This window comes from Gambusia affinis, linkage group LG09, assembly GCF_019740435.1.
Source record: "Gambusia affinis linkage group LG09, SWU_Gaff_1.0, whole genome shotgun sequence".
In the NCBI taxonomy this organism is placed as follows: domain Eukaryota; kingdom Metazoa; phylum Chordata; class Actinopteri; order Cyprinodontiformes; family Poeciliidae; genus Gambusia; species Gambusia affinis.
Window position 1 is genome coordinate 3,110,583 of NC_057876.1, and position 144,179 is coordinate 3,254,761.

The following is a 144,179-nucleotide window of genomic DNA, read 5'->3' on the forward strand; positions in this document are numbered from 1 at the left end:
TCTACTGTCTTCGGCGCCTCCGCTTGTCCTCTCATACGATTTTTATATGCTTCTATCTCTCAATTCGCTTTCGATGCAGTTTCACTTTGACGCACAACCCTACGCTTATTTGACTTTTCTCTCCTTTCATTTGCACCACTATGTTGCCCAGGAAGACGGTTCAGAGGCTGTCAGCATCTATCAGGTGTCAGGCACTCCCATGGGCATGGAAGAGCTGCTTCTTCTTGTTCTTTTTTTGTTTGTTCATTCATTCTGTCTGAAAGTGTGATGAAAGAAAAGATAGTTTTCTTTATTATATTTGACCAAGAGCTCAGGGGAACGAGTTTCAAACAACCAAATTGACACACAGTTTCACATACACGCATCATGCTTTGCGTCTTATGAATATAACCTCATTACGTTCTCGTTTTCGTGTTAATCCCGAATTCCACACCCCCTTGATTGTCCTGCTGTTTGCTCACTTGCTGATTTTAGTGGGAGAGCTGCACATAAATCTTTCCTAAATAAGCAGCCCTGACAGACAAATGGAGGCAGACAGATAAAACATTTGTCATACTTTATGGGGATGTTGGCTTGTCTGTTGGCTGAAATTTGAAAAATTTCCAGACCACATTGAGGAGGATGTGTCTCGGTGACTGTACAGCTTCAAAAATCCACTGATTTATGGTGGTAAACTTGTCTATTTGCAATCCAATTTATCAGGAAGGCCAGTAATGACTGGAGAGTCTCATGCTGATGGATTAAGACGCTGCAATGACAACAATCTGAATAAATTAGCTAAAGTTTGTCTTAGCGTCTATTCTTTGTACTGGAATCAATGAGATCACAATATTTGTCGTCTCTTGAGCTGAAGATAATGGGTGAAGTGGTGCTTTAAAAAAGTTTTATAACAAAACTAACAAGCACTCAGTAGGAATTGTCTGATTTGGAAGTAAATTGATACAAATAGAGACAGTGAGGGACGTGTAAATGATTTATTCAACAATGGTTACCACGATATTTACAACAGGGTCTACCTTGGTACATTCTACTATCATTTAGCTTTCCACGTATTATTATGACAGAGATTCAGAAATACTACAACATCCATTGGAGCCATTTGATTGGTTGGAGTATGTAGCATAGCAATGGGTTCCATTTTAATGTAAATGTTGTATCTTCTAATAAATTTGACAATTGACAGTGGAAGCAATTAGCTGAAAGGCCTCTAGAAGTTGGAATGCCTGGTAGGGAAGTGAGGTTTGCTACCCACTCTTAGCGTCACGAGCAAATATGGCTGCCTTGAATTTAAACTTGGGCAACATCTGCAAAGAAGAAATAAAGGGGAACTCCAGCTCAGCTGTTAACAGTAAGCATTGAGATCAAAATATTTTAGAAAGGCTTGTTATAAATACTTAAAAATGTTTGTCACTTTAAAAATCCATTTATTGTCCAACAATTTGCTTAGATTTCCTTGCTAGCGCCTACTAATGTTAACTAGCTGATTTAGTGTACAGTAGATTACTAACTGTTAACATTTGTTTCAACAGATATCTTGTGTGAAACGACAAATGAAAACTTTGAGGTAGTTTTGTGGGCCGCCCTGGTCATCCTCCATCACCTTGACTTGTGTTTTATTCATTGGCTTGAGTTCACCATATCGACTAGAGGGATTCAACTAATTGTGAATCCCTTTAAAAGTAAGAATAGATCAGTTTGTGTCTTTGTTTTAAGCCTGCCAACTTTCCAAAAAATATAATCTATTATTACCCAAGACACGCAAGTGAGCACAAAGAACTGACCTTCTAGTCACAGCCTCGTTTCTACAGACATTTAGCTCAAAATCTTTGCTTCATTTGAACTCAGATCCAACTTTCGATAATTGTCCTCTGAAGGCAACTTCAAAAGTGCTCCTGTTACATTTTCTCCCAGCCGTGACACCATGTGTGTGTGTGTGTGTGTGTGTTTGTAGCTCCCTAAAGCTTCATCAGAAAGTGTGCACAGAGAAAGAGAGTCAAAGTTTATGCATTCTTTGTTTCTACCAATATTTTCCACATCTTTGTCAAGCCATGCTTTATTTCTTGCTGCATTCGACAAGTCCCCGACATTTGTGAGACGCCGTTGTGTTTGTGCGTGTGTGATTTTATTTGTACGTTTCTGAGGCCAGGCCGTTACTGTCTCACTAGGCCATTTCCCAGACATCGTTTGTCATCCCTGTGATGTTCTTTGGTTCAAGGATGCAGCCTCACACCCTGGAGTGGCTTTTTACTTTCACCAAACTACAGCATAAAGCTGAGGTTCTATAGCTTTTCTCCAAGGCATTATTATTTTTTTTTTTTATGGCATCTGTGCTTCATTGGACGAAACAAAGGACAATGGCAAAAAGGAAAAGTTGAGTGGAATGTATATAAAACTAGGACACTATGAGGACCGGAAAGAATATTCATCAGGGATCAATGATTCTTAAAGTCACCTTCCAGTTAGAGTGTTTTTGCTCCTGATTTGTGAAGCAGGATAGGAAAGCTTGGGGTTAGTAGTGCTAGATTAAATAACTATTATATATTGACATTTACAACACTAAGCTGAGATAACATCATTTCTGTTCCTTAAAGCCTGGATCAGGTTGTTTAATATACAATTTATAAGCTCATGTTTTTTCTGTCTTTCATGTGGTATGCTGCGCTGCCGATTTATAACAATTAAGTAAACAAAATGCAACCTGGAGATGTAGGTGTTATTAATTTAGTGCAGTGTGCTAAAAGCAAAGGAAGTAATGCAGAAAAACCCTTGCAACACTCAAAACCACTCCTTTTTTTTTCTCTCTGTGTTGGCTAGACTACACACAAACCCGTTGCCATAGTAACTGATTGACAGCAGCTCAACTAGTGACAACAGCTCCTGACTGAATAACCAGGGAGGCATGACCTACTAAACTACGTGCTGTAGCATGACTTTTATTTAAGATCACAGTCTTACAAAATAATGTAATCTGAAGTATTTTGAACAGAAAAGATTAACAGTGAGAGTGTAATCATTTACCCAAGAAACAGTTACTACATGTTTCCAACAGTCTAAATAGAGGAATAAAAGGAGAAAAAGAAATTGCAAAAATTGATATGTAGATGATTAAATTTGGATGAAGTTAATATCTTGAAATGGTCCGGTCAATTTTTTCAGAGAATCTCCAACACTCCCGGGGTTTACGTGTGAGTTATATTTCCTTTTCCTCCATATCAGCTGAATTTATCAACTACTACCGAAGTCAAAACCTTTTTCCTCCTCATCAGTCTCATACTGTGGTGCCGCCGCCATACATGAGTACTCACTAATGGTAGCAATGATCATAAAAGAGAGGGGTGGCATGAAATATGCAGTGTTTAATGTGTGCGGGGGTGTGTCTTCTGGAAAATGAAGACATCGTCTAGCTGTTCCAGATTGTTTCCTTGAGAACATTAAGGGAAGTGTGGGTCATAACTATGATATGTAACATACTGTTGAGAGAGTTCATCCACTGGGTGGAGGGAGTTTCAAACCTGGATGCTTATTGGCAGAGACTTTCATGACTTGCTGCTTCAAATGACAGTTTTTGGTTATTTAATGCATAATCTGCCAACGAGGCAACAAGTACTTTAGGGATGTTAAATTTTGGTCAGAACGACCTCAGTCACAATCCAGACCCGATCCAATACATTTCTGCACATTGGACATGTGATCTAACACTAAAGCTTTCTGTGGCTGACCTCCATCTGAGATTAGCACCGGTTGTTATGGCGAATTTAAAACAAGTCGTCTTTTGATAGCCTAACGCTGGAGAATCATAAAATCAAAACAAAAACACGTCAGAATACCAAACCAAAAGGTCTCAAAGCAACTTGGAAACAGGAGTGAGAGAGAAAACAGCATGGAAGTAGAAGTGGACACAACAGGAAGTAGACAGGAGACAGAAACTGTCTGCACAGGAAAATAGTGGCTAAACACTACAATTTGAATCAGAATCTTTTGATACACTGAAAGAATGCAACAGGCCATCCTACACAAATCATGTTTATTTCATAAAAACAAAATAATAAAAAGAAAACCCAGTTTCCTTCAAATCATAGCAGACATGTTTCAAAGACCTGAAGGGTGAGCTATAGACTTAATCCGAATGACTTTCTATTGTTGATCAGTGCACTATTAAGGGTTTCTTCAAACAAAGAATATTCATAAAGCCACCTGTTAACACCAGAAACTGGAAACAGACTGGCAAACCGGTCCAGGTTGAATCGTTTCTCTCACCCCAATGATCACTGGGAACCAGTTCCTCTGTGATCCTGCAAGGATAAGTGGGTGATGACAATGAATTCATGGATAGATTAATGTTAGTAATACTTACCGCTGTACCATGTTACTGACCAAAATTCCCAAGATGAGAGATCAGTGTAGTGGTGCTACGGATGGAACTCAGTCTCAAGTCATAGTTTCCAAGTCTTGGTCTTGTCTCTGTCTCAACAAAATTTTTACTCATGAAACCTGCAAGACAACTTTTTCAAGCTTGAAAAGTGGCAATATTTTTTAGGTTTACAGCAAAAACGGCATCTTTCTGATTGTAGGAATAGCCTTGAAAATGGTCTCGCTTTGGTTTGGTCTTCAACCTGGTCTTGCTTTTCTCAAAGCCTTGGTTTTGGCCTGGACTAGGTCTATGTGGTTCGGAGTACAACACCACAAATCATCTTCAATGAAGAACAAAATGAGACCAATAGTCGTATTTTTTGAGTTTAGGGAACATTTCACATCAACATCAAAGCTGGACTGGCCTGGTCATTGCCTTCCTCTGCAGCTCTGCTCTACAACTTCAAAAACGTTGGAATGTATTTGTGCCAGTTGACTGGCCACAGTTCATCCAAAGCAGAGTTTCAGAAAACAAGGTCTTTTTGAGTATTTTGTTTGCAACAATCAAAGCCACACATTGTGTATTGAACAAGTGTGAATCATGAACCATCCAGAGCCTGAGTATTTTTTTTTCTTCTGAATGCAGATATGAGTATCTGCGAATCACAGCCTCTTCATCAAAAGACGTACGTTTCAATGGCACTCCACAGCAAACGGCAGATAAAACTAAAGCTGCTCTCAGCAGGTGCTGAACGTAAACAGACGCAAATCAATGTAAGCGCAGCATTAGGAGAAGAATGATTTCTGACGTGACTCGTCAACTCAAGTGGATTTTTCCAGAAGCAGCCGGCTGCGCTTTGGCTTCAAACAAGAGTTGACCGACATCTGCTGAATGACAGCTGGAGAAGTACGATGTGTGGGGGAGGAAAAAAAAGTAGCTGATGGAGAATAAAGACAAATATGTTTACACTCTGAAGTCTATGTACATTTGAGTGCAAATATATTCTTCATTTTGGGCTTTAGTAGAAGTTTGTCCTCTAATCAACAGGTTCAGAGTTTTACATTCAGAATTAATAAACATCTTCAACAAGTTTCAACAAAGCAGCTAAATCTGCTGGGCGTATGCATGCATGTCATTGGGCCAGATGCTAGCGTAGCGGATGCCCCGTCCCCCGACAGCTGACACCTATCGCTACTCTGAAAACCCTCTGGTCAGCGGTGCAGGGTCACATTGTTACCTGAGTACATGATGGGTCTCCACGGTCCATCGCTTTACCTGCTGTGACAAACCATATGGTGAAGAAACAGCAACAGGAAACTGAAAACTTTCTGGAAATGAGAAAATTAGGAACAGAAGGCACTCAGGTCAAGAACTTCAGGAGCTCTAAAGATGTGTGTGTTGATTGACGCCGTGGGGATAATTTGTTTTGTTACATTGAAATAGTTGTGATTTTAGTTTCTTCCTGATAAACATGAGAGACGGCAAACATTTGATCACAACTGTACATGTAAGTTGAAGAAAAGGAAGTTGTTGACTGTAGGGGACTACAGGTATTTCTAGGCAGCTCCGGTTTAAGGCTGCAATAATCCAGTAGCTTTCATGCCAATGTTTTAATTACCAGCTCTATTGGCAGCTACAAGACAGGTATTATCCAAAGTACTTATTTAGTAGTCATCTCAGGTAAACATGAAGAACCACATATTGAGCCAATCCTTTCCTTTTCCACCAACACTGACACACAAACTGAGCAGGTAGGTCTCCAGGTATCTGTGAGATGTCAGTGTTTTATGTGCTGTATCAGTTGATACAGAGAAATGGAGACAGGAGGAACGATGGATTAGAGACAGAGGGAAAAAAACTGATTGATAGAGAACTGGAACATGCAGGTGGAAATGGAGCCGTCCAAGCCGCTTTCCTCAAACATAGTCTATGGTCGTTCTGAAGGAGGAAAAGGAAAAAGCAGGAATGTGCCACGATCTAATAACCTCACAATGCCACCCTCTCGTTTAACTTGAGTGAAATGATCTGCCACTGAAAGTGCTTTCTCGTCAATATTAAGAAATTATTGACTTACATCAAGCCCCTATTTCTTGCTGAAATATTACTTGTAAGTTAGTTGTGTCTTATTTCAAGTGTACTAAGATAGGACCTAAAATAGATTTTGTTTTTGCAGTGTAGGTGGAATACTACGTGACATGCTATATGCTGGCATTCACGAAGTAGCCAATATTTAATTTTCCTTGGCGCTGATGAGCTGTACCCCCAACAGCAGGGATAAGGAAGGCACTAGCTGAAGATGGTTTCCACTGTGCATATTGATCCGTATTTAGGTATATTTGGTGTGTCAACAATTAAACAAAGCAGTTTCAGATTTTCAGAGGGAACCTCAAGTATTCACAGATTTCATACTGTAAGTTAGGTGGTTGCATCACAGTCTCAGATGTGTTACAGACAGAAAACTTTCCAGCTACCATGTCTGTCTCTTACCTTGGGATGTTGTCGTTGTCAAGGATATCTCTGATAGAGAGTAAAAATGTTTCATTTTGCCTTGTTTTTGTAAACTTTACATTTGAGATTCTTTAACTTTTCTTCAAATCTGGCACTGTTTTAAGCTGTACAATAGTAACAGTTTATGGAAAACTTCATATATAAAAGATATGTTAAAAGACATGTTAAGTTGCAGCCACTGCCAGTATTTAATACACATGACAGACATTCTGGATGTTGTGGTCAGATTTGGGGAGGCATCTCCACTTGATTCTGTTGAGCAGAAGTGAAAAAAATAGACCAGGTGTAAATCTCTTTTCTATAACGCAGATAAATATTGTTATATTTTTATTTGAACTGCTAACCTAGTGTAATTGTTTTGCTAACCCATCTTTAGAGTCAGTCTAGAGCTAGCAGTCAGCTAGCTAACACGTTTTTGATCTTGATCTCTGCAATTAATTTTAATGATGTCTTCATCATCATGCATGTTGCACTAATAATCTAATGTTTTCCTACTATAACGAGCCAGACTTTCTTATATTAAACATATTTGATCTCCTCTGCCTCCAGCTCTCAAGAGTCCTTTTGTAGGTGAACTCGCGCATTACTCTGTGTTCATATTCACAGTTGGCACGATGGAAAATAAGTCACAAGGATCGGACTTATTTTCTACAAGAAAGGAGAAGCACTTCACACACTGTTATACACACAGACGTGCTTTTTGCATCATCCATCACTTGTGAGAGATTGTCACAGCTGTCCCGTCTGTTCTGTTCCTCTTGGTCTTCATGTCTCTACTCTTATGCAGGATCCTTTGAGCATGACACGAAGTTTCCTTAAGATGTCCTGATCCTAACTGTCACATCTGCATTAAATTCTCACTTTGGACGTTTTCTCCACTCCCCTTGTCTAAGCGCTTTGACAGAATCTCTAAACAAAACACCTCTTAGTTCTATTTTTTACTTATTATGTTGTCTGATGAGGGGTTTATTTTTGTCGAGGGGTACATTTTCTTGTGGTTAGCTCTGATGCTATCTTTCTATTGTCTCTTCTACACTCAATTCTCATTTCTCTCCGACGCTCCATCTGGGATTTCTGCCATTGAGCTGGATTTCTCCTGTAGAATTTCAACCTCACCGATCAGCGAGCAGACTGAGGAGTTGTGAAAGTTGACGTTGATATTCTGCTCTGTTTTAGAGTTGCGTTCTATTTATCTAAGGTTGTAGTTTAGCAACAGCAGCGGAGGAAGTGAGCGGTGTTAGCCATGCCTCCAGATATCAAAGTCAGATCAAGAGGAATGTTTAAAACTTTTTATTTCTGTCAAAGACGTCATTCAGCCCCTTCCTGTCTCTATGAAGTGGAGGATGATTGTTTTCAGTCGACACAATTTCCGGTGAGCTTCACAGCGCAGCTTCCTTTGCAGTCACGTTAGCACATGACATGCATCATGGCTAAGTGTTAGCGATTGGGTAAAAACATTTTCCAGTCCACTCCTCCAGCAACCAATTGTTTCTCAATAGTGGACAGTCCAGACAAAATGTAGGCTATACTTTCTCCTACTGCTCTCCAATTCCAAACAGTTCTCTGGGCTTTTAGCTGAGCTATTGCTGCCAATGACTTCACATTCTTTCTGCAAATTGTTGTTTTGTTTTTTTTATTTTTTGGTTGTGATTTTGTGCTATATAAAGAAACTGAATTGAATCTAATTTCATTGGATTCTCTGCAGCAGATTCACTCAGGCCTGTGTTTCTGTCTTCAACCCTTTTGACAATGTTGGACAAAGATACTGTCTGAAAATTAAAAAGGCACAAAGAACTTCTTGCTTCACTGTCTGAAATTACCTCAGATGAATCTTGTCTTGTTTTAGCTCAGTTAGAAATAACTTTGACACATTCTCTCTGATTATTGTAGCATTTACCAAAATAATTTCCAAAGATTGGTTTATTTGTTTTTGTCGTCAAAATGAAAAGTTTCCATGCAGAGCGATTGGTAAATTTATAAACATTTGAAGTTGGAGTAAGCATTTTAGTCACACTGGCTTGGAGTGGAGGGGAAGCAGACTGAACGATGGTGACAGAACCTGAGGTTGAAGCTGGGTTTCTGGTTTTTGGGCTAATTATCCAGGTGGAAATTTTTGATAATAGCCCAGGCTGACAGGGTTCATCAGTCCAGTCAGTTATCCAGGTTCTGTTCTAGATAGCTGGTTATAAATAGGCGCCGCAGTGAATGAACACTCAGTCAGTGCTGAGCTGAAAGGCGGACCGAAGCCGCTGCCTTTGGATCGCCCTCTGCACACTTTAAGAACGGAGGCGATACTGAATGACACCTGAAGCCCCTCAAGGCAAATTTGTGACTTGTGATCTTGGCATTTATGAATAAAGTCGAGCCGACTGGGTCCCGCAGCATTTCCAGAGACAGAGCAGAATGTCAGCGGTGTTATAAAGGCGGGTCGGAACGGTCAGGACTCGAAGGTGGTTGGAATGAGGGTGATGGATTACTTTGAGGTGAGAGGAACGCAGGCGGTGATTTGGACTCAAATATTCCCAGTAATGACCTGATGCAGCGTGAAGCCAGAGTCTGAAGCAGAGTGAGAACGGAAAGCAGGCAGAATGTGAACGAGAAACACACAGAAATCATGAGGCAGTAAATATATTAATGTCTCATGGATTTTATTATCACAGTTCATGAAAGAAAAGGGGGGAAAACCCATGAAAACATGAAGGTACAACTTCTTTCTTCAAAGTTACATCTAGAAAACGTTTGTCCAGCAGAGAGCACTATGAAGTTATTTACTGGCAGTATATTAACAGACTGTGACCAATATAATATCTGAAAGTCATTCAACACAACCAACTCTGTCAATACATAAAGTGCTATGAGACAGGAAGGACACAATTCAATTTATTACAAGTATTACAGTTCGGGAGGTTAGTGTGTTTTAACCATTACACAAATTATTTAGATTTAGCTGTCAAACACATTGTAATATAAGCAGAGGCTGTTTTAGAAATAGCACACAACAGATTGAGGTGGTTAGTAAAATGAGAAAATTTGTCAAATCAGACTGGGAGTTTTTCTGCATTATTTTCCCTTTGTTGAGACATGCTGCACTAAATTAATAACACCAACATCTCCAGTTTTCATCCAGTACAGGGAACTGCTGTACGGCGGCAGAGCGGCTAGGAATGGCAGGTTAAAGAATAGTCTTGTTGCCATGGTTGCGCGCATACGTGAAATTTCCAGATGTAAACAATAACATGAAACATGATATACATAAAACCTGATAACAAAAAATAAAGAGCTTAGCTAAGTTGCTTGATTCTTTGGGACTGACCCAGATGTTTTCTATCCACTACCTGTCTACCCATCCTCCATCCTACAGAAACATCCCAACATACTTAGTTTTTGTTTGCAAAACATCTAAGAGGAAACTGAAACTGTTGTTCCCACCAAACTGCATTTTTATCTTATGGTCAAACCTTTTGTCCATGACGTGGAAATGACTCAACAGAGACGCTGTCACCTCTGAGATACATGGAAAACGATTTCCCTGTATAGCGTGAACATGGCAACACGCATCAGCTCAGCTGTTGCCATGATACCCCTAATGTAAGGCAATGTTTCTAGTCACCATGGTTACTTAAGTTAGGCAGCCACAAGGTTAGAAGTAGTCGATCTCCTTGGAAACGTTCTCAGAGAAGTAAAAGGATGATAGCTGGTCTTTTCTTCCATCTGTTGAGGCCGACTGCAGGTTCACAAGCCGCCTGTTCAGGCTAAACACACACCGTTTGTTTATTCCTGTAGGAAACCTCAATGCAAGAACTGGCAAACTGGACTCAGAGATAATGTTTTCTTTCTGCCTTGTTTTTCTTGAAATATTGCTAATCTCACTAAGGTCCTGCTTTGCAAATGTCCAAAAGAGAAACCTTTATAAAGTTGGTGCTTCATCATTTTCTCCTCATCACTTCCTTATATAATATCATGGCAGCAGCTGCCAGGAAGAGTCTTTTACCTCCCCGTCGTGTGTGTGTGTGTGTGTGTGTGTGCGTGTGTGTGTGTGTGTTGCTAGCCTGGCTGTGTAGCCTGGCCTCTCTCCTCCTTAGGCTATCACTTCACCGCTCACATCCACAGAGAGTGTTTCTGCTCAGGCACATTCCAGCGAAAAACACACAAATCAGGACCCTTTTTTTTTCACCTAACTGAAAGCATAAGCATGTTTCCTTTGACTTAACAGAGCTTTTCTTCTGGTTGGGTTAGTGCGTCTCATGCGCCGTTGGATTCTGTGCCTTAGTTTTCGGCGCTGAAGTCATTGGTGTAAATGCAAATCAGATTTTGAGTTAAACAAACATTTCTTCGGGGCTGAGTTATTCCAGCGGCAGAAGTAATCTCATTAAAGCGAGCTGAGGCTCATTGGGAAAACCTGGAGAAATACACTTGGTGAACTTTAACACACACTAAAAAAAAAAAATAAGCCTGTGGGGGAAATGCAACAGTACATGGCTGGAAACATTATTTAAACCCTTTTTTTTGTTTTTGTAGTTTCCTATTGTGTTAAAGTATGTAATAATAAGACCAGTTCTCAGGAGGTTTACTTGACTTTGTTCTTCCTTGCCACAAAAAATAACATGATAGTATCTAAAGTTCTGATTTACATTTGTATCACCAGTTGTGTAATAATAAATTACCGGTGGCTGGTCAATGCATAAAGTCTAAACATTTTTCGTACTTTTCCGTGTTTTTATTGTGTATATTTCTGTATGGCATTTTGAGCTGCATTTAGAATTAGAGGTGATTTAGAAATAAAACTGACTGACTGCTGTAGCCACTGACTCCATGCAGTCTGCTAGCTGTCCTCAGAGACAAAACCTTTGAACCCAGTAGAAAAATAAAATGAGCTCACTGTGCTGTGTGATAACTAGAATACACTGAAATGTATGTGAATTGATTGAAATAGTGCAAAATAAGTAAATTGGATTGGGAAACTTGTTTTGTCTGTTCTATGGGACAGCTATCTGGGGAAACTGGATAACGTCTAGCACTCTGGTTGATGTCTGGCAGAGCTCCCAGTGGCCCAGCAGATGGACGGCCGTGATTAGAAACAAGTTCTGGAAGGATTCAGACTCCTGGAGAAACAAAAATCAGTTTATGCTTCATTCAAGTTTCATGTGTTTAAATCTTAAAAATTTGTACAGCTTTTAAAAGGTTCCTCATTTGATAAATTAATTTAACCTTTTTTTTGCATGGATTCATTGAGGTTACTAGCAGCCGTCAGCCTGCTCTACACAGTCCTCTTGGTATTTTACAGGGCATTAAAATAAAAAGATGCATTAAGCAGTCTTGAGTAAGATTACGTGAATAAAAACTGATCACAGTGCATTACCTCATGCTTGGTGTTTGCCCGCTGGGCCCAGTGCACATGGAAATTAGTTTCCTCCACTGGACCCAGCTGCACAGTCCACAGACTGCACAACTTAAATGCACCAAAAGTATTACTCTCACCATTGCACCGGTAAACAGTTTGTCCATTTGAGTTAAAAAAAAAATATACAAACTGTTTATCCTCTTTTGGGGGATTAAACCTTGCCACTGCCAGCACTGGTGGTTATTGCAGATGGAGATTTTTCTTTTTAATTAGCAACGAAAAACAAAACTCTTCTTAAAATGGAAACATTGCTTACAAGTCTTCTATGAAGGTGCTTGGAGGCTTTAAGGAGCTGCTGTAGCTGACAGATTGACAGAAAACACAGAGCTGTCAGCCGAAACAATGGACCAGGATTATAAAGCTTGTTTATCAAGGTTAAAGCTGCAGAGTTAGCCAGGAGATGCTTCAAAACTTCAACAGGGAAAACGTCAAGTCTTAAAAGTAGAAAATGCCCAAAAATCTAAATGAAGCACAAAGACCAGGGGTGAATGTTCTGGAACAAACTGAAATAGGATTTATGTACAGAAAACCCTCCTAGAATCATCACTAATGTTTAAACAGAAGAAAATGACCTTCCAGTGACCAAAGAACAGCAGCCATGAACTCTTGGATGAATGTTGTTTCAATCCTACATCTGCATCGACCAAGAATGAGATGGTAGTGGATTGATGCCATCCCAGTGAAAGGATGAGTGACTGAATTAAAATAGAAAACGTCTCCAGTCGGTGACGATATCCATCAACCCGAGGTAGGCTTGGTGATGAAGCTGTTTATCAGGGTGATAATGCATCTGTCTACTGGGCAAAGAAGGTTGAAATCTATCTTCAGGAAACGCAGCACCATTCAGTGACAAGAAAAGCAAACAGTCCGGAGACTTTCTTCTGGAAACGTCCATTTCCTAATATCACTAATATTTGACACTATCTTATGAGAACAGAAGTTGGCGAAAGGTTGCAGCCGTCAGTCGTGGATTTGCAGCAAACAATTTTTACAAGGTAAAACTAACATTCAAATACTTAAGAAATAAGACTGGTAAGATATCATTAAATATTACATAAAGAAGAAGGTTCGTGTCTAATAATTTGTAACCATGGAGAAAATGCCCCACCACCATGTAGCCTACCATATGGACAGTAAACTGTAAGCATCTAGACTTTTGTACACTTTTAAGTCTGCTCCGTTGTAAGAGGAAACTTTATTTATGATCCAGTGGTAAAAACCATGACGAGTGAATTCAGGCAAAGTTGACGATTTAAACATTTCATGAGGGATGAAGGTAAGGCTCAGTTCCTAAGCTGATGTCCAACTTTTCTAAATACAGCCATCTGAGATACAACTGGATGAGTTGCTTCCACAAACAAAGTAGCTTGACTTGAACAAGTAGAACCATAGCTAAACTGGTGAAAACAACTTGGGGAAAACAATCGCAAAACAATAAACCGGTCCGTCACTTCCAACATGGTACCTCAACGTGTTCTGGTGACGTAGAGTCAATACAAGAACCATGAAGACTTGATGTGAAACAGCTGCGTAATGTATTTTATTTGTGAAGTCCATGGCAAAATCTGACCTACAGGCGGTAGGTTAAAGTATTGATTGTCTTTTTTTTGTTGTTGTTTATTGATTGGTATGTTCTCATGTTTCAAAAATATGTTTGTTTTCTTTTTCTTTGCTGAGAAATAAAGTCGCTGACTGAACCTGCTCTAAGAGTAGCAACTCCATAGTTCTGCAAGCAAATAGGCGAAAACTTAAGATCAGTGGAAGGATTCAGTGTTTTCCCAAAGGAAACTTAAGCAGGTGGACTAGAGAAGCTGGAACCTTCAGGTCTGCATGGCGACCACTACCCACAAACCCCGACACGGTGTCTCTTAAGTCTACATGGACTGCGATGCACCGCCTGACAGCAGTAACAAATAACTGCAGAAGAAGGCAGTTTAGTCAGCTGTGATAATTGAAAGGCAGGAAATCCGAAGGAATCTCTGGTTTGGAAAAGTGCATCAGCTTTGAGTGTTTCTGAGCCGGCAAATGGTGTAGCCTAGCAGAAAACGCCAGCGATCGCCATCACTGAGCATCACAACGCAGCTCATTCGGTTGGAAAACATTAAGTAAGAGTTTATATTGTGTTAAACTGAGCAGACAGAGCAATGTGAACTCAGATGAAAGGCTGTACAGTACACACAAGGAGAGAAATGTAGTCAGTCAACAGTTCTTCTAATGTATTACTGCTGTACAATCCATCTAGAAGTAATGCTGTAATTCTGCCAAAGTGGATCATGTAAGCATCGATCTGTCATTGATACAGTGTGGACCTGATAGATTAGTGCATCCATTTGGTCTATATGAAAAACATGATAACTACGATATGCATCAGTTTGGTTTTGTTAGAGAACGACGGACAACAATCAGCTTTATGAAGATGTTGGAACATAGCAGACAGGTCAGGGAGGAAGTTGTGGAGACGTTTTAAATAGGTTTAGATTAGAAAATAATATCCCAACCTTTAAAGACAGGGTGTTGTGTATTTTCCATATCAGACATGGAGCCATTTATGTCACAATCAGTTTTTCAAGCTGATCTTAAATCAAATTTAAGACCTTTTTTTAAAATGCATGTCTTCAAAAAATGTCTCAAACCAAACATCTTTGTTTTCCAGGTTTTCATATTCAGGCGTATCCAGGACATTGCCTCCCTGTGCAACTAAGATCAAAACTATTATCACTTTCACCACAGTCTGAACTTTCTCTTCCCTGGTAAAAACCCTCCTCCTATTCTACGCTTTAGTTCATACAGACGGTCTGGACTCCCGGCTGTTGATAAATGGCTGTTTCCTGGAGGCGTGGCTTGTGTTGAGGTTTTAAATTTGACCTAATTGCTAGTGTTTGTTCTTGACGTTTGTAATGCACCAGTTCGATGATATGAAGCTTACTGGACAAATTGGCCACGCTGTAAACAACCATCCTCCACTGCAGCTGTTGATGTTAATTCAGTATTTGGAAGCGTGGCCAACAGGAACTGAATGGTTTTGTTCACTTCCTTTGCTGCCATTACTAAAACTACAGGCAAATCCACAATGCTAAAATAGCCCAAAAAATGTATGTCATCGTTCACACCTTCTCCTTCTGTTTGCTGATTGGCCCGGCTGAAAATGTGCCAGAGAGAATTCGAGTTAAGTTGAGAAAGCGTCCAGCTCAAACGTTTTCCTGACAGAAAAGTCCCACAGAACAAAGAACCACATATAATCTACGAAAATACATGAGATTAGATAGTTCTCTGTTTGTGAACATATATCAAAAGCAACTTAAGAGATTTGACTTTGCATCATAGTCATATCTGACTTGGAATTTATTTACATTTTCATTGCATTAGCTGTAAAAACCATCATTTAAATATGAAGTATTTTGAGTGTTTGAGCTACAGTAAGATTTATCCCAACCCACCACACTGTTTCTCCATGAAGACTGAAGGACGGACTTCCAGAGTGACGTTCATTATCAGCTACAGTCTTTCCACTCTATCTCACCTTCCTCTTAAAGATTTTAAAATCTATTGGAACTTTTTAAAAATGACCTCTTATCTTATAGGGACTTTTTTCTGTACAATATTTAGATGTCAGTACAATAAAGAAGACGAAGAATTTGTGTGACCTTTGGGGCCGACAGTAAAGTTTATCTATCTATCGTGAGATGATGATGAGCCCTGAGCACAGACACGGACCAAAACTGGCTGTGAAACCTGCCTGTTAATCAGTATACTGACAAATAAGACAGATTACAGGCTGCGTGAACTGTGTAAACCAATTCATCATGGTGACGCGCGCACAAACACACAGAGCACACACGAGCCGGTCTGGACCCATCCGTTACGCCGCCAAGCTCCGTGGGACGAAAACCTGTCTGTCAACGTGAAATAGGACTCGAGACGAGGAGACTGCAATATGTCAGCTATGGCACATAAGTAGAACGCCTACATTCATCTGATTATCATTATGAAAATATTATGATCAGCTTGCTGCGTAAAATTTGCAAGTCAAACCTTCAGCTGGAAATTTGTCGAAAGCCCGTAAGACTCCATTCATAAACTGTTGATTGTTGTATAACCTGAACAGGTGGATTATTAATTGAGCGTGCATTTCCATCATGGAGGAACAAAATAAAAGGTAGAAAAGGGGTTGCTGGTTCTAACGTCTGAGGATCTGAACAAATAAAATCTCCTCATTAGCTGAGCTTAAAAGGTAAAAGTACTCCTGAGAGCCTCATCTCTTGGTAAATTGTCAGATAAACGTAAAGTAAAATCCTCTTATCGCTGTCAATGGACTCAGATTGAACCTATTTAGAGACTTGTTATATTTCTTTCTGTGGGTCAGGGCTTCTGTGCTTCAAACACACATTGCGCCTTTGGGAAAAGCAAAGGCCTTCCACCTTGTAAGCTAGAAAATGATATTTTTTGCGTGCAGACACCAAACTGGACACAAATAAAAGAAAACGTGATGTTTAACAAACACTTTAACTGTTTTCCATCCTATTTTCAGTCTTTATGCCTAAACTCCTGCCACTTCCTGCCATTGTCTTCTTTGCCTTTTCTGTCAGTAGCAACATCCGATTGTTGATCATGTGACTCGTGAAGCAATAAAAGTGTTGCCATTGCAGTTTTGCAAAGTAAACTAATTTTGATACAGCCAAAAATCCACCTCAACTTGGCGCAAAACTTCTCCGGAAGACGTGTTAAAAAAAAAAAAAAAAAAAGAGTGTTTTTTTTAACATCAGTGAAAACACGAGTGTCACCTTAAAAAACATTGGTGGATCTAGTGATAAACATAACATAGCATATATGATTACTACACTATGCTACAAGTTTAAATCACTGTACTGGCTGCTTGTTTGTAAAAGCAGAGTACTTCAAAATTTCTGATTGATCCATGAGGCAGTGAGTTTAGTTGTTTTTTTTCAGAAACTTTCAGTATTTGACCGCCAGAGAGCAACGTTACATTTGATAGATCTCCATTCGCTGCTTGTCGGTGAACCTCACATCACCCTCCTGTTAACGTAACCTTCCTCTGAAATTAAAGTGTTGGCGCGTTAACACAGATTGCACAGCATTTCCAGCTGTGAGGCTTTCATCCATCTGTGTCGTCTCTAAAATGAGTTCTTCTGCTCATCATTGATGAAGTGAGCTGTTACCGTCGGGTATTCCTTCCCCGCCTGGCCTGTGTGAGCTTGTGCTTTAGCTGCTTCAGTAACTCATGGCTAGGATGAGGTTTTCCTCACGGAAAGCTGCAAAATGGCACTTTTTCAATTCACAACCTGTCAGCAACAATTCATTAATGCAAACATTACTGAATGTTGACTTTCACATAATTTTCTTTGGAAATTTATGTGAAATTTCAAAGAGATTTCCTTAATAAGATCCAAAGAGGATTGAGGATTGTGACAAGATGTTTCCACACATCCTTAAAAGTTTTAGATTTGTTTATCAAAGGTAAGTTGACCTGCAATATGTCAATCTTACATTTTACAGTGAAAAAATTATTTAATCTCTTCTATTTTAAGTCTGTTGTGTTCAAACTTTTTTGTCATGACTAGTACAATTATTAGGTTGAAAGCACATAGGTCCACCAAAAATATTTCTATATAGCGTTTTTTTAATAAAACACTGTGCCTTTTTTATTGTATCTGTTTAATAATAATCTAAAAAAATGGCAGTTTTATTCAGATCAAGGTTTTTGTAGAAAACGGATCACCGTTTTTGCAAAACATAAAAAGTCTTAAAAGATCGCTTTAATATAAGACAGGCTCGCAGTTTCAAAGTTTTGTGGGTTGATTTTTTTATTTATTTTTTTTTCTTATTTGGGCTGTGACGTTTGGTTTTGAGTAAAAGCAGGTCTTTATATTAATGCAAAAAACTCTAGCAGAAATCTATGTTTTGCTCCAAAATCTTCAGAAGGTCACAAATGGTTTCTGGGCTGAACTTTGGACACCCCTGCTCTGGAGATTTGTTTCTGTCAGGGAAGCCTTTGTCATGTGTAGACATTGTCATTGCATTCTGCGACTCAAGTTGGTTGAGGCTACCGGCAGCTAGCTGCTAAAACCTTTGCTAGCTTGCTGGAGTTTTCTGTCCGTGTTGCTAAATTACTGCAACTTGGCTGGATGACGTACATCTTCTCTATTGGCTCACTTCTGTTGCCAAAGGTCTTAAAAAGATCTTCCAAAGTATTAAACATGAGTTGGTGAAACCTGCAAAAACCCTGAGAGGTCTGACCCATGAAACCTCTGTCTGGCACCAAGATGTTAGCAGCAGATCCTTTAAGTCCTGAAAAGTGAGAGGTAAAGCTTCCGTGGATCAGACGTGTTTGTCCAGCACATCCCACAGATGCCTAATTGGGGGAATGTGGAGGTCAAGTAAACACCTGACACTCTAAGCCACAGCTGTCAGGAAACGGTGTTTTATGGAAAGGTGTATGTGGTTTGCAGCAATGCGTAGTAGGCAGGTGGTTTGTGGAAGCGAAAATTCCACATCGATGGCAGAACTTCATGATTCACAGAATAAATCTTCCCCAGAAACGTCCCAGACTTGCCTTCTACCAACTGTGTCTTGGTATCATGTGTTTTTAAACCAAATCTTTCGTCCGTTCCCTACATCCCATGTTCTTCTAACTTTTTCCTCAACGTTTTAGCCAATTTAGAAGAAGACCAAACAACCACTGGACTTCGTCTAGAAATGCCCTTTGCCCCTTGACCATTCCATAAACCATGAAGGCTCCCTGCCCTAAATATGTCTCTCTACCAAACTTCCAAGTTACTTTCTGCTGAAATACTAAACATATACATGTCAAGTTGATGTTTATGTTAATTCGTATTTGTTTTGTCTTGTAAATCAGAGGAAGGTCAGAACATTTAAGTAACAGGTCTGGCAGAAAAAGAGACAGGATTGTCTGTCTCTAAATGTCACTCATTTGCCATTGCAGTTTGCAGAAAGTTGCCTTTGTCCTTCTGTTATTCTGTTCATCACACGTTCAGCAAGACTGTTAGACGTAATTTAGAAAAGTATTTAAATGGACACGTTCTTGCCCCTCCTTGTTTGCCTCAGCGTAGCTTAGGGTTTGCCATGCCCTTGATTTGCTGTGTGGGGATGGTTTGTTGCATCAGCTAATAGCTCAGTGACAATAATAACACGTCCATCACTCTGTGCTCTTGCTATAGAGCCTGTATTATTTGTCCCAGCAGGATGATTGCACTCATTCATTTGCGTGGCGAATCACAACTGATTTAAAAGAGTGCAAACAACTTTGAATCACTTTCCTGTCCTCCTCGGATTCGTTAAACTTTTCCATCACTCTTCAATCTGCATCTCCCTGTGATTCACCGACTGTAATGAATTAATTTTCACCGTAGCATTCAGAAAGTCAAACAGAGAGGGGACAAATGTAATTCATGCATTCAAGAGCTAGCCTGAAATGAACTGGGGATACACGGGAGCGCGGCAGCCGGCGGTGGTCGGTCTGTCCGCCGGCCGGCTTGTCAGCTGTAATTGACTTTCATCTGTCTTTCCTGTCACTCTCGGTAATTTGATAGGCTCATGCTGGGACGATTTGTGGAGGAAATTCACTCCATAATGGAACAGAAACCTCAGGTACAGGTAAACCGCTTGAATTGTGTCTGATAGCTGAAGCTGGGAAAATGTGTGAAAGTGAAGTAGTTTTGTACAGTATAGGAAAACATGTACCGTACTTAACTGGTCTGGCTTGATTTTTACACAAACTAAGTGAAATGCTAACCAACTGTTGAGCAACACAAGGCGTCCTTAACACTCACAGTCTTCATTGATTAGTTCTAGTTTGATCTATAGAGCAATAGTCACCAGAGTTTCTTAACAACGTGCTACGTCATTATTAAACCTCCAGGCTCAGTACAGCTTAGATAGTGGACCTAGTGGTAAAATAAAGGGTTAATAGAGGAGAGCTGTTGAAGGCAGAGTTTCATAAACAGCAGGAGGTTATTAAAAAGACAGAGGTCCAATTTCAAGATGTTAAATTACAAATTTCTTTTAAGTCTTTGACATATATAGCATTTTTAACAACCAAGGTTTCTTGATTGTGCTGTAAAATTACACTATGTGGCCGGAAAACATATAAATACATTAAAATTCAACCAGGCAATTATTTTGCTCATATTACCAAACCAATGTTATTTTGTTTTAGGCTACAGCTTCTTGTCTTGTCACTTTGTTCACTGAGGATTATGGCAGCAGCAGTTAAAGTGCCTTTCAGAAATATGATGACCTCTGAACTTCAACATTCAAGCTACAACAACCTTCAATATGTGTTGAGGGATTTATGTGATAAACCAACACACTGTGGCTGAAGTGAAAAGAAATGACTCCAAACTAGCTGTTTCATAGGGTACAATGAGCTCCATAATGGTTATTATTGATGGGCTTACGTTAGCTACTGTGATTTTAAGCCAAACCTTTTGAAATATACTTTTTTTTCCTCATGGCAAAAGGAGGTGATCATAAATAAATGTGATTCTCTGAAGAAACTACGCCTGGCCAGTGAGGATGAATGTCTGGCTTTAAATTCCTTTGGACAGGATATTTACTGCCCTGTATTAAGGCCTCTGTAGGTTTGTCATAGAGTAATAAACTATACAGTCCTCAGCACAAACTACAGCACACAGAAAAAAATATATGCCCAAAGAAATAACCCAGCAGCAGAACGATGTAATTAAAGATCAAATGCACAAACGTTAGCCCTACTTAAAGATGATTTAAGACCTTATTTTTGGAAATCCAGGCTTGTTTCAAACGTTAGCTGAAACTGTTGTTAAGGACTTTTTATTAGTGTAGAAATCCTGGATCGGATTAATTAAACTGGGGACTCTTCTTCTATAAAACATCTGGAGTAACGTCTACAGATCCTCAATCTCTTACAAATCTCTAAACTGGTGTTGCCTATGACAACGCAACTCTCTTTGCTGAGTCCTGCTTTGTTGACTAATTAAAGACCAGATTCCCAAAACTTTTTCCATCCACACCCATTCCATTAGCGCAGGAGGCCAGTGACCCTTTCTTTTCCCATCACATTCGCTACAAGAGCCTCTTTTTCGAGTATTTATTTGGGCACTTTTACCTTTTTATCTGTCTTCAAAACGGCAAATCATCCCGTTTAATATCTGTTTAAGGGAAGTAATGATTCTTTCCTGAGTTTTTAGGATACGTGATACTGCTGAACTCTGTCAGATTTACTTAACGTCCGATCAATAAATGAGTATAAATGGATAAAATCTGTCAAGGAGTTGATCCCGCTCACAGACCAGGTCTTCTAAGTAAATGTAATGTAAAAGTGGCAGGCGGTGAATTCGGCCGGTGGACTCCTGGTAAAACATCAGGTTGCAGCAGAAAGAGAATCAAACAATATGATCACTGTGAGGACTGATTCATGTGCTCAGTGTCTGAACAGCTTTGAACGCATTAGAACACAGACTCAAACTAACGCCCAGAGCATATTCATTTACTCCAAACTCTCCCATTTGTATTCAGGGTCAATATGAGCCTGAAACGTATTGAATTTAAAAGGCTGCTGAAGGGCAACATGACTCACAGTGTGGAGTGGAAGTTGTGCTTGCATGTGGTCATGAAGAGTGGCTGCTTTCATGAATAATGTAGTCAGGACTGGATCAGTAAACAATATTGTCCATTATTTTATGTATTCGGGTTCTCACTTTGTTTCTCAACGATTACAATCTTAAACAAGAATTTTTGCTTAATGAGCCAAAAGGTCAAATTTAAAACAAAGGCTACATAATTAAAGCTACATAATGGTGCTGCTAACTTGGTAGTCTAAAGTTAGAGCGTTGTTCTGAGGTGTGGAAGCTTCACACGTTCTCCTGAAAATATAACGACTGTTAAGGCCAAACACCCATGAACATATTAGGTTACAGTTTCATCAAACTTTAAGTCTCTTAAGGTCTTTTCCCTTAGTGCATTTGTAAACTGTTACCTGATTTATGTTGTTTTTGTTCCTCGCTTAGCGGCCTTCCAGTACTTGTACCTTATTAGGACAAATTATCCCAATCCCATATGGTCAAAATTCTTCTCACCAGCACCGTTTAGTCCGCTTTAATCAAACTCTAGTTTGTTTTTCTAGAAAGTCTAATTTGTTCGGATAGGTGTGAATGTGTAATCAAACTTTGACGACCACCGGAAAAGTTAACTCTGGTCCACCTAAAAACCTCTTTGTTCGGTTGAAGTGTGAAATGTATAGCTCCCAATTTATGTATTCCCCTTTTTGATCCCAAAAGATTAGCTGTTTCAAAATCATCATAGAAAAGTTGAATTTGAAGGGCATGATTTTGTTTTGAAAACAGCATGGCTCTTAAAACGTTCTCCATCAGACAAGTCTTTAAGAGTTTCTCTTGAATTTGACTTGGCCATCATCTCCTCTATGTTGGGGTGCCTGAAAATAAACTTTAATGTTTCCAAAATTGGGATGTAAACAAATTTATCTGTAACAACAACCTGATCATAGCCCCCTGTGGTTCGACTGCGCAGTGTATCAAATCTGGAACCAAGGACATATTCTACTGGGTTTACACATCCCCAATTCTCTGCCATGAAAGGATTTTCCATTTTCTCAAAACACTGATCAATTTTGCACTCAATGTCACTTTTGACAGGTTCTTGTAAAGAAAGACTGTTTTTCAGATTCTTTTGCTTGATTTTGAATATCATTAACTATTTCTTCCAGGGAAATGACCAAAGATTTAATTGCTCTTTCACTTACACCTGCTACTTTAAGTTCAGCAACTATTGTTGCACAACTATGCACAAGCCATTTCTGAAGCAGGACTGTATCAGAAGCAGCACTCATAGAGGGCAAATCTCGACTTTCAAATGTCTCTTCAGTTGTAGATGGGCCTTGACCAGGATTAGAAGTGTGTTTATCATGGGCTTTATTGAGATGCTTTCTGAACCCAGAAAATGTTCCATAAACCTGAGCACAAGTTCCCTGACCACATTTAAGACGAAGTGTTTTACCACAGCAAAGTCCATGGATAACTTTTAAGTGGTTGGTCAGAGAATTAGCATTTGTCTGGTACTTCTTACAAATGAAACAAAACATTGCAACTCAATACTGAAACAATCATAGCAAAACAACTATTTAACGCAGCATCCGAGCCCTCAACTCTGCAACCCTAGGATTCACTTTGGTTGTCTCAACATTTATCTCATAAATGGCGGTCTGCAGAAAGTTGAACACATTGACCAGATAGTGATCATATGAAATGCCGAACACAAAATGAGTTTTAAAAAGCTCATCAAAACAGGCAAGAGAACCTTGTGATTTACAAGGTTTATGGCATGTTTGTCAATCACAATGAAGTACTTGTGAATCACGCTCCTCTGAGTCGCTACTGCAAGCAGGTATGGTTGACGGCTTTCTGCGCTGCCATCAAGGTGCTCCTGGATGCTGGTTCCTGTCTGTGGCAAAAACAGAATAAAACATGACTAGTCTTGGGTTTCAAAGAAGACAGGGTTCTAATAGATCAGGCAAATTACTTTTTAGGACCTTTTAAATGTCACTTGAAATGAAATTTAAGACCAACTTCACAAGAAATACAAATCAATATATATATGTATATGTAAGGGAAAAATAGAGAATTTTGATCAACATAAATGTTCCCTTTACTATAACTTTACCTTGACAAACTTCACAAGATGTTCAGTGGCTTGTCTGGCTGAGAGTTTTCCTGGTCTCTTGTGCCCATGAGGTGATGGTGGCAGGAGATCAAGATGGATGACATGTCACTGTCCCATCCTAGAAGAAAAAGTAAAATAAACATAAGCTACCAAAACTTCTTATTTGCAACCATGTTAATACTTCCAGAGTAAGCTTACCAAACACTGACGGCAGGAGGAGGTGCACTTATATTGAACCAATTCATAAGGAATTCTGTTACATTAAACATTTCTTTATAAGTCATTGCAACTTACCATTTTCCACTTCTGTTGTGCCTTCAGCATTGTCAAGAAGGTTCTCAAGGTCATCAGGTCTTGTGACACCACGGCTTTGTTTGAGGACTTTCTGTTTGTAGACAGTGGGCCACTTCTCCAGGAACTTTGCAGAGATGGCTTCCCCAAACATCAATGTAAAATCTTGCTCAACCTGGAGAATAGATGAAGTGAAGGTTTTAAAAATCATTTTGTTAAACTTTCTCACATCCACCTTAACTTAAACTTTGTTGGTTAAAGTGAAGTGAAGATAAACATACCAATCCTCCTGTGTCCAGGAATCTGGGGAAGTCCAAAAAGATACTAGATGACTTCACTGGGTCATGAATCATCTTCTGGTGATAGATGAATGTCTGTTTCATCTTCATCATAACAGTTCCTTCATTAGCTGTGTGCTTCATCAGTTCAATCAGAGCACAAGCTATCTGTCATAAGGCAGTCTTCTTCTCTCAAACAGTCTCTATCAGTTGTTGGTCCCCCTAAAAAAATGATATGAATGTGAGACTCCATCTTAGGATTTAACAAGCTTGAGAACTTATTGTGCAGTTTGGTTGCAGGATGAAATGTGTAAAAGTATAAATACGTGTAATGGTGTAGAAACAAGACACGTTCTTGAACATCTGTGCCTTTATTTAACGCAGCACATCAAATCCAACTACAGAACGAATACAACGCCATTATCCTTCTCTTCATTATTTCTCTTCACTCGCCTACCGTTCTCTCACACACCCTACCAGCGGCTCCACCTAGTGGCATGGAGTAGTATTACACAACACAACATTTCCTCCCTTGTTAAGGTTTAAACTTCCTCTACAGTATACTTGAACAGAATTTGCTAATACAACCCATTATCCAAATGCACTTGAAATTATCTGCATATTTGTAGCAACAGAAATATGAAACAAATGTACTAATAAGGATTACATAACCCTTTAACTCTAACAAGATTTTTTCTCAATAATTCCGTAATAAAACAAATTAACCCATGTTAGTAACCAGTAAATGAAATAACATTTTATCAAAGAAAGTCAGTAAATATAACTTTTTAAACAGTTATTTTTCTACATAACTTTTAAGACATAACAAAGTCTCTGTGCCAACCGGGTTTGTGTTTTGCACGAGGAAGCTTCCTATGAGGAAGTGAATCAGGCCGAACCCTTTCCAGTCCTGTCATAGTAGAGTCTTGTCCAGAAACTGCAGTGCAGCGTGCAAGGTGGGATGCGTTCCAATTCCTTCCGTCACTCAGCGTGAAGGTGTGTTTACCTTTAATCTTTGTGATGGTTGCAGGAGGGGTAAACTTAGGGTGACCTTTTGGAACATGTAATGGATTCCGTATCCTCACCCTCTCTCTATCTGGAATGAAGGTACTCTTGCACGCGCTTGGCATCAGCGTGGCGTTTCATTTTGGTTTGTTGCTTCAGAACTGCACGTTGTGCCTTGTCGTGCAGTGAAGATGTAGCAGGAGGCAAAGGAAGAATATTCAATTTAGTACGCATTTTCCTCCCAAAGAGAAGTTCATATGGAGAGGTGAATGTAGTTGCATGAGGTGTTGCACGGTATACTTGAAGCCATTCTGAGACAGTGTCTTTCCACGACGTAGACTGCTGTATTGCAGTTTGAATGCAGGAGCGGAGAGCACGATGAAACCTTTCAACAGCACCATTGGCAGCAGGATAATAGACAGAAGTTCTGGTGTGAGATATTCCTCTATTCTGGAGGAATGATGAGAAGGTTCCAGATGTAAACTGAGTGCCATTGTCTGTAACAATATTCTCAGGGTTTCCATGACGACTGAAAACAGTTGACAAGAACTGAATAACATCATTCGTAGTGGCAGTATGTGAAAACGCAACTTCAGGCCATTTAGAATAATAATCAGTCAATGTAATAGCAAATCTGCAAGACGGAATAGCTGTGTCAAATGGACCTACAATGTCAAGTCCAAGTTTTTTCCATGGCCCATCTGGCAGTGGCACAGGCTGAAGAGGAGCAGGGCGTATTTGGGCAGTTTTATCATTTGACTGGCACATTACACATAACTTTACAGCATCCTGAACTTGTGAGTCCATTTTTGGCCACCAGTAAAGGTCTCTCAAACGTTGTTTCGTGCGCACAATTCCTTGATGACTTTCATGTGCAAGTGTAATCAGAGTATGTCTGACAGAAAGTGGTGCAATGAGTCTCGCACCTCTGAGGACGTAATTACTGTAAGTGGAAAGTTCATGTCTGATCTTGTAGTATGGCGCAAGTGTATCACTGACCGATTTAATGGAGGCAGGCCAGCCTTTTTCCATTTTCCATTTGCGCAGGTCTATCAGTTCAGGGCAGGAGAAGCAAGCTGAATCAAAATCAGTAACAGGAAGAGCGGACAGAGTAGCAGAAATCTCAGCGACCACTTCCGGATCCACATCCGGTACAGGATCTGACGTCGCAGGCAAAGGCAGGCGTGACAGGCAATCAGCTGTGTAGTTTTGAGAACCAGGTCGGTAAATGACATCATAATCAAAACATAGCAGGCGAGCTGACCATCGTGCAATGCGCAGTCCAGCTCGATTCATTCCTTTTGTGCTCAGAAGTGTGGTCAGAGCTTGATGATCTGTTCGAAGGGTGAAGCGTCGACCCCACAAATATGTTCTCCATTTCTCTGTAGCCCACACACATGCAAGTGCCTCCTTCTCGACAGTAGAGTACTTCTTTTCGGTTGCAGACAGTGTGCGAGAAGCAAAGGCCACAGGCTTCTCTGTTCCATCAGGCTGAACCTGTGCAAAGACAGCACCCAATCCGTAATCACTGGCATCCGTAGATATAATAACACGTAAAGAAGGGTTAAACAGTGCAAGAGCAGGGCTGTTCACCAGAAGCTGCTTAATTTCTTCAAAACTTTTCTGTGCTTCTGCAGTCCATATATAGTTACTTGTCCCACTTCCACAAGAACGCATAGGTGCCACAATTGTTGCAAAATTGGGCAAGAATTTGGAGTACCAAGAGACCAACCCAAGGAAGGATCTCAATGCAGCAGCATCAGTGGGTGGAGGAGCATTTAAAACAGCGTCAATGTGTGCTTTGTCTGGGAGAATGCCATCTGCAGTTATGACATGACCCAAAAAACGTAAAGATGTCTTTCTGAAATGACGTTTGTTTTCATTCAGCACAAGACCAGCAGTTTTGAGCTTTTGGAGAACAGCGTTCAGGTTACCATGCTCATCAGGAGTTTTACCATAGATGATGAGGTCATCCAGGTAATTCTGGACACCAGGAAGATCTTTTAGAATCTCAGCCATCATCTTTTGAAATGCTGAAGGAGCGGAGGCAAGGCCATAAGGAACTCTGCAAAATCTGAAAAGACCCTCATGTGTGATAAATGCAGTTAAATCTCTGCTATCTTCATGCAAGGGTAGCTGGTAGTATGCATTGGCTAGATCGATTGTAGAAAACAGAGTTGCACCTTGTAGACTGACAAACAACTCATCCACATGTGGTAAGGGATAGCAGTCTGTAATAACAGCTCTGTTTGGTTCACGGAGGTCTGCACACAAACGTATCCCTCCTGTCTTGCGTCCTGTCACTACGATTGGTGAAACCCATGGCGATGCATCAATGCGTTCAATGACTCCAGCTTTCAGGAGGCGGTTCAGTTCAGCTGAAACTGGAGCCCTCACCGCAAAGGGAAGGCGTCTAAGCTTTTGTCGTACTGGTTTAACTGTAGGATCCAGTCTTACTTTATGAACAAATGATTTCACGCAACCTATATCAGCAGCAGCCTCAGCAGAGGTAAGTGATGCTTGTGATGCATCTGTTGTCATCACGGGCAGTAGGGCAGTGCATGGTGGCAAAACAGCGTTTCCAGATATGCAAATGTGCAGTGCTTCCATCAAGTCTCGCCAAGAAGAGGAGTTCCCTGTTTTACAACAAAAAGAGTAGCTGGTGCAGTAGTAAGTCCTCTACTGCTTCAACTTGTAAACATCCTAGAACAGGAATTGTTTTTTGTATACGTAATCAAACGAAGGTCAGGGGACGAGCGGTGTACCACTGAAATGTTCTTTGTAGGTTTCCTGTGGCAGTATGGAAACTGCAGAGCCTGTATCGACAGTGAGTCGAAGTGTCTTGGTAGGTGAAGTTGTGGTGCGTAATTCAATGTCACACTGTAGGGTTTTTGATGCATGCAAAGTGTCTCTCAAGTACAGTACAGTCAGATTTGGTAGCTGCACTTCACGGACCTGTCTCGTCTTAGATGAGCAGCAGACACGGGCAAAGTGACCAACTTTTTGGCAGAGTTTACATGTAGCTTTAGCAGCAGGGCATTGGCGGAAGTTAGCCAGGTGTTTGTTTGAACCACACCTAAAACAACTTTTAGCAGGAATCGACGTAGCAGAAGATGCCTTGGTAGGTCGAAGGACGGAATTGTTATTCTTCGTAGCTGAGTATGAACGAGATTGTATGGCTTGGACATGGCCATCACTATTAGCTGTTAACGCTTTAGCTTGGGAAGCTGCCGACTCCATTTGTGCTGCAAGAGTAACAGCTTTATCTAGAGTCAAATCAGGTTCAAGTAGGAGTCTCTCTCTTATTCTGGAGTTGAATATGTGTTCAACTAACTGATCACGGATCATTTCTTCGGTCTTATCATCAAAGTCACATCTAGAAGCAAGGTCACGTAGAGCAGTCACGTACTGCTCAACAGTCTCATGTGGTGATTGTGTTCGCTTTCTGAAAGCATGCCTTTCTACAACAATGTTGACTTTCGGTGAAAAGTGTTTTTCTAGAGCGGCAACAGCAGAAGAAAACGTGTCACCTGTGTTCGTTAATGAGTAGAACGTTCGTTGTCCTTCTGCTCCTAAGCAGTGCAATAAAGTCGCTCTCTTTCTGGCGTCAGGCCAAGCATTCCCTGTTGCATTAATCACGAGCAAGTAATTGTTGAACATACGCATCCACATGTTGAATGGTAGAGCAGGTTCTCCAGGGCAGGGCAAAAACGACGGCGGTGGGTGGACGTTAGCAGCCATGCTAATTCAGTAGGTAGAAAAACTTCAGCAGAAGAAAAAAAAAACGCACACGCAGGATCCCTCGTCGCCAATTTGTAATGGTGTAGAAACAAGACACGTTCTTGAACATCTGTGCCTTTATTTAACGCAGCACATCAAATCCAACTACTGAACGAGTACAACGCCATTATCCTTCTCTTCATTATTTCTCTTCACTCGCCTACCGTTCTCTCACACACCCTACCAGCGGCTCCACCTAGTGGCATGGAGTAGTATTACACAACACAACAATACGTATACCAGTTTGGGTTTGTGACAGACTGGGGACCTTCTTTTGTCCATTAGAAGCTTCCCTCTGGACAAACTTCAGTCTCCAAGCCAGATACCCACTTCCATCTTCTGGATTGTAATGATGCTCCTAAAAGTAGGTGAATGATAAATGTTTTTAAAGCTGTGGAAGCAAAGACAACCAGGAATGCTAGTAGCTGTAATTTACAGATTTTATTTCACATTGTTTAAATTACATAGATAAAATCTCTGCACAATGTTTATTCTCCAAGCTGCAGTAGCCCAACACTGGAACAATGAACTCTACAAAGGGAAATTAAATGTTGTTGTAACTTATATAGTTTTTGTTAATGATAACATTACCCAAACCACGAATTTCAGTAATCACCAGTGGCCAGAAAGAGTCAGAATTGGTGGCTTCCTAGGCATCAGCTGGGTCAACAGGCCCGCCCATTTCCCCTTTTACTGTTTTCGGGCACAATGTTTCCTTTTGACCGTTGGCACCCTGCTGTGCCAGTCCATTGTCCTCAAGAGCCGCTGTCTCCTAAGTACGTATTTCAGCCTTGGTGATAAATTACCAGCTCAACTGTCTCCAATAGCCATCAGCTAAGGCGAGTTGCATTCAGCCATTAAGTTTGTTTTGATTCAAACTTCAGCAGTTTCCTAGTTGTTCTGCTGAGGTTGTGACATCAATTTGTGACATCACGTGAAATGATGTCACAAAGAGTGATGCACTTTGTGGACCACATCAAAGAGCTGCACTCTTGAAATCTACAGTCATAACCACTGCAGAAGAGAGAGAGAAAGCAAACAGAAGGATTGTCTCCCAACTAGAGATTGAACAGAAAGCTTTTCGAGAAAAAAGTCAAATCTTAACAAACAAATAACATTGAGAAGTTCTTGGAATTTTCCAGAAAAGAAGAATCAACAATGAGTCAAAGCGGTATGCCGTCAACTTCGGGTTCTGTACAACAAACCTTAGCTAGAGAGACTCAAAAGCTCGAATCGATCTTAAAAGAGGTCCACGTGATGACAACACAGAGACAGGCTTTGGAAAAATCAAATGAGGAGTTGAAGATGCAACTTACAGATATACAAAAAGTTACACTGGAGAAAGACATGCTGCTTAAGGAGAAAGAGGAGGAGATTGAAAAGCTGTTGGACCTCAACAAAACTTTAAAGGAGAATAACAATACACTGGAGCAGAGAACTACCGATTTGAGCCAGAAAAACACCGCCCTGGAGATTGAAAAAACCGCTGTAGGGCAGAAAAGCACCACCCTTGAGCAAGTGAACGCCACTCTGGAGAAGGAAAAGACCAGTCTGGAACAGATCATCGCCACCCTGGAGCAAGAGAAATGTGCCTTGGAGCAAAAAAACACCATCCTGGAGCAGGAAAACGCTGCCCTGGGTCAGAAAAGCACCACCCTTGAGCAAGTGAACGCCACTCTGGAGAAGGAAAAGACCAGTGTGGAACAGATCATCGCCACCCTGGAGCAAGAGAAATGCACCTTGGAGCAAAAAAACACCATCCTGGAGCAGGAAAACGCTGCCCTGGGTCTGAAAGGCACCACCCTTGAGCAAGTGAACGCCACTCTGGAGAAGGAAAAGACCAGTCTGGAACAGATCATCGCCACCCTGGAGCAAGAGAAATGCGCCTTGGAGCAAAAAAACACCAGCCTGGAGCAGGAAAACACTGCCCTGGGTCTGAAAGGCACCACCCTTGAGCAAGTGAACGCCACTCAAGAGAAGGAAAAGACCAGTCTGGAACAGATCATTGCCACCCTGGAGCAAGAGAAATGCGCCTTGGAGCAAAAAAACACCAACCTGGAGCAGGAAAACGCTGCCCTGGGTCTGAAAAGCACCACCCTTGAGCAAGTGAACGCCACTCTGGAGAAGGAAAAGACCAGTGTGGAACAGATCATCGCCACCCTGGAGCAAGAGAAATGCGCCTTGGAGCAAAAAAACACCATCCTGGAGCAGGAAAACGCTGCCCTGGGTCTGAAAAGCACCACCCTTGAGCAAGTGAACGCCACTCTGGAGAAGGAAAAGACCAGTGTGGAACAGATCATCGCCACCCTGGAGCAAGAGAAATGCGCCTTGGAGCAAAAAAACACCATCCTGGAGCAGGAAAACTGCCCTGGGTCTGAAAAGCACCACCCTTGAGCAAGTGAACGCCACTCTGGAGAAGGAAAAGACCAGTGTGGAACAGATCATCGCCACCCTGGAGCAAGAGAAATGCGCCTTGGAGCAAAAAAACTCCATCCTGGAGCAGGAAAACGCTGCCCTGGGTCTGAAAAGCACCACCCTTGAGCAAGTGAACGCCACTCTGGAGAAGGAAAAGACCAGTGTGGAACAGATCATCGCCACCCTGGAGCAAGAGAAATGCGCCTTGGAGCAAAAAAACACCATCCTGGAGCAGGAAAACGCTGCCCTGGGTCTGAAAAGCACCACCCTTGAGCAAGTGAACGCCACTCTGGATAAGGAAAAGACCAGTGTGGAACAGATCATCGCCACCCTGGAGCAAGAGAAATGTGCCTTGGAGCAAAAAAACACCAGTCTGGAGCAGGAAAACGCTGCCCTGGGTCTGAAAAGCACCACCCTTGAGCAAGTGAACGCCACTCTGGAGAAGGAAAAGACCAGTGTGCAACAGATCATCGCCACCCTGGAGCAAGAGAAATGCGCCTTGGAGCAAAAAAACACCAGCCTGGAGCAGGAAAACGCTGCCCTGGGTCTGAAAAGCACCACCCTGGAACAAATAAACACTGCCCTGAAGCAGGAAAACATCGCCATTCAGGGTATGGAAAGCACGGCCCTGGAGAAGGACAAGATCACCCTGGAGCAGAAATACATCGCTTTAGAAAAGGAAAAAAATGCTCTAGAGAAGGAAAAAACCACTCTGGAGCAGAATACCACTGCTTTGGAGGAGAAATTCACCGCCCTGGGTCAGAAAAACACAGTGTTGGAGCAGGAGAAAATTGCTTTGGAGCAAAAAAGCACCACCCTGGAACAGAATACTATTGCCTTGGAGGAAAAAATTGCCACCCTGAGTCAGAAAAACACCGCCTGGGAGCAGGAAAACACTGCCCTGGGTCAGAAAAGCACCACTCTGGAGAAAATAAACACCACCTTGAAGGAGGAAAACACAGCACTGTGGCAGAAAAACACCTCCCTGGAGCAGGAAAAAAGTGCCTTGGAACGAAAAAACACCTCCCTGGAGCAGGAAAACACCACCCTTCAGCGTCCGACAAACACTGCCCTGGAAAACGAAAAGACCACCCTGGAGCAGAAAAACACAGCCTTAGAAAAGGAAAGAAATACCCTGGAGCAGGAAAAAACTGCTCTAGGGTTGAAAAGCTCCACCCTTGAGCAAATAAACATGGCCCTGGAGAAGGAAAGGATCGCTCTGCAGCAGATTACCACTATGTTGGAGCGGAAAATTGTTGCCCTGCGTAGGAAAAACACTGCCTTGGAGCAGGAAAAAAGCGCCTTGGAGGAGAAAAGCAACACCCTTGAGCAGGAAAAAACTGCTCTAGGAGAGAGAAACAGCACCCTGGAGCACAGAAACACTGTCTTGGAAAAGGAAAGAATTGCCCTGAAGCAGGAAATCGTCAGTTTACAGCAGGTAAACGAGATCTTGGAGGCTGAAGGCAACTATTTTGAGGAGGAAAAAACCTCTTCAGAGAAGAAAAGCACCTTCTTGGAGCAAATAAACACAGCCTTGAAGTCAAAATGCACCAGTCTGGAGGAAAAAAACACCGCGATGGAGAATTTACTCACCGCCTTGGAGCAGGAGAAGGAAGCCCTGGAGGAGAAAAGCACTATCTTGGAGCATATGACCACTGACCTGCAGTTTGAATTCGAACACCTGAACCATTGCTTGAGGAACAGAATGGAACAGCTGAACCAGGAGTCGTCAGAAGAGGAGACCCAAGAAGACATCCAGACAGTTTCAGACCAGCCACAGGAGCAGGTGCCTGTATTAAAACAAGGGTTCGAAGGAGTCTCTAAAACATTTCTAGAAGGATGTATTCACATGATTAAATACTTACTTCAAAGATTGAACTTCTAAATAAAGAAGTGCCAAGCTTCATGTTTGATTATCGGTGGCAGAAAAGTTTGAGGACAACAGAACTGCGGTGTCAGGGTCTCCAGGCTGACCTCCAGGCTTTGTGGCGAGTCCTGTCGGTCTCCAGGCTGACCTCCAGGCTTTGTGGCGAGTCCTGTCGGTCTCCAGGCTGACCTCCAGGCTTTGTGGCGAGTCCTGTCGGTCTCCAGGCTGATCTCCAGGCTTTGTGGCGAGTCCTGTCGGTCTCCAGGCTGACCTCCAGGCTTTGTGGCGAGTCCTGTCGGTCTCCAGGCTGACCTCCAGGCTTTGTGGCGAGTCCTGTCCGTCTCCAGGCTGACCTCCAGGCTTCGTGGTGAGTCCTGTCGGTCTCCAGGCTGACCTCCAGGCTTTGTGGCGAGTCCTGTCGGTCTCCAGGCTGACTTCCAGGGCTTCGTAGGGAGTCCTGTCGGTCTCCAGGCTGACTTCCAGGGCTTCGTAGGGAGTCCTGTCGGTCTCAAGGCTGACCTCCAGGCTTCATAACGAGTCCTGTCGGTCTCCAGGCTGACTTCCAGGGCTTCGTAGGGAGTCCTGTCGGTCTCAAGGCTGACCTCCAGGCTTCATAGCGAGTCCTGTCGGTCTCCAGGCTGACTTCCAGGGCTTCGTAGGGAGTCCTGTCGGTCTCAAGGCTGACCTCCAGGCTTCATAGCGAGTCCTGTCGGTCTCCAGGCTGACTTCCAGGACTTCGTAGCGAGTCCTGTCGGTCTCTGACCGACCTCCAGTCTTCATTGAGGGTCCCATGGGCCTCCTGGTTCCTGCTCTGCCACCGGCTGGTACTTGCTCCACTGCCAACGTCCTCCTAGGTCTCTGCTCTGCCGCAAGCGTCCTCCTCAAATTCTTTTGATTCTAATTGTTTATTTCTTGTTTCTAGTTATTTTCGTTTGTTCTAATTAGGTTCCTTTAGTCTACTTACTCCTTGGTGTTTGTATTTTGGTTATTTCCCTTTGTGATCCTCCAGCAGTTGGAAAATAAGGGTATCTAAACTGATTGATTATGTATTGTAATTGTAAAGAAATGCAATTTTACTGCGGGTGGGTGTGGTGGGATGCAGTAAAAAAGGATTGACTGGTCTATATATACATACATACATATATATATATATATATATATATATATATATATATATATATATATGTATGTATATATACATGTATGTATGTATGTATGTATGTATATGTATACATGCAGTGCCTTACATAAACCACTGATGTAAAGCACTTTGAACAGCCTTGTTGCTAAAACGTGCTACAAATCAACTTGAAGGTCAAAATAGAACCAGGAACAACATCATATGTATATATACATATGTATATATATGTATATACGTATATGTGTATATATATGTGTATATATTGTTAAAGGAAGAAATTTACTAAGTTAGCTTAATTTGGAAAAAGCTTGGCTCTCTTTTCTTCCTATTTTCCCGGGTCCTTCCAGCGAGGAGTGTGTGCCAATCAGGAACAAGGATGCGTGATGACGTCACAGAGTTACAGCGTTTAATCTCATAGGAAACCACAATGAAGTAACAACACAAACTGCAAAACAGCCAAGATACAGACTCATTACCTGAGACAGACAAAGAATAAAAACAAAGACAGAGACAGAGACAGAAAAAGCAAAGACATGTCTTTGGAGAAGGCTGAATGCCAAAACGGCAGGAAATAACAGCGATCTGAATTATTATTATCGTGTTCAATCTTTTTATAGTGGAGGCGTTTCTCTCCTTGTTAATGTATTCATTAAGGCGTACCCCTGGTTCGACCAACCAGGAGCTCCCCTGGACACTCAGAGGAACTTAGACCTTCCCTTAATTTCACGCCAGAGATCAAAGGCCATTTGGTCTCTAGAAGAACAATGGAGCAAGCAGCTGCATCCTAGTCTTCTGGCTCTAACAGATACCTGTGAAATTCGGAGTGCCTCCCGGCCAAATCAAGTAATTTAGTTTAAGGAAAGATTATCTTCACAAACCTAATTCTGGTCTACTGCATTCAGCATTTTCCAAAGATTTAAGTCCTTGCTTTATCACATAAAATCCTGAACAGTTTTCTAATACTAAACAACACATTTTCATTGAAACAATTTCCATTTGGTTCAGATATTATCATAGACAGTACAATTTTCAAATACATTCAGCATTCACCCTTCTAAACTTAGATAATGCACTTTCATTATAAACTTGCTATTAATACTTAGAAAACTGTTAGTGATCTCAACATTCTATGTTGCATTCTAGTTTAAACCCTGCCAGATGTGGTTCTAAAAAACCTTTGATGCTCTTTGAGCCATACAGGCTTCTGCCCTGCAATAGATGCTAATTTCGTGGCTTCCTGAGCCCTGATAACAATACTAAAAGATCTCCTTTGATCTGCATCTAGTTCCTGACCTTTGACATTTACTCTGCTGGATAATTTAACTGTAAATTCTTCACAGAACATCTGTTTAAAACTAAGAAATTTATACAACATAGAATGTTCAAGATACCTTTTACACATGACATAAAATTAACTGTTTAAAGCATTAGAAATAATCATTTTTCTTAACAATATGTATATATATATGTATATGCATATGTATACATGCAGTGCCTTACATAAACCACTGATGTAAAGCACTTTAAACTGCCTTGTTGCTAAAATCAACTTGAAGGTCAAAATAGAACCAAGAACATATATACATATACATACTTATGTATATATATGTATGTATACGAATACATACGTATACATACATATATACATATGTATGTATATATGTATACATATGTATATATATATATATATATGTGTATATATGTATACATACGTATGTGTACACGTACGTGTATACGTACATATGTATACATACGTATGTGTACACGTACGTGTATACGTACATATGTATACATACGTATGTGTACACGTACGTGTATACGTACATATGTATACATTCGTATGTGTACATGTACATATATACGTATGTATATATGTATGTGTGTGTGTGTATATATATGTATACATGCAGTGCCTTACATAAACCACTGATGTAAAGCACTTTGAACTGCCTTGTTGCTAAAAAGTGCTATATACAAATCATCTTGAAGGTCAAAATAGAACCAAGGACAACATCTAAACAACATCTTTGCAAGTCTCACATTAGGTAGAAACTAGACAAAAACTTGTACGACCAGAAAACTACTGACCAAAAAGGAAACCACGAGGATTCATCCTTCATTTGCCAAGAGACATCGTGAGGATCCAAAAGACTTATCCGTCACCTGACAGCCAATCAAAGCAATTACATCTCTGTAAGTCTTTTATTTTGCTCAATTTATTCAGTATCTTTGTGAAAGATGTGCATGGAGACAATTTAACCACACAAATTACCATTGTATCCCTGCAAATAGATGCTCTCATATCTCCCACCATAATTCAATGAAGCTGTTTCGAAGCCACCAGTGCTGCTTGTGAACGCTTCGCAATCCTGATCGGCTAATCTCTCATCGGCATCAGCAGCCGGGAAACGGGAGCTAAACAGCTTTCGGAGCGAGATTTATGATCGCCACCTGGTGATTTTGTTTTACTCCAATATGATTTCCTCTATTTTTTTACTCCGATCCTATTGACCAATTGAAATGATTTCACTCTCTAATGTATAAACATGACTCTTTTTGATTAAAATAATGTTAACTCCGAAAAAATTACTCTATTTTTCCTGTGTACCAGACTGTCGGGTCTAAAAACACCATTAACATCCCCATGTGTAAATCACCTGTTTTCAATAAATCAACAAAATGATTAGATTGCTTTCCTTCTTGTTTACGCTCGTGTCTAAAGCATGATTACGATGCCTTGGGGTTGTGACATCCTCCCCCACTCAAACAGCCAATGGAAAAGCAATTCCTGTCTCACTTCTCTCAGGCTACACCGAGCATTTCGCTATTCACAAACTGTACTCCCGTTTTCCCTCCACCCAGACAGACACACAGACTCTTGCGGATGGTCCGTCACTGTCTTAGTCATTCAAGATGGACAAATCCTGAACTGTACGCACAATCAGAGGTTAGTCATATTGTTGTCTGAGTCCTGGGGAAACTCATCAGTCACCCAGTCAGATGCATGTGGCCTACGTCTCCACCTGCTCGCCGCTAAGTGGCTCTCGGTGTGAGAAGCTGTCAAACAAACCCACAGCTTTGTTTTCTCCGTTCATGGATATCCCCGGGTCTGTGCGCCTGGATTTGTTCACCTTTACAAGTGAGCGTGTGTGAAACGGGGCAAAAGCGTTCAGGCGCTTTGTATGCGATGTGCTTCCCGACTGTGAAGGCAACAGTGAGAGTGCTAATGACTCATTTGGCGAACACAAATGCACGGTGGTTTCTATACACTCAAACACACGCCTGATACCTTTTGTGTGCTTGCCAGGATATCAACAGGTAGAAATAGGACTTTACAGCTTTTGCATGCTGAACGTTTTTTTTTCATCAACATCAAACTGCCAGCGGTGTGACTCTCTTGGCTTCATGTCTGTTGCTGGTTTTGTAATCTGCACCACAGATTTGGAACATTTAGATGACAACCTCAACTTCCCAGCAGTGTTTCAAAAGTAGAACTGATTTTGACAACTTGACAACTTTTGGGTTTTTTTGTGTGAAAGTTTGAGAGTTAGTGGTTTGAAACAGAACATACTGGCATTTGGATGGCTCAAATGCGGGGAAATATTTTTAAATAGTAAAAGTTCTAACTGATCCGACATTCCTGCTTCCTCACTGATCGTCTTCATAACAAGGTCTTTTCTATTCCTGATTCTGTAGTCATAACTTGATTGGTTCTAAATCATAAAAGGCAGAGAGATATCAAAATAATATCAATGTACTTCACATCAAAAAATATCTACCAACATCCTTAACTGGCACAGAAAAGTATACCAAATTAATGAAGATAAATAAAAAATAAAAAAAAACAATACTGTGTGTGTGTGTGTGTTTGCCTACAGAACAGTGCTGAGAGCAGACTGCTGGGAAAGCGCCAGCGGCTTTATCGACAAACCGTTCACAGATTATAATTTAGCGGAGCTCCTCCCTCAGCCGGGACCTTTGTTCTGTCAGAGAGGAACAGAGAACTTCTCAGCAATCCATGAGAGCAGATTAGCAAACAGCTCCTCACACACACTCTGTGTGTATCCATGCAGCCCTATGTACAATCTCTGTTCCTCATACATGCATTATAATTCAGAGACAACTGCAAGGTGCTGAATTAATGCTTATTGACAACAAGGCTTATTCCCACTGTTTGTTAAATATTGATATCAACATTTATTTTAAGCTCTTTTTTTTTTTTGTAGTTCATAATTCTAGTTATTTATTTTGAGGTACTTTTGGTCATTAAGTTTAATTTGTCATCATTCTCTGTTTTTCCCTTTTGTTTTGTTTCCTATTATGAATAAATTGCATTTTTTTCCCTCCAATGATGAAATGAACTTAAGGTTAATGATAAAATTTGGACCTGTTTTTGTCATCATAAACAATGTAATAATAATAATAAAAAAACACAAAGTTGATAATTTACACAAATGTTCATCAGGCTGTTTCTTTATTTGCATCCAATTTCACAGCTCAATTTATTTGTAATTGGATGGAACTACACTGACTGTTTTTACAGGATTGTTTCACCCTCCCCTACCATTGTTACTTGATTATTATATGTTATCTATTTGTTTATTTTGGTCTTTTACTGATGCAGGTGTCTTTGTGTATTACCCATCAGTTTTAAAAGCACCTATTGGATTTTGCTCAATACACACCAGGTTCAAATTAGACACAAAGGCTCAAATATGCAGAAATATTCAAGTGGCCACAGTTATAAGCTGCTGGTCAAACTTTGGAAAAAGTTACAAGTCTTGGGTTTGCTGCTGCCTGATCTTAACCAGGTTGTAATTGACCTTCAGAACGCAAAAAAATACATAAAATGAGCGACACGACTGAAAATATCTAATCTCAAGAACGCTGGTCATGAGCTGATTGGAAGTTCAAACCATCGCAACCCAAGAAAGTGATTTATAGTTGACCCCTGACTGTGTGTCACTGTTCATGGATTCACTTACTCAATGAGTGTTTTTGCAGAATATAACTCCAAATTATTAGTGGAAAATTCACCTGTGCGCCGATTTATTTATTTTTTCTAAAATATTTGAACGGAAATGCAATAAAAATACCTAGACTTACTATTGGCTGACGTTTGTAAAGCAGCCAATTCAGTAGCACCATTGTAGCTGATCTGAAATGTTTACGATGGGATATTAAAAACCAGGCCCGGGTTCCACGCTTTGCTTCGTTCAGAGGATTTGGACGTTTGGCTAGAAATGACTGCGAGCTGGAGGTGTGGACTCTGTCAAAGTTTGAAATGATTGGATCTGACTTTCGCCAACGTTTAGCCATGACGCATGTAATGTGCCAGCTCGATTGTCAAAGAAACTATGCAAGAAAGTTTACCAGTAAACAATCATCCCATACTGTGAAGAGAAGCGCTGTGCCGAAAGGACATCTTAGCCAGCAATAAAATGTCTTCAACATTCGTCTTGCTCTGACTATTAATTGATCAACATTTGGAAGTGTGGCCAACAAGGACTGAACGGCTTCGTTCACTTCCTCCACTGCCATTGCTAAACCACAAAATAGACAGACTGCAATTCTAAAACAGCGCAGAGAAACAACTTCTTCATTCACAGTTCCTCCTTCTGTTCGTTGATTTCTCAGGATTAAATTAATCTTGATAAATTTACCTCAAAGGGGAAAACCCAGAAGGCTGCACAGTGGTCCAGTTGGTAGAGCTGTTGCCTTGCAGAAGGAAGGTCCTGGGTTCGATTCCCGGCCCGGGGTCTTTCTGCATGGAGTTTGCATGTTCTCCCTGTGCATGGTGGGTTCTCTCCAGGTTCTCCGGTTTCCTCCCACAGTCCAAAAACATGACAGTTAGATTAATTGGTCTCTCTAAATTCTCCCTAGGTGTGAGTGTGTGTGTGAATGGTTGTGTGTCCTGTATGTCTCTGTGTTGCCCTGCGACAGACTGGTGACCTGTCCAGGGTCACCTGTCCACCCCGCCTCTCGCCCAGAACGTAGCTGGAGATAAACACCAGCAACCCTCCTGACCCCATTAGGGACAAAGGGTGAACAGAAAATGGATTGATGGAGAAAAGATGAGAATTGATTAGAATTACGTATGAAGGTGAAAGCCAGGCTAGAGATGTTAAAATGACCGTGTTGAGCATTTGGGATTTGTTTGTCAGGTGAGTGAGACCTAACAAGACCATCTAGGTACATTTGTCTTCAGAGAATATTATGTCCTCCCATTTTTGTATGTTCCATGTTTGGTGAACCCTTGGAAATGTTCCTCATTTCCAAGGGTTCACCTTGGAAATGTGAACCAATTTCCAAGGTGAAATTGGTTCACCTTGGAACTCTTGTTGGATGGAAACCCACCCAACAAGAGTTAGGTGGGTTTCCATCCACTGGTTTGGAGCGAATCAGCAAGGCTCTGGAAAGACTCAGATGTTGATGCTCCATGTGGATATAATATAATCTCAGAAAATATGGACATATGGACAGACTCCTCCTCTGTGAACTGGAGGTCAGATCTTTAAAATGTTTAAAGATCAGTGCCTCTGGTAAGGCACTCTCCCACCAGCGGATTGGAACGTATGCTACATCAAAACTTCTGTTTTGAAGAAATATGTTTTCAGCTCCCCTTCAGCGGTTTAACTCACCAAAAACCAACTCCAGCAGCAACATTTTCTAATACTACTCCTCACAAAATGCGATGGGTAAAATTCAAGGTTGATGTCTGACCTCTAATCCCACCAGAACTGGTTGAACTTATTTGAATTAGTTTGGTTTATGATATGGATTTAGTTTGTAAGAACATAAAACTGCTTTTCTCTAGCTTTTGTACACTTCATAGAAATATTAAATGTCTTGAATTATCACGTTCCATCACACGGTAAACATGCTTCTAAGGAGAGCTGAGACTATAAACAGTAGATTAACAGACTTCAGCTCTGCCTCTCCTTTTCTGTTTGATCCACAGCTTCCTGTTTGCTCTGAATTCAAAGTCCGACGTTAAACTTCGGCACAGGCTCCTTGATGGGAGACGACGTATGATGAGTTGTCCCGTCCCTGTGGGAGAAACAGGCTCGTAGAGCAAAAGACAATTTTCCTCCTGGGTACAACAAGGCTGATCTTATCTTGTGTAGTTCACAATTCACTCAAAATGATTTCTCCTTCACAAGCCACGGTGGTCTGTCAAAGCCTCCTTGAAGGTCATTGACAGAGAAGAAAGAAAATCTGAAGCAGGCTGAACTTTCTAAATGGAGTTTTGAAGCAAACGTGAAACAGTTCAGTGAAGTGCATCTCGAAACAAGGGCTGCTGTGAATCAAATTTACTGGAAGCCGCTATCAGCTCTGCCTCAGATTACTTGAAAAAAAGCGTGCCGCCTCACAGTGTGTGCCTCGGTTATATTGTGTGTATTGATGAGACTGAATCATCTGGATCAATGAATAGAAAATAAGAGGAAATTTTTTTTATCTGTGTTTTATATTTCTGGTTTTTACTTGGTGTGTGTGTGTGTGTGTGTGTGTTGGTGTGTACTTGTAAGGATAAAAGTTGGCATGAAGCTGGTCTTGTGGGGACGTTAGTAGTTGAGATGTTAAGGTTTAGAGAACAGGTTGAGAGTTAGGCTCTATAGGTAATGAAAGTCAATGCAATTCCACACTAGTACAGTGAGAAGTGACTGTGTTGTGCACACACATTTCTCACATTGTAAGCCCATTTGTTCAACAAATACACACTTTTTGAGGACCCACTGCTCCTTATGGGACCCCATGAGAAATGTGCTGTTTAGGGGTTAGGAGTTAGTTTTAGGGTTGGCTTTCGGGCTGGGTGGGTACTGGTAATACTTAGGTAGGTTTTTTTCTTCCTGTCATTGTAACCATACACACAATTACTTTGTGTTCCCTAAAATAACTTTCTCCAAAAGGCATATGGTTGGCAATTTCTGTCGGAATATTGATACTTTAACACAACAGGAGGGCAAGATTACTTAATGCATGTTTAAACTTTGACATGGATAAATCATGTCAGATAGTTGCTGACAAAAAGCATGTGGTCATGGTGCAATGTGCTAAAGACTTTAAATCAAATGTTAATGGGGGGAATCTGTATATACAGTACAGACCAAAGGTTTGGACACGCCTTCTAATTGAATTGAATTAGAAGGTGTGTCCAAACTTTTGGTCTGTACTGTATCTGAATCTGTATGTATGAGTTTTAACCTGCATGGATGAAAGGGGGTAAAAAAAAAAATAATGTGTTTACAATTATGCATTGAATTTGTTTTGCTTAAGAAAAACAGTTTGTTGGGCTGTGGGGAAAGACCAATTTAAATGAACAATTTAAAGCCCAAAGGTATTATATTCATGCCTTTAACACTGTATTACTTTCTAGCAACGTACACCAGCAACAATAACAAATAGTTTCTAGGAAATTGTGGCTGGCTATGAAGACGTCATTTATATCTGGTAATATCTAAAATATTAAACTATCTGACGTTTTAGACTTCGAGGCAAGTATTAAAAAGAAAGTGTACATTTCCTGTATCAAACGCCTATTCCAAGATAATTATCAGAACCTGTTGAAAGCTCTCCAGGCTGCCCAGTAAACTCCCTGGTGTGTATATTCCTAACAGGAATATACACTCTGCAGACGCTCAGGGGAAAAGCTGCTTTCATTCTACAGAGCAGCTGTGTTTCCATATGTTGTTTTTTTTAAAGCTCTGACTCTGATAACCTGCCTTATATTCTTGCTTTCATTTCTGTATGGTTTGCCATTTTCTTCAACAGTTCAGTGACTGATGTTGATTCTGACTGATGGATCATCTACCACGGTGCCAACATAATCAGATGTTGCTGAAATGCTATTTTTAGTTTGAGAACACTCAAAGTGAAAAACAAAAATGCAATGTCCAATGATTAAATAATTAATGGAGTAAATAAAGAAAATTTGAGTTGATCAAAGTCAGTATTGGCAGCTCAAAGCTGTCAAGTAAATTTTGAGCGAACCTTTAAAACATTGTAAAGAAGAAAACAAGAGTTAGGTGGGTTTCCATCCACTGGTTTGGAGCGAATCAGCGAGGCTCTGGAAAGTCAGATGTTGATGCTCCATGTGGATATAATATAATCTCAGAAAATATGGACATATGGACAGACTCCTCCTCTGTGAACTGGAGGTCAGATCTTTAAAATGTTTAAAGATCAGTGCCTCTGGTAAGGCACTCTCCCACCAGCGGATTGGAACGTATGCTACATCAAAACTTCTGTTTTGAAGAAATATGTTTTCAGCTCCCCTTCAGCGGTTTAACTCACCAAAAACCAACTCCAGCAGCAACATTTTCTAATACTACTCCTCACAAAATGCATCAAAAACCCAGTTGATGCAAAAACAGCCATTAAAACCTGTGAAAGGAGATGTCGGCTGGATGAGAAAAGAAAGATTTGGTGAAAAAGTTCAAGAAGAAAAAGAACCTGAGCATTTATTATTCTCCAAATAAGCTGTGTTTGCATTGTAAATATGCACAAAACTTTGTCAATATTTCACCAAGAATTTTGAAATTGGAGTGTTTCCATTAAATAAGAGACACAATTCAAATCACACCTAAATACTTTTGTTCACCCAATAAGTCATTAAAAGTCATGCTGCACGATCATCCTCCAAATATATGGAGGACATTGTGTCGTCTTTTTCTTTGTGCTTTGCAGCAATGGTCCCATAATGCACCTCATTCAAGGGCCAAAATTGTTATTTCATAATAAGTGTTCCCATTAAGCAAATTTATTTTCTAATTGCCAAATTTTGTAATTACATGGTCAGTGGAAACACATCTACTGTCTGTTATTCTGGTTCATTTTGAAAAAAAAAAAAAGTCATTCCTGTATTAGTAGTAAGAATATTTCTGTAATAGTGACATTGCTACCAGGGAAAAGCGCGGAGCATCATTTGTTGCTCGGTCTGCAGATAAACAGGTTAACCGCATCACTGTTTTGCAGAGAGCATATGTGAGCAGCGTCCCAGCAGGCTGAGTGTCTGTCCTCAGAACTGCAACCAGAGACAGCAGCAGAGCAAACAGCTGCGACTGCAGGGACTCCGCTCAGTTTGCCGTGTCCACACAGCATCTTACTCTGCTCAGATATTAGGAATAAAACACCGGCTGTGGGCCAACAGTGTTCTCCATAACGGTGAGCCAGTGACCAGTTCTCCACTCATTAGCTAAAACATTCACACGCTACTCGTTTCACATTTTATCGCGTCAAATTGGCGACATACATCAGGAAATGCATAATATTTAACATCTTGTCAGGGGTGTGCTGGGATATCTTCACTAATCAAAGTGTTGTCTGGTGTTAGTGTCTAAGTCACATGATTCGGTTTATCGTTTTGTCAGCCGGATCAGAAATCATAATGTTGGTCAGTGGAGGAGAACTTGTTTCTTTGGAAGTTAGTATTCATATAATAGTCATACTTATTTTCAACAAGACAACAATGTAAATTTCCTGAAATTAATTGGGACATTTATCTAAATATCCTGATGACGAAAAAAAGTTCCAACTGTGTGTGTTGTGTTTTTTGCCCACTTTTGAAATGTATTTATTCCCAAAGTGCAACAGAGTGTCAGGGACATATTAAGAAAAAGAAAAAATACAATTATGAGGATAAAGCCATAATATTGCTGAGATAAAGTTGTAAATTATGAGAAAAAGTTGTAATATGAATTCATACTGAAAATATTACAAATTTATCATCGCATTACTTTGACTTTATTCTTGTATGGCTTTAGTTTTGCGATATTAGTTTATCTTCGTATGACGTTCTCAGGTGAAAGTAGTTTTCAGATCCGATATGTTACTAAAAATGTCCCAAATTATTTTTATTAGTCATTAGAAGACACAGAGGGAACCAACTTACCACAGAAGCTCTGTTCGTCAGTCTTCCCTATTTCTGCTTAATAAATCTTCTTGCACCTGACCGACCCACCGGTGGGTTGACCAATCACGTCTCTTCAGGGTCCACAGGTAAAAAACCTGTACCTGGAACGTTTTTTTTTAACTTGCGCATAAGAGGAGGCTTTAATGTTTCAAAAACAATCCCACATAAAAGTTTTGCACTAAATGTAATGGTTTTACTGCTATTTAAGAAGAGATTATCACATTTAAAGGTCCTTCAGATCTGTCAGTGTTTTAGAATAAACATTATGTAAATAATCTGTATAAGTGTGCGACCACCACATGTAAGTCTCTTTTTCAACCAGGTGGAGAAATATGTACAGTATTGATGAACGTATGGTGGCTAGTAAAGCCAGAATTGGAATCAGGCAATTTATGAAAGACAAACCCAGCAGGTTTGGATACAAACTTGGTGGATTTAAGGAGTGGCTCTATGTGGAATTTTATTTATCTACCTGGGAAAGACTAGCGGAGTTCGACAAGACAACCTTAGCATCTTCTGTGTCATGGACCTGACGGACTGTGGACTGCTTGGAAGGGGTTGGTGTAGATCATTTTATTTATTTCAGAAACTGTCTGCAAACAATACAGCTGCCTGTAGCACCATCCGGTAAACGCGTGTGGGATTTCCAAAAACACTGAACATCCTTCCAAGATCTGCTCAGAGGGGAGAAATGAGGTGGCTTCACTAAGGCAGGCTTCTCTTCATGAAGTGGAAGGACACTAACAAAGTAACAATATGCAGTTCCTTTCACCAAGCTCATAGTGGAGACACTGAATGGAGGAGAGTGAAAGAGGCAGAGCAGCGGTTGGTGAAGGACATTAGTGTGACAGACTCAGTGAAAGATTACAATAACTTCATGGGAGGAGTGGATTTGTCAGGTGTCCTCATTCTATATTACTCCCTTAGAGAAAAAACCATGAAGTTTTTTTATTTTTTTTTTACTATGTTATTGATATATCGGTTGTGAACAACGACATACTTTTCAAAATGCTGGCCAGAGGAAGAGGTGAAATACCAATTTTCCTCTCCGCTTGGTACGTTGGTACGTTTTTCACTAAAACATTTGTAAAAAAATTATGTGTCAAATGATTCAGTCCCAATTTGGTGAATTGTTAGACAATCTGTAACTTTAAAAGTCTAAACTACTTTTTGTGTTTTCAGTTGGATTTTTGTAGTGTTTTGCAATGTTTATAACAAAAGAAATTGGCGAGGATATTTTATCATTAGTAAATCAGACAACAGCAGTGCTGACACTAGGAAACCATTCTTTGATATCTTACTTTTACAATGGTACCAAAAGTTTGCATTTTAATCTAACTGAGGATATTACTGATTAATTTTTAATGCTTTCGTCAGAAGGAAATTACTTCTAAACGCTTTGAGGGCTTAACAAGACATGCACTTTGAAAAAAAATCCACAGGTAATCAGATTTCCCTCAAATAATTTGGAGTTACATCCCACAGAAACATCTGAGAATACTGTACCACAAACAGACAGCGGTCCAAGCCAGTGGTTCTGAAGGTTCTTTTTCAGTTTCTCAGATTTGAACCATCAAAAAGCTGTAAAAACAGAGGAAAAAACATGTTGCAAACATATCTGGTCTCATAAAACAGGGCCCACTTTGACAAAAATACACATGAAATCTAGCCATGGGGCAGCAGTGGTTCAGGAGGCAACCTGTGGAACCAGTGGGCTACTGGGTCGAACCCGGTTCAGTCCCTTTGCCGTGGTGTCCAGTGGTGCTTTTTGAATGGTAGCTTCACTTCTGTCAGTTAGAAGGTAACTCACCACCATCAGAGTATGAATGGACGAAACACTGATTGTAGTGTAAAGTGTTTTGGAGTCCTTGGACTTGGTAAAGTGCTGGACAGACTGTTAACCATCGGTGGATTCTCTTTGGTTGGCTGTACAAATGAAGTAGATTGTACATTAGACCTCTGCTTTTGTGTTTTCCAAATAAAAATCAAATTTAGTCCTTTGGGGAATCAGGCTGGGTGAGTGTCTCTGTTTTCATTACCTGCAGTGGTTCTTCTCTCTGTTGCAGCAACGCAGCATTAGTACAAGTGTCAATTACAGAGCAGTGAAAGCTCAGCCGAGTTCCTATCAATGCCTGTGCGTTCTCTAGGTGGCTGATAGAGGTTGATTAAAGTGATGGATTACTCAATGCTTCTTTAAGGAAAAATTGGATTGCTGACACCAAACAGCATTCCATTACAGTAGTGAGAGTAAATAGTAAAAGCCCACAAGGACAAACTCTGATGGAAGGGTTACTGACACTGCCAACCCCCACTGCCCTGACTGCTTTCAACACAGGCTTTCCACAGCAGCTCCACACAGGGAGCAACATTGATCAAATGTCAGCAGCAGAATCCTGCCCAAAGCATCAAGAGCTTCTTGGGGAGGCCCGTTAACCTTTCTCATTTTAGAATTTAGGACCTACCAGAGGATCCTGGAAGGGAAAAATGTGGGATCCTTGTTCAGCTACCTTGTGTTCCCACAATAAACTAAGTAAAATGTGACACAGTAGCTTCTTTTCTGGCTGTGGTTGTGGTCCAATTCCCTACAGACGCTCTGCCGCTGTTCTCAATGTCCAGTAGTTAATTGTAAACGATTAGGAAACCATCTACTAAATGTCACCTCACATCAACTCTTAAACTAAGGAATCTGTGTTGTAAATGACTTCCATTACTTTGTTTTATGTTTCATATTTCTGTTTTACATGTAGAGTGTTAAGTATTTCAGAGGCGGGGTCCACTATGCCCATTGTAGGGCAGGCAGGAACCTGCAATGGATATTGCTATTAAAATAGTTCAAACAAATCAAATCAAAAATATCTTTTAATAATTACAGATATGGCCTTAAATTCAGCTTACCTATTAAGTAAAATTAGGAAAGTATTAAATTAAGCAGGGTTAGGAAGATCCTATTGACTTGGTTAAAGTGCTAGCCAGATTAGTTGTTAACTTCATGGAGTCTTAAATGGCAAACACTGAGATTTTTGCGTCTGTGTTAGCACAGCACCACACAGAGTTTTAAGGCAACTCACCATCAAGTAAAGTCTTTCAATCAACATTAAGAGTTCTGTCAGTGTATGTACACCATTCAAATTTTCCAAAGACAAAACCAGCCTTGTTAGTGTTAGGTTCAGATAGTCATGACCTGCTCATACGATGCTCGACATCGATTGTTTTCATTCAGCTCGTGGTTATCATTTTGAAACATGAGAAAATCAAATCACAAAGATGATGGTGTTAAACCATAGTCTCTTGAAGTTGTTTTTCTGAATTATAATACAGTCTGTATTTACTTTTTGAGAACTTCCAGTGATGCTGTTGAGGAAAAGAATGAACACAGCCGTTAGTTGTGAGAGACGTATCCAGTGAGGGAACATTTAGCTGTCAGAGACTAGATAAACATCTGCCCCTCTTGTTATTTACTGTGTATAACACTGTTGCCCTGTTGAACCCTGCCAATCACTCTGATTAAACGCTTGCTGTAATAAATGAGTTTTGGACTCTGTTGTGATGGCAACTGGTACTCTTCACTGTGTGGAAGGTGAATGCTAAGTAAAACACAAGTGTACTAAACAATGGAGATGACAGTTCGATTAAGAGTGGTTTCTGATTATAGACACATTATATCAGGCCATATGGGGAAACATCGGCAAAGTACAACAGTACTAATAGCACATGAGCAGGCAGGTATTTGTTCACATTCTTTATAGGAATAATTGTTGGTTTTTCACTGCTAAATTGGCTTCAAGTTTCTAAAATGGTTTTAACTAAGATGTTCACATCACAACCCACACCCAATGAATTTGGACGGTTTATTGTGATAGAGCAACGAAAAGCTGTGCCATTCTTCTGTTCTCCAAATCAATGGACTTGGTTGTGTGGTGCCTGTTGCCCTGTTCTAACTGTGCCATTGTCTTATGGACCTACTGCTGAAGGGCACCAGGAATGGTCTGGGACGAGTCGGTTGTTTGGGACGTTTTGTCCATAGACAAAATAGTGTACCAAAGCGGACCAACCACTCAGTGGAAAGAAGGCATTAGTTTAGTCTTTCCACATATTCTCAGTTGGCTTTAATGCTTGACTTTGACAAAACCATTCTAACAAGTTAATATGATTTGAACTAAGATATTCCATTGTAGGTTTGGCTGTATATTTAGGGTCAATCTATATCCTACTTCCAAGACTTTGCAGACTCTGTTAGGTCTTCTTCAAGGATTGCCATGTATTTCCAAAATCAAGACCTTCTTTGTTTCTTGTCCATGATTAAACAGTATGGTGTTTTAGGTACTATTGTTCAACATGGTGTGCTCTGGGTCATGTGCAGTATTAGTTTTCAGCTCAAGAGGGTCTGTTTTCATCTCATCTGATAAGAGCACATTTGCCACTTCCTCTATATGGTTTGTTAGTGGCTGTACGAGTATCTACATTTTCCAGACAAATGTTCCAAGTTATCAGTAATGAACTGAGAGTGGAAATGTATGCAGCTCCACAGCAGATCCATGACTTGAAAACACATATCTCTAAAGTTACTAAGTACTGCCAAAAGGGCAACGGCCAGCAGGGATGTTGCAAAAGGTTAAAAACTCCTGAGGTGTACTGTGAACGATTCATTTATCCATGAGTTTGCCATTACATGAGCACAGTTTAAAGCATTGACACTGTGCCAGGAGAAAAGCTTATTTACATCAATCTGCATATTTAAATGTAGGGAGGTCTCAAGGGAGCATCTCATGTGTGCTCTTAATTTCACAATAACTGGAATGTACTAAGAAAATGTGCTTTTCCATGCACACGCACAGCGTAATACATTTAAATTATTTTGTGATGTGCATTTTTCATGATTTAACCAAAACTATCAATTTTGTTACAAGTGTTTGAACATGGGACCATTTATATGTAAAGTACCTCTTTCAGGCTTACAATGGGCTTCTTGACTGCTTCTGATTAATGCTGTTCCTTGTCCATCCTGTTAGTTCAGACAGATAGCATTTCTTAGTAGGTTTGTAGTTGTGCCATACACTTTGAATGTTGGGATATTGTTGTCCAAAACCTATTGGTCAGTTGATTCCACAATACAAGGAGAAATAGTGAATGTGTTGTAAATTTAGCATACAAGTTTGCTTGAACATTGCCAAGACGGAAAGACACATGCACTGACTTTAGAGATGCCAACTGTTGCTTTATGTCAATGTAAGGAGAGTTTTATGTAAAGTCCATTGGCATCTGCATTGAGAAGAGTTACATTTCAGACTGGTACCAATTCTCCCGGGGATAGACATCCAAGCAAATTAACTCCAAGATCAGACCTCATAGCTGGACTCATCAGAATGCAGAAATGATAGGAATCACCTACTTATGGAAGTTGGGAAACTGAAATACCTAGATGTGATATTGCCTGACACACTGTTGGCTGGTGTTTGCAAATCAGCCAATTCAGGAGCCTCCTTCACTTTTCTTGGTGCTTATTGTCTATATACACTCAGGATCGGAGATAAGGACAACTATAGATGTTGGCTCCTGAGATATTTCTAAGACTGTTTCCCCTGTGAATATCAATGCATATAAGCATATAGAGGTATATTTGGTGTCTGAATTCTAAAAATACACACTTCCATTTTAGAGATATTCCTGAATTTTAGCTGTTCACTGCGCATTCACAGAGTTCAACTTGCAGACTAACACATCGGTGGCTGTAGTGACCATAATTTAAGATGTTTTTCTACGTGTCAGTGACGTCTGACTAACCACCTTTTAAAAGCGGATGGTATTAAGTTTGAGGCGTGCGACACCAGAGGCTATTCTACAGTCATCATCAAACTCCACTTTGAACACTCAGCCAAGCCAACTTCACTGCAATGCTTCATTGTACATGCTTTGATGTGTGAAGGCTGCGATCCAAAAGGTTTGAGGCAACAACAAATGGTGTAAGTCAAATTCTGTGCTCCACCATGTAAATACATCTATGTTAGATTGAGAGAAGTTTGATCGCTTTGGTTCCCATTATGATATTTTTCCTGTTTAATCTCAGCTCACAGCAATCTAGATGGAGGGATCTACTAGATGTTTAAAGCCTGATGTAGCTGCCTGTTATCTTTCATTTTAAAACCAAGTAATTTTTGATTTTAAGCCAGATGTCTAAGGATATCTGGCTTAAAATCACCACATCTAAGGAAATTCTTCAAAGCAGAAGAATTTGTGAGGATACTGCATCTTGCAGTACAAGTCCACTTGGCCACCGTGTGTGTTTTGGATAATTCTTTGATACTTTTTTGATTTAAGAAAAAAACTGGTAGCTAAGCTAACTTAATACTGCTATTTTTACATTACAACATTTTATGCCCAAACTTATTTTTGTTGAAATATAAGCTGATTAAATCTGACACAGTTTGAAACCTCATTGCTTGGTTTCAGACATGTGACCCGAATGATGGGTGAAATTCAGACAGAGGTCCAGAAGTGGGTTTCTCCGGTTCAAAACAGAGCAAAATGGATCACAGCAAGTACGGTAATGCCCTAAATGGGCTGGTACACACGAGGTGTCTCAAAAACATATGTGTATATTTAGTACATGATCCATATTATCTCTGTAAAAAAGACTTCTCTCATAATCTTGAGGATTTATGTGGCGTCAAGGCGATCCACATAACAATCTGAAGCTGCAGACCTCATATTATATGACGAGCCAGAATAAAGTTTTGAAAAAGCCTGAAGCATACAATTATTTAGTTTCAGATTCTGTCAAGCCATTAGGATCAAAAGAAGCATTAAACGACGGTCAAATCCTTTCTGCCGGCTATCGCTAACAACAAGCTAACCCATGTTATATCTTTGAGCTTGCATCTCCTGGTAAATAATGTGTTTAGCTTCTGTAAACCCAAATTCATGCTGGAGTTGTATGTTAATGTTGAGTCGTTGTAGGACGCTGGATTCAGGTCCAATGTAGGTCAACCATTGGCGATGTACAGAAACTCTGTTTGTGACACAAAACGTGGGGGGATAGTCACAGCTCACTGTGACTGTATGGTTGGGTACGTTATATTTAATTTATTTAGCTTTTTTTCCTAGCATGAAAGTCCCACAGAATAAACATATTTTCTGTCCAGGACTCGGCATTGAGCTAGCTGCTAACAACATTAGCACTCTGGGGGCTACCAAGCTAGGGTGTTAAAATAATATATCTTACCTTATGTCTGACTGGTTGTGCTTCTAAGTAACGATCCAATAAAATATCTGAAAATACAATTTAACCGATGCAGCTGTTACCCATTAGAAAGTGCACGCTGCAAACTCTGGCACTGTTTGTTTCCGTACGTAGATTGTTGATCTACTTTTCTCCTCTTTTTTGGGGAACTTTTTTAAATTTAACTTCCTTGTGACCAACTACCTTCGAAGCACAAAAATAAAATCTATCAGAACGGTTGGAACAACCGTACACGACTCAGACTTTAGGCGTGTTTGATGCTGCATCAACAGAAGTAAAGCATTGGGTGACGTCGGTGCTACCTCACCTAAAACCCAGCAATAGAATAGTTTTAAATAAATGTTCTATTTTTCTTTACACCAGATGTATCTCAATTTAGTGGCCACATCCTTTAAAGGTAGAGCACCTCATACCGAAGGCAGACCTGTCTTGAAGCCTCCTTTAAATGTGTTCTTCTTTCCCCCGTGATTTGAAGGACGGGACCAGACGGTGTATGCGTCTCTGTCCACCCTATCCCAAGATGCATTGTATGTCAAACGGAAAATTCTACACACAATGGTGGACGAAGCATGAAATGGAGCCACAGAAACAGAGTACACTTTGTAATCTCAGCATATTAAAATCTAGGATTGCAGACATTAAAGGCCTAAAGCCTTCAAAGAGGAGGGTGACATCTTTGCAGGCAAAATAGAAATGGAACCACCTAACAAAGAAATGTGAAGTATGTACATGTGTAATGAAGAGTATAATTTTTATTTGCAGCTGTTAAATAAATGTTTGTCGCTCTTTTTGCCAACTGTGATATCTTATTTCCTCTATTTAGGACAGCAAATATCCAGAGTCAGAGGAAGGAGTTAGCGGGAAGCCCCCTGCTGAGACCTGGCCCTGGTTTGTTGTCATGGACACAGCCACTGTCTTTTCCTCTGGTCAGACACAGTTTAAACAGAATCTCTAGACTGAATAGAAAAATTTAAAAATGTGACCTGAAAAACTGGAATGGAATCACTAGACAGTTAAAGATTTGTCTCTCTACTGGTTGTCTAGTTTCCATGGTGTGACCCTTTGTCCAAACAGGCAAATTAACCTTTTTAGTGAGCTGGGTAAAAATATATTGGAGTCCTCCTTCCGATTCTACAGTTCTTTTAACTGGTGAACATCCTGGTTTTATTCTGGATTTTTTTGTTGTTGTTTTCCAATTTACTTTGTACAGCTTTGGTACACATTTGACTATAGTTTCCCTTACATGAGGCGATTAAGATCTTGGCTGTTGATCACTAAAATACAAACAGAATGAAATTCTCTTCAGAAAGCTGCTTGACTTTTATGTTGAAGATTGTGTTTTTGGCTGAGCTTTCATCATCACAATAAGACCTACTGTAGTCTTGAACCCCATTTTGATTGATGACCCCCAGCGCTTCTTACTGTGGCTCTACACAACGATAAGTCAACCTTCTGTCCCGTCCTGTGCTTGTGCCATCCATTCCATTTTCCTCCCTTCTTTTATCTTCCACTCCCTGCCCATCCAGCCACTACATCAATCTGTGACTCAGTGTTTCAGAGCCGTGGGGAGTCTGGCAGCATGTCTGCCACTTCATCATTGACCTTCCTCCTCCATCTTCTCCTCCTCCTACATTATCCTCTTCCCCGCTGAATGTCTTTCCTTCACTTGCTCATTTGCTTCTCGTCTCCCTTCCCTTTCTTCCTGACTTCCCCCTTCATTCTGTGACCTTTTCTCTCCCTTCCTCTATTCCTTTCTCTGCTGGTTGGTATTTTACACTTCTCCAATTTTAGCTGATGTATATGGACTGCTGGTTTGCCTTATTTTAAGGTGCAGTATTAGCAGGTCCATATTGATGTCGGTAATCTCTATCGGTCAGTAATTCATACTGTGCATGCGCTTAGGTCAGTTTCACTGCGAGCTCAAAACGGTGGCTGAAATGGCGCACCATGGAGTAGAAGTGTGTAGTACTGCATATTTTGGTATTGATCTGACACCAAGCAAATACAATGCCAGTATCACTGGTTTTGATATCAACACAAATACCTTTATCCTTCAGGTTCACGTGATAAGTCATTAAAAATCCCTCCCATCATCCTCCAAGCACTTCCTGTTGTTTTCTTCTTTGTGAAAACAAAGTCACATCTGATCAGGTGACTCGTGTGACGCTAAAAAGGTGCTTCCACTGAATAAACCAATTTTGATTCGGCCAAAAAAAAAAACCTCATCACAGCATCAAAACAATTTATTGGAAAACAAGAGACTCCTTCCAAATTGGGTTTTTCTCTCCAAGCAGATTTATTTTTGAAATGTCAAATTGTTTCAATTATATGGTCAACAGAAACCCAGCTTGTGAAACTCTTTTTATTTTATGGCTAGAACTTGTAATAGTGCCAGAGGCAACGTAGCCATCACCTCACCTGTTCTGACATGGTTAAAGTTTCTCATACCAACATCTCATAAAGTGGTTTTGTCCTGAAAAGTGTTGCTGTATCATCATAGAGCTCTATCTTATTTAAACAGATGTTGCACAGCCGCGACATAATGAGTTTATCTGCTGCCAACGTTGCAAAGTGGCTTTAAATCAGGATGCCATCACTGCCAAAAAGCCATTTTCATCAAGCTTTAAACCCAGCGCACCAGCCTTCATCCAGAACATAAACAAATCCATCAATAACAAGTCAGCTTTACTTTTAGTTTTCCTTTTACAAGACAAATTCCTGCATAAATGTTTAGCTGACTTTACACTGTACTGGGTGGCGTCTTGCATTTGCATTGCATAGCATCTAAACCAACAAGTAATTTATCAAGAATAGTTTTTTTTTTTTTTGTCACATCACTTTAGTTTGCCAAAATGCTCCCATGTTTTATCAAAGCACCTTGTGGAGAATGTGTTACTACTCATCTGGTTAATAACTTCCTCATCTTTTGACCTCTGCTTTTTTCTACTCTTACAACCTTTCTTCCTCTCCTCCCTTTATCTTTTCTCCCTCATCCTTTCAATTATCCATCAAAGAAGCCCTCCACCTACCAAGTCATCCTTTATCCGTTTTATCTCGATTCTTATCTCATTCCAACCCAATTCATCTTTCTCTAACTCCCCTCTTCCAAGTCCCTGGGATTAGACCTGCTCCTTTAACTCCTTTATTCGATCATCTCCTTCTCCAGTTCCTGTGCAGGTTACTTTCTTCCACTCATTACTGCGCTTTCACACTGAACTGTTTTTCACCCAGAGTGGTTGAAACATTTTAATGCCATCGTCCTTCATGTCAGAGTTGGGTTGATATGACGACCACTGCACATGCAGTGGTGGTAATGTCTCTGTCCATTCTGAAAACCGGCCACTGACCTGATTGACAGGTCAGCACCAGAGCCACTAATGACAAACAGACTGCTTACTTGTCTTAGCATAGAAGAGTGTAGTGGCTAGAATGCCTAGACTGCGGTCAGCATTGAAGAGACCAAAGATTTTATCACAAAATATGTACTGTCTATAATAAGCTGCATTAGAGACATGGTCATGTGTTCTTCTGACAGAATTTCCAGCAGGTGATCAGTGTAGGCACGCTAGTCATTAGCCTCTCCAATGCTAACTCAAGTGAATACTCTCCTTCTCATTTGCAAGCGCTGACTGCTCAGTTACCGAAGCCGCCCAATCCATTGGGTTGGTAACTTTCTCATGAATAGATAAGATCTCCTGCGACAGAAACGTCGCCACCGCTGGGCACGCAATAGTCTTCATTTTGACTCTGATACCACAGCACAGGATTGATCCAACTCACTATATAAACGTGGCTCCATCTCAACATGTCAACACTTGAACAGATTACACCTAGGAAGAGGAAAGAAACAGAACCTCAATTAGCTTTTTAAGGGTAACAACACAGCTGCATCTCTTTTTTGTTTACAGCTCTTCCAGGAAAAAAAAAAAGAGACTAACACTGAATTGTTGATAGTCTGCAGTGGCGACCTTGGAAACTTTTGCTCCGACAAAGACAGAAAGCCTTTCCATGGCCTTATCTGCCTTAGACATGGCTGGAGGTGACAACCATGACCCATATGACAGAATTATTACTACACCACTTGCATTTTGCTGTCATTCGTTGTTTGAGGGTATGAGAAATATCTGAAAATCCTTCATTTCTGATTCTGTAAAACACGTAGAGGACAAGAGAGGAACAATACAATAGTAGAGGAGCCCAGTGAAGCAGCAAATACCCTCAAGGATGTAAAAAAAAAAAAAAAAATGGTATGAAAAGGCAGTGCTTTCTATTAGCAGTGGATGTACTTTATTGTGCTATTTTCTTTATTAGACAGAAGATGGTGAGCAATTATGTCTGAAATGAGAAATCAAGCCTGTGATCTTCGAAGAAAAAGAAATTAATGAGCTGCTACTAAACACCATTGATCTCTAATACAGAGTTTTACAGGATGGGAATTCTTTCTTCTCTTATGTTTCCGTTCTAATGTTCATCCCCTCCACTGATTTGTAGAGCACTGAAAAAATGTTTGTCAATTTAGTTTCCTTTTGTTCCTTTTGCTTTTTATCACACCCAGAGGGATCCGCTAATAAAAAACAACGAGTGTAAAAAAATGCCTTTTTAAAAGATGATTTTATTTTTAAGGGGAAAATAACTGTCCAAGACGACTTGGTGTGAACCTTCCCAGGACTGGCCAACATACAGAATCTACTCCACAAACACATCGATGACTCATCCAGGAGGTCAAAGAACTGTTCAGGCCTGGTTTCTCTCTGTTAAAGTCAAAGCTTATGATTTAATAATAAGAAATCTACTGGACAAAAATGGCCTGTAGAATGGCCGGGCCACTGTGGCTCTATGGTAGAGTAGTCATCTTGCAATCAGAAGGTTTTAGGTTCGATTCCAGCTTCCTTTTGCCACATGTCGATGTGCCTCTGGGCAAGGCACTTAACCCCAAATTGCCTGTATTGGTGTATGAATGGGTGTGTGTTTGTGAGTGCGAATGCTCACAAACACACACCCATATCAAATTTGACCACTCAAATCTGCTTTGAGTGGTCAAAATGAAAAAAATGGAAAAGCACTATATAAGTTCAGTCCATTTACCATTTCCATGGCAGCTCGCCAAAGTGAAAACCACTGCTGTCTGAAAAAAACACAAGTGTCCCTCTAACATTTATTTAAAACATCTTCATGATCCCTAAACAGTCTTTGAACTGACAAGATAAACAGACCAACTTTTTCCCCCCACAGATCTTCCTCCCATAGCATCTGGTGTAAAGCAAACAGCATTTCAGAAAGAGGACTTCATGAACGTTGCTGCCACAGAGCATTTCCACATAAAACACGCCAACAAGCTTCTTTTGTGGTTCTTGGTGCAGCGCCACCTCAGGCAAGGAGCTGAACAGGTTTTTACAGAGGCTCTGGTTGGTTTGACTCAGTGCAGTGTGGAAGCAAACCGCACCAGCTGAAATATGTATGAGAGAATTTTTGTTTGTTTCATAAATTAAGTAATTTAAAAACACCATTAGAGACTTATTCTAAACTAAACTAAAATGAGTTTGAAGATCAATAAGCCAAAGTAAAGTGCACTCTGAAGTTCATTGTAGTGAACAGTTTGAATTCTTGTGCTCAAGTCTTAAGACTGTGTTAAACTTTTGGTTCCAAAGCTTTATGACTATTTGAACTTGTGCTTTATGTCACGTCTGTTCAGAGTTCTGCAGCTGTAAGGATAGATAACAATGAGTCTAGTCCTCACAGCAGCCTGCTTCTCACACTCTGTCTTTTAAATACTTTTGGACTTCTTCTGTCCTTGGGTTTAAAAGACATGCTTTGAACTCTTTAAGTCAGAGCTGACACTCTGACAGAGCCTTCTGGCACTCTGTTTGCTCTCATCCTGTACAAGATTCCCAATAAACCTGACACAGTGCTTTTCACCTTAATAGTGCTTGAAGAAATTAATTTATTCCACACCATGTTTAAGTGTAAGGCCAGATCTCTCCTCCTATCCACATGCTTGCACTTAGATTTACCCGTGTCCCTTTGGACTAACTTCAAACAGCCATTAAAATATTTCACAATGAGATGACTTACTCATCTATGTGGCTGATGCGTCGTCAGTGGTGGACTTTTAATCTTCACACAAATATAAGTACATTTTTAAGAGGAAGAAGCTTGATTTTCTTAGCTAGCGGAGTCTGGCAAAAGGTTTAGCAACCGTATCCTGCATTTTTACTTGGACTCCTAGAATAGTAACAGTCAAAGCAACCGCGTCATTGGCACACATTGTTTTAATTCCAACGCTCAATTTGGATGTAGCGTAGCTGAAAGTCCTTTCCACTTTAAGGCAACTGGTGTGCGTACGGATTAGCCGGCTTCTCAGAACGTTAGCCTGATGGTGCTCATTTCCATCTCAGCGGGAAACCTTTGAATGAACTTCGGTGTCCCTCATTGAGTCCCAGTTTCTCTCACAGCAGGACATGCACAAACACAATTACACTCCGCAAACAAACAGCGTTGGTCAGAGCCGCTGACAGACAGGAGGGGGGAGAGGACTTTGTAGGCACCGCCGGGAGTAGAGACTCCTTCAGCATATGGAAATCATTCATTTTGGGTACAAATTCAATAGTAAAAAAAAAAAATGACAAGACTGAATCTTTAAGTGAGACCACATCACACATCAAGACCGCAAGATACTAAGAAAATGTACCATTGCAATGTTGATGTCAGATTTCTTTAGCCTCCTGCATCAGCACTACCTTCCAATAAAATTATAATACCTACAAGAATATTTAATAAACTTGTAAATAAAAATATTCACTGGTAATCAAGCTCTTTATTAGACAATTTGTGAATTAGAATTTGTTTCTGGGACTAGGCTTCCGGTTACAGTTATAAAAAGACAGCATCAATGGTGGTATATGGTGGTTGTCATAGCAACAGGAGCAAGTGCATGCCCAGCTCTGGTAGGTGTCCCATTATTTTTGTGTCTGAATAATTATCTCATTTCTAGTATTTGTGTTATTTTAGTGGCATAACAGCTGAAATACTTGTCAAAACAGTAAAACACACAGCGGGCTCTAGCTCTGTCATTTATGTGGCTGACAAATCTTCTTACATAAGTGTAGAAGTTTGTGTCAATATTCTTCGTACCATCAGTTTAACTCTTACATTTCAGAGATGTGGTAGCATCCCTCAGTTTTAAGTCAAAGTGGAACGCTTTAAAAAAAAAATTGTTTGGTAATACAAGTTTCTGCCGACATCAAAGTTCGTCTCAACACAGAAACGGTTAATCTTTGGTTCTTAAACACTGAGAAAAGGAAGAGGGATTACACTGCAGATCCGATGGATTAAGATCAAAATGTGCCCTTGCCGTTTCACAGGACAAGAGGATTCTAGAGAACTATGATTTTGGTAAAAGGAAATTGAGGACTTGACGAAAAGAGAACCTGACTAATGTTTGCAGTGTTGACTTAACGCTGTATGAATAAATGAGCCTACTGGGAGCTAATTTTCCTGTGTGTGTGTGTGCATTTTTAATGAATCTAGTTTCCTTGACTCTGCTCGTTATTACTCTCCAGTTAAATAGGGATTTTCTGAAAGACTGGATAAATGTTTAGGATAAACTTAAAAGTACAAATCAGTGCAACAGAAAAAAGATTAACTCAAGACAAACCATATATCTACACTTTAAGGCTATGTAAAGCAAAAGATTGCATTAATCATTGATCTACTCCTGAAACTGATTAATTAGTCGTACCTTTCACCCACCGGCTGTACAATCCAGGGCTTCATAAAAAACTAAACGATCAGTAAGGAAGAGGGTGAAGATTCTGAATATTCAAGAGATGCAATAACAGAAAAAAGCAAAACAGCTTTCAAAATTTTAGGCATGGCAATACCTCAATTTAAAATGCATGACAAGTTTAAGTCCACGCAAAAACCTAAGCAGAAGAGTTTAAAAGTTATGCAGAACAGTTTTTATAAAGGTAAACATAGTCATATGTTGCATAGGTACAGGGAGTAGCAATATTTATGACTTACAGCTCAAAAGAGCAGTGTGTGTATGCTACAATTAGTATTTTAGCTAATATGCCAACAGTAGTGGATCACCAACTACTGTTTCATAACAGACATTTACTCAATGTAACATGGTAGCAAAAGTGTAAAAGTTCAAAATAACTCAAATGTAGCATGTTGAGCAGCATTACTCCATTCAGTGTTGTGTTTCCTCAAGGACTAGCAAGTTGCGTAACAATAAGTTACTCCATTCAGTATGAAAAGACTTATCTTATGTGAAGTTTAGCTAAAATGTTAACGTGAGCTTAAATGCTAACTGTAGTACAACGTCAAACAATAATCATCGTGTAACTATTTCATCTCAACAAAAAGAATATTCCAGTAAAACTCAGTTTGTTGGAATATGTACAAAACTATGTGAAATATGTGGGTCAAATGGATGAAAGCTGTAAGCCACGGGTGTTAACCTCATTTTTATTTCGGGCCATGAAGATCACGACTGTTCTCAGAGAAACAGTTGCGGCAGAATGTATTGATAAAACTACCACAAACTGAATATATATGATCGAGTTCTTTGAATTCCACAGCAAATTACAAATCTATTGATTTTCTTGAAAACCTATCTTTTTACGTAAAGCCCAACTATTTTTAATGAATAGGAGGATCCAACTGCCTAGTCAACATTCGACTGACGGAGCCAGCAGTGAAAGTGTTTAGGCAGAATAATGTGAAATGGAACAAATTTACACAACATAAAGATAGAATCCTAAATAACCTATCTAGACATTTTAGCAGCAAGAAAGAAACAGATTAGGAGTTACTTTAACAAAACCTCACAGCAGATATTTTGCCTGGAGGAATTCTAACGTTTAGTGGTTAGGGTGTACTGGTGTAAATTATGTAAGTAAGTTTCATTTTTAGCTATGTGGAGATAATGTGCGCGCAGCTACATGGGATATTCACAGACTGCATTCCTCTCTCCAAATGAAGTCGTCCTCTGATTCTTGTGAGTCAGTTGATAATTTACATGGTGAATCTGACTAAAACAACTTTAGTACTATAAAATGCCAGTAAGTACCTCTGGAACAACTCGTTTCCTGACTCTTCATCTAGTCCTGACAATTCAAAGACCAGGAACCACATCAGACATCTGTAGGTCACTGCTGGTTAATCTGGACCAGGCAGATTGGAAAGACTTTAGTTTATCATGAATGAGTTTTTATCAGAAATAAACCACAACTCCTCTATAATTTCTAGGTACTTGTGGAGACTTTCTGTTCTAAAACAAGATTTATCAATGGAAACAATATATAGTATAATGTAGAGACATTGCCATCAATGAATAGAAGATGTTGTGTATGTTTTAAATTCATACACAAACTATGGATATTTACAAAAACTAAACATACATTTGGATAAATATTTTACAGGTGTTACAGTTGGAAGCTACAGAAAAAACTCCTGAATAACAACTGATTAGCATGTTGGACATTACATGATGGACGACTTCCCACCCAACAATGTGAATACCAGTTTTTTTCCTTCTTCTTTTTTCCACCAAAAATTTTTATTTCTTCTTTTTTTTTAAAAAGCCAATTTAATGATTAGGATCTGTTACCTCCTCCTGTTGTGATCCAGTTAACATGTAGGATGATAAAATGCCTACAACATCCACGCTGTTATTCTTCTGTAAGGCACAGGCTAAGAGTGCATTAGTTTATAGGAATTACATGTCTTCTAAATTTTGTTTGTGATGCTGCAGGAAGCATCTTAACTGGAGTTATTACGACCACAGAGTGTAAATCAGATGATAAAAGTAAAAAAAATATGGTTGAATTTCATATTTTACCTGCTACAAATTCACTTCTACATCCATATGTAGAGTAAAGTGAGACGAGGCAAGAGCATGTGAACATTAATGAATAACTAAATGAATATTTGATGTGTTGTCCTAATTATTTTCACATGAGTGTACGCATGCCCACAGGGGCAAGAAACCATGTATATCACATTTGTTGATGCACTAGTAATAATATTATTCATGCTACATTTCCTGCTTGAATGAGGATGTAAAAAAATAAAAAAATCAAATTTTTTTGACAAAAATATGTAATGTGAGTTCAACAGTGTACAGGAAATTAGTTTGTTTTTTTCTGATATTGGCCCAGTTTGGTTTTTGTTTATAAAAAAAAAAAGATACAATAAATGTATATCTGTGATATAAATACTTTTTATATCACAGATATTTACTATCAACTGTTGGCCACATAATATCCCATTAAAATACACTTAAGTTTGTAGTTATAACCAAGATTATTATAGTTATCTAAAAAGAAAACTGAAATAGAGAAAACATTTTTGTAACTTAATAAAAAGGTCATTTTTATTTTCTTAGTATTTAAATAAAAAGGATAATTAATGGGGAAAACTATCTAAAAACTAATCAAAGCATATTGAATGTATAGACATATAGATTTTTATGTTTATGAATCTACTTATTAGCCTTTGAAACTTTTTTCTGGAGAAAACAGCAGAGTCGGTCGTTCAACAATAATTGAATTTTGAATTCAATATTCTGTTTGAGTGTTCATTAGTCAATCAGTGTTTACATAATCATAACACAATACAAGTTTTTGGTTTCTGTGCCCAAAAATAATCAAAGTATGAAAAATCTAAAACTACCACTATAACTAATAAAAAAATCAACTAAAACTAAACAATACTTGTAACTAATAAAAACCAGCAAACACACTAGTTTAAAGCTAACTATAGTAGACTAAAAGTCACAACTATTATGAAAAACCCAAAAGTATAATAAACGTGACATCTTGGGATCATAAACAGTAACAGCTCATTTCGTTTTGCGATAACCCTTAAACATGTTCTCTCAAAGCCAGATGAAAAAGAAACTGAAGAGCAATCAGACGTTGAACAAAGCGTAGCCCTCCTCCTTACCTGTTAATGACTTGCTCTGCCGTCCTAAACAACCAGAGTTCCTCTAGTTGACATGCAGCATGCATGGGCAACTGTTTGGCAGAGCCGAGTCCAACCTCTTGTCTCTGCTGTGACCTTGAGAGACCTCTGACCCAGGCATCAGACCGGATATTACATGGGTCAGCGGTGGAGACAAAGAGCTACACCAGTGCTCTGTGAAAAAGGAACCTGCTCCGACGGACGCCTCAGAGTGGGTTCATAGATGCAGAGTCACACGCGGGCATTCAGCTAGAAGACAACAGATGGTTATGAGATTGTACTGTGGCGGACAGGGAGCCGTTTGGAAAGGCTGAGTCCAGCTTGCATTACATTAGAGGGACTGAACCATGAACACTGCTGCTCAAAATCTGCACTTCCTATTAAGAATAAAACTGCATGCATGAGAGACACGGCCACTGCTCGCTATCTGGTCAGAGAATCCATGAAGACGTAAGAAGCAACTTGAGAGGAAAGTAATGTCTATGTGTGAGTTTCAGAGATAACTTTAACAATCTGCAATCCCTCTCCACTCATATACTTGTGACATAGTATTAAACGTAGACTGAGATTAGTATTTTTTATTATGAGATTAAAGACATGATATTAGTAGAATAAAGATGGTAAATTACCAGAAAAATTGCTAGAAAAGTTGTTGCTTTAATGAGGAAAAAGCTTTGATAGCGTTAATTGACATGACTGAGTATGACGGGTCTGTGTGGCTCTTGCTTCAAAATAGACTCTGTTGTTTTCACAATGCTTTCAAAGTCCTGCTGCTGAAGTTTATTTGAAGCTGATGTGGATTATCAGCAGTATTTCCAAATTTGCTAAAGCAATACAAAAGTATTAGCCGATGCTAATTGAATTGCACAGTTTGAGAATACAGTGGACCAAAGATGGTCCAAGTGGGTTTTAATTAAGAGTGTAATTCTTAAAAAATGCAAAAAAAAAAAACACAAAAAAAAAAAACACCAGTACTTATCCAATTCTCAAGTATGTGTTAGATTGTCAGCTTAGGTTCCCAATGAATTACCTAGATTTTTGTAGTTGTAACATGACAAAAATAAAAAAATATCAAAGTTTGTGAATGTTTGTGCGAGGCACCGTCTTGGCGAACCTGCGATTGTTCCCAACTCTGATGGTTTATGCTGGGGAAAAATGAGAAAAGAGACAAACAAAATGACATGTTGACATCATCGCTGAGTTTCCCAGCATTGGTCCATTACAATTATCTGATTTTCTCCCCCAAACGTCCAACAACAGCCCAGTGATAAACTCCATCCACCAGTGAATCTTGTATTTGTGTAGCTTTGCACCTCACCAGGCTGTGTTTTGTCAACCCTTTTAATAAATCCGTGGTGCATCCACGTGTTGCGACTGCAGCTGTGTGTTATCAGCCTTCTGCTGGGATGTCCACTTCTCATAAGGCAGCCTGCCAGCTCACAGCAGTAAAATGCTAGTGCAGGGCTTTGTGAAAATGTTACACCCCTCTAAGTGGGCGAGAAAAAAACCACAAGAGTGAGTTTAAGTTGCTTCTCTAATGCAGGAGTTTGTTGCCACAGTTTGCCATAACACAAGAAGTATTGTAGTTTGAAGAACCTGACCAGTTTGTACACCCATACTAGCATTTCATATCACTGTGCAGGAATTCACTAATCAAAATGTATATTCTTTCTTAAGCAATGGACCAGTGCTTAAATAATGAACCTAAAATACATTACTAATAAAAAATATATTCATTCTTATATATACAAGTTTTATCCAGCTGACAGGTTAGTAGGGGGTATAATGTTCTTACTTTAACAAAATAACTCTCTGAATAACTTATGTAGTTTCTATAGTTTTTTGGTATTTTATTTAATATTGCCATAGCAACTCAACTAACCTTTATATATATATATATATATATATATATATATATATATATATATATATTATCTTTTGCAGCTGAGAGTGGTTGGAGTGACGGCTCCGCCTACTTTTAGTGAGTGCTCCAGGAGTACAATAAGTATGTATTTTCAGATGTCGGTCATTGGCTCCCAGTCTTTCTTCCTTATTATTCTGTCTTCTCACTGGAGCAGCAGAGCCAGGCGGAGGTCCTTCTCCTGCTGCTGCTGCTTCAGCAGGTTGGCCAGATGTGCATGTTACTCCTGGTGATGCTGCTCCTCAGCCACCTGCTCCTTGCTTCCGTTTTCCCTCTTCTCCATCACGATGGCTTCAGCTGAGGTTTTAGTCAGAAGTTTAGTTGCTGATGTCACCAGGATGCGAGTGTTGTCCATGGATGTTGCTCGCCATCACATCCAAACTTCATTGGCAGGTGAAGGGTGTCATTAAAAAAAGGACTGTTTATACATAATCTGCAGAACCACAAAAACAATAAATTAATTAAAGTTCAATCACCTTGTACACCAATAAGATCACAATGAATAAAATGTTTCAATTGTTGCATAAAGCTTGCATCCTTTCAACTTACAAATAAACCAAGAGCGAACCAAGTAGCACTCCCCACACCACTTAGTGTGAAATCTGCAGCCGGTTCAATCTGTTTGTTCTCTGGGATTCCTCAGGAACACTGAGAAAAAGAGAGAAAAAAAAGTCATATTGCAGGAGGGAGTAAGTAAGGCATAAATAAACTATATATTGGAAACCAAAAACTTTCTCATTCAGCTGAAGAAATCCTTTGTGCCTGTTGGTTTCTTTCCAGCCTTCTGTGACATTGCTGGCTCTTTTTTTAAACAAACACAAGGCCTTGCAACAGCAAGCGTCGATGTATTTTATGAAGACTTCTGGTTGACAAAGTGAAGTAGAACTCCACAGTGGTACTGGTGGCACTACCATCGCCTCGATTACATCTGGACGAAGACCAGACCCCAAACAGCTGTTACTGGACCGGCACAGAGTTATAGAAATACTTACTAGATCACACAGTCTGACCAGAGTTATGAGTCATTCATTGTTTCATTTATGAAGCTGAAGTAGCAGCAGCAGTAAAACACCAGCTCCTACAGCCAACTCTGTCCTTCTTCTCCTGGATGTGAACTAGGGTTAGCAGAAAAAAATTAAATAATAAATCTAGAGGCTCTACTGACCCAGTAAAAAGCTGCTGACTTCCGGTCTTCTCTACTTCAACATTATCAACGTTCTATCAAGATCTACCTAATTAGATTAACATAAAACTGCTAACGTATCACACAACCCTACAGTGTGTCACAGTACTGGAGATTCAGCTGGCAAATATCTCCAGCTCCTGTCATGGACCAGGAAATTTATGCAGGACATGTTTCTCTTTCACTCTGATACGTTCAGCTCTGTGGCTGGCTGCTTATCTTTGTTCTGCTGATCCGCCTCGGTGACTGTTCTTCTCTGCTGCCTCTTTGCTCCAAAGTAGACGTGGAGCACAAAGGGAAGCTCGTTTAGATTCATGTTCAGTGTGGGGATGACCCAAGCAGGCTTTGTTTCCCCAAATCTAAATAATATATTAATCAATTCATAATTTTATCCAGCCCGTCAGCTGGATAAAATTAATTATAAAAATGCCATTTATATGGATGAAAACTATGCATTCAGTGTGAAGGGAGGGACCAATACACTTCATCAATATAGCACTTGAGTAGCTTAAAGGCGACGTTTGATAAGCTCCCATCTTGGTTTCATGCTCAGCAGTTTGTTAACCCTCTATGGTACAATGTTGACACTGCAGTTGCAGTTCACTGTGGGTAAAGTGCAACTATTATTTATGTGTTGCATTAAATTGGCAGGTTCATAACATACTAAGGATACTTGCTTATTTCCTAGGTTCACCTCCTCCACCGGAAGCACTAAAAAAAGGCTAGTGTGGGAAAAACAGCAGGGACATTCCTCCAGAGCGCATTTCCGGTTTTCCAAAATAAAACACAAAACCCGGTAAAATTCAAAGGGAAATGAAGCAGCTCGACAGTGTTTTTAACACTCTTACACATGCAATGTTTTCCAATATTATGGGTAAATGTCACAATGAGGAAACTGACTGTTGGACCCTAGATATTAGGAAGCATGGAGTTTATACATTTAGTTATTATTTGCAGCTGTAACATTACACAAACTGATATATGTTTCTGAAAGATTGCAGATCCATATTAGAACTAGAGTTAACTCTAAACAAAGTGAATGGTATCAGCTGCTGTGCTAATACAAGATTTCATGACTGGTGCTCCAGTCTACGGTGACGACCATACCCACAGCAGCTAGCGTCTGTTAAAGGAGAGTTAGCTTGAAAACTTTCTCCGGTCAATGGACAGTTAAGCTAGCTTGCTTGTACACAAAAACAGAGGCAACCCTTTGAAGCTAGAAGAGGTATTTTAAAGAGGTATTTGTGGCGCACACTACTTAAAGGATACATGATGCAAGTGTCGAAATCAGCAGCCAATCGGGGATGGCGTATTGAGATAAATGCTTTTGAAGAATACACAGGACAGGCGTATCCCATAGTGAGACATCAAAACGATTGCTATGAATGAGAACTTGTTTTTATGCCAAATTACATTGGTATCAGTTTTTTCCCCCCCTTCTGATGTGGTTGAATTCCTCCGTCTGCCTCAGATTTTGTTTCCTGGTTTCGTGACCACAGCCCTACACAACTGTATTTCATCTCCACTCCAATTGACCGGATTCCCATGTTGTAGCTGGCTGCCGTTCAGGTTTCAGTCTTGCGTGTTGTTCTTGGAGTATTGACCTGTGAAGCATGCCTTTCTTGCCCACCTTTGTGCTCAGTGTTTCAGAATTGCTGATGTTGGCTCTGCTTTCTCCCCTCCTGTCAATCAGTCCACGTCACCCTGTTGCCAGAATAATCTGGCTGCCAACCGTTCAGACTGTCAGTCAGTTCTGCTCAGTCATTCACCCAGCACAGATCGGTGGATAAAATCACTGAAACAATCGCTTTTTCTTTGTCTGCCTTCAGGTCCAGCCTTTGACCTCTGAAACACTGACCCGATTGGTTTTCTCAGAGCAATAACTGATGGTTGTTTTTGGTTTATGAGCACAGCGGTTGCGAAATCCATTACCAGATAAGTGTGAATGTTGTGAGATCTTATGGTTCACATTTTTCAGATAAAATCTCACAATATTTTTTTGCCTTAATGAGTTTATGTGGGGAGCAAAAATGTTGACAGCCGGATAATAACTAATAGAGGAACAGGCAGAAGTGTGCACAATCAAAGGATTGAACGTCTGTGGGTTGATATCAACAGAGTAGTTTATGATTTTTATAAGCCACTTAGGGATTCTGGATAACAAAGTACTCATACGGGCCTTACATTATGTACACCTACAGCGAATTCTGCCAGTGAATTTTTTCAGCAGTGGAATCGTCATGCCCTAAGCGCAACGCATAATTTGTCCCCTCTAGCACTGAGGCATAGAAGTTTGTTTTCTGAATCTCAGTTTGATGATTTAACACTTTTTAACATAGAAAACTGTGCTGTTGAATATTCTGTTTCAGGTAATTTGAATAACAAATCAGAGCTCATCACATTCACATGGCCAATTAGTGACATCACTTTAAGCCCGCCCCCTTTCAACAGGAAGCCGCCTGTATTCCTAATGTTTTTCTTCCTTTTACTTTATGGTTCAAGCAGATTTCAACCTGTGTTTAAAGAAATACAACATGATGGTAAATCCTCCTCTCAACTCTGGCTGCAGGCGGCAGCATGTGGGTTTGGATGAGTAACAAATTCTAATCCCTCATTGATTGCATACAGTTTTCTGTAAATCACACATGCGTCATCTGATTTGAGCCAAGCTTGTTAGGATTGACCTTTGTTAACCTTTGAAGAGTCCAATGGCATTAAATTGCTATTCAACTCCACTACACACCCTGGGTTATTCCAACAACTAGATCTTCTTAATACATCAGTCAATCTACACCAGATTTTTTGTGCATCCTCAGGTAGCACTGCTGAACACATCAGTGTATCTCGCCTGGTGTACGGGTGTGGGAACTGTGTGAGAGTGCTGACGGTGGCGAGTGGATGGCGTCACTGGAGCGCTTTAATTTATTTTTGACCAAACAGACGAGTCAGTTAGCGCTTTAAAAATTATCTGGCAAAATGAATTTAGCACAAAACATTTTCTTAGCTAGCAAAAGTGCTACATGAAAAGTTTGCGGTACTATTAATGCATTAGAATACATGTGCTCACAACTGCTTTTGGGGAAAGGCGTTGTATTTTCTAAAATCTTCCAAACTCACCCTCGATGATTTATAGAAATCTCACACATGAATAAATGTATCCCAGCTGTTTTCAAACACTACAATAAAGTCTGGACATAATATCACCGTAGTAAAATGACAGGACGCCCTTAAACGCAAAGAAAAAGAAGCAAGTCAAACTTTTTGATCATGTGTTGTAGATGTGGAATGCACACTCTCCACACACAAGGTCCCCATTTCAGTAAACATTTGCTAATTCCACTGAGATATGTAATTAATGACTGCAGCCTTTAAATCAATACTCCAGATCCATACACTAACATTAGCCGGGCGACGTTATCCCCTTTTCTTCCAGCTCCCTCTCCTCCTCGGTCCTGCAGATGCTTTGTTCTCCTGTTAATTAGCAGCTTTGACAGAGAAAGTGAAAAGCTCTGAGACACGGTTAGTTGCTCCAGTGCTCCCCAGCTCCACCATGCAATCTGTTCTCATCAGCACAGAGAAACACACTGGGACGCTACCCGCCGAATACATCAAGCTACTAATATCAATCACATGTAAAAATGAATCAAAACAAAAAAAACAAAACTAATTAGTATCTATCATAATCAGCGTTTCGGTTCCTCATCTTACTTAAAATTGGCTAAAGGAGCAGATCTGGCACCACGAGGTGCTTCGTAAGTGAGACGGATGGCCATCAGTGAGTCATGAGGGTAAACAGGGTTTCAGGCTGAGTTGGTATTGTTGATGTGCGCTTGTGTGGGAGGAGGGGTAGAGAAAACTAATTAGTACTCTGGAGGAGTCATGTCGTCTATTTAACTGTATTCGCATCAAAGATTCATACTCCATGAATTTATATGTCGACTGACCTGCTAAAGTGTGACTGGCAAAAACAGAATAAAAAATGATACACTGTGGTACTGCAATATGAGTTTTAGCAACAAATCACAGCTGAAGAATGTTAATCACATTAAACCGGATCTGCAATATACTTCACATATATAAAGTGTAGCATCCAACCCACATTGTTAAAATTTGCAATAGCTGCGTTTCCATTAACAATGAAGTTGAGCAAATTAAAATGTGTACAATAAATTTGTTTAATGGAAATGCGGCAGTTTCAAAATAACCATAAAAAGTTGTTGTGTTAGCATCAGGTGGTTTCTCTCCGTACAGAAGTAGACGTGTTTGGCAAAACTGCAACTCCTTATCTGGGGTCGGGTCGCAGGTTAAGTAGGGAGGGTCAGACTTCCCTCTCTCCAGCCTCTTGTTCCAGCTCCTCCAGGGGAATCCCGAGGCGTTCCCAGACCAGGGTCTCCCAGGGTCTCCTCCTGGTGGGACTTGCCCTGAACACCTCACCATGGAGGCGCCAGGAGGCATCCTGACCAGATGCCCGAGCAGCTAATGAAACAAAATTGTCTTTCCTAGTTTCTCCATTAGAATTCAGACCCGTTGCCATGGACGATTTCGGCCATGTTGTCCCTAATCCAAAATGTTGCGTACAGCCTTTTTTATTTCATCATTGAATGGTATCCTCAATCCTCTCGAAACCTGGAACAAAATGAAACCAAAAGTTAACTTTAGTTTAAAATATAAACCATTAACAAGTTAAATATAAACTAGTTGCAGTGAACAGTGACAGCGCGTGGTCGCTTGAATTCACAGTAACCGCCGCCTCCTCTGCAGTATAACGCTCAGGTGAACCAAACAAAGAGCAGCAGAATGTTGCAGATTTTTCTACCTGCAGCTGATTTAACAGCACTAAACTACAGAGAGCAGGTTCCATGAAACATAAACAACATTTAACTCCCACACACCGGCTTCAAAGCGCAAATGAATGTAGACATACAAACAAAACCTCCACAAACAAAGCAAACAAAATACATATAATTGAACACAAAGTGAATAGTAGCATAAAAAAACTTATTTTTTTAGCCCTAACCTGTAAATATCTGCCTTTATAACGAGGCACCATATGTATTTTCCACTACATAAATATATATGCACTGTGGAATCAGGTTCAGAATCAAAAGCATCTGATTAAAGACCTAATCTAATAATCTACATGGTTTGTTGTTGTCGTCACATAAAATTTAGATCTAATATAAAAAAGAAGAAATGAAAAATAAAATCAAGTAATCAACTTTCTTTTCAACTCCTCACAATAAAGTGCTGCTGCTGTTGATTTGCTTGTAATTGAGGTTTAATTTGAAATGTTGCTTTCTATCTCAAATCCTTGTTACAGCTCAGTTAATGCTGCTATTCCTCCCCACGGTTAAAACCTTATGGAGAGACGATCATCCTACAGATATCTGAGCACTTGACTGGATGTTGATGTTTCTTTCAGACAGCAAATTAGCCCACTGAAAAGCATTTTCATTTTCACAAGACTTTCTTTCAAGTCTTGTTTTTTTCTCCCCAAAGTTACATTTTGCGCCACTTGTTTCCTCCCCCAAATGTTTTAGAAGAAAAGAGACCCCAAAAATATCTGAAACACAGCAGTCATTTTCAATAAACCAGACTATTATTGAGTTTTTATTTCTGTTAATTATGATCATTTTCCATAAACATGGAATGAAAACATGTCATTCAAGGTTAGAATATTAGTTGAGAGCATTATAAAAAGCATTGAAATATAACTCAGAAATGTTGGTTTAATAAAAAACTCTGTACATTATTATTTATCGAATGTGACTGATTATGCATTCTTAAGATGTATAAAAATCATTTTGAAGCTATTTAAAATAAAACCAATGCCAAAAAAAATCATTTAAATAGCTGTTCAGAATAAAATCAGCTGAAACAGTTTCATTAAATTAGACTTTGCTTTTGAGCCGTAATAAATGGAACATTGACCAATAAATTTGATGTGCATTAAAGATTTTAACAACAACATTCCACAAAATATAACATCTGTTGCTGGTTTCCACAACTGTTGACTGTACAATGTCTTTATGATGCATTTTTTTCTTTTTTGTATTTTATTGATCTAAGGCACTTTGAAGTGCCATTTTGGTGAAACTTGAGTGTAGTCTGCCTCCTTTTGTCTCCTTCAGTTTTGAAGCCATCATCTTTTGTCCCTTCCTTTTAATTAATGCTTTCCCCCCATTCTACGGGTTTCCCTGTGAATTTCCCAAATCATTCCTCTGGAGAGGGACCAACAGCACAGCCATAATTAACCAGCCATTAGCTCACCGGTGTGCAGTCAGAAAGTGGGACATCTACCATGGCAGAATCAGCTAATGGCTTACTGGTTAATTACGTCGCACTACTGGTCTGTCCCATGGGGAGCTATCCATAAAATTAAACTTTGTCTTTCCCACTTTTTGTTTGGGTTTTGTCTGGCAATAGAGAAGTCAAAGACAATTGGAAAGGAGAAAATACACATTTTAGTCAAAGTATACAATAATATAAAATGATCTTGGGTTTGACACAAATGGTCTAAAGGATCATTAAAAACTGGAGAGAAAGTGGAGAACCATGATTTTAAACAAAGAAATGTGGTTGGGGCTAAAAAAAACCCGACTGCCTCAACTGACGATCATTTAGTCATTTGGTGAAATCAAGTAGAAGAAAAACTACAGTAGAACTCCGGGTTTATGTTTAAAAGTAAAAGTAAGAGAATTTACTCGAGGGATTCAGACTGAACAGCTGCATAGCCGTGAGAAGTGAGGCTGGAAGAAGTCAATTCACCAATTTGTTCACGTTTAACAAAAAGACTATCACTTTGCAGTAATTGTGAATGTTTGAATGGTGAGTTTTACATTAGATCCTCGTGAACGCTCCGGTCCTGTTTATTAATAAGCTGGTGTCAGTCATCATAAATCCAAAACAGCCCTCCGTTTGGTTTGGGAGTGCTTTCCAATTAAGATATTCAGAACTGTGGTTGAAAGATCTATTATCTCTTTCCACCTGATGCCAGTTCCATTAAAATTACAGCCTGAAGTCAAAGCTGTTATCCTGATGGAGGAAAGAAAATGATAGGCGCGAGGTCTGTTTGTTTTCCTGCACCTCAAGAGGAAGTTAATTTATAAACTTTATTCAGCTGCAACATGCTCCACGTAAATTACTCGTATGGTGAGTTGGCAGATGTTTCTCAGGGATATTTCAGTCTAGTTGCATTTCCATTACAAATATGTCAAAACTTTGTTGGTATTACCATAATGTTGAAAAACACCCAATTTCACCGTTGTGTTTCTGTTAAATACAGTTAAAATCACCTGTGAATGTTTGTAAGTCATTAAAAAAAATTGCCTCATCATCCGCCTGTTGCTTCCTGATGTCTTCTTCGTTGGTTTTCGCAAGTAGTTCAATTCAAGTCCATCCAGTTATTGATCATGGGTTCAGTGTGATGTGAAAAAGTGTTTCCATTGAAACTCACTGCTTTGGATGCAGTCACAAAACCCCCTCACCCCGTGCAAACACTTTGTGTCAAAAAGCAGGAGGGTTTTCTCTTTTTAAATCTGTTTTTCCATTAAGGGGATTCATTTTTCATAACTCCATTTTGCACAATTTTAAGGCCAACAGAAACACTGACTCCACATCCAGATTTGGTTCCTGACATTCCCATGCATAGTCAAAGGAAATCTCACATGTTGGTTGTCAACCTGTGTTAGCAGCTTTCTCAGCAGAAATCCCATAAAAATGGTAATAAATCAAAGCTACGTTGTACAAACCCTCTTACCCTTATCTCTAGGGGTTATTCTGCTAACTGTGACAGAGTGGTGACCCAGGTCATCACTCTATCACACTTCAGATTTGAATTGTCATACAACAAAAGCCAATTCAAAGATGTTTAATTACAGGAACTTTGATTTCTCTAATTCCAAAGCAGTCAAACTTATACATAAAGACTCAAATCAATGCAGACCCTGTTTGGTTGAATCATTCCTTAGCGTATAATATCAAGCCACAGGTGGCGTTCATCTTTAATAGTCTGGTTTTGTACCACTGATGGCACTTCTAAACTTAATGTTGGCCTCATTTATCCAGTCTGAAATCAGTTTGGAGTGCTGTGCCTTTGAATAGTGTTCCTACGTTTACGTCGCTTTTAGGTGTAAAAGTCTCACTTTGACTTTAGTAGAACGTTCTTCTTGGAGTGGAGGTCTAACAGCTCAGTCTGTAGCTGTTTCTGCTATCACTTTTTTTTTATTTGCATTTTGACATTTTCCATCAACCTTTTCCAGGTTGGTGGAAAAGGCACAATTCTAAATAACTTACGTTTTTACGCTCACTTGCAGTGGTTTTTGGATTTCCTGAAAGAGAGCAGTTATGAAGAGACGTTAACACATTTGCTTAAAAAATTCTGTCATAGCGAACACTTAGCATACTTGACTCACGTCGTTGGCCTTGAGTCACATTCTGAAATGTGAGCTACCGTTAGCGTGCAACACATCCCTGAAAAACCTCCGTTTTTTGAGAAGTGTGGTCCATGCCAGTTTACTTTTGTTGACATGAGATGAAATTATGCTTGGCATAGCCTGACTGATGCACAAATAGATGAAAAGATGTGTAATTTACCTATTTTGTGACATCTTAAAAGTTTAATCAAAATTCATGAGTTGATTGAAAGCAGAAGAGTCACATCTGTCCGTGGAGGTTTTCTCCACAACACCTCTGGCTTGTTGAGGGTGAGCTGTCAGTTTCGGAGGCGGATTTTTGTTTTTATTGTTTTATATGGACATTAAATAACACATAGCCATCTTTACTGAGGACAACAGCCATGGTGTTCCAACAGATTCTGATTCATCATAGGTATGAGACTTTTTGTCGTCTGTGTTCGTCGTAAACTTTCCAACCAATTTCCTGACAGTTTGCATCAGATGAGTGAGACTTTGACCAAATTGGCATTCCAACTGAATTTGATACAAATACAGCAGAGTGATATTGTGCCTCTGGAGTGGCCCTGACCTCAACCCTGTTGAAAATTTATGGGGTATCCTTGAGAGATGGGCTGTGACAGGAAGCCAATGAATTTATGTGAACTCTACAATTTCTGCAAAGCAATGGGCTCAAATATGCCATCAGTATTACAGCAGAAACCCGTAATGGCAACGAAAGACTTGTGGTTTCTCTCTTAACTTGAAATGAAAATGAAGCATCCACTCAAAATTAATTAAGTTTACAACCTGTATCATTATTTCAAATTAAAAAAGAAGAAAAAAAAACAACAGTTGATGTCCATTGTTCATAATAAGTGAAATGTTGCTCTAAAGTTTTGGAAACAAATAATAAATTGACACTTTCAGATAAAATCCTTCATATGGTTTTATCATTAATCTCATGCTGACCAAGTAAAGGAAGCCAAAATGAAGATGAACCAAAAGCAAATGAATAATCTACAATGGCTTTGGCTTTGAATAACAAAATGTGCCAATGGCAATTATTACCAAAGTTTACAATATTGATGAAAATGACCCAGCTGAGGCGCCACTGAAAGCCAAAAACCTTTCAATCTCACTTATTGCTTTATAAATACCTGTGTTGTTATAGAATAATTGATTAAGGAGTGTGGTGAAGCGCTGGCGTTCTCAAACAGCGAGGCCTGCATACATAACATAACTACAGACAACTCTACAAAATATAGGAAGCAGTTTTGAGGCCAAATCAGCCATGAATGCGTTATGGGAACATCAGCTGTTCAGTGTTTAAACAATGTGTTCACAATGCACAGCAGAAGGGAAAATAAAATAATTTATAATATTTCAAAAATAATATGCTGAAACAGAAATCGGTAACCTTTTGGACAACAGCACAAGGAATTACAGGTTCAATAAGAACCTGTAATTCAAAAATTCAAATCAAATTCAGTTTGCATGTTTTTTCCAGATATTTGTTGTTCTTACACAGTCTAAAAAAAAAAAGAATAGAGTTCTTCAGTCTGTGTTCAGGTGTGTAGTTCTTTACCTGTGTGTCAAATGTTTTCCTCTTTTATTTTTCTACTTGAGAGCATTTCAAGTGTAGACCTACAAGTTTTAATGAACGTCTCTCAAGCCTTTAGAGGAATAGTCACAATCAAAGAGTTTCTATAAGTAACTCTCCCCCCATGAATGTTTTCTCCCCTCAGTGGAACTGTACCAGTTTCAAAGCAGTGATTAGGAGGGATTTCAGTCTTAATCTCCCAAGAAGATAAAAGATGAAGGTTAGGTGATGAATCACCTGAAAAACAGTTTTACCGAAGTTCCCAGGCGGCTTCTGCTATGTTAGGAATTTTTACTTGAGAACATTAAGTGTAGAACAAGTTGTTACATAGATGAATGATATTTCCTGCTTTAGAGGAATAGTCACAATCAAAGAGATGCTTAAAGGCAGCGTTTTTTTAAACGTTACACATAATGTGATTACTGAACATGAACACTTCAGGGTAGACAAACTCTGCCTAGACATTTCACGTTGGAATTGTTTTCATTTTCACTAATATAAAGCAGGCTAGCTGCACAGTGGCGCAGTTGGTAGAGCTGTTGCCTTGCAGCAAGAAGGCCCTGGGTTCGATTCCCGGCCGGGGATCTTTCTGCATGGAGTTTGCATGTTCTCCCTGTGCATGGTGGGTTCTCTCCGGGTTCTCCGGCTTCCTCCCACAGTCCAAAAACATGACTGTCAGGTTAATTGGTTTCTCTAAATTCTCCCTAGGTGTGAGTGTGTGTGTGTGTGTGCATGGTTGTTTGTCTTGTATGTCTTTGTGTTGCCCTGCGACAGACTGGCGACCTGTCCAGGGTGTACCCCGCCTCTCGCCCGGCAACCCTCCCGACCCCATTTAGGGAAGAAGAGTGTAAAGAAAATGGATGGATGGATGGATAAAGCAGGCTAAAGTTGATCAAGGGGTTTTTTAACAAGTAACAAGTAGTTGTTTTCCCATTTCATTGTGTTAAGACAGACAATTATATGTTAGGTTCACTATTAATACATTTTCAGATTTGACTTCTAGTCTTTTATCCAATAATTGTTTGTCATATGAAGACTTCTTCATATGACAGCTACCTTTAAAATACATGTTCAGTCCTTTTTTTCCCCCAAACAAACCTTTATGAAATTATGAAACCCAGCATTTATTATTCCAGCTGAGGCTGTGAAATGTTTGATATTTTTTCTGAGCATTGCACATTGTCTGACCTTTGGGTGAGCCTGCTGGGATGTCCACTCCTGCTAAGACTAACAATCTCCTTGACTGTTTTTTGGTATTAATCTAGTTTTGTTTTTGTTTTGTTTTTTTATTCTACCAGAATAACTACCAGATGTGAAGAATTGTTGAAGCATTTTTAATTTTTAACTTGCGAACCACACGATTATTCATTTTTTTTAAAGTTTAGAGCTCTCTTCATACACACTGAATTTATGTTATAATAATTCTTGTGTATAATATCAAATATTTAAACCAGTGTCATCAGAAGACATTAAAGCACTTGCCAGTTACTAGTGTGAACACTAGTGTGAACACTAGTGTTACGACAGGATCGGTCTCTTCTTGAGTGTTTAGGGAAAGTGCAAAACGTTGATGACTTACTAAGAATAGAACATGAGGCAGATCTTTTAGTCTGTAACTTTGAATTTGTTTGTTTGATTGGATAGAATGACCTGTAGTATTTTTTTGAGGTTATTTTGGAGCTACAAAAATAACCTGAACTGAACTGAATTTCAGCACTTCAACAAAAATGACAATGAGAACAAGCAAACCTCTTTAGTTTATGTTTCCTTCCTCAACACTACACTGAAACTTCCAGAAAGCGCCCTCCAAATGGTTTACAGAAACCCTGAGCTGTAGAGGACGGGCTTCAGATTCTCATTCAGAAAGACTCCTTCTTTGTTCCTCAGAGGCAGAATTAAACTGCCTGTTCCCATCTTATTCGTCCCCATCAACAGCCCTGCAAGGCAACCGCAACAGGCCTCAATGACATTGACCAGCCATTACACCCAATCCAGCCGGTACAACACTTTGGACAAACACTTAGATCCCTAGAGGGGGAATGCTTCGGTTTATTAGGACTTTTGTAGATGACGTCTCCTACTTGTGTGACGTCTTCAACAGCTCATTTCTGTCTCCACCTAACTGTCTGCGCTGTCGTGATGTTTCGCCATCTCCTGTCTCCGCCCTGGTTTGGTGTGTGAGGATGGTTCAGACCGCAGTGACACGGCCTTCCTTCAGGCCGAAATCTAGAGGTCAAATGGACCTTGGTCAGCTCCACTCAGCTCACATTTATATGCAAATAGTTTTTAATGGATTCAACATCCTCCTGATGAGACTCTCAGTCATGACAAATACATGAAATGTTTGCAGAATTAAAAATGAGTTAGGTCTTTAAGATGCAAGCTCTGATTGGGAAAAAAAAAACAGACTAATTTATACAAGAGCGTCAAGCAATTAGCAGGGTGAACTGGATGGTATAATTTAGCTGTCAAAAGTCAAATTAGAATAAACTGCTTCAAAATCGGATGTAAAACAAAAAAAAGCATTTTGAAAGCAAGTAAGCTGAATATCATGATAAGGAAGGGAATTAATAGTGAAATGTTATTGGAATAAGGTCTAGACTTCTGCAGGTCTTGCCTCTGATCCCCATTGTAGCTCTGCACTGCTTCTTGCAAAAGCTTTCAAACCTTCACTCCCTCTCCAGTCACTTCCTATGGATCTTGCACAACGAGGCAACAATGTCTTGTGCTCTTCCAGCCAAGTGTCAGGCGAAATTTGTGCATGTAGAATTTTGAGTGCAACGCTGCACAAGGAAGCTGGACCATCTTCTACTTTAGGCGCTGCAGTCGCTGCTGCATCCTGTGTTTTGGGTTCATTCTGAAAAACTTTTGCCCTTCTCTGTTGTTTGTTGAACCCAGTAATGTAACAAGCACAAACATCTGACAGAGTTCAATAAATAATTCAATAAGTCATCTGAAAATGGAAAGAGTGTGACACAGCTGCCACCCTACCAATATGTGGTCGTCCACAGTGACTGTGGAGAGAACCCACAGCTCAGGTGATCACAGCTAAGGTGTTCTGCTTTACAATCCCTGAACATGAGCCTTTCTTTAAAAAAAAAAAAAAACTTGAAAAAATTAAGAATATAAAACACCAAAACTCATAATTCCAAATATTCTACTTGCTTATGGTGTTCTCTAAACTGCTCGTTTTGATGTCACGTTTCCAAAGATAAAAGCAACAGACTTCTCATACAGCTAAAATATGCTTTTATTTTTTTGTCATTGTTCAAAGCCAGAAGGCTTTTATCCTTTAGTGGGAAAATGACTCCTCCAGTCATTCTTCTATTAGTGAATGTCAAAAGAGATATTTTACTTCACCATAAAATTCAGCTCCAGGGATTCTTCCCATTTGGCTCTAAGTAGGATTGAGCCCTGAGACATTTCTTTTTATTATTTTTGTCTTGATCCAATTTTCAGTCAAATATTCTGGGGCCTCCCCTGGGTGATTTTCAATCAGCGTGTCTGTTTAAGCACGGTATGTTTCCTCTGACCCTGACGGACCTTTAGAGTCGCTCTTCAGATGGCGGCGGAGTGAGAGAGTCCATTAATGTCAAGGACAAGTTGGGCTGTGAATTTACACCACATCCTGCACTGAGCCGAACGTCTGCGTTCAACATTTAAAAGGAACAGAGGAGTTTAGAATTATCGCAGCTATCAGTACTATAGAGGCATCTGAGGTTGTGGGTTGAATTCCAGCTTTCCCCATACCATACTGAGGAGACCTTGGGCAAGACAATATCTGTTTACACTGACAAAGATGTGTGCAAATCTTTGTCCTGTAAAAACAAAAATCACCGTTGGGTTGTTTTTGATAAATAAGAAATGAAAGTAAAATCACATGTGAAGAAGCTTGTTAAAAATCAATGTGAACAGTTTCATGAGCTATATTCACAAGTCGGGCAAAAATACATTATTCTAACTGTTTCAACTATTTACAAGTAAATTAAAATAACTTACAAATCGCCCGGTTCACCTCATCCATACAGCTTTGCGGCATCTACAGATGTCAGAAGTTTTATTTTTAGCTTTTTGCATAGCAGTAATGCAAGGTACCGAGACGCTATGCTAACTGTGACCAAAACAAGAGGAAATGCTTGCTTATTCCAGCCCATGCACATGTTTTTCTAATTTAGAAGGACTCAACATATCTTATTAACAGGTGATAATCTTACCATTAACAAACTTGCTTTAATATTTTTAGTAAGTAATGTCCAGCCACTAGAGTCTAGGTCATTTTCTCTGGTCATCATTCACTCACCTGCATGTTGTGGTCACTAATGGATCAATAATGTCAATTTGGTAGAATAACTTATTTCATCAGGCTGTGACCAACTCTTGTAGTATGTTGATAACATGCTAGCTAATGATTGAACAGCAAGATAAATGCAGGTAACCATGGCGATAGGTGAAAGCTTAAAGGCTCTTTCTGCAATCAAGGTCTGTACGCATCTACTGTGTTTACAAACTAATAATCCCTCTATTATCATTAGTATTTAGATTCATAAAAAAATGAATAGTTCCTCACCTGCAGGGAGATTTCCCAGTTTTGCCAACTTGTCACATTCAGCCGGTGTTATCATGGCTAACTTGTGCCTCTGCTGAGCCAGTGTTGCTTTCAGTGGCTCTTTGTTGTGCTGAATCTGTTTGATCATTTCCAGAGTTGAATTCTAGTGTGTTGGTACGTCCTGGACGATCAAGGTGAAAGCATTTTGTCTACAATGGCTGAATTATATTTGCAATCTTCCAGTGTTGCTGTATATAGCGGTTAGCTGCATCACATTGGGGCTTTTCTTTTTGTTGTGTAGCTTTACCACAGCAAGTGATGGATGGTAAGTGCCTGGAGCTCACATTGACTTTTTACTGCAGTACTTCACACCGTCACTCTCATGCCTCTCTGTGTGACTTCGGGGCGCCGTGTGTTCGCTCATGTTCGTCCCCTCTGGCCTGCCGTAAGCTGGCAAAGTGTGTGCAGGAGAGATTGTGTGTACGCTTATTATTCTCTGCCTCCTACCTGCACTTGTTCCTCTGTGTGTGTGTGTGTGTGTGTGTGTGTGCGTGTGTAACCATTACGCTTGGATGCCACCCACTTGTAAGCTGTTTAACCCCCAAAGCATGTAAGTCAGAGAGATCTGGCTCCTGTGGTTGACTTCTACATGTGCCGTTCTCAGCGGTCGTCCAAATACAGCACCGCAGCACAAATACCTCCGGCTTTTCAGCATTGTTGAAAGAGACAAACAAACGTTAGATCGGCGCGTGGAGGATTCAGGTATTAATATGCGTACCTTTCCAGTAAGCCGGTAATCATGCTGATGTTTCACTCATGTTCCGTGACAAGAGAGAGATAATTAAACGTGTTGCTCACAGTAGGTTGAGAAGAAAACAGCGATCAGAATGTTATGTTTGAAAAACCAATCTGTAGAAAAATAACTGTTTCTGATATTATTTTAACTTCCAATTTTACTTATATGGTAGGGCATTAATTTTGAGTAATTACATAGATTGTAATGCTTGAAAAATTTTAGCACAATTATTTTTCTTTTCTTTTCTTTTTTTACACAAAACGTCAGAGCGGATCTTTTGTATTTGCATGTTTCTGGTGCGAACAATCGCAGACCACAGCGATGGATTGCAAAGCTGCTTCTCTTGGCCTACAGGGGGGTTAAATTTTACATTCAAAACAATCTGATGGGACTCTGGGAAAGACCACAGACATGAATATGTAGACGCCTCATTGAACACTGAGTCCTATGTTACATCGCCGCCATCTTGAATGTGGCAATAGAGTTATTGGAGCACATGGAGCGACTGGAGAGAGATGTTTCATTCATGTTCTGTGTGAAATTGTACAAGCCATTTGACGTCACAAACAAGATCCACTTGCATAACCTTCCACAGGCAAGAATGGAAATGTATTTATGATTGTATTTGTTATAAAGTCATTTTATGTGCAGAATTTACTGATTTTGTGGTCAGTGCTGTTGATACTGTGACCTTTTGCATATACTTAAATACTCTGATTTACTTCAAAGTATTTATATATATAGAGAGAAATTATAAAGTTGCATTGCAATGAAAAATTTAAATACAAATGTGGACAAAATTATAACTAAAATGTGAAACAATTTCCCTCCTTTATTAAAACTTTATTGTGATTTCAATGTGACTTTCTAATGTGCCTGTGCTAATTGAATTTTACTTCTTACAACAAAACTCCTGACTAAACAGGGACATGAGTACAAAAAACACCAAATAGTTTTCCATCACTCTACACTTACATGGGCCAAAGGTGTACATCTATCTGAGAAAGACTCTTAATCTCAACCTTCTACATCTTCGTACATTGCATTCTTCATTTGAAAATATTTCAAGTGCCTGTCAGCAGAAATCAGGAGGTTCTGATTGTCCATGCATCAGAGTGATATGTGTCACAATGGATGGGCATGCCTCCAATGTCCGTGTGTGCAACCTGCTTGGCTGTTAACTGAAGGGAAACCCGGTTAAGCCCTTAAAAACATTCTTTCCACATCCGGTGACTGGTGAGGGGGTCTTCGTGATGATGGATGTGTCACATAAGGTGGCATGAATATGCCTCAGGCTTACAGCCCCAAAAACCAGCACCATTGGCCATATTCACTGGAGTTATATTCTTCATCACAATGATGTCCAAACTAAAAATCAGTTACAGGCTGCCAACAGAGTGACAGACAAGCATGTGAATTTTGACACTCAGGAAATGAAGGTGTCCCTGGCTGCACAGACTCTGACTGGCTCTGTGTGCTCAGAGGGTCATTGGCTATGTACAGTTTCAACAGTGCAAAGCAACGGCTGAATACATCGAGGTGATAATATAATGCTACCACAAAGCCACTAAAATCTCTAACTCAACTTTTTCTAGTTTTATAATGAACTTACATTGACTCAAAGGGCCCTGTTAATGTTTATATATATTCAACTTTCTGTTAAGTGCTTTTAAACAGTTGACAGGCTCTTTGATCTAATGAAGAGCCACAATCCACACGCCAAGGGGTTCAAAGCTCCTCTTGGTTTTTTTGAATTGGGCAGAAAGCATAGTGTGGCACACAGGCCATGTTAGCGTGGTAGTCGATGGGAATTTGTGCTTTCCATAATATTTACTCAATGTGTTCTTGGGATTCGATCAGGAAATTTTGATACTTTTGGTTCTAAAAATAGAGTATATTATTCAACACCACTTACAGTTTGACATAGTTGCCAATAGGGTCAGGATAGCTCCACCAATGATAAATAATACTGTTGCTAAGTGGTAACTGTTGCTAAAATGAATGTGAATGAGTGCTGTCGCTGTGTAGTGCCTGTGTACTGTGTACTTCGAATTTAGTTATTTTATGTTACAGGTCTTAAATTAAGTGTTGTGGCATCAATCAGCAAATCTCTCTTGGTTGTTTTGCACTGTAACACGAGGCAGGGACTGTTTGATGAGTTTGGTGATGAAAGACGACATACCCCTTCACTGATCAAAGACGTTTTAGGAAATAGTGATGCTTTAATTTGCATGAGTTCACAACTTTGCCATCAAGTTCATATGGTGTGCTGTTCTCAACTGGGCAATAAATTCAAATGTAATTTTGATCTAATACCTCGATTTATAGAGACAATATAGAAGGGATCACTATAGCAGCCTTACAAAATATGTGACATGAATATTTTTCCCCGTCCTGTTCTCTTGTTCCATACGGTGCATCATAATTTCATATTAGTTTTTCTCTGGTGCCAACGTTTTGGCAGTCTTCTGCTTTGCTTCTGTTTGAAATGTACCATAAAGGTGTTGGCCCGTCACTTAAAACAGCAACACGGTGCTTCCATTTGTTTTTATGAGCGATCTTATTTCTATGTAAAAGGCAGAAATAAAGGAAGTTAATTAACAGAGTAACTAAGATGTCTCACATTCTGTTCACACCTAACAACTTGCTAAACTTTAGAGTTTTCTATTGGCAAACACAGTGATCACTTGCTGTGGATTCAGGTGTGCTGAGCGACAGTCTAAAGAAATTGCCACAAAAAACAAAAGTCTTTTAGAAAGATGGAAATATCTTGTTGGTAAGCAGGCCAATCTATGATTATGATTCATAACCATTTGATTTGTTCTTTTCTTGGCTGCAGTTTACTCAGTGTTACTGTCTGCTGAATCTGCTGGTAAAAAGTAAAAAGGCTTTTTTGGACATCAGTTGGCAAAGCTTTAAGCAACCACACTCAGGCTGGGTTGTGGTGATTTAGCCAACTCCTTAATGAGTTTATGTTGGGATAATAAAAATAATAATCGTTCAATTTCCAACCTGTGGAAGCAACCTTCGATAAGAGACTGGATTCCAAAAAACATAACTAGATCCGGGGTTCCCACACTTTTTTATTCACTACTCAGTTATTACATTTATTTAGCATAAATGCTGCATTTTATCTTCTGATTTTAGTTAGTTAATACATTGCCTGATAATAATGTATTTATAAAACTCTTTAAAAGACATGCTAGGTTATGAAATCAATGACAAAAGGCCAACCTTGATGGAGATGAAATAATAAAATTGTCCATTACAATGTCCTCTTTTGATTCTAAGAAAATATGTGACATTTCATATTTATCACAGCAGATTTTATTTTCACAATTTTCTCTCCACAGTTCTTAAATTTTTTTGCAGCAGTCATCAACAGCAGAGCTGTCTGTTGGTTTGTTTCTTGACAGAAACTCAGCTTGATAAATTTGACTGGCATTCAATCAGTTCTGATCAATGGCAAATAAGTTTTCTGTCATTTATATTAGCTTATATCTTGTAATAAAATTGGAAAGAAAAAATTATGATTTACCAAATTATTAGATGTTAATATTCTAATTCTAATTTAAATATTGTATTTAAATTAGAATATTGTTTCTCCTATTACATCGAACTTTCTGCGGCTCCTCTTTGCCCAGTAAGGAGCCATGGTCTCAACATTAACACACACTGGACGAGACCACGGCAACACGTTCAGCCAAAAACATAAGCTGCATTTTCATTATAAGTGAGAGCAAATCTTTGTCGATATCCTGCAAATGTCAAAAAAACTACATTTCACAATTGCATTTTATCCATTAAGTAGGAAATCAAATTAAAATCAAGCCTGTTCACGCGATGAGTCATTAAAAGTTATGGCAGCAATGGATGTTAACAGTTATATGAGATATATTTGTAATGCAGTCCTGATGGCGCTAGCACTCATATATCATCTTTTGTATTCAAGCTCACCTACTTGGGAGTGACTACATATGCAGCATTTTGGGAAAATTGTAATTGACAATTTTACTGAATTTTATGTGGATTCGACACATTAAAAGGATTCAACTTCTTATGAACTGTGTGATGCTGTGAGAGCTCTGGTGGAGCCAGCTGCTCATTGTCCCAAAAAGACAAACAAACCATCATCCTCCTACCACTTCCTGTCGTCTTCTTCGCCATTTCCGCCAGCAGTAACATCCGACTGACTCGTGTGTTTCCAATGCGGTTTTGCATATTTTCAGTACGGTCAAAAAAAAAGCCAACTTATCCTACCACAAAAACTTTTTATCAAAACTTGTGTGTTTCCGTTGAGAAAATGTATTTTCGTAATCGTAATTTTACGCATTTCTGAAGTTAATGGAAGTGCAGCCATAGATTGGTGTGAAGTGATGAGGCTGAGGAAAAAAAACTAAGAATGATTTTTTGGACAAAAGCAAACAGTAGGCAGGGCAAATAAGGAACAATTGGCTACGACTATTCCTAAGTGATTTTTCAGACTTGTCCTTTCTCCTGCTCTTCATGTGTCATTGTTTCACAGCCATCGACGGAATAGCAGTCCGACACATTAAATGGCCTAGAGGGGGAATACACCTAACAAAACTCAACAATCACTGGCTGCCCACTAAGTCAGGCTGATAGTATAGGACTGCCTATAAAGTGAAAGAAAATGATTAAGGTTGTCTTCAGATTGTTTCTGGCCCTTGGTTCATTAGAGTGGAAAGAAAAGGAGATAGAACTGGCAGACAAAAAGAATGTGAAAAGAAAAAGATAATCAGGAAGTCAAATGGAGGCTAATATAAATATTGGCATTGGGGAGGATACATCTGGTGTTAAAGGTGCCCTAAAAAACCTGTCCTCATCAAGGTAAGGTGCACTCAGTGACAACACTATTATACACTATTTAAAGTACTGAATAAGAATGATTCTCTGTGGATGTCGTTGAACTGTAAGATTAGTTTATCTTACAGATATTACTGCTTGTGATAGGAGGAACAGTTCACAACTGTTATTGACTAGTTGTGCTCTGACACAATGAGAGTTATACACAGTTAAGTCACACTGTGTTGTGAAAAAAACCCCAACAATTTTACCAAGCACTGTCAGGTGAAATCACTCGATCAGGTTTGCTCATATATTGTGCACAATACAGAGAGCTTGTAGGATAATCAATAATGAAGCAGGTCTGGATGAAAAGCTGACAGCAGAGACAACATATGAGTTTTATACCAAGGTTAAGGAATTCAAAACAAGTGGCGAGACAGTCTGGTTCTGATGCAGCTGTAGAAAACAACTCCCAACCTTCTACATGTAACCCCAATAGTTCTTTTGGTGAGAATTCACAAGCATTTCATATAACATGATCAGCAGATGTTAACTTGTAGTAATTTTCCACCACACACTGACACATTCCTGAGTAGATTTTACTTTCCACTGACCCCTCCCAATGCAGTGGAAGTAACTGATCTTAGTTCATTTTATGACCCTCTGTGTCTAAAAACAACAACCTTACCCGATTTACACTGAAGCAGTGAGATAGTTACTGAAGATAATGTCACACAACCACCAGGCGCCATATTGGCAGAGAAGACTGCATAAAGTGACTGACTGTCTGTGGGTTTTCAATTTTGCAACAGTTGTTGACTCATGTTAGGCTATCAGACTTTATAATTCATATAGTCTCTAGAGCTGTCTGTTTTAAATGTTGATTATATATTTAATGTTCTGAGCAATATGTGTGTCCGTAGTCCTATCATTATATGCTCATTGTTATTTATTATTGCTGTTATTGTGTGCATTGCTGAGACAAACATTTTTCCCCATTTAAGGGGATCAATAAAATATTATTATTATTAATATTATGTTGAGCCCTTGGATATGCAGACCACTGAAAGTTAAAGGTAAAACCTTTTATTGCATACCCGACCATAAAGATCCAGTTTGGAGGAAGAGATTTCAGTGATTAAACTGAGTCAGAGCGCAATGAAGAAAACCGATGGATCCCGTCACTCAATGGTCATAACTTAAGGCTTAACGTAATTTAATGGTATCTTAACATTATCTTTTACAATTTCCTTGTCAGCTATTAGTCACAAACCTGTGGACACAAAAATCCAAAGGTTTTTTTACAGCGTCATCAATATAGCACCGTAAAAAAGCTTGGTCATGTGATGTCCAGAGCGCTAATGTCTGCTTCCTGGCATTAACATATCCATTTGTACCACATCAGAGTTTATTTCAACTGATCCAAAACCTACGTTTGTGGGCAGACAATAGTTTGCATCAGAGTTCGATTGTGTATTCACACCTTCACACACCAGGCCTTAAAACAGACTAAGGCCTGCTGTGAATCTTACCTTAAACTGCTGGACTTTAAGTCAAAGACAGTAAGTTAATCATTGAGAACAGAACAAAGCTAAGCCAGTAAAAGCAGTGTATTCCATTCCAATGCTGCAGAATACTATGATTTCATCCCAACAAGCATATCAAATATAAAACAGGAATTAATAAATAATGACACTCATACTTCATGGACATGACATGGACATGTTCCTCAAAATGCATTTTAGTTTCTTAGGAACCAGTGAGGAAGCAGCTTGACTGTTTCTCAGGCCCATTTTCTAAAGCTAGCTGGCACCCAATATCTGTGATTACTTGCATTTGGATCCATTTCCATCAGGCCAGACTGCAAAAGCCCAGTTATTGGGAGCATTTACTAGTCGAGGGACAGAGCTCTGATAGATGTTTGCAGTGGGATAAAAACGAGGTCAGCAGTAGCTGAGGGAGAGCTTAGCTAGGCCTCGGTTTTGGACATTGGTTTAGATGTTGGATCCAGCTGGAAAAAGCAATTCCAGTAAGTACTAAACTATCCTTATGTGAGGTATGGCTCATCTGTCATAGAGGATAAAGTTCCTGAATATCTACAGCCAACTTGGGATCAGTGTTTGTAGATCACACCAAAATGTACCGTCATTTATCAGCAAGATCAGATGTTCCTTTCAGAGCCATTGTCATGGTAACGTGGTTGGTTTAGGGCATTTTATGTCCAATTGGAAATGAGGAAATTAGAACCCGCCGATATTAAAACCTGAAAGTTTTAATTTCTGTAGGTTAAAGTCCTGTTCTTATCAAACTTTGGGAACAATTTGTATTTCTTTACAAACTACAGTACATGACAGACATTCCTTGTCACGGTCAATCTGGAAACCTCAATCTGAAAGCAACATTAGTCCTTTTGGATTTCCATTCAGAATAACTCCCTAGCATAAACAAAGAAATAAAAAAAGATTACATACAGCCCTAACCAGAAGTTGACATACACCTACAGCATTTAGCAAATGAAAATACTTTTAGTAATTTTAACTGGCCTGAAATGAAAAAATTGGCCTGGTTTAACTTCAGATAATGTAAAATACAACAAAGTACTATTCCTCACCAGAAAAGCTCAGTCACATTAGTTCTAGATTGTTTTGTTGTTTTTACTTTTCCAGCCAACCAGCCCCCAAAATTAAGATAAATAGCTTATACCAGACTATTTTTGGATTTCATTTCGTCTCATTATGCCCGTTCAGAAGAATCTTTCAATCTTGATTTATTTACTAAGCTTTGCTGGGATTAAGCAACAGGACCATGATCTTTTAAGCTCCCACTTATTTGGGGGAAGAAAAAAACTAATCAAAACAGAGTCTTCTCTCCAAACTCTATCTTAGGTTCGGTTTAATTCCTTCAAACCCTGCAGTAAAATAAACATCTATAAATTAGTTACTAGAAAAGTAATCCAGAAACGAGACATCCTAAGCACTTCTCTGACTGAAGAGTCAATAGGAACATAAATATATAAACAAGTGACCGTCGTCTTCTATCTGCTGAAGTAGAGATGTAAAATAGCTGCTAAAGAGTTGTCTCTTTGTTGTGCTGGAGAAAATTACTCAATATTTCAAAAAATATAAAAAAATTATTTCAACGGAATACTAAAATATTTAACCTCAGCAATATTAGATTTTATGGTCCTACATTTTTAATAGGAGACGACATTAAATCCATAAAAGAACACATGCAGAGTTGAAAACGCACATTTCAGTCCCGTCTAGCTAGAGTTATGCCTTTCCTCTACCGTTTACATTTCCAAGAGCTAAACTTTAAGTTTGAGCCTAACTCAAGAGTTTTGTTGATACAACCTGCTTAAAGCTAATTTAAGATACATCTTCTGTTAGACCAGGGTGGCTTACCCCAGCCTTTACAGGGCCAGAATTATGTATTTTCCAGGCACATAGCACCATTTTATAGCACAGACAAATAACTAAGTGCTGAATTTATCAAATATGACTTAAAAGAAATTGTACTATGTAATTTAATGCCTAGAAATGAGGTCTGTCTCTTTAAGAAATCCTGCTCTTTCTGAAACTCTGCCTTGACAACAACATGGCTCCTCTATTTTGTGCAGCTGAATGGTTCCCATGGAGATTGAAGGACTTCTCAAACATGCATGAAATAATGATGAGAGAATAGCATCATAGCATGGAGATTTTACTTAAAACTATAAAATCAAAAGTATTTTGTGGTATTAAAGTGACCATCTCATATTTAAATTGAGATTTTAACTTTTCTTTAAGTAGTAGTGATTTTTCGCTTTCCTGGAGAAATCCAACTCAAAGGGAGAAAACCCAGATGAAAACCTGAGGGGACATGAGAATTTAATAGAATTGCCAAAGATACTTGAATTTGAAAGTGCATTTTTAACTTGACAATAAACTAAAGACAGAAATAAAACTCTCGCAGTTCTAAGGGTTTTCTTTTACCATCAAGACTGAAATGCTTCTTGAACAAAGAGTAACTGTTCAACTAAATTCACATCAAAAAAAGTGAAATGCATTCAGAATATTCTGGATTTGAAACAAGGGAGCAGAGTTTCTGCTGAGTCCACTCAGCGTCTGTGTTTCCCTCCATTCCCATTGAGCCGCTGCTTAAATCTGAGTGGAGTCTCAAAGGAAAACATCCCCCTCTGATGGCCACTTCACAACTGCAAACAGAAAAGGCCTGATTGAAAGGCTTCATCCTCCAGTCTGGCCTATTGTCTACAACAGATACTGGAGCAGCTTCAGGGGACACACACACACACACACACGCCCACCCACACACACACACTCACAAAACCCGACGCGGAACACTCACTCCCACTGTTTTGTGGCTCTACAGAGAATTAATATCCACACAATAAAAAGCTAATCATCTAATAAAACAACAGACCAAGACTTGATTTATTATTTCAATAGAAATCCTCCAACTCGGCAGTAAACAGCATAAGCAAAATGTTTATAAATGGCTTGCTGTGAGCTAGTTGTGCTGGTGATGGACTGTTTTCTGCTCGCTGGATGCATAAGCACAGCTATAAAACTCTTTATCTAGTAAATGTAAACTAGTGCTTGTATTTCACTCCGCCGCAGAGCGATCTCTGTAAATAGCTTTGCAAAAAACAGAGCAGAAGGAAACCAGTTAATAAATAATTTCATCTTCAGTGAAACTAGATTCATTGTTGGGGTCCAATCAAAAATCAGATAAATGATTCTTAGTGTCTGTTATTTGTTAAGATTTCAGAAAATGTGTAAGTGGGTCGCTATAGAAACATGACTCTTGATATTATGTTGTTATGGCATAATAAAGAAACTAATTCCAGACCAACTGAGTTTATGTTTCATTTGAAGCATCAGATGCTCTAGTTACCTGGGTGTCCATTACAAATGTGTGCAAAATTTGTCAATATTCCTCTAGCTAATGTAAAAAAAAAGAACTATTTCCAACAATTAAGGAACACAATTAACATTAAAAAAAAAAGTTTAATTTAGGAATTTTAAAAATAGTTAATAATGTTCAACATTAACAAACTAAGTTGAGAGTATTTGAAGAATTTTATAATATTCTATGCACTTTATATATTCTTTTAAAATTTTAGTTTCTGCTAAAAGTTGAAAGTGATTTTTACTTTTTTATTATAATTGAAAAACCATTTGTTCTCAGGGCACTGGAATGGGTTTGCCTTGTTCCAGGTAGACATGGTTAGAAGAAAATGTCAGTAATTTATGATGGAATATGGTTTATGTAATATTTTTTGCTTCTTTGGTCTTGGGCAGTGGAAGATGGTGGCTGTAATGGGTCTGGTCCCACGGAGGTCTGTGTGTCCCCCTCATCACAGGCTGCGGCTGGCTCAACTGGTGATTTACGACCGGCCAGAGGAAACATAAAGACGGTAATGTATCTTCGCCCATATCACAGACATATTTAGTAGAAGAGGCTAATAAACAGCTTCCCTGCATCAGGTTTCTACCCAACCAAACACCATTTAGAAGAGAGCGAGATCTCACCTCGCCTCTTTCAGCCTAACACTGCCAGAAAACATAAAACACAAACATTTTTACACTCTATTAATGGTCAGAGGTGTGTGTTATTAAAAGGTAGAACAGCTAGTGAAACTTCATCTGAGAAAACAACTAACAACTCTTGCAATATGTTGCATTAAAGTCCAGATTGATCCAATCTACCAGACCTTCTCATTAAAGCAACAGTGTTGTTGGTACAGATGCAGATGATACAAGTTATGGCATCCAGTTAGAGTTGTTATGTAAGAAACATAGGAAAATAATATTGGAAATAAGTTTTTTTCCATCCATCATACTGTGATAGGTCATTATTTATAAGGAACTGAAGTAGTTGTATCATTTTTTTTCCTGTAGTTTTTAAGCAAATAAAACTCAGTTTACATTTAGTCTTAATGTCTTAAACATTCCTCATGCTCCAACTTTAGAAGCTCATTATCTGGAATGATGGCTTATTGCTAAAACTACAACCACAAACAGATTACAATTCTAAAACGGAGCAGAAAATTGACATCATCGTTCACAACTCCTATTCAACTGATTGACGCAGTTCAAATTCTACCAGATAAATCAAACATGGTTAGAAAAGAAATTTAAAAATTAGCATGCATTCACTCGTCAGAAAAATGTATACTTTTTAAGTTTGTCCAAAGATGATCCAGAACGACATCAGCCAATTTCTGGTTACCAGGGAATTTCTCTGTTCATCTATAGAAAGACGAAGGTGTGAATTTGTCTTCTTTCTTTTGCTTTAGTGCCTTTTCTGGTACAAACAAATAAGACAAATCCCATAGTGTTTACTTTCTTCCAGCATTCAAGTAATACATCTTAATTAAAACAGCATGCTATATGCTTTTTGAAACGATTATGGCATTTTTAATTGAAAATATCAGTCGAGCAACAAAAAAGGTATCATTTCCATAATTGGCACACCTATGTGGCTTTGAACTTCACTATTTGTTACATTAAACTAGCCATATAACCGGGACGTTGTGAGATGGAAGTGGGGATGGAAACCCAGTGGGATCACTCTAAGTTTATTTCGGTTAGCATACACACACAGCTGGTGGCTGTTTGTGTACCCACAGAACCACGAAGCCAGTCCTTTCGGGGAAATAAATTTCCCTCATAAAACAGATGGTAAAGCCTGAGATGTTTCTCTCTTATTAGTTATGTTTGTCTCCCCAGTTTTCCTGCTCTGTTGATTAATTTTATCCCTTCGAAGTTTCAACACCCTCTCTCCTGTGCTCTCCATTATTTCCCCTCATTCTCACCAAGAGTTTCTGACACTTTTTTATTGAAGGTGTTTTTGCCTTTTTTCCTTAAGAAACAAATAAGGAGTGAAACCTGGGGAGATGTTATCTCAGCACTGCCAAACCTCAAGATGAAGACAGAAGGTGAGCTATGGACACAAACACAAGAAAAAAAAAAGTGCTATTGGGATTTGTATTTATCCCCTTTGAGCCATGACTGTTCAAAACCACCTTGGAATCCCAGCTGTGCTTCTTTTGAAGTATGTTTCTTCCAATTTTGTGAATATGTAGATTAAAATTGCTGCCTGGACATATTTGCCAAATAATGTGTTCATGTTCACACAGTGCAACATCATAGGACCAAGATGTCTTCTGTAATTATGGAAGGAGAAAAAAAAACAATTTGTGATGGTTTGGGACCACAACCACTCATAAATAGTTATATGCAACACTTACAAGCCCTACTAAAAATGTTCTTAACAACCTATTGTCATGATGTGTTTTGTTGTCATTAGTTGTTCTCTTCATAATTAACGCTGATGTGACCTGTGACCCTGGTTCTTTATGGGATCCTCTGCGCTGCTCGCTGCGTTCTCAGTGTAGATTATGATCGGTCGTTGTCTAGAAAGGTACCAGTTTAGAAAATAACGCTTCTATATTCTGTTGAACTTGCCTTCATTCACACCATGACCAGATTTGACACTTATTTTGATACTTCAAACACTAAATTAACTTTAATACGCATTGATTCACACAGATGAAACCCTGCTGCCAAAGCTAACGTCCATCATCTGCTCTTGGATTGACTCCTTCATGAACATCTTACGCTTTGCTTCGTTCGGAGCTTTGTGACCCTCTGTTGTTGTAAGAACGATGATGGAGGATCTTTGTTGAAGTTTGAAAGTATTTGATCAGATTTTATTTGTGTGTAAATGTCCATGGGGAGAAGGACCACCACATCTTTACCAGCATTAAATTGTCGTAAGCATTCCTCTTCGTCAGACTTTGATGGCCAACATGGACTGAACGTCTTCATTCACTGCCTCAGCTGTCATCACCAAGGTTCAGTTGTAGGCTACAATACTAAAACAGGTCAGCACACGAATTTGTAACATGCAGAGTCTGTATGATCTACCTACCAGTTGGAAATGGATTTAGTGAGGCACTGAAAGCGAAAAGTCAGCAGAGGAAGAAAACTTTAATGACTCAAATCACACGTGAAAGGTTCTGAGGCATTTTTAAAGCTTGTGGTCACGGAAATCAGAATTTAGCAGATGGTATCCTGGCCACACATGAAATCTCATCTCGCTGAGATTATTTTATAACTCAAACATAGTAAAAAAAAAAAAAATAGTATTAAACGATGTAAGGGGGAGGAAAAGAGTGCTGCAAGCTTCATATATTAGCTCCAGCAGGGATGAATTACAGCTCCAGGGCAGCTGGGATGCAGTAAAATGTAGCATGTGTTTGTGGAAACGGGCTCTCAATAGTTTAACTGATACCACTGAGAAATATCTAAGGCTGTTTTAAAACCAAAATAAGCTTCAGGGAGAGAGGAGTGGAGGAAGAGAGTCCATCGTTCTTCAGTGTCTGAATATATTTAATAATTCTGTTTTAATTTAATTCAGTACATGAATCAACCAGGAGATTCTGAGCTTGTTATCGGAGGAAAACCCGTCGGGGTCTGGCCATTTAGAGCCCTGTAGGTGAGAACAAGAACTTTGAACCGAATTCTAAAATCCACTGGGAGCCAGAGTGGTGAGTATAAAGGTGGATGTGAGCGTATTTACTGGATTTAGTAAAAAGTCTGGCTGCTGTGTATTGAATGGCTTGCAGATGAGAAACCGATGAGCTGTCCAGGCCTGTAAAAGAAGATTTAATCTAGTCCAGACTGAATGACGAGCACATCAATGATGATTTCTAGGTCCAGTCGTGAGACCATGTGTCATATTTTAGAAACGTTTCTTAAATGAAAGGAACATGAAGGACAAATAGATCTGGTGTTTGAGTCAAATTTATTATTCTATTAAATAATAAATGCAATTAAATGACGTGTATAAGAGATAAGTCACACAAAAAAAACATGCTGCACTGTGATCCTCCAGCTACTTCCTGACATCTTCTTTTTTGTGGTTTGCATTAATAACATTTCATGGTCACGTGACTCGCGGTCTGAAAAAAGTGTTTCCAGTAGTTTTGCATAATAAATCAATTTTGATACGTCCAAAAACCAACCCAGTTTTTTCCACATTGAGGTGTTTCCATTAATCAAATGTATTTTCAAATATGGCGCAATTATTTGTCAATGAAAACCAAACTGCAATCAGACTTTTGTATGAACAATTTACAAACCCAAAGCAGAAGGAGAATGTTGACGTAACACATTGTTTACTGAAGTAATAACAGATTCTGCCAATTGATCTGAAGTTATTCAACAATGGGAGTTGACACGATTGTCATAAGATCATAAAAAAACTGAAGCTAGGAATAAAAAAGCACTACTTGTAGCGACAGCTTTTTGTGGTGTATTGACTGCAGCTTCTGTGGAGTCGTCTGTTCGGATGCATTGTCAGTGGTGGGTTGGGAGTCCGACAATTTAAAAAATTTGCCGTGTGACCCGGGCATGACTCTAATCAGGTAGTTAATTTATTTAATTACAATAAGATTGGTCTGTTAAAGGTTGCAAGAAGAAAACCCAGTGAATGTTTGGATCTTCTAGATAATAAATCCATTGAGTACAGAATAAAGAACACCCTGCATTGCCTTAATAAATCTCATGACTTTTGTAATTAAATGGAAATAACGGACCCTGCTCTTTATCGTGGTGATTGCTATCATTATTCATAAATGTTAGATGAAACAACTTCATTAATAGTATGTTGCTAATGAATGTAAATGTGCTTGTTTAAATGGAACTATGCAATTGTTCCAGCTGCAGTGCATCATTGAGCAGCGGTGCTGCGTGAATAGCTTAACCTTTTAAATTTCCCTCAAGTGGATAAATGGGACGTTCTGTTTGAGATGACAGTTGTCATCATCATGTGTCGCTGGGTGTTCTCTGAAAAACAGCTCGCCAAATCAATCATATTTGTGATGCTATTTTTCAGCGTGAAATTAATCGCACAGTCCCTGTATAAAAATGGAAAGGTTATCTCATAATGAAGGGTGTTATAGTATCAGTAATAAAGACTTTATGTCATTATAATAAAGCTGTAAACTGTAGTTGCTCCCCCTTGTCTCCTCTGTGGAAGACAAAAACCAAGAGCACTAATGGTGGGAATTAAGTCAAGAACTCAGAGTTTGGTGAAAAATAGAATAGAAATCAGTGGAGGTAAACAAAATAGAGTTTACCTCCACTGATTTCATGGCAGAGTTGGTATGTAATGTACCAACTCTGCCATGAAGAAAACTACATGTACACTAACATGCACTATCACTGTAAGCAACCGTTGCCCACTGTGAAGACTTAACATCTTTGTCAGCAATAAAAAGTCTTAAATATTCCTTTTGCAACAACTTCATATGTTCAGTATTTTAAGGTGTAGCTTCCTCTGCTGCCATTGCCAAACTACAACCTAAAGCAGACTACAATTCTAAAACAGCGCAGCGAATCTCTGTCGTCATTCACAACTTCTCCTTCGGTTCTCTGATTGGCCCAGTTGAAGTTCTACCAGAGAAATCCAGGTCTGCTGGAAAAATCCCAGATGAAGCACGTAAGGAAGATGAGAATTGAGTGGAATGGGCTCTTTGTACCTACAGCGCTGACATCACATCCACTTGAGTGAAATATGGCTTTCTTGTTTTGCGCTTTGAGTTACCATGACAGCTAGAAAAGACAAAGTCCTATTTCAGTCACAAATAAAGCAATACCATGAACATTGTTGTCTTCCAAATATAATGGACTTTTAAGTTTTCATGGATTTCCAAACGATCCTGAATTAAGAAGACGGTGGCTTGTAAATATTTGTCGCTACCAGTTCAAGCTAACGCTGCACAGCACAGTTGACAGCCGTCACTCCGGATCAGCTTCAAAGAGTCCATTGCGTAAGAAGGCAGAAGCCAGGCAAGAACAAGACAAATAAATATGTTAAGAACAGAACTCAGCCTGGCAGTTTTGATGGGACCTTAACAGAGCTGTCCAGACACTAATGTACTGATTAAATGTTTGAAAAATGAGTCCTGGACAATAATCCAAAATCCTGCGGAAAATTATCGCTTCATGTTGTTGCTGTAAAGGTAGATCACTTGGTAACCAGGTTTAGAAGTCCACCCCATCTTATTTTCAGAGATTGAGTACCTACCTCAACATCTCCAAGCAGAGTGGACTGGATGGAGAAAAGTGTCATATGTGATAAACGATCATCAGCTAGAATGAAAGGAAATGTGTATAAGACGCTGGTGAGACCAGCAATGCTGTTTGGTTTAGAGACAGTGGCACTGACAAATAGGCAGGAGGCAGAGCTGGAGGTGGCAGAGATGAAGATGTTGAGGTTCTCTTTGGGACTGACAAGGATGGATAAAATCAGAAATGAATACATCAGAGGAACAGCTCATGTTAGAGGTGTAGGAGATAAAGTCCAAGATGGTTTGGACATGCAGAGAGGAGAGACAGTAAATACATCAGTAGAAGGATGCTGAGGATGGACCTGTCAGGAAGGAGACCCAGAGGAAGAGCAAGAGGAGATTTATGGAATGGATGGAGTGAAAGAGGACATGAAGGTAGTTGGTGTGAAAGAAGATGCAGGAGATAGGGCTACATGGAAATAGATGACTCGCTGTGGCGAGCCCTAAAGGGAAAAAGACTAAAGAAAAAGAAGAGCATCTACCTCCATTGTTTGCAGCTTAACGTCTCTCACTTGTCTTGTATTCATCAGACTATAAAATGTTTCACTAACTAAATGTGCCACCCTTGATGATGGAGGAAGGTAAGCCTGGCTTCTAATTAGGTTATCCGTGCAACCATGAAGGAAAAATATAAAAGAGCACTTTGTTGTAAGCTTGAGGAGGACTGCCATGGCAACCATGACTTCCAACCAAGAGATAGCTAAACAAAACTTTCTTGAACAAAGAAGTGCCTCAACATCATTTGCATCTTAGTCATTGTTTGTGAGGACATGATGTGAAGTATTCTGAATTCCTTCTATTTTGATCTACCTTTAAAGTAACAATGGTGTAACCTGATATCATGTGTTTCTGTCTTTATTTCGTATTTCTAGGAACAAGGAAGCTTGAGGGTATAGTACAACCAGGAAGGAATGCCTGTTCCTCACGTTAGTCCTCAAGGCATCCGCTTTACATTCTCTGTGTATTTCTAACAAATCTTTGTTTGGATTTGGAGGCTGGATTTTTAAGACATTCCAGAGATCATGACAGATGTTGTCAGACCTGGAGCTATACGCCTTCAGCTAGTGGGTCTGTAGTCCCACTAGCTGAAAAACCCAAGGGCATTGTCAGTGTGACAGCACAGGGAAGTGGTGGTTCAGACTTCTGAAGAGATTCAGAGCAGACAGAAAACAAAGAAAGAAGACTGAAATATTTTGTTGAAAGAGCAACATTGATCACTTAATGAGCCACTCCTCTCCAAACATATGGACTGTGTATTACATATAGAAAGCAGTAAATACCAAAACAATAATCATATGCAATGCCTTGAATTAATACCCTAAAACCTTTGTTCACCTTACATTATGTGCCAACTACAAACTTTTGCATATTTTATGAGATTTTATGTCATAGATAAATACAAAGCAGTATTTAATTGCGAAGTGGATGGAATACCAACCAAGTTTGCTGTGGAGCATTTGTTTTTTTCAAAGATGCATTTTTATGCATTTCTTCTCAATAGTTGCAGTAATTCAGTGTGTGTGTGTGTAGGTGTGTGTGTGTGTATATATGTACTTATACCACATGTAGAGGGCCGCTTTCACAATACTTATCAACTAATCGAGGTCATGTGTGCAAGGTGAGGACCTTTTCTTGGTGCTCACATTGTTTGCACTTCTACTGTTCTCTACTAGTTTTATTAGAGGTTTACAGCTATATGTGAGTAAAGTTTTAGAATAGACTATTAAGGGTTAGGATTGAGGAAAATATCTTGGTATGGGATAAATGCAGTTACTACAATGAATGGAAGTCAATAAAAAGCCCTCGGTTTGTGTAGAAGTACAAGGAATCCCTCCATCTATTACCAAACATACTTATCCCTGCTGGGGTCGTGAGGTGTGCTGGTGCCCATCTGCAGTGGTCAACGGGCAAGAGGCGGGGTTGTGACAAGAATCTTTAATTGTAATTTTCCTGTCTTTTAAACAAGGTTCAAAGACTAGTTTTGTAAATCAGTTTGTGGTTTAAAAACCTTCATACAAAACAATGATTGCCTTGTTTTTGACATGCAACATTGTTCAGTGTGGTATCCTTGAGAAATAAACCTACATTCAATTAAATATATATACATTTGCTTTTTCAGATACTCTCTAAATTCAAACAGCAGAAAGGAGAGATGTTTATAGAAAGCCATAAGAAGTTCGTTTTGCGATTTGCCACAAGTCATGTTGGGGACATGGCAGACATGGATGCTGAAACCTCAAAATTTTTTGGGAAAATAAACATTATATAAACATAAAGACACTAATCTGACAGTGAAACATGGTAGCGGTGGCATCATGCTGTGGCATTGCTTTTATTGAAGTAAGTACGGGGAAGAAGATAGGGAAAACTTGTTGGATTGGGGATGGAGGTTTGCTTTACACCAGGACATTGAAATGTTTTCTGCCTTTTATGTCAAGCCTTAATGAACTTCTGTTGGTACTGTTAAAAGCTGAGACTTCATTTGAAACAGAAAACGAAGCAGATGATTTATGCAAATTCATACAAACACAGGTCCACACACTGGTTCTCTTTTATGTCCATTTAATCTTCTAATGAAGAGCTACTGTTAAAAAAAGGAAAGACTCAGCTTGTGGTTAATGTGTTCTGTTCTGGCGGATCTGCTGACACTGTGTTGGTGTTTAACACGCATGTACTTGAGGTAACACCCACACACACACACACACACACACACACTTTAAGGCTGCGTGAACTGCAAGCTGATCCCCTCCATCTCATTTACCACCTTCCAGCTCCGACTGTCTTTCTCTACGATCCTTGCGGTAGATTTACTGTTAGCACTGACCCTTGCTTGTGAAGAGATCATATAACATGTGTGACACATAAACACAGTCAACATCTTCACTTACATGTCATAGTAATTGTAACTCAGTCATGTTTTGCTGCATGAGAACAGTTCCACATTGACATGTGGTGTAATTTTCTACCTTGGTTACTGGTATATTGAGAAAATGAGAACAGTATTGCACTTACACATTTCTATGGATAAGTATTAGTGAAGTAATTTATACTTTGCAATCATCTACAGGAAGTTTGTCTTGATGTTCTCACTTAATTATGGAAAAAGCAATGTTAGACTTTAAGGATTTAAGCTGCTGCTATGCTTAGAAGAGAAACAAACATGTAAACAAGAGTAGATTTTAAAGTCAAAAAACAGAAAATACAAAATAAACAGGATATATGTAGCATACAGTGTTGGCATAGTTACTTTGAAAAAGTAACTTTAATCGGACTACTGATTACTCCTTGAAAAAGTAACTTAGTTATATTACTGACTACTTGATTTGGAAAGTAACTAAGTTACACTAAAAGTAACTTTTTAGTTACTTTCAGCAGTTGTTAACAACAACGGTCCGCCTCCTGTGAAAATCACATTGAGCTTTGTCAATACTTAATTGTCAGGTATTTTATAATGGTAACATCAACAATGTGTCTCCACTGATAAGGTTGAACTGAAGAGGAGATTGTAGAAAAAACAGTACAAAAAAATAAAAAACCTGAGTAATTTGTGTGGTACACTGTTGTCTGGAAAACTCTAAGAAGGATTTTCAAGCCCCCCATCCCCCACCTTCAGGTTCTGTGTTATGGCCCTGCGTTTGGTGTCACAGCACAGAGCTCCTCCTTCAGCTCCACAGCTCAGATGGCTGCACAGATTTGTGACACTTATCTTAATATTAATAATTAGAATAGCGTTAAATTGCCATTATAATCATTGCCAACTACGGACACGTTCATTCGTGGCTGTTTTCACGTTTATTGCGCTGTTCATATTAGTCTCGATGTTTGCAGTTTTCTGGAGCGCAACGCGAAGCTCGACGTCATTCAGAGGTAATATATTAACTTGACATTAACAAAGACACAGCGGGACGCATCATCCGGAAATGATGGACACGGAGAGACTGAGTAAGACTCCCTTGATGACGGACAAATTCTGGGATTTATTATGAGTCTCTGCTTATTTCCAAACCCAAATGAGTAACTTCACGTTCAAAAACGCGCCAAAAAAGGCGCAACCCGCCACTCATTAAATCTGCAAGCGACTTTAAAAAAATGAAGCCCAAAGCCGTTTATAATAATCGGACTTGGCGACAGAAACTCAAAATAGTTCCAGTTTTTCCACCAACAAAATGCGCATCTCCCTCCATTGTTTACATTTCTGTCGCATAGAGACGTCGGTCACTCGACAAGACGAGTAGAGGAAATACGATTAAATAACAAAAGAAGATAGTAACGCACAGTGATTTTGATAAGTAACTGTAGTCTGACTACTGGATTTGAAATAGCAACGCGTTATATTACTCGTTACTGAAAAAAGTGGTCCGACGTCAGTAACGCGTTACAAATTAACGCGTTACTGACATCACTGGTAGCATATCAGTAAATATTTGAGTTCTGGGTTCTTTGTTTCAGTGTACTCTCTTGCTATTTAATTTAATCTCTCTTTATACTTGTGGATCAATCAGCATTGGACAGCACTGAAGTAAATTACATTATACACCATATAAAGTATAACATAGTAACCTGCCTTTAATTAGGCAAAATAATGAATAATCAAATAATTCAATGGTAGATTTCATTTTCTTTTGTTTCAAGCAAACAAAAAAAAACATAACACTTTACCAGCTGTGCAAAGAATCCGCATATACTGTGTAAACCACCAGTTATATAACCTACTATTGTAAAAAAAGAAAAGAATACTAAACCTAATGCCAGCAAAAATACACCCTACGTTTCAGGCCTGTGTAGATAGATGCTCGTGAATGTAGGAGTCCGACCGACTCAGCAGTCCAGAGCCTCTTCACTCAAACATCAAAATATTAAAGTAAAACTCAGTACTATGTGTAATGGTGATTTCCCACAGATTAATCTGGGAAATACTTTGTCCTGTGGTTCAGAAAGACCTGTCACCGATCCGTAAGAAACAGCAGTTCAGTAATGGTGCAGTTGTGTTCCACATCTACTGGTCCTCATTTCCCATGTAGGCAGAAATACTGTGAGTGACTATCTGGAGTCAGAGACCCGGTGTGAGCATGACGAGAAGTTTTGAGTGCAAGCATTACAAGTTTTGAGAAGAAAGACACAAAGTCCTGCTTTCAAAATGAAAATGGAAGCAAAAGTATTAAACGTTTTGAGAACAAAAGACATGAAATCTTGCTTTCAGACTGAAAATGTATGCTTTCAAATTATGGCAGAAAAATTCCCACATACCCTTTCACCTTGTGCTAACTTCACAGACCATACTCCTGTAAGAAAATACAATTTTCACTGGTAATTACCAACAAACCAAAGATAACTCATTTTAAACAACATAAACACATTTTAATAACTTTATATGAAGTTTTGAAGTTTAATTGAAATAAAAGGATAGAATAAATGAACTTATCCTTTTGCTATTTATTATCTTAGACTTATCTTATGTTTTTACTATTTGGGTTACACAAAGCAGGTCTTGACCCTCAATTCCAATTCTTTGATAAATCCACTATCCCACTTACATTGAGTCAGTCATTATCCTCAGTCAGTACATATATATTTTTTTTGTTAATTAGATTTCTCTCTCTTGTTTTAATGTTATGTATGTGATCCACCTGTTCTGCATTGAAGAGATGTTCTTATGGTAACTTTTAACCCATCCACCTTTCTCATCCCAAACTTACTTGTAGATAGCAGCATAGCGTCTGTGCTATTAGTCAAACCAAATCCATCTGCAGAGACAGGTGCAGACAGTAGCAGACTCTACCCCTGCAGTTAACCTACAAACTGGCTCTGCTGGAGAGAGCTAACAAGAAGACTCAGTGCCACGCTGAGTGCCAGCTGCTGCTGTTAGAGAAGGATGCTCAGAGGTTTGCATTTCATTGTTATCGCCTCCAAACAATACAGACACTATGATTGCAGGTAGTATGGGATAACAATTAGAAAGCCATCATCCACTGGAACTGAAGAACCAATGTGTCCTTTGTTGGTGGTTTTTGTTGTCAGTAACAGAGTAGTTCATAGGCTGAAGCTTCAGTTGACAGGTGTAGGGTTTGCAAAAGTTGTTTTACATTGTTTGGGTTCTGGATATATTGATCCTAAATTATAGTTTGCTTAGTTGTTATTGTTTGTTGAAGTTTCTCCCTAGAAGCCATGGGAGAGATTAGGAAAGGGTTAACGTGTATCCAGAGGCATGAGGTTCAGAAAATACTGAACTGTTTTGGTCTGAAATATAAACATGGACTGTAAACTGTTTTTTTCCCCTTTGCTTTTCATTATTTAGATCTTAAAAATCAAACCAGTGATTGAGGTGGGCAAAGTTTGCCCTTCATTTCTGATCTCCATACCAACTGATGCCCCCTCCCTAAGCAAGGCACGTCAGTCTTCAAGGCTTACCTTAATTCGTTATTGGATTTTCGTCTTGCTTTGACTGGGCCATTCTAAAACATGGGCAGCTGTCTGATCATTTTAGCTCTGGCTGCGTGTTCATGGTCGTTGAGCTGCTGGAAGGTGAGCTCCCTTCAGTCTCAAGTCTTTTCAACCTCTATCTGGTCCATCCAAGTCCCTGTCCCTGCCTCAGAAATGCATCCCCACAGCATGATGCTGTCATCACCATCTTTCTGACTGGTATTGAGGGTGATGCATAAGGTTTCCCATATAGGCCAAAAAGTTCAATTTTGGTCCCATTTGAGAGGAGTACTATCCTTCTGTATTGAAGTTTGAGATTATGGCCTGAGAAAATGTAGAAAGGTTCGAGGGGTGTGAATACTTTTGCAAGGCACTTTAAAAACTGAATCAAATCTTATTTGGATGCTAAGATTGAATATCAGTGAATGTGTTGATCAGCAGGGATGTACACAGGTTGACGCTAGCACCACCTGCTCTATTCATTTATTTTTTCATTTTTTCCACAGGTTTTATGTGGCCTAAGATGGCATTTAAAACACTAAAAAAAGTACAGAATGATGTAGTCAAGACAAACAAAATGTTGTGATAATTTAAGTTTGAAATTCAACTCAGAAAGTTAAACTAAATGTCTAGTTGTGAGTCACCAGCTGCGTTTTCATGACAAATGTGTTCAAAACTCTCAAGATTTCACTGTTGAAAAAACACAATTTTGCATTTCTGTGTTTCCATTAAATAACCTGCCGCACCATCAGGCTCTATTTCCTGTCATCATCTTTGTGGTTTCCACCAGCATCCAGTTGTTGACCACGTGACTTGTGTGATGCAAAAATTGCCTCCATTGCAGTTTTGTGGGACAAACCAATTTTGATACAGTCAAACTCACAACACAACCTCTTTTTAAAAAAAAAAAAAAAAAAAAAAAAGAAATAAGAGTTTTTTTCTATAATTGCCAAGCTTCTATTAAGCACATTTATTTTCAAAATGTTAAATTACTCATATGGTCAATGGAACTGCTGCTACTGTTCTACATTTTAACCAATCTGTAATGATATTGTCATTTTATTTATTTATGTATTTAGTCTTAGAATTTTGTAAAATCCACCTGGTCATGTCCCTGGATTTTGTAAGATAAATGTTCTGTGCAGATCCCTGGAGTGTTTCCTCCTTTTGAGTGTGTTTTTTTCTGCAGCTTTTATAGCTAGCGTTTCAACCTCTGACACACCTCTCTAAGTGGCAGAGGTCAACCAACTAACCTTCATTTTCACATTTAATAACTTATGTAGATAGTATTAAACACTCAACCAACAGTGTCATTTCAAGTCAAAAAAAGTTCAAATGGAGACAATTCACATGTAGGCGTGGCACTTTAAGAATCCATGCAAATTAATAAGCATTAATAAGCGGAGAGATGATTGTCCTTGCTTAGGGCAACAAAGGACGGCAGTAATGAGGAAGTCTAATTATAATCTGCTCACAGAGTGCAGGCTCAAAACCAGAACACCTGCATTTAGTAAAATGATAAGAGTTGAAACTCCCAGAGGAGAAGATATCTTCTAGCACTCTGGTTCTAAACTTCTCACAAAATCTAACCAGCAGGTGAGATTCCAGACTAATTAAAAAAAAAAAAAAAAACACATGACGATGTGTTTAAAAATAAAAATAAACATCAGCAGGCAGCCTTTCAAATAGTCATTTTGTACATGGAGGTGATACTGTTAAGAATGTCAAATAAAAACTCTTAACTCAATCAATTATCAATGACAAACCTGATTTTCACTCAACTATAACTAAGGCTAATATTGCCATAGTACTATTTATTATTAGTTCATAGAACCATGCATACATTCTCCATTGTCTTCTGTTTAATCCAGGTCTGCAGAGTTCAGCGTTAAATTATTTGGCCAAATTCAAAATCAACCAAAATAAGAGTTGAGTCTTATATAAACCCCTGCAGACGTGACTAATTTGCTCCAACTGTAAGGAGCTGCTTCACCAGCAGGAGTTTCTATTAGAAGTTCTGAAAGCCCAGCTTTCATTTCGATCATCTGATTTGAGTTGCCCAAATTATTGCTGTTAATGTTAAACTCTTCAACTTTACAAACAAACCCCATATTATAGGGATACTTAAACTCATGAACCATTGTTACATTACAGCCACAACGCTGAAATTCATTTTAGACTGGTTACTTGGTCAGGGTCGTTTTTCTGCAGTCCAGTCACTATAATTTAATAATATTCCACCGCAGTGTAGTGTTTTGTATGTAGCATGAAAAGGGACTCTGGGGTTTCATCATATTGCAGATCATTACATATTAGGCAAAGATAACCTGATTAAACACAAAACGCAAATCAAGCAGCTGTTATTTTACGCACACTTTCTGCTCTCCATTACTCATTAATATTTTTCTGCTTAATGTTTTCTCCGTTCTTGTTGTTGAATGTAATGTGAAATACAGACCAAACTGATGGTATTTTCTAATCAGAGCTTCCTCTGAAGACAGCATGTCAGCTCTCACACTGGCGGTAAATATATGTACAAAGATCCCTCAGAGAGAAACGTTTATGCGACAGATTGTCTCTAAACTTTCTGGACGTCTGTCAGCGGCTGTTGAGCAACTGGTGCCCCATTTATTACAGCGGCGCCAGGGGAACTGTGGCTGCCTGCTGGCTCACACTCTGAGGACTGTTATGGCCACACAAGCAGCAAAATTTAAATGGGTGTCTACCTATAAAATTGATGGGGTTGGCAGGCTTTTCACTGGCAGTTTTCTGTGAAATGTTCCCAAACACAGTGCTGTGAAATCACATTTGCCTCCTTAGATTTTTTTTAGTCACACTTCCTTATTTTAGATCATCAAACAAATTTTCATATCAAAGATAAGTGGAGTATAGAGAGAAACCTTTCTTCAAAAGACTGGCACCATCTCCAACGAAAAATTGTGATCCCGATAACTGGGAATAAGGCTTTTAGATCACTGTCAGGGAAGTTTGATCTGTTCTTGTTTTTGGAGAATTGTTTTAATTCGGTTTCTGAATATGAAAGGTTTATTTCGGATTATGCCACTGCAGCTACTTGGGATTTAAGTCTCATTATGTCAAGATCCTGTTTGGAGACTTCATTTAGCAGTGAGTGAATGTGATTGATTGACATCCCTAAGACCCTCCTCCTGGTTTTGATTGGTTGTTTTGGTCAGAACATTACCATACCATACCATACCAGCTTTATCTATAAAGCACTTTAAAACAGCCACAGTTGATACAAAGTGCTGTACAATCCAAAAACACAACAAAATAAGAATAATTATAATTAAAAGTAGTTTAAAAACAAAGACATACACTTTAAACTAGATCTCACTGGTGTTGAAAGCCAAGTTAAATAGATGGGTTTTAAGACGAGCTTTAAAAGTGGACAGAGAAGGGGCCTCTCTGACCTGCAAAGGTAAGTCATTCCATAATTTCGGGCCCATAACAGAGAAAGCCCTGTCCCCTCTGAGCTTCTTTTTTTTTCTCGGTACCTCCAAGAGCAGCTGATTTGCTGACCTGAGCGACTGATGGGGTATGTGGGGATGAAGAAGCTCAGTGAGGTAAGCCGGGGCAAGATTATGCAATGATTTAAAAACAAACATAAGAATTTTAAAATGAATCCTAAAATATACAGGCAGCCAGTGAAGTGAGGCCAGGACAGAGGTCACATGGTCCCTTTTTCGAGTACCTGTCAACAAACGTGCAGCAGCATTTTGTACTAGCTGCAGACGTGAGAGCAGCGCCTGACTGACTCCCAGATAAAGTGCATTACAGTAGTCCAATCGAGTTGAAATAAAAGCATGGATCACTGTTTCAAAATGCTGCCTGGAAAGAAAAGATTTCACTGACGCCAATCGCCTTAAATGATAAAAGCTGGACTTAACCACGGCTCTAATTTGGCTGTCCATTTTAAAATCACTATCCACCTTAAAACCAAGATCTGTAATAACAGGTTTAAAATATTCCTCCAAAGGTCCCAAGTCAACAGAGGAGGACTCACAGGAGCCACTGGGTCCAAACACCATCACCTCTGTTTTGTTTTCATTAAAGTTAAAAACGTTCAAGGCCAACCAAGCTTTAATATCTCCTAGACAAGCCAGGAGATGTTTGATTGACAGTACATCCTGCTGCTTCATGGGCAAATAAATCTGACAATCATCAGCGTAACAATGAAAAGAAATCCCATGTTTCCTAAGGATAGAACCCAGAGGCAGTATATAAAACTCTTATATATTTGGACAGCACACGTGTATATTGAAGTCCCCAACAATAAGAACATGTTCGTAGTTAGTTAAAATCCCAGATAAAAAATCAGAAAAGTCGCTTATAAAATCCTTATCATATTTGGGGGGCCGGTAGACGACAGCACAGAAAACTGGGTCTACGTATCTCATCTCAAAAGACGTAAACTCAAAACTGGGGAATGATGTCTGTAAAAAACACTGCTTACATTTGTAGTCCTGTTTGTAAACAGTCGCTGTGCCTCCGCCTCTCCCCGAGGCCCGTGGTGAGTTAAAATAAAAACAATCCGCTGGTACAAGCTCAGATAGAGCACTGGACTCACCAACACTCAGCCACGTCTCAGTCACACACAGAAAATCCAGGTTGTGGTGACCAAAAAAGTCCCGAAGAATAAAAGTTTTATTCACAAGCGACCTGGCGTTTACCAGGCCAATCCTAAGAGGAACTTGATCCTGGGCTCCGACAAGTCGGGAAACCCGGCACAGCGGTCTCAGGTTTTGGTGACCCCGACGGCGCATATAGAGCCGAGAAAAGCAAGGGCGGCAGCGAAAAGGAACTTCAACACCGACCACTGGCACCAAGCAAACACCAACGGGATCCAAGAAATGCCGAGGCACCCGAGAGCCCAGAAACGATCCTTGCGATGATCGAGCAAAAGCAGAACAGTGCGTCATGTAACACTTCAGCTTCACCAGCCGGCCGCTTCGTCTACCGCGACGACGACGATGACTCCTCCGTGGAAGCAGCTCAGCAACCCGGAACAAGTGGCTCGGAATCTCCGACAGAAGCGGGGGTAAAGATTGTCGGCCCGCAACATCGAATAACTCCATATCCTGGACCAAAGGTTGGAGGTCTAGTAGTGTGTTACGATCATACACCAGCAGAGACTCAGTTCCGTAGATGACACAGGTCAAAAACAGTATAAACATCAACAGACGTAAGAATGACAGACGAGCAGCCACACACACCGACGCCATCTTGAAATACAAATATTAACATTGCATTAATATAGCCAGCAATAGTAGTTCAGGACGGAGGTGGAGGAAATTGATCTTTTCACAGATTATCTGTCTCACAACAAACTGTGACGACATGGTGACAGTTTTGACAAATATGGAGAAAACATGTTTTTTATTAAAGTTATTTACTGCAGCTTGAATAAAATGCAACTACATAGCATTTTTTGAGAAGTCTGGATTGTTTTATGTATATTTTGCATGTTGCCTATGACTGTTGCTCATGGGGAAAGACATTTCAGTAATCGAGAACTAATAGAAAAATTTAAGCAACCAACTTGCATACTGTATGTCGACTGTTGGATGTAAAATTTATGAGCAGTAAATATTGTGCTTGTATCAGTATTGGGCCAAAGAAAGCAAGGCAGTTGTAAGACTTTAAAATTGTGATGCTGTTGATGGGTCAGATAGACTCAAAAAATTGTATTTAATTTTTTGTCATGGGGCCCAAGACTCCTGGTGGCGCCCTGGCCTTCAATATTATTAACACAGACAACATCCAGCAGGCATGTACTGGGGGGGTGTCAAGGGAGCTTGAGCCCCTGCCCCTTTCATCCTTGATGCCCTAGTGTCCTTTTTGAGTTGTTGTTCATTTTTTCTTCAATTTTTTACTTTTTTATTTATTTTTTATCTGTATGTCAGAAGGGCTGATTGTGCCCCTGAGCAATGATATTTAGTCAAATATAATAATTTAGCAAAATAAACTAGTCTGGCTGCCCTCAGTCTAATAATGACTCTCAGAGCCTCCATGTTGTTCAGACTCTGGGTCCATGGTGAGGAGGAGGGGGTGGATCTGTGCCTCTAACTATCAAATTATGGGCAAGAATATTTTTTCCTTACACTGGTTTGTGAATAAAAACAGGTCTGATGTTGATGTTAAAAAAACTGTTTCTATGTATATTTTCATAATTCTCCTTGCAATAGCGGGACAAAACCTGCCTCGCCTCTAAACACAGAAATACTTCAGCTGCAGAGAAAACTTCTGACTTTAAGATGAAAATTCTGCTAAATGCCTGGTTTGCTACAGGCAGTCAGAGTCGGTCCCACCGACAGATAGAAAGAATGTCTGTCTTTATATCAGTCATCCTGATATAAAGATAGGATAAGACACGGTACTGCGACTGTCTCCGCAAGTCGTGACCCTTCCTACTAAGAACCTCAGCATCACTAACATGTTTAAATATCCATCAGGTGAATCTGTGAGAGGGAGACCAGGCTTATTGGCCGAGTTTAAACCAATAATCACTGATTATTGGTCATTTGCTGTGATGTATTTGTGAACACACTCAATTCAAACACAAAGATTACACTATATTGTAGCCATGGTAACACAACAATCAAACTATCAAGATGATTCTTTAAACTTTTACAAAGTAAACTTCCTAATTAAATCCTAAAAGTATTTTTTTCTCAGCTGACTGCATTAAATAAAATTTAACAATCCCTGAATGTCTGGAGGCCCCTACCAGCATCTACTGAGTTTTCTTAGCCTTGGTATCCCTGTCTTGTAATTCTAGATCTCTAAGGTGCTAACAGCAAGACATTATGCAGAGTTAACCCCTTTGAGTGTTTTTGATCTATAAATCAGTCTTCAGCCAAGTTGTTGTAGAGGTTAAATAGATATTATTAGGGCTTAATTAGTAAAATGGCAGCAAATTAGCTTATTTCATAACTTTACAACCAGAGACGTTCTCTCCTCTGGTCTAACAGCTACAGTCTCAGATCAACTCAGCCCTCCAGGACTGTCAGCAGCAGAAACAACAACTATATACCTATTGGGGAAAATATAGCCTACATTAGCTTTGCATTGTGCCCACATGATGGCAATGATACAGTAAGATCCAATTAGATTCTTGATCAATAGGGGTTGTTGCTATGTTGTTGTCCGGTGTTTTAAGATCTTGTTCAATGTGCCCCTTTTTTTGACTTTGAGCCCCTGCCCCTCCAAAGGTCTCTGCATAGCCCTGACCTCCAGCACCCACCAGCTTTCTGTCTGACCGGCAGCAGCATCACATCAGTGTTCCACAGGGGGGTTTTCTCACCTCATGCAACTTTTCTCTGTAAACAAACGACTGGACCTCAGAGGACCTGTCAAAGAAACTCCTGAAGTTTGCCGATGACGCCACTGTTATTAGTCTGATCCAGGACGGTGATGAGTCTGTACACAGAGAGGAGGTGGATCGATTGGTCAGCTGGTCAGAACCACCCGGAGCTTAACCTGCACAAAACTGTGGAAGAAGGTTGACTTCCAGAGAACTCCCCTAGACTTCTTCACCTCACCATCCTTAACAGCACTGTCTTCTCTAAGTCAATTCTAGTTTCTAGGATCAGGGATCCTAGCAACCAAATATTTTCCAACTTTTTTTTAAACAATTATGGAAAAGTTGAAAGTCCATATCATATCATTTCGACAGATTACAATTCACACACCTGAACACTTGATGTAGACATAAAGACATTAGACATTTTCAATTTTACACCATGGAAACCAGGAAGAACCTGTGAGATTGTGATCTCTGCCACAGCAGGCGATTTCATATTTCAAGTTTAACTTTCATGCTTGATGAAAATTAAATGTAATTGAATACATTATTATTATTATTCAAAAGATTGACAGATAAGAACAAAAGATGTCAGGACTCTTTTGACACCATCAGTTACAGATGGATGATAAAAAAGTCTAGGGCGACCTCTGCCTAGGCACCGCCCTGTGTGGAGGCCTGAGAAGCTCCTCAAACACAAACATTATTCTGAAGAAGCAAGGGGCTTTTACTCATCTTTCACACTACTATTATTCAGTCTCTGCACACCTCACACATGCTGGACATAATCTGTTTAGATTATTACCTTCAAGTTGATGCTGCGAAGCGCTGTGTAGGAAAACCAGAGGCAGTTTCTTCCCCCAGACTGTCTCCCTGATGAACGTACACCTTCCAGCCTGAGTAGTCATCTACTCCACTTTTCCTTTTGTTTATTTATTTTCTCCAAACCAGCCTGGCCTCAAAAGTAAATTGACACAAAATATGAATAAATTATATAGCAATAAATTACTTGCTCTGTGCTTAAACTAGAGGAGTTTAAGAATGCAGGTTTTCACTACGGATGGTAGGATGTAGCAGAACATGGACCAGTTGGGCTATCTATCTGCAGTAATACAGGTGTTGTTCTGGTTTATCATGGTGAAGAATGAGCTGAGCCAAAAAGCAAAGCTCTGGATTTACAGCTGTGTTGACTGTCTAGTTCTCCCCAAATTCCAGAGACGTGGATAGTAATGAGATCTCAGATACCAACAGCCTCAATAACCTGCTACAGCCTCAGAGGACGAGGAGCTACATTATCCAGGGGGGAGCTCAAAGTAGAGTCATTCAGTGTGATTCAGACAACTGATCAGGATGCCTCCAGGGTGCCTCCCTTCAAAGGTTCTCTGGGTAAATGCCACAGGGAGGAGACCCCAGGCGAGACCCAGATTATCCCTTCTTGGATAGGAAAGCCTTGGGAATCCCCACAAAGAGCAGCAAAGTATCGCTGGGGAGAAGGATGAAGGATGTATGGGTTTTCTCTCCTGGACCGGTTCATCCCACGACCCGAACACTGAGCTCTGACCTAAAATAACAGAGCATCAAGCTCAATTAGGTGTCTGTAGTGGTTTTATTTTGTCTTAATATAATAATGTATTTACACAAACTTCTTTACATCTCACAGCTTTTAGCTTTATTCTTGATACATGCATAATGTCCTCCCTGCATGCTGTCAGACCTGTGTTCATTCACCTATTTAAGATCAATCTACTGTAAGGGAGCATGCTGCTAATCTTTGCTCAGCAGGGATGACAGTGATGTGTGACAGCGAGGATGTTAGCGGTATTGTTTTACAACCAGTATTAACAATAGCAGGACCTGCTTTAAATTATTAAAGCTGCTTCAATAGTTTAAAGTGCATTTGCATATTAAACATGGCCGTGTCTGTAATTGCATTTTTTATGCAACAGTCTCTGGAGAAAGATTAAAAACATCCGAACGGGCTTGCTCTTTAATTTTTTTTTCTTCTATGTCTTCCCCACTCTCTCTCTCACACACGCACACACACATATAAACACACACAATTTGTTTCTCTATCTTTACCAGGACGTTTCATTGACGTCCATTGATTTTCTACAGCATTCCTTAGCCTAAACTTAAACATTATCAGTAACCTGTCTAAACCTAAACCTAATCCAACCTGAACTCACACTTTAGTACTAACCCTACCCGCTAACTCAAATGCAGCACTTCTCCTCATGGGGAGCAGGCTTTGGTCCCCACAAAGAGATGAGTCCCCACAATTTATGTATTAGGAACATTGTCCCTACAATGTATCAAATACAAGAACACACACATAGGCTAATAAGTAATCCCCTCTGTCTCTCTCAGGACTATCTCCTGGACATAGAGATTACAGCAGGTCCAATTGTCCTTCCTTCTTAATGTCCTTGCTCTTAAATACTTGCTGATGCAGCCTTATTTGAACCACTGCAGAGAAAAAAAAAATTGTGAGAATAAATATATATGGAGTAATTCAAGTTTGTTTTTAAAAATACAAAAGTAAACCATTTTTAATTTTACATCCTTTAATAGATCTACCACAGAATGTGAAAGTAGTAGACAGACTATACTTTACTATGGTTTTTTAAAATGAATGATTGAAAGCGATGCATATTTGTGAAGGATATTGATAAAGTGAAAATCTGAAAAGTGCAGAGAGAGTGTTGCATTCAGTCCCTCTGAGTCATTAATTTGTAAAAACACCTTTAACTAAGAACTTTATGGCTGTTGGAGTGTATGTGTACAGTTGCCCTTGAAGGGTCAACACAATGCAATAGTCACAACAACACAGCACTGAGATTCTCAATCGGATTTCTGCCTGAATGCTTCAGTAAACAGCACTGATATGAATACATAATACATGACCCTGCCCCTCCTGTATAATGTGAACATATATAATTAACAAGTTTAGACACATATTTGTATTTCTGCTCTTATTGGGACTTTGTATTGACGAGTTTTATGCCTAACCCACATCCTTCCCCAAACCTAACCATCACCAATATATGCCTAACCCTAAACTCAAGTCACACCTTAGATCTACTACAAACTCATAACCCAGAAACAGCACTTGTTCCTGTATGGCCCACACTGTGATAAGGAGCAGTGGGGCCTCACAATGTCATATTTATTGGAAAAATAGGCCCATACAATGTGAGAAGTCGTAAAACACACACACATACACGCACACCCTTACATGATTGAACTTGTTCCCCTTTGGGAGGCACTCAGCCTCTGATGACTTTTCGTAACCCTGACCCTGCCCTCCCATGGACCAACTCTTACCGGCAGCCATGTTTTCCAGATGGGGTATACTGCACCAATTTGTTTACAACAAGTCAGAGTGGCTTTTTTAGCTATTGTCTATCATGAGTACCTTCATACTATTCTGGAAGAACATTTTCTATTTACATACATCATTATGACATTATATACTTAATACATTAGTTTATTTTAGCTCAAAAACACAAGTTTTTATTCAATACATTTGAATAACATTCAGTATTTTTCAAAAGGGCAGTATTATGTAAAATCAAATTTTTTTAACTTGTGATTAAAAACTTGTTCCCTCATCAGAAACATACTGGAGTGCTGTGAGATTCTTTCATGCATGTTTGAGAAATCCTTTTAATCTCCGCGGCAACCATTCAGTCGTGCAAAAAAATATAAATAAATAAATAAAAAATGGATGGACCTAGCACCACCTTCCTCCTCGGAGCGGAAGTTTCCAAGTTTCTAAGCTTACACCTCCTGCGCGACTCCCCCACTTGGCTCCTTCAGACTAGAACTTTTAAAGACACAGAGCTCCAATTTCAATGCCTTAAATTACAAAGTAAAATTTCTTTTGAATCATATTTGATATCTATAGTATTTTTATAGAAACTCAAGGTGGCTTAACTTGGTTACTTGACTGTGTTTTAAAATGACACTATGTGTCTGTGGAAAACATATACTAATTGTGTAATTGTGTAATAAATATGGCACCATTCTAAAGAAAATCAATCAGCTTTCTAAACAATAGAGACTTTGTTGCCCAGAAGCTTTGATACAACAAATATTAAACAACCTCCAAATTAAAATGTTCTTTTGTTTTATTGTAAGTTTATAGTATTTGTAAACGGAGGCACACATGCAAAGCCTTAAAAGTCTTTATTGTGTGATGATAATACTTGTTTTCACTTTTCACATTCGAACTCAATAAGGAATCAAACAGAGGTTCTGTAAGAAAGCAGACACATGAGGGAAACAAAGAATTTAATGAAAACTCATCACAAAGTGCTCCAGGGCAGATAAACCAAACCAAGTGATGATGTAACATAATGCAGAGCAAAAGTAACTGACATGTTCATTTTTATCCCAAAGGGAAATTAAATAATGTTGGAACTCATATCGGCCAAGAATCTTCAAAGAGTCATTGTGGATGTTGATGCTGTGGGCGTCTCTGGTAGCCGTCAGTATGGCAACAAATATGAAAAAAGCCTCTGACTGAAGACTGTCGAGACATGCTAACAGCAACAGTTTCCAGGCAGCATAAACGATATTCCACAGTAACATGTCCTGGATGGCATCAGCAGTTACTTGTTATCTAGTTCTGCTAATCCACCTCCTTTGGTTATGCTGCATATCTTTTTCTGCCTATATGATTAGAGAAGACTTATTTTTTTTTTTTTTTTGTTACTATTGGAGCTTCTCACATGCTAATCTGCTGCTTCCAGTTATGCATCATATGTCATGGCTAAAACAGAATGCTGAAAACCTATTCTAGGACTGGAATAGCGAAAAAAGAAAAAAACCTTTTACATTATCGTTCATAAATTTAATAATGCAGAAGTGAGAAACAAAAAAGTGGAGAAATGTCAGAACCAGAGGTCTGATGCTTCCCGTCACTCGTCGTTGTTGAACAACGAGCTGAAGTTCAATAAAATTGTTTGTAGTTTTTAGAAAACTTGAAACTAATTGAAATTCTGTGCAGCTTTTGTAGGATGTTGGATATTCAGTGACTTTTTACTTAATGATGAAGTTAGCCTTGAAACGGTGAGGGCCCTGATGTGTGCATGTATTATACAGAAAGTACAGCTTATTACCCTCTTCAGGTTTATGCTTGAGCAATTTTTAATATTTCAGTACTTTTTAGAGGACAAAGCTATGCCATACTGGGATCAAACTGGAACGGTTTGGTCTTTGCATATGGCTTTCATGGTGAGAATGCAGTAATGCCGATTCATTGTCTTAAAAGCATCATCGTGATATTTTTATCTTCTATTGAATATGAAAATGTTTCTGTTATCTGCTGAGCTCATCATAGGAGCTACTTCTCAGTGCAACTTTGTTGAAGATGTTGTTGAAGGATGTTGAAGGAGCCATGTTGTGATGACTTCCTGAAGGCGGAGTTTCAGAAAGAGGAGGAGTTTCTTAAAGAGACAGAGGCCCAATTTCAAGCCATTAAATTACAAAGTCAAAATTCTTTTGAGTTCTATTTTTTATACATAGCATTTTTTAACAACTGAAGGTAATATAATTACTTGATATTGTTATAAAATACATAATACTGCACCTTTAATACTCAATTATGACATATAACCTGAGTGATGTTACAATTTAACATTGTCTTTAACCCTAAAAGTAAATTCTTGAGTCTGTTGGCAATAAAAATATGTAGGAAGATAAATGAAAAGAGCGCCTCCTTGTTTTGATTTGGTTCCCACTGGCTTAAATCTTCCACAATAATGGCTTTAACTTCAGAACCAAATATCAGCTCACTTCTGACTTCCTTTATCTGTCCTTCTCCTGCGGATCCCGTGCCTCACGCTGTTAGGGTTATTAATTCCCAATCACATGTGTATGCCAGAGCGCCGTATGTTTATGTAAGCCTGTCACATCTCACTGATTTAAGTTATCTGCCATTCTTTTTCTTTTTTATGTTTCTTTTCTTGTTTTTTTGCATCTCTCGGGGGGATTTAGACAGCTCTCCTCGCCGAATCTTTTCCCGCTTTGATACCAACGCTGTGTGCAGCCTCTGCTGTCAGAGACTCCTGTACAGCCATTAGTGCAATCACTTGAATTTCATGACAAAAGCAGAATTTTTTTATTATTATTTTTTTTTTACAGATTAGCTCCGTCAGCAGGAAAGTTCACTTTCCTTGCAGCCAATAACGGTCAGGGTTAGCTAACCCTGTGATGCTTTTGATGTTTCCGTCCGGAGCCGGCAGCGCACGGTAAAACCGCTCCCTTCTGTTTTGGTCGAGAGGGTAAGAAAACAATTTCCCAATGATTTAAAGCTCCTTATCGAGCTTTACGCCGCACAGTATGGAGCAATTAATTTTTCATTCAAGCCACTGTAAGCACTTTTGTTATGACTGAAGACCCCTGACCGTTCATTGTTCCCCTTGCTCACATGCTTCAGACTTCACTGTTACCGGGGATTACCATGCAAATTGTTGCCTTAATCTTTATGGAGTAGAATAAGGTTTTCTTCGCATGGAGGCTAAGCGAGCGTGCTCTGTATTTCATCAGCGCTATCATAAATATGCAAAGCTCAGACACAAGATAATGTCTCTGTGTACGGTGGGCGAAAAACGCGGTACCGCTCGTCAACCTTCCAGATGATTCCTCCATGCATGTTGACTTCCTGAACCAGGACCAATGTCTGCCACCAGGTCCGGTCGGTTAAATCAGCCACACGCTCTGCACACATGGAAGCGTCGACCGAGTTGCGCTCGGCTTGACGCCTTTATAAGTCTTTTCTGTGCCAAGTCAGCAGTGCCAGAGAGGAGATGAATGTAAATCTCTGTGTATAGATTATCCATTCTCTCTGCACAAATCCCTCCACGGTACCCCGCCCCCTTTTTACCCTCTTTTTATGCCCCCACCTTCGTATGGATCCCAAAACCTGTGGTTCAACAGCAGATCTTCAAAATCTGACATTTCAGTTGGATTTTACTCAGGCTTCACTTCAAGTGTTTTTACCATCAGGGGTCCAGCGGGAACAATACATATTTGATCGAATGGAGAGGTCTGTAAATTCATCAGAGGTACACCTCAACAATAAAAAAACAGAATCTGAAAAATCCAGAAAATGGCATTGTGTGACTTTAAATATTTGGGTAATTGCACTTGTTTGAACTCGTTACTTGTGTCAGATTCAAACTCCTCCACCCTGGGCAAGAGTAAAGAGCTACCCAACGACACCAGGGACATAACTGTATATCTGAACAAGGCCAGGATGACAGCTTGGTGAGAAGGCAACAAATGTTGTAGCAATTATTAAAAACCTAAAGAAACTCAAGATGACTGTCTGGGGCTTGGTTCATTTAATACTTTCTCTTTGCTGAAGCCTCATTATAATACCCCTAAAGAATTTTTCTTTTGCCATCATTTTCTGCTACTGTGCTCATCATACTGTTGAATGTTTTATGCAGGTCAAATTTGGACGAAAATACAAAATACCAACTCGAGCAAGATTGCAAGCTCGTAGAGCAACAGCAGAATTTAAATTAAGTTCCATTCAGCTTGAAGTTTACACAAACATTTCATTATTTTGTTGAAGTTTCGGGGCTCCACCAAAGCTTGGAGAGCTGACTAAAGAGGAAAAGTTTGTACATGACAACACGAGTTATTAGCGCTGGCAGCTTGATAGAAATAGAAAGGAAGGGGAAAAGAAAGTTTAGCTCAGACAGTTGTGTTTTTATGCTTTCTGCACTTGCGGAATCAAGACTTAGACAGTTTGGGTAGCAGAATATTTACTTTCACATTTCAACTAAAACAAGCAGATTACAGCTACCCAATACTGCAGATAATGACTAGAGGCATGCGTGCGTGTGTGTGCATGTGGTTTATCTTACACATAAAGTCTAGTATAAACTACACACACCCAGAAAGAGCAGTTGATGGAGATTCTTTAGATCGTATCGTTTTGTTATCCTGTCTGTTGAGGTCTAGCTGTTTAGTCTGCAGTGTTTAAATGCAGACCAAACAGCGAAGACTCTGTTGATATATTTGATGACTGGAGATCATTTCAAATCTGAGTTTCAGACTTGATATTGCCACTCTTAACTCTTGCTCAGCGTTAAGTTGAGATCTGTACTTTGTGAGATGGGCTTTTCTACTGTTGCTGCACTAAAATCAGAGATAGCATGTGGCACAGGGTTGTTGAATGTTCACAGCTTTCTGTCCAGTGAGTGTTTATTCCCTTTCCACACACAGTCAGAACTCAACCATTGTCTGCGATATAAACCTCAGCCTCAAGGTGGAGGTTTACTGTGAGCTACCACCCGGAAAATACTTTTTGAAGAATCCACTTAGTGCTTCAGACATGGAGTCACTGTGGTCAATCACTGTGGTCAATCACTGTGGCCACGTCACAGACATGAAATCCATGCAGATTCACTCATAATCTCGAATGGATCAGTATTTCCCTGGTCAAGTCTCCTGCGTCACGTCTCCAACTTCCAAGTGAAGGCCTGGAAGGTGCTTGTCTCTGCCTTGAAGCTGCAGATTTATCACTTTGTGTGTCAGAGATATCAGTGAGGTAGTCCAGTTTCAGCACAAACTGTTCATCACCTAACTTATTTGCACTCTCGTTCACGCACTCCTGGTCCAAAAACATCCTGATTTCATCTCTGAGTGCGTACACTTGTGACAAAACGCCTGTTAAAACCTCGCTGAGTTTGGGGCTGAGCTGTTGTGATGCAAGTGCTTCCCTGTGTCAGACACAGTGGGTCCATTTTACATTTCGGTGGGGTCGTCCTGCATGCAGCCCTCACCTCGTTCCTGCCGTGGTCAGCGCGGCATCACTGCAAACACCAACACAGTTCTCCCACTTCGGTCCATGCTCATTTAAATCCCCATCCAGCAGTTTAAAGAGCTCACCAGCTGTGGCCCTCATTTGTACATATATTTACTAAAGGGACATATGCAATAAACAGTCTGGATTGCTGTCAGTGGTCTCGCCGATTTGTAAGGCAAAACGTTTGTCTGCTGTTCTGAGTTTTCCTGGAGATCATCTGAAATGTGGGATATATGAAAGAGGGAGAGTCTTCAAAGTCTTAGCACGTTTCTCTCCTAGCATGACTGTGACCATGTTCATTGCTGCAGGGAGCATCTTTTTTGCATTTTGCGATTTTGTGGGTAACTTTTGCTGGAGGTGAGTAGCGCTTTTTCATTCACTGATCCCACTGCACTCAAAAACTGACCGGCCCATTGGCGATACTCTGTTGTGCTTTGTTGAAAAAGTTTCGGGGCTCATTGGGGTGTAAGGTCTCCAGGTGTTGCCTTAACTTATTTGGTTTCATGCTGGCTGCTGCTAGTTTTTAAGCAGAAAACACAGAGAGGCCTTTCCTCATTTCTGATCGTATTCACAGTAAACACAAGGCATATGTAGGCTGTGTAAGATTTTCTTATTTTTCCCTGCTGCCTACCATCACTTTCTGTAGTAGCCTCTGGCGCCACCTTTCTCTTCATCGTCACAAAAGTCTCCATCCTTCCTCTGATAGTACTGAGGTGGTTAAACAAGCAGCCTTCTTACTAAACTAATTATCAGTGTTCAACCTGATAATTAGTTTAAACACTGCTGCCAGCTAGCGGCAGGAAGCATGTTTCTCATTCAAGCATAAATAGCAACATCCGTCCATCCATTTTCTAACTCCGTTGTCCCTAGTGGGGTCAGGAGGTTCTGGTGCCCAGCTAACGTTCCAGGTGAGAGGAGGGGTCACCCTGGACAAGTCACCAGTCTGTCGCAGTAAATAGGAACATTAATACTAAAAAGTCCTTCTGTCTCATCATGACCCCCCAATACGTCACCATGTCTCAGTATTTGAGACCTAAGTATATATTAGTGTTTAGGAGGTTATTCAACAGAAATACTGTGCTTATATATTTATGCTTATATTTTTATTATTTTGTTTGTCCTGTTTTCAGTTTTACCCTTTTGAATTTTATCTAATCTGCTGACAACAGTCTTGGGCACAGAATCAGAGCTACCATCACACTACAGAGTTTAAGGATTAGAAAAGGTGAACCAAACAGGCACAACTGTACAGGATTCAGACATGCTCTGAAGCACAACACATTAAAGTCAGACGTTGGCTGCAATATGTAATATTCATTGTGTTGAGGAGTTCTGTTGGTCTAACTCTCTGTGGATTTCTCTGTCTTCATGTTCAATATTGACTTTCTCCTTCACCCAAACCTTAGAGTCTAATGTAACGACGTAGAAGTTATGCAGTTCCCATTATTACCTCATCCAGCCACATTATGGAAAGATATTCAGCTGAAATCTCACTGAGGGAGCAATATGTGGAATTGGTCTGCAGGAGGGAGAAGCTAGCAGGAGTGTGTGCTACAGAGCAGGAATACGAAACAGGCTAGAGTTTATGTTTTTCTCTTCCAACTCGAGCAACTGTCACTGGGCAGCATTTGCTGCTGGAGAACACGAGAAGTGCTCGCAACAAGGTAAACAACTTAAAACGCTCATGTTCCTACCTCCGACTGTAAACAACACTAATTTACGGAGCGTCTTCTCTCCCATCTCGAGCCGTAAGCTGCTAATGAACCAAGTCTACTGCTGATTTCAGTTCAGGAGTGGTGGACCGGAGTGTTTCATGAAGGCTGAAATGAATAAAGTTGAACGTGGAAAATAAATGCCTCCTCCGAGACGTCGAAAATGAGCTTGATGGTCTGCCCAGACGTGTGGAAATAAGCGCCGACGGCTCCTGAGTGTCACATCCTTTGATGGGCAACATGGCAGTGAGATCTGATTAGAGGCAAAAATGACTTTTTTGCTGTTGTAATCATCAACAAAAGCAGCCTTAAACAACACCAGAATAAACCCGACACATCTGAGCCCAGGAGAAATGAGAGAAATATGAACAAGAAAGTTTGTCTCTGTGGGTGTTTGTCTATATATTGCTGTTAAACTCTGTTGATAGCAATCTGAGACTGTCAACTATGAATACATGTTCTGCTTTACCGTGGATGATTGCTCTGAGCTATTACTTTGTACTCGACAAGTACAAAAACTCATACTTCTCTATTTTCACTTTGAAAATAGAGAAGTATGTTGTTCAATATGCTTCAGTTTTGTAGCAATATCAAGGATGGTAAATTATATCAATGTTTAGGAAGGAATCAGACTTGAGATCCATCAGAAATCAATCTGAAGGTTCAGTTCTTTATATTTATATCAGAGGGAGAAACACAACTAGAATCCTTCCACAAGCTTTTCACAATAGCTCACTGCAGCTCTGCTCCACACCAAAACATTGACTTTGTTGTCCTTAAAGCTGAAGTATGCAAATTTTCTAAGCAATATGTTTTTCACGTGTTTGTTAAACTGTCACCATGTTGTGACAACATAAACGTTTTTCCTCTGATGTTTTGTTGGTTCACCAGCAAACTGGCAATCTTCAGCTTGAGAACAGCAGCATGTACACGAGATGTGATTGGCAGCGCTAAGACCTTCCCCTGGCTCTGATTGGTTCATCTGCGGTGCATTTCTGCAGAGGTCAGTAGGTCAGATTATTGGTCTCATTTTATACTGTCAGGACATAATGACAGCTTGAACAAATCCAGTTTGTTTTGGTTAAAGGAAAACTTTAACCTTTTTGACAAAAATGGTTTCCCTCCCCCATTTATCAAATGTACTCCAATGAAAGACTGGATGTTTCAAAACTTTATTCAAGAACTTTCGATGCGTCTCTAGTAAACATGGCTGGGATTGCAGGGTTACTTCTAGAACTTTTTTAAACCATGGTAGTGGACTGTGGGTGACACGGCTCTGTTGATTAATTAACATAATCAGGGCGCCTTCAAAACGTACCTGAAACATTACGCAGTATGTCGTTCAATTGCAACATAGGTTAACATTACATAACATTGTCGCTTTCCTAAAATACTGGCCTAATGATTTTTGGCCAAAACTGATTGTTTTGCCAAAATAGACACTTTTAGCCAAAAGCTAAAAATGGCCAAAATGTTTTGCTTTTGGCTAAAAGCATAAAATGTTCTATTATTTTAGGAAAGTGATACATTTGACATTGTTTTAATGTAGATTGAACCCTCCCAAGGTCTTAAGGGATGGGGGTCATTTGGATCCCACAAGCTCTGTGTGCTTTCACAAAGTTTTTTTTTGTGTGTGTGGTTTCGGGAATTGACGATCTGATGGGACAATCCCCTCGTTTCCCCGCTTTCTGACCGTGGGATCCACTGAGCTCTTCCTAAGCGTCACACTCAGACCGCGGAGGCTTAAAAAAACATTTTGTTCTGAATTTGTGCTGTCACGAATCAATGCAGCACATTCAATTCTGTGTAGAGGAATCCTTGGAAAGTATGTAGCTGCCATGCAAGTAGCACCTGATCGTTAGAGAGCCCACAAAAAACAAACCATTTTATTGCTAACAAATGTTAACGTCACTACTTCCTGCCAGTGGATTTGTTTTGTGTCCGTCCTGAAGTGTCTCCATGTGTGCTGAGCTACTCATCTCCAGTCCAAACTCACCAGAAGCATGAGTGAAATGGACATTCACAGCTTGAGTAGTTCTGCAAATGAAATGCCTTTGGCTGCTGTCCGGCTGAGTAGAGTGATTGACTACAGACTTAATGGCAAATGTAGTTCAGGGGTTGGGGGGAGACTCCAATGACCAGTGGCAATTGGGCTAATGTCAGTGGCAGACTGATAAATAATCCACACTGACAGTAAAACAGTCACTTTAGATGTGGCCTCCGGTGTTATATCTTTGAAAGCAATGGCGGAAGGCAACTTTAATGTCACCAGAGCCTAACATGTAAAGACGTGCCCAAAAATTATAGTACATTTAATATAATAATTTGTGACTATGAGGGAAGTATTTAAATAGGATAATTTTCCCTAATGTACATATTACAGTTTGATTCCAGAGTCGATGACATGATTTAGGGTTTTTGTGTCATTTTCAATGGTGTCAACAAGCTTCTGGCTAAATATCCGTCCACTCTCATTGGCAACATTGGTCAAGTTTATGTCAACTGTTGGCGCTTAAGATCAGGTTGTAGGAAAAACACTCTCAAAACTCAAGGTTACAATGATTTAAAAGTTCTAAAAGAAAATGTCCTGCTTGCCCAATAAAATATGTCTAAGTTTAATAACACTTTATTCATATTTATATAAAATTCAAAGAGAAGAGAAAGCAACCTCTGTCTTTTATGATTTCATGAACTGCAAGGCAGTTTATAAAATAACTGTTTTCACACATCGTACTAGACAGCTGGTAGTTTTTTTAAGGTTTTGTTGCCTATAGAAGTTTCCATCTGACAGTTGTGAGACAGAAAAATGTGGAGTGAGAGAGAGGGAATGCATGTGGCAAAGATAACCAGGTCGGGACTCGAACCTGTGACGGCCACATCAAGGACTCACTGAGGAAAAGTGTTTTTTCATCATTAGTGGAATTTCAACTAAGATTTGCGTTGATGTGTGAGGAAAATGCAGCTGTTGTCCAGTTTGTGTGATGGGGTGACAGAACACTGTGGTCGAATTCTGTGGCCTTTTTGCTGAGCTAATTTACCCTGGCATATTTAGGCAACCACTTCCTGTATCTGGTATGCCTAAAATGCCATGATAGAACATGTTGGAGGTATGGGGGGAAGGAAGAACAACAGAGCAGTCTTGACAGTAAAATGCAGGATTTGATAGCTTTGACATCTAAAAACTAAACTATTCTTTCTGTGAAATGTGGCACAAAGGAGCAGGTACTCTTCAGGAAACGAGCGCATGTGGTGAGAGAGAGAGAGACTTCCTCTCTTTGTGTTAAATTAGTTGCAATTCACAGAGAAGATTTTATTCATTATGACTGAATGCCTAATTTGTCCAGACACAACTCTGGCTTGTTGAAAACCTCATGCTTGTTTGTGTTCTCCTTTTGTAGATTGCTTTGAAACAATCTCGTCCGCTGACCAGACGTTAGCAGAGCACTTGGAGAGCAGCCACCTCCATCTGCGCTGCTTCTGAACTGTGCGCTCACACCAACACGCTCAGTTAGTCGGGCACCAGGTGTCCTTTTTAACGAGTCAGCGGAGGGCCCCGAAGCAAGATGATCAAAGCAGGTCCTGCCAATCACAACGCTTCACAATATCGGGTCGCTAATCGGTCTGTAGACGGCTTGTTTTTTTTATCTCTGGTCCAACCAGCTGCCCCTCAACAATTCACCCACTGATTAAACACTAATACAAGCTGGGGCCAAGGAAAATGCAACTTTGTTTCTTATTTTACTCACTAAATAAATATTCTGACAATTAAAGTTCCTGAAAACACTGGATGCTAGCTTAATTAGTCACAGGCACATCAATCTAAAACAGTTCCCACTGAAAGTATTAATGCAAAATAAGGTAATATTTAGTTTTGAACCATTACAATAGACAGATGCAAGCATTCTTAGAGAGGGTCTTAAGTATTTTTATATTTTAGATATTCTAGCTAAAATCTATCTATAGCTATTTTACCTATAGCAATTTTAGTAACAATTTTAGCTGTAGTAATAAGTAGCTGTAGTTGCAGCAATAGCTATAGGCAGCTATAGCTATAATTAGCTTTAGCTATTCTAGCTATAGCTATAGCTGGTTGTAGCTGTAACTAGCTATAGCTATTTTACTTATAACTATTTGAGTTTAACTTCAGCTAGCCTAGCATGTGACCAGTGGTCAGCTGTTTTGACTATTCTGGTTACTTATGTTTTGAGAGTTGCTACACTGATCACAGATTATCTAAAATAAAATCTCTGATTTGTAAACCTTTATTCTGTGACTGTCTGCTCATTTTTACCTTCAGCCTAAATATTATAAGTAGTTCACCCTGTTCTTGTGAACTCAATATCATGTGCTGAATGCATCATTAGACTGTTAGTTTAGAGGGAGTCTGACATGCTAATGTAGCTTCCATGTTCCTAGCCTAAACTTCTGTGTTTCACATCCAATGCAAGATTAAAAAAAAGAAGAAAAAAGCATTTACAGTGGAGCTACAATGCAATATTGATGACCCCTCCAGGTGGCACATGCTTTTCAACTCTGAGCATCTAAAGCAGCTGATGTGAACACACATCAGTGGCCGTCCCAGTGGTGCCAGCAAAGAGACCATACTGCCCGAGGCTTCTGCCAACACACCTTCTGAGCAGCCTGGAGAGGCCTGGCTGACGAAGAGCGCACTGACCAAAACCTATTCCGCTAACAAACACACATAGATTTGAGTCCAGAGTTGTGATTGACTGCACCAAGTAACATTTAATTATCCAAGACAAAGTTTAGCTGTGGCTGTGTTAGGAATTCCAGCCATAAAACCACTTTGGAGTGATTGCAGTATGAGTTGTGTGTTTCTTTACTGCTGCAGTCTGGGCTCCTGCTGCTTCTGCTCAGCGCCCAGAGAGTCAGATGAGACAGTGCGCTTCTCTGTGTGTGCTTAAGCTACAGTTCGTCTGTGTGCAACCAAGCGTGTCTGATCCGTGTTAGCTGTCCTCCCTGGTTAAAACGGGCCAGCTCGGAACCCGCTGGCAGCCTGATGTCTGACATGGAACAATGCATATTCATGCGTCACGGACAAACAGAGGCTCCCTGCTGCTCTGCTGCCACTGCGCCGTATGGACAATTAGTCAAGGCCACAACCTCCACCTTTAAAAGTGCTCCTCTGACTTTTCTTTGCCTTCTTTTGAAACTTTTTTTGCCTTCTTCCCTGTTTGCATCCGATTTTCTGTCAGTCTTCTTCACTTTTAGTTTCAACTTATCCGTGGTAGTTTTGCTTTTTGTTCCCCTCAGAAAGCCTCCCCTTCTCTGTCATAGTTCTTTAGTTATTTAATTTACTTGTCTATCCCTTAGTTGTCTTGGGGATTTTAGGTTCTTGTTGTTTAGATTCTGCTTGAACAGGCTTGATTTTTTTATGAGTTGTTCTCTAGAGCTCTCTTTGTCCACTTACATCAGGTTTACAGCAAAAGGTTGAAAAATATTTCTTGTTCTGAGTCAAGAAGTCAAGAGATGACAAATTTTTGACTTGTCTTTCTATTACTCTTTAAAAATGACAGAAATACTTCACTAGTAGACTTAGCCATCTATAAATCCCACTTCAATACATGTTTAAATACAGCATTCAAGAAGTTGCTTTCTGATTTTTCCGGCGGTATACTTTTGCCTTGTCTTTCCAGGATTAACCCCTTTAAAGACTTTTTCTAAAATAGGCTCTTTTTCTTCATTTAATAATTTGCCTTATCAAGATATACTTTCAACAGTAAGAAAACTCCCAGTGCTTGCTTCATCAAGCATTGATTCATGAGTGTCAGTGGTTCAATAGGGCGGCACAGAGCTGTCAAGGAAATTCTATCAGAGGACACAAGGGCCATAAAGACTGGGAAGGAAGCTCGGCCCGAAGGACGGCAGACTGGAGAGGACAAAGACGTTTTAGAGGTTTTCCGAAAGACTACAGACACTGTGGATGACGTTTAGTCTGCAGGCGTCAAAATACATCTGGTGAATGACCCAGAGGCAGCAGGGACTAAAAAATGCCAACTGGAAGAGAGCTTGGAGACGTCAAAGATTGCTGAAGGACTTACTTAAGGTGCCTTAGAGGCCAAGGAACCATCAAATAGTTTCTGAAGGAACTGTAATTATTTCACTGGGTGTTCCATTGGTTCACAATGAGCCCATGGCCTCATGATGAACAAACCAATAAGGTCGGGAGGTTGGTTAAATAAACCAGGCAGATACTTAAGTCCAGGGGTCCTGGAATAAAGACCACAAGGGCTGGTGTCCTGCAAATTTTAGATGTGTCTCTGGACCGACTCACCTGAATCTCCTCTTTAGAAAGCAGTCAGGTTCTCCAGAGTCTTGTTAATTATTTGACTCAGGTGTGTTGAAGAAGACACATCAAAAAGTTGCAGCACACCGTCCCTCAAAGCCTGGATTTGAGTATTTGCCTGGTTCTTTAACCAACCTTCACACCTAATTGGTTTGTTCATGATGAGGCCATGGCAAAAAAAGTCAAGAAGGGAAGAGGGTATGAAAGGAAGCCAAAATGAGTCAACCAGTAAACAAAACCGAGTCTGTTCAGGTGGAAGGTCAGGAATTGTAGAAGGTGGAGAATCAGGCAGGTGATCACTGACACAATTGTTCAAAACACAAACCGGAGTAACAAGCTGTCTTGCTAACATGAAGATTCTGAAAGGTCATTTCCTCTTCCTTGTTTCTCCATAGTCTCATTTTTTTTCCATGATGTCATAGAGCCAAGAAAACAAATATGAACATAGTGAACATGAGTTGTTGCTCTATTCTTTTAGCTGATCTATATTTTTTAATTTTATACATTTCTTTAATTTCTTCTCTATGCTGTACAGTTCTCAGATGAATAAACTCTAGCTCTGCATTTGACAGTTTGTAACATGCATTTCCTTTTGCATCACTACAATAAAAACCCCAAATATATTATTTTACATAACCTTCTGAGAAAATTTAGATGTAATATGTACTTTGACATTTGGTTGAAGAGTTTGATCTTGATTTGCCTACAGGGGATTTTCCACCATCACAGGTTTCTCGGTGCTGTGTGTCTGATGAACTTTGACCTTACTGACAGAGTGATAACTACCACTGAGAGAAATGTGACTTTTCTGTGACATCTTCCCATTATTTCTGTTCTGTTCTGCCAGTGCTGGAACCTGCCTGACCCCACACAAGGAGAATGGAGAATTTCTACTTTGGACTGACACATAAACATTTCAAAATATTGTTTAGAAACTGGAGGATCTGTGCTTTCCATATACACTATAAAAAAAAAGACAGCTCAGTAAAATAGAAGAGGTACTTGTTTCCTCTTGTCGTAGCTGATTCTCTTCAGTCCTTCAGAGTTTTATCCTCTCTCTAGCTGTCCTTGGTTTTATTTCGCTCCTTCATTGTTACTTTTCTCTTGACGTCACTAGCACCTTCTTCTTCATCGCTTTGTTCTGTTTTCTCTCTTTTCTGTTTCAACCTTCTTGTCTAGTCAAACAGTCAGACATTATAAATGGATTCAGCATGTTTTTTTCCCCCCCATAATCTGGTTCAGAAGAAATCAGAATACGTTTTTTTCAGTTTATTATCCGTATTTCTAGTCTTACTTTGACTTCCTGTAGGTTCATATATCTCTACTCATCCGTAGCAGGGATCCATTTCATTTGTTTAACTGAAACATGTCTTCACAGGCAAAAGCAAAGCTTTATTTTGTACAACTGCGTGACACTGAGTTGTCTGCTAGTTTTCAAAGCCTCTGCCAGCTCCGCTTTCATTTCCTGCAGATTTTTCTTTTTTGGAAGACAAAGGCCAAATTGCTTAGAGTTGCGCATTTCCTGTAAATGCAGGCGTTCCTGTTCGCAGCGGCTGAACGACAGCATTGTTAGCTCATCCAAATCCGCTCCAACAGTGTTTCCAAAAGCAGATCTTTAATTGTTCAAAGTGTGTTTCTGCAAGACCTGAAGACACAGGAAGAGCGGACCAGTCTGGGAGTCACGGTTTATTTTAAAAACCAGTAAAATGTGAGAAAAGGTACACGGCATACCCAAAGTAAGCAAAGTTTAATCTTCTATAAAAGTTAGGCTCACAGATTGCCTGATTTGATTCCAAGCCAGGTGTATGTAAACAGCTTGAAGATAATAAAACATGACCACCAGATGATGGAGGTTAATGGGTGTAACATTCGGGGTCTGTACGAGGGTGAGTGACGCCTTCAGACAACTACCTGGTGTAGAATAGATTGTCACCGTAACAATGACACTCTGTACAATGAAATTTGGGTCCAATTCTCCAGATAAGAATAATGTCCCACTAAATAAGAATAAGAATAGTATAAATAATTAATTATATTGCATTTATCCCTTAAGTAGATGTGGTACTGGCTGATGGATATATGTAAGGCCAAGATGAACACAACATGTTGTACAGTACACATCTGTGATTGTATATTTTAATGTACGTAAAATGTCAGTAAAATCCATTGATTGATTGATTCTAGTGTGGGACCACAAGGACTACTGTACACACCACATGGTCGGTGAGAGCTAACAGTGACCACTGGCCTCAGACTCAATCATACTCATATTAGATTCCATGAAGTACTTCATTAGCACCAGATCAGGTTCAAATCTAACTGTATCTTCTAGGTGTGTAACTGTATCTCCCCCAATGGGAACAGGCATCCTGCCATTGGTAGGTAATTAGTAGGGAAATGTGCAAAATTATAATAGCCTCAGTGAAATTAGTTAATGTGATCATGACAACCTTCTTAGACAAATGGTTTGTCTATTCAACAGGGTTTTAATGCCTCCATCTACCGGATGCTCCCATATAACCATTCAGTTATATGGGTTCAATTCTGAACCATCCGTTTTACTTTAATTAATGAACCAGCCGGTAAGTTCAGAGCTGTCAGAGTCAGTGTTCGCCCTAATCGAGTTTCATCTCCTGCTCTCTAGTTTCCCCATGTGGTCTGACTGAAGAGACAATCACCCCCATCAATATTTAATAACGCTTTCTGCTCGAGCACTGGTTGCACGCTCTTAGCCCGTGATGAGCAAATAGGTGAAACTAAAGCCAACCCCCGTTCCTGCTTTTTACCTCCTGTTGCCAAAGTGACATGATACCTTGTCATTGGTCTCAAGCCTTATAGCAAAAACAATCCACTGTATAGGAGTGGGAGGATGTCGGTGTGAGGTGTCCGTGTGGTGAAAGATGGCGGATCTAATGGGAGGTTGAAACATTGATGGCCTCTTTGATCCTCCAAATTAAGGTTCTACATGAGGAATGGCCACATGCTGGCTAAATTAACCCGGGACAAAGAACAACAGGGATAGTCTACACTCCTGCACGATCGTGTTTCTGTGTTGACAGTCAGGAAAATGCCTTCGTTATTTGATTGAAAGCAAGACAAGCAGAGGCGAGTCACAACAATGTGTGTTTGTGTGTGTATTTCTGAGACATTGAGATGTAGCAGGACATGGTTTTACTAGGGATCAACTGGGTAGAAGATTAGATACAGGCATGAATATTCATTGTGGGGCCTGTTATTGATGTGTTTGAACCAGTCTTTTTATTTTACCTTTATTTTACCAGGATAAAAACCCATTGAGATTAAAATCCTCATCTTCCAGGGAGTCCTGGCCGAGAGACAACAACAAATACACCTTAAAACATTACACAGTTAAAAGATAATGGCAAGGTATATAAAACAGGTGCATGTCATTGTATCAACCTCAAGAACTTTTACTTTTGAATGCAAAAGCACTAAACAAGTTACGTTCAGTCAGTCTCAGGTTTTTGTAGCAAATTCCAAGAAGAGAGAGCCAATTCCTAACCAATCGAGTCCGAGCAAAACACACAGAAAGCAAACTGTGTGAGTGAAAAGTAGAAGAGTCAACATTTATCAGTGGAAATGCAGCACAAACACAGGTACATTCATCCATCCATCCATTTTCTAACACCCTTGTTCCTAGTGGGGTCAGGAGGGGCTGGTGCCAAACTCCAACTAACTTTCCGGGTGAGAGGCGGGGTCACCCTGGACAGGTCGCCAGTCTGTCACACAACAAAGTCCAACAAAGTCCAGGTGCTTTGTAAACGTTAACCAATGGGAGTTCCTTTGGGTAGTCAGACCAGACCATCCCATCCATGAATAAAAATCACAGTGATGTGTTGCAGTTTGTAATGAACCTCAGAGAAGAGAGGTAGACAGACTCAGCCATCTTAAGACATTGTGAAGAAGAAATCACTTACAAGAGATCTCCGTACTCCATGAATTGATACTAATGTGGTTCACAAGTGTCAATTTGTTGTTGACTTAATAGTGAAAGGTGAAATGATATACATGATTAAGGATTATGCACGGCAACAATGTTTGAATGAAAACACTTCCTTGCCGTTGGCGAGTTTGTCACCATCAGCAATGTACTGTAGTGGCATAATCCTCTAAGGATGTTTGATCACTGTTCTTAGCAGACAGTAGAGCTAATTTAAGAAATTTAAACAAGATTTACACAAATGTCCAAACAATGATCACATAATGACATCAATTAATCTCACTTTACACCACGCACACACTTGGTCTGCATTGCTCAAGATTTACTTACCTTTTTATATTTCTAACAACTATTTGACCACTGATTAGAACCTATTAACTGCTTTTAGAGTGCTGGGATTTCAGCCCAAAATGGTCAAGGATTCACTCCACAGCAAAACGTTACTTCCTCTGTCCCTTGATTTTTCAAATCTACACACACAAGCAGACACACACATTTGTGTGATCTCAGCCTCGCTGGTTTGTGCTGAAAAGACCTGTCTTCAAAGCTTCCTTAACACCAACGGGGAGGGGCTTTGAAGGATGGTTACTTCCAACACATTTCAGACACACACACATGTACTAATGAGGGTCTGATTCGAGCGCTGGAGTTTCAGGAAGGATGAGCTCTCCAGTTTCAACCCATAAGACTCTCAGCTCATCAGCAAACCCAGTGACAGCTTGATAAGACACACAGAGATGAAGGAGTGCATACTTTGAAGTGCAGACTCCTGAACACCTAACAGATACGTAAGGGAGGCCCTCCCTGATGATGATGATGTGTGTGTGTGTATGACCTGTGCATTGGTGCAAATACATCCTTAAATCTGCAATCTGCACACATTTTTGAGGCGTTAACACACATTCATCGGATTTCCAATTAAATGTTTTACATACATGAGATCTACAAGTGGAACATGTTGAAGTGGAACATGTTTCTGTCGGGCGTCTCCCTCCCCTCCTCACTGCAGACCTGTTTACATGCACCGTCAAGAAACAATATATGAGTATATTTGCCTGAATCACTGCGGCACAGCAGAGCCTAACCCACCGCTAATGGAAGAAGATGACATTGCGAACGATATCAGAGAGCAGCTGAGACCAGCTGCCTTCACATGGGCTTCCGACTGATTTATCTTCCTGCGAAGAGGCCGATCGCCTGTGAGAACACAACAGCCGAGTGTTTCAGCGGTTTAATAATTGTGCTTCCACCACAGCTGATTGATTCCTTACTTCAGACACGGCGGCCATCATTTCTGCTCTGTTGAATACATGGAGCCTCTTTCAGTGCTTCGTTTGGTCTTAAGGGAATCTTAAAAACATTAATTGGACAGAAATTTATTTTGTATATTTTGTGTTAAATAAGGCTAAGTCTCAGTTTCTTTAACGCTCACAACAATATGTACAGTGGTGGGCACAATGTGCTAATCTTGAAAACATTTAGCCAACTTAGCTAGCTCTGAATTTTTTCAGATAAAATGTAAAGTATAAAATTCCCGGTCTACTTTGTAAACTTTCAGCTAAATTTAGTTTCCAAAAAAAGAAAAGAGTCAAAGACAAGAAGTTATTAGTTAAAGCAATGGCTAGCTCAAGGGAAGCTATTGACTATATAACATTTTCAGCTTTAGCTCATTAGCATTAGCTTAGCATGTTGGTTTAGTGTTTTACCATTAGCAGAACTAGTGATTAGTGTTTTCTGGTTAGCAGAATCTACTTTTTAGACTGTAATGCCCACTATTGCTTATGTAAATATTTGAAATTTGTAACAAGTTTAATTTGTTAAAATAATTAATTAAGGGGGGAAATCAGTGCTTATTTTTTTATGTATGGTAACATTTAGAAGGTAAGTTTACTGACCTGTCTTCAGCAACAAATTAAACATTTTATTAGGTTCAAATTTTGAAAATGAGGTTAGAGTTAGAGGAAGTTAATATCTTCCTTCTAATTCTTTCAAATCTTTCTTTATTTAATGTAGCTTCAATCCAGAGTCTGACAAACTTTTACAATGCAATGTGTTAATAATGATGTAATTAAGAGAGCAATGGGGTCGTGTTGGTTTCACTGACAGGTCATTGTAGTGAGTTTTAAACATTGAAGTGATTGTCTTTTCTCTGCTGAACTGATCATGGAGAATAATCAGCTGATTTGCATCTTCCTTACTCAAATGATTAAGCAATATTTTTATATCTGAAAATGTCTAAAAAGAAAACCCTCCTATTTATAAAATGTTATCTCCTACTTAGAACTAAATCTATTTTTGTCAGCATTGGCCAAAGCAGTAAAACCAAAATAATACATAGAACATAAACACTTTTGAACAGCTACAGCTCTGATGTGTCCATTTCAAACCACAAAACCATTTGATTTTATGAAGGTGTTTTTCTATGGGAAATCAACAGAATTAACTTGAACACATTTCCATTTTTCACTCCATGCTCCAAGCTCTTTTATTCCTTTGCTTGTACAAAACTTTAGCTTTAAGTGTAGCTACACAAAGCTATCAGTCTGTTGACTTGCTATTTAACAGATAAATAATATGTGTAAAAATTAGTGCAAACCATGTTTGATTCTAGGAAAAAAGAAGCTTAGGCAGCCAATAGACAGATATTTAAATCATTTAAATGTAATCTTTATATGCGTTTACACCAGGTACTGCATTGTATTCTCTACAAAGCCTCTCTTTTGGATACAAATTGATTTTGTACAACCTGGAGCATCCTTGTCTGCTTATCTTTCTGTTTTAATAACTAACATAGAATCCACTTGGAAACACTGAAGGACACTTTGTGACAGAACAAAACCAAGGCGCATTGTCAGATTTCTGTTTTATGAGCTGTGCAGGGTCATAATGGCACACTTTTTCCCAGCCAGCATTGTTAATATTCGATTAAGAATGTTTTTATGGAGAAGACGCCACGGCTCCGACCAGGCTGCCGGACAAACCACAGGCAACCAGGCAGTGGAAGAGACTAAATTACTGAGGTTTTATACTAACTTACCTAAAAAAAACAAAAATTTCTCTAATGGATTTCAATTGCCTGTATTATTCAAGTAAATAAAAAAGGACTGTATTAACCAATCAACATCCACTTCGGCTCCGCCCATCTGAGCAGTTACAGTTTTAGCTAGCGTAAGGAGAAGGTATAAGAAACATGTTGCTGTGATTGTTTTTTTAATCGCAGTGGACTTATATCATTGGTCAGGTGCAATTATGGAAACCATAGCAACTTGCTCCGCCCCTATCCTGACTTCTGGTAAAGATCCAGTATTTAAAAGGGGCAGTATTATGTAAAACCAACTTTTTTCAGCTTTACATCCTAAACGCACCTGGAGCCTTGATCCTTTCATGCATGTTTGAGAAATCCTTTAATCTCCACGGCAACCATTGAGCTGTGGAAAATGCCTGGTTAAGACAAGCTCCACCTTCAAGGATGCAGTTTCTCCTCATATCACTTTATGATGACATACTGAGCTGCAGCCTCCAGGCTTCACAGAGTGGGGGCGCTGCCCTCTCCAGCGGCGCCTCCACTCAGCTCCTTCAGACTAGCCAGCAGCAATTAGCAAACACCTGATGGACCTGAGTATCTGCTGAGCTCATTACAGGAGCTACTTTTTAGTAAGAAGCTGGTAAAAACGTTAAAGAGTTAACACAAAAGAAAGAGCAGGATTTTTTAGAGAGACAGAAACCCAATTGTGGCATTAAATAATGAAGTGTTTTTTATAACAACTGAAATAAAAAGTGTTCAGTCAACTTCCTGTTGGAGAGGTTCTGAATTGAGTTTTCAGTATTTGATAAATCAGTATTTATCACCCAACCCCAGCTTGTAGTTTGGTGTTGTTGCAGACCTGTTTGTGGGGCTTTTCTGGTTTTCATTGTGCATTCAGAAGACACAACGTTTGAGGAATGATTCATGCTCTTCTATCTCACTCCCAAATCCCAGGCAGGTCTTGCTGGATTATTTACCATTTCTAAAGGAGGCCTCTTTCAGATATTGTTTATTTGCTTCAGGCCTGTGACTTTGTTCTTCTTCCTCTTGTTCAGATTCTTATAAATTTTAAGGACACCCTGCACACCGTGTGAGGACATGTCAAGGTTTTTGCAAAAAGTGCACGGTGGGAGTCACCCTGTTGACAACCATTCTTGTTTATCTCTGTCACTCTGGGTTTGTTTCTGTTGGTGCTCAGTAGCTCATGGAGGTGTTCAAAATCTTTAAAGGTTTTGAGCTTCATGCCTAGTTCACATGGTGACATGCCAACTTTTGTTCCACTGTTCCGCTTCTTGCAATATTCAGGAAGCTCCAAATATCAGGATGGCTCTAAAGATAATCTTCTGAGATATTCCAGATGTGTGTGATGTGTTAGTAGTGTTACTTTGAAAAAGTAACTTTAATCGAATTACTGATTACTTCTTTAAAAAGTAACTCAGTTAGATTATCTATTACTTGATTTGGAAAGTAACTAGGTTACATTAAAGGTAACTTTTTTTGTTACTTTCAGCAGTTGAAAACAACAACGCTCTGCCACCTGTGAAAATTACATTGAGCTTTGCCAATACTTAGTTGCAAGTTATTTTATAATAGTAACATCAACTGTGTGTCTCCATTTATAAGGTTGAACTGAAGGGGAAATTGTTTAATGATTACAACAGTACAAAAAAACAAAAAAACAAAAAAAAAAACGTTAGTAATTTGTGTGTTCCAGTATTGTCAGGAAAACTATCAATAGGATTTTAGACCCCCCCTCCCACCGGCCCCAGCCTCCAGGTTCTGTGTTACGGCCCTGTGTTTGGTGTCAGAGTGCAGCTCACAGAGCTCCTCCTGCGGCTCCACAACTCAGATTTCCCACTGCACAGATTTGTGACACTTTTTCTTAATACTAATAGTAATAATGTCGTTTAGTTGCACAACTTCACAGACTCGTTCATTCGTGGTTGTTTTCTTGTTTATTGCACTGTTCATATTATTCTCGATGCAGTTTTCTGGAGCGCAACGCGGAGCTCGACGTAATTCAGAGATAATATATTAACTTAACATTAACAAAGACACAGCGGGACGGATCATCCGGGAAATGATGGAGAGGGAGAGCCTGACTAAGATTAAGTGGATGTCAGACAAATTCTGGGGTTCATGTTTGCTTATTTCCAAGCCCCAAAACTGCAGCCTGCGACTCATTAAATGTGCAAGCGACTTTAGAAAAAAACAAGCCCAACGCTGCTTATAATACTTGGACTTGGTGAGCGAAACTTGTGAACGAATACTTCCTGTTTTTCCAGCAACAAAATGTGCATCTCCGTCTCTGCTGATACCGTCACATAGAAACGGTGGTCACTCCCCAAGACACATAGAAAATAAAATTAAATTACAAAAGAAAATAATAAAGCAAAGTGATTCCGATAAGTAACTGTAGTCTGACTACTGGATTTGAAATAGCAACGTGTTAGATTACTCTTTACTTAGTGACACATTAGGAGTAGGAGAGATTTGGTCCATTCAGAGGGACATTGGGACCACTGCGATATGAAATCGGGGATATTAATCATGTTGGAATGTGTTGGCCAGATGTCACAACAAATAAGAACACATCCTGAATGTGATATGTAGCCAATCAGAAAGCGAGGTGACGGAAACATGGAGGGAAATTCAAAATACAGAAGACAAAACGACGGCTATGGCTGACCGGAAGGTCCAGTGGACGTTGTAGACGTCTTTGTGTCGCCATCGCTTCTTCCCAGTCAGAACTAACATTTGGTCTCAAGAGATTTTGTGAGATTTTCTGACTGTGTTGCTTCTGACATGCAGCTCGACACCACACACACTGCCACAGAACCTGTTATACATGAGATTATTTTATTGTGTGTGTGATCTTGCCTTGTGACACAGGCATCAGTCATTTTGAAACCGCAAACGTCATTGATGTTCTCCCAATAAAAGACTTCAGTGTCTTTTATACATAATGAAAAACAAAGATACATATAATATTTGTGATGTGGAAGGAGGAGGAAACATTCTGATTTTGTATTCTGCTCTCTTCCAGCAAAACTGACCAGCTTTAGAAGCTACACACGTCATAAAGTCAACCTTTGTGTTGTTTACTATCTGTGTACAATTAAATAGTGGTGCTTAGACGGCGACTAGAGATAAACATAGAGCAATTCTGAAAGAAAAACCTATTAAAAGACTTGATACTGAAGTAGAGAGTTACAGTCTTGACAACCTGGAATGGTTCAAAACATAATTACTGCAAGAAGCTGCATTTCCACTACAAATGTGCACAAATCTTTGTCAGTATTCTGCTAATGTCAAGAAATGAAAATATAACTTTCCAATAAATAAGAAAAACAAATTAAAATCACATCCAAAAAGCATTTCAACCATTTCCTATTTCAATCATGGCACTCTATCATCCACTATCTATCATAGGAGCGTCTTTTTCAGGCATTATGGATTCAACAAGTTTGAATGACACAAGACTTTTTATGAACTGTGTGATGCTGTGAGAACTCTGCTGGAGCTAGCTGCACAAACAAACCATCATCCTCCTGCCACTTCCTGTCGTCGTCTTCGGCGTTTCTGCCAGCAGTAACAAAAAGATGTTGGTCACGACTCGTGATGCCAAAAAAGCATTTCCGTTGCAATATTGCAATGTACAGTATATATCATGAGGTGGTTTGTAGATGAGGACTAGGTGAGTTTAGTAATGTCTCACAAATAACAAACCAGGAAGCTCTGGAAGCAACGAGCACTTGACACAGGCAACGACAATCTATGACAAGGATCCAGAGGGGAAACTAAGACACAGTTGAGTATAAATACACAGAGGGAAATAATCAAGGATACAAGCTGAGACCAATAAGGGGACAGACAAGATGACACATGGACTACATTAATCAATAATCACACACAATAACCCAGATCCTTACAGCACATCTTTTCAAAAAAACGTTTTACAGTAAAATGTGAGTTTTTTCGAAATTGATGTGTTTCCATTAGGAAAATCCATTTTGGTAATTTCAATTAGCAGTTTTATGCTTAACGGAAATGCAGCTAGTGTGAGGGTGGCCTGGACGAAGTCCAGATCTAAAACTAATCGAGAAAAAACTTCAGAAGTCATCTTGTCATGCTGACACTTTTCATGAAATCTTCCTCAGCTTGAGTTTTGTCACAAAGAGGAGCAGGAACTGGAGGTCTACTGTACATCCCAGGACTTTAAGCTCACATCACAATTCTCCCCCCACCTGAGTCAGTCAAAGCACTGACTCATGGGAGTTCAACCTTAATGTTTTAGATTTTTACATGTAAAACGGGTTGAAAACCTTGTGCCAATTCTCCTTCCCCCTCCGTCGTCCCCTGCTTTGTGTTGATCTATAACATCCAATCCAAATACTGTACATCAAGTTGGTCACTTAATGGCTCCACTGAAATCTCCTTGGAGATTCTGCTTATAGTAAATTTCTAATCACCATCCAACTAGTGTCATGCCCGCTCTTCTTCTGGCAGGGTCTTTTACAATATTTCCCATTAATGCCGTCCTGAACGTCTACGCGGTAAAAGCCTCTCCCTGCCATGCTAACTGAAACGCACGGCCCGCCGCTGAAAGGGAAAACGCATTAACAGGCTTAACACAGAAATCAATTATTGTTGTTGTCGTGACAAGCATTGGGGAAGAGGGAGGGAGCGATCGCATAAAAAATTCAGACTACCTATGCACTGGGGTAATGGCTGCTGACAGAGCTGTCCTCTAGGTTTGCCTTGCTGCCATTGTTGAGCTGTCATGGCGGGTCTGCCGATGTGCAGAGACGCCGAGACCGGCTGGAGTGACAAGACGGTAGCCTCGGCAGCGCGCAACGAAGACCCACGAGAAATTATCGCACGCCTTGCTTCTGGCGTTCGGAACAAAGTGTCAAAATGTGAACACAGGGCAGTGATGTCCAAAATAGATGTTAGATGGAGCGCAGGGAAAAAGGCCGGGTCATCCGTTGCCAGAGCCTGTCATGTTTCCTCCTTGCCTTTGTTATATCCGCCGGTCTGCACAAGAGACGCTGGGATTTAGGGGAAATCTATTAATGTGCGGAGCCACGACGACTCGTGAAGTCTCTCTGGAAGCGTTCTTGTTTAACTCCTGTGAAATACAGCCTCTGTAACGACATAATTACTGAATGTCATAAAATTCTATTGGAAGCGTCCTTCAGGATTACTGCCACTGCTGGTTAATAAAAGCAACAACAACAAAAAAAAGATTAATTAATTACAATAAATTTGTCTTTTGTTGCAGTGGCTTCATCAAAAAGCCCAGCTTTGGTTTGGGTAGATTCATGGAATAAATGAACCCTTCAGTTCCTACAAGATGTGAGGAACTGAAGTAGAAGTAGAGCTTGTTTTAAGTCAATGATTCCTTAAAGGTACTTTAAGGACAAGTCACTTATATCAGGACATTTTCCCATGTTATAATTGGAATAATCTACTAATGGAAATGATACTTTTTCATCAATATTAAGGAAATATTGACAAGTTCCTAAATGTGCTGAAAAGTTACTTGCAAGTTAGTTTTGTCCTATTTAAGATGTACTAAGACATTTGAAATAGAAACTAGTCCAAAATCTTGTACAGTGTATTATTCTTCATGTTTTTATAAATATGTTTTTACACATTTTAAAATTTTGTGTTAAACTATGTATCTTGACACTGTTGTTACACCTGAGTCTTCCTATTGTTGGACAGTAAAGTCTATTTCTAGTCTCTTCTACACCTGACAGGAATATATGACCATATAAGGTAAAATATGTCATTGTCACTAACGACATTGGGGCATATTTGTCATAAATTAAAATTTCTGTTGGTATAATCTATATAAAAAAAAACAAAAAAACAATTGTTTTTTGGGCTTAAATCATAAAATAGTAAGTTATGTACCCCACAGTCATTTTTTTTACTTAGTTTTTATTTATTTTTAACAACAGTAACACTTTTCCAGTTACATTCTTCTGTCTCTCAACTTCTGCATTATAAGTTAACAAAAGGAATGAGACAGCAGTAATACTTCATCATTGTTACAATGAATACAAAAAACAGAGTGATGACAAAAGAGACATAAAAGCAAAATAAAATGAATAAAAAACACACAATTAAATCCCTTCTGTGGTAAGACAGTCCACACATTGTTACAATGGTGTTTTATATCAGTCCAAATGTACATAGTGAGTGCAAAAGGACAAACCACTAAGTCACTGAATTAATAAGGGCATCGTTGGGCTCCACCTTACATGATTTTTATTTATTTATTTTTTAATTCTTAAAGAGTATGTGATTTCTTCCATTTTTGGATCCATGTGTTATATGTAGGATATGTATATGTTGGAACCTGGAGAGCTTCAAATGTCTCCTCCCAAAACCCGTTGGGACGAGACCTAAAGATGTGAGAACATTGTCAGCTTTCATCTTTGTTGGCCTCCTCAGCGCTAAGAATCATTTAAAAACTCAGAAAGAAATAATAAATACAGATTCATTCTGTTTCTTATGTTACTGAAAACATAGTTTCTTTTTTTTTTAATACCTTATGACGTGTTGAGAAATGACTCTCTGTTCCCCAGCACTGTTTTTAGCCTGAGTCTGTGCAGTGAAGGTGAACATCAGTAGACAGTCAGAGCCCAGTGTTACTCATTGTTCTGGAAGGAGAGAAATTTCCTTCTCACTATGAAAGTGACATGCCGGCCTTCAGTCACCAGGGGCGGCCCAGGGGTTTGGGAAATATCCAAGCGTATGAGGCTCTGTGTGTGCGTCCGTGTGGTTGTGTGTAACAAGTTGTGTCTATTACAACTCGACACACAGTTGAGTGCTCCAAGGAGGAGATATCTGTGGGAAAGTAATTGGGAGCGCTACAGAGATGTCAGCTTCACCTGATGAGCTGTTTCCTAAATTCAAAAAGATCTTCAGACAAAAACAGGGAACCACAGAAAGTTTAGCAGTCACTCAGGTTAACTGATGGCAACCATGACGAGGCTGTCTACATAACATTAAAACACTTGTTTCTGTGTTTCAAACTGAAGAAATTATTCAGAAAAGCCGGTTCAACAATGTGCAAGTGTCAGCTTAATTGTGAGCAGCCACAATACTGTGCAGCCATCGGCAGGAAATGGTCAACAAATGTACAAGTGTTGTAAAGTATACTGATGTTCAACAGTTCAAGTAAATGCAAACCACTTATCATTTAGTACTTTGACATTTTCCACCCACTCCACACCTTGAACCACCCGATGACTTCTAAAGGATTGAGTGATGGAGAGTGATTTAGTGCCACTCTGACTGCCATGTCTTATGAAATCTTAAAATGTGCTGGAAAACCAAATGAAAGTCCATTTACCTTCTGGACTTCCCGTTCTTGGAGCTTTGGGTTGTCATTAGAACTTCAGTGGATTTCCAGTGAAACTGCTGAAGTTATACTTGTCAAAAGAGTCACTTCCTTCCTGAAACCACAGCTGAAAACACTCCTGCATAACCGTTAAAGAACGATTAGTAGATCCATCAACATTTGTTAATCAGTCTGTTTATCAGTTAGTAGAAATTGAATTGAGTTTTTTTGCACATTAAAACCACTGAAAGGTGAAGTGAAAAACTGATTACCTCATTATTATGGCACCAAGGGAACCTTTTGTCCTTAAAATAATGTGTTAGAACCAGAACAGTTATTGTGTATGGACTGCTGCGAGTTTGACAAAGGCTGGATTGTTTTGCCAAGATGACTGGGATCATCTAGCTCTAGTGAGCTCTTCTCAGTCAGGGTTAGGGTGACTGTTTATCAAAAGTGGGTCAAGAAAGACAGAGTAGTGAACTGGTGACAGTTTCTACGTTTCCATTACAAATGTGCACAAAACTTTGTCAACATTCTGCTGATATCGGAAAAAACCCAATTTCACAATTGCTGTCGTTCTGTTAAATAAGAAACACAATGAATAAGTTAGTTCAGGCAAGAAGTCATTCGAAAAAACTTCTTCCAGCTATTTCATGTCATCTTCTTTTTCTACTTCTTGGTTGTGCCACCGGCAACATCCAGTTGTTGGTCATGTGACTCGTGATGCAAAACACCTACTAGAACACCAGGTGTGAAAACAGCCTTACCTTGGTACATCAGTCCAATGAAGGCTCTGCAGGATGTCCTGCCCAAACTTTCAGGAGTTGAAACATTAAGTCTTGGTGTCCACATCCTCCTAAATCCAGCCTCGCCAACCAGCTCTGACGTTACTCATCCTCGGTTTGGGATGGATTTGGACATCAGATGGGTCCTACAACAGAATCAGCTTTCCAGCAGCTTGTTGTACCCAGTGAAACTGAAATCAGCTCAGGCTTCCTTGTTGG